The following is a 144,179-nucleotide window of genomic DNA, read 5'->3' on the forward strand; positions in this document are numbered from 1 at the left end:
GGGGCCAAAGACATAAGGGGCCCTGTTTTCACCTACAAAATAGATGGAATATTTCATTTTGATGAGCTCTTGGACTGCAAATTAGTGTTGAGCGATACCTTCCGATATTTGAAAGTATCGGTATCGGATTGGATCGGCCGATATCCAAAAGATATCGGATATCGCCGATACCGATACCCGATACCAATACAAGTCAATGGGACACAAATATCGGAAGTGATCCTGGATGGTTCCCAGGGTCTGAAGGAGAGGAAACTCTCCTTCAGGCCCTGAGATCCATATTCATGGAAAAAATAAAGAATAAAAATAAAAAATATTGATATACTCACCCTCGGACGAGCCCTGGCTGTCACCGCTGCAAGCGTCTGCCTCCATTCCTAAGAATGCAGAGAGTGAAGGACCTTCGATGACGTCGCGATCACATGAGCGTTCAAGTGACCAATCACAAGACCGCGACGTCATCGCAGGTCCTACACTCACTGCATTCTTAGGAACGGAGGCAGACGCTTGCACCGGTGAGAGCCAGGGGCCGTCGGTGGGTGAGTATATCCATATTTTTTATTTTTATTCTTTATTTTTTACATGAATATGGATCCCGATCCCGATTCCCGATATCGCAAAAATATCGGAACTCGGTATCGGAATTCCGATATAGCGAATATCGGCCGATACCCGATATTTGCAGTATCGGAATGCTCAACACTACTGCCAATGGCCCATTTACTTTTGTTTTATAGGGGCCTCTTCTGTCCATGTCTGACACTGGACTAAATCATAGTAATTTGAATTGAAATATGAAGCTACAATAAAATTCAAATGTTCTACAAGTAAAACATATCTTTATCTTTGCAGGTGCTGTGCTCTCCTCTTAACTGTGAACTAGACTTTCAATATTCTGCTACAGAAAATACTTACAAGTTGCAATAATTTGCTGAATCCATTAATCTTTTGGGGAAAAGAACAGCAAACATATAATGCACTGTGAATACGCCACCGATAATGAAGTCTCCATCCTGGAACAAGTCTGTATTAAACAAAGGCTGTTTTCTCTCTATAAAACACTGAGGTCCTAATCTGAATTTTTGACATTGTGTCAGCAATGAGGCTGTGAAAATTATTGCTGTTCTAACAAGAAACAATTTTCCAGGCATGGCTAACGAGAGATATGAATTTTCCTCTTGGATTCATTGGAAGATCCTCAGATAATGATAGAGCACAGATCTGAATATCAGCCTTGGTTAGTAGTCTGCGATATGAAGTCAGCTAGCTTATATAGTCTAGTCTGTGATTGTTCAACTGTGTGGACATCAGACTTAGATATGTTAAGTATAGTTTCTTTATATTTATAATGAAATGAATAAAGCAGAGTTTGTAAATAGTAAAGGATATCGGTGTCAGGATTTCATCATTCACTGTTGCTTAGGGATGCTATGAGTGACAGCACAGGTGCCCCAAAGGACCTAGAGTGTGCTGGACTGTCAGTTATGTGAGTGACAACCAAATCATCCAATCTGATGCTGGGGCATCCTGCGCTGTCAACATTTTGTTTGGCAGTCCTGCTGCTCAGGACTATGGGCATTCCTCTAGGTACCTCCCATTCTTGATTATTTGCTAGCTATGAGCAGACCATTGTTTGCTGTAGCTTTGTTCTGTGTCTGATTCCCTCATCTTGTTGCTGAACTCTGGATTTGTCTTGACTAGGGTTGAGCAAAACGGATCAGACAAATTGAAAAATCGCCGACTTTCGGCAAAGTCGGGTTTCATGAAACCCGACCTGATCCTAGTGTGGGATCGGCCATGAGGTTGGCGATCTTCTCGCCAAAGTCGCGTTTCGTATGATGCTTTCAGCGCCATTTTTTAGCCAATGAAGGTGGACGCAGAGTGTGGGCAGCGTGATGACATAGGTTTCGGTCCCCACCATCTTAGAGAAGGGCATGGCAGTGATTGGCTGGCTGTCTGCAGCATCACAGGGGCTATATAGGGGCGTTCCTGCCGACCGCCATCTTACTTCTGCCGATCTGAGCATAGGGAGACGTTGCTGCAGCTTCATCCGAAGAAAGGATATAGTTAGGGAGGGAAGATTAACCCCCAAACTGCTTGTGCTGTAGCGATTTCCACTGTCCAACACCACCTTTTCTTTGCAGGGACAGTGGAGGCTATATTTTTGTGCATCAGCTCTGTAGCTTATTAGGCTGCCTTATAAGGCTCCCTGATAGCTGCATTGCTGTTGGCACGCTGCTGTGCAAAACAACTGCTTTTTTAAAAGCAAAAATCCTGTTGTTCCTTTCTGCACAGTTATCTTGTGTATTTGTCCACACTTTTGTGTGCAGCATTCCTTTTTATTGCTGCCATACTTGTCCTGAGATCATTGTAGGGAGATTGAAATTGTACTACAGTCCCTGTATTTTTTTACATTGTGTTGTTTTACACACTGGGCATGAGTTTTGGTTCAGTATCCAAAAAAAAAGTGAGATTCAAATTCTCACAAAGTGGATAAACTTCTGTCCTGTTAGTTTGTCATATATCAGCCAGCCACTTTCTGCCACTTACACTGTGCTGTTTTATACACTGGGCCTGAGTTTTGGTTCAGTCTCCCCCCCCCAAAAAAACGAGATTCTAATTCTCACAAAGTGGATAAAAGTCTGTCCTGTTAGTTTGTTGTATATCAGCCAGCCACTTACATTGTGTTGTTTTATACACTGGGCCTGAGTTTTGGTTCAGTCTCCCCCCCAAAAAAACCGAGATTCTAATTCTCACAAAGTGGATAAAAGTCTGTCCTGTTAGTTTGTTGTATATCAGCCAGCCACTTACATTGTGTTGTTTTATACACTGGGTGTCATGTCGGACGCTGTTCAGACCAGGTTGTCTGACAGACAGCGGTAATTCCGCTTTTGACCACTATTTGCTCATTGGCATCTGCTAGATTTTATCTAGCTGTTCCGGGGTTAATTTACCTAATCCTCGGATTGGAAGCTGGGCCATTCCCATTGCCTTGAAATAGTTCTCCTGATCATTAGGCATCGCCGATTATAGCTTCTGTCTTGTGCATTGTTATCTCGGTCTGGAGTGGAGAGCTGGTTGTTGGAGATTTGTTGCTGGTGGTGTATTTTCCTCTGTCTTATTTACTCCTTCCTATATTTGTATTTATTTTGCCCTGCACATTTATAGTGTATTTCTGAGTGACTGTGGCGTGGTGTATATTTTCCTTTATCCTTGTCTGTGCTAACTGTGGGTATAGGAATATTACCTCTTCACTGGGTGGAGGGCGGAGGTATCAGCCTAGGGCTGAGCTCAGGAGACAGGGTGAGGTTCGAGGCCTGGACATGCACACCATCAGTGTAAACTCCAGGTAGAGGGTCAGTCAGGATTTCCCTAGTCTGAGGGAAACTGCAGGGGCCCGGGATATTAGCTCTCGCTCACCTAGTCTCCCCGTGACATTGGGCCTGAGTTTTGGTTCAGTCTCCCCCCAAAAAAAAGTGAGATTCAAATTCTCACAAAGTTGATATAATTCTGTCCTGTTAGTTTGTCGTATATCAGCCTGCCACTTACATTGTGTTGTTTTATACACTGGGCCTGAGTTTTGGTTCAGTCTCCCCCCAAAGAAAGTGAGATTCAAATTCTCACAAAGTGGATATAATTCTATCCTGTTAGTTTGTTGTATTTCAGCCAGCCACTTACTGTTAGGGCTAGTGGAATGCACCGAGTAAAAATAAATGTTTTATTGAAACAGATGCGTTTGCAGCCCAAGGTCCACCGTGCAGGAGAACCTGCTGCTAGGAAACGGCGGCACAATATGGCGGTATGAACCAGCTCTGTTAGCTTCGAAGAGCAGCCAAGAAAGCAAAGCTCTGTGTCCTGTTAACTTTCACAATGGCACAGGCAAACTACCCAAATTAGAGCAGTCAGTGGTCATGCATGCATACAAAACTCCTCGCCGGAGGTGCCAGCATTCTAGGGACTTATTTCAGCTGGGTCCCTGAATACATTCAAACACAATCTCCTCACCAGAGGTGCCAGCATTCTAGGGGCTTATTTCAGCCAGATCCCTGAATACATTCAAACACATGACCACACTGGCGCAAAGCACATAACTTGAAAAGACACTAGCGCATGGCAGTGCTGCCATGCGAGCCTTAAATAGATGCAGCACGTACAGGACCTTCCTAGAAGGACCAATGAGAGGCTGCTACAGAGCCTGCGCACCTACAGGACCTTCCTAGAAGGACCAATAGAATTGACAGCAGTATCTGAACATGTGACCCTCGATCTCCACTGAAAGATCTTACTCTGGGCATGCTCAGAATGAGGAAAGCAGGACTTAGTCCCAGCAGCGTCTGCTTGCCGCTGCCCAACACTGGCCTCAATGGCAGAAGCAGGAAATGCAGCAGCAACTCTTTGCACAGAGTCAGCATGAGTGAGACGCTGGGACCAACATTTCCGCTGAGCAGGCTCCACTGCGGCAGGAGAAGAATGGGAGACCGCAGCGGAGATGGCCCGAGATTCCTCCTGTGCAGAGGAGGGAACTCGACCCCTAACACTTACATTGTGTTGTTTTTTACACTGGGCCTGAGTTTTGGTTCAGTCTCCCCCCAAAAAAAGTGAGATTCAAATTCTCACAAAGTGGATATACTTCTGTCCTGTTAGTTTGTCGTATATCAGCCAGCCACTTTCTGCCACTTACATTGTGTTGTTTTATACACTGGACCTGAGTTTTGGTTCAGTCTCCCCCTAAAAAAAGTGAAATTCAAATTCTCACAAAGTGGATAAGCTTCTGTCCTGTTAGTTTGTCGTATATCAGCCAGCCACTTACATTTTGTTGTTTTATACACTGGGTCTGAGTTTTGGTTCAGTCTCCCCCCCAAAAAAGTGAGATTCAAATTCTCACAAAGTGGATATAATTCTGTCCTGTTAGTTTGTCGTATATCAGCCAGCCACTTTCTGCTACTTACATTTTGTTGTTTTATGCACAGGGCCTGAGTTTTGGTTCAGACTCCCAAAAAAAGGGAGAATTAAATTCTCAACAAGTTAATATACACCTTCTACCTTGTTTTACAGTACCATATAACGGTTGTTATTTTGGTTAGATTTTCCAAAAAATGAGCAAGTCTGGTGGAAGAGCCCGTGGGCGGTCATTGCCAGCTGGTACTGATGGTGGTGGTGCTGGTGGTGGTACTGCTGGTGGTAGTGGGAAAAGTACAATAGCACCTAAGGCTGGAAGTGTTGAGCCAGCATCATCGTCTGGCTACACAAGGCCTCGAAGGCTCCCTTATCTGAGAGTAGGAAAACAGCTTTTAAAGCCGGAGCAGCAGGAAAAAGTTTTGGCTTTCCTTGCTGACTCAGCCTCTAGCTCTTTCGCCTCCTCTTCAGAAAGTTCCAAATATAAAAGCAGCGAGTCGTCAGTGGATGCTCCCAGTCAGGAACAAGTCACTTCCTTGTGTCCATCACCCAAACCAAAAATGAAGGATGTGTCAGGCGACACTACAGGTTACTCCATGGAGCTCTTTACACATACCATGCCTGGGTTAGAAAGGGAAATTGTTAACTGCCCATTACAAGATGAATCGGACATGGAGTGCACAGATGCACAGCCACAGCTAGATTATTATGCTGTTCCACTGACTCGGATCACTACATTGCCCTCGCAGTGTACTGAGCCAGAATCTGACCCTGATGAGACTATGGTGCCCCGTCCCGAACGCTATAGCACCTTACACGGTGACACAGAGGAAGGTGCACATGACATTGAAGAGGAGGTAACAGATGACCCAGTTGTTGACCCAACTTGGCAGCCATTGGGGGAAGAGGGTGCCGCTGCCAGTAGCTCAGAAGCCAAGGAGGATGATCCGCATCACAACAGCTGTCATCTGGCAAAAACTTTCAGGCCAAAAACGTTTGTCAAAAACAAAAACAGTTTTAGGACAGCATGGCCATCCGATGAAAGTAGCACAGTGTGCAATGCCTGAAAAGGTATTCCATAGTAGGAAGAGTGTAGTGTGGCAATTTTTTAACCAAGATCCGAATGATCAGTGCACAGTTATCTGTAAGAAATGCTCAAATACCTTTAGCAGAGGGAAGAATCTTCAAAATTTAAATACAACGTGCATGCTTAGACATTTAACCAGCATGCACTTGCAAGCCTGGACTAACTACCAAACGTCCCGTACCATTGGTGCACCTGCTCAGAATGAAGGTAGTCAGCAACGCTACATTGCTTCCCTCACTGTAAACCCACCGGTTAGGACACCGCCAGCAGCAAATGTGGAGGTATCGTCGCAAGGCCAAAGCAGTCAGGGAATCACAAGGTTATTGGTAGGAAACACTGTATGTAGGCCAACATCAAGAATACCATCACCAACCCTCTCTCAATCCGCCATGTCCACCACCACCACCACCGCTAGTACCACTATATGCAGCAGTACAGCTCTCCCTACAAGAGACTCTCGTTAGGAAAAGAAAGTACTCATACTCTCATCCGCGTACACAGGGTTTGAACACCCACATTGCTATACTAATCTCATTAGAGATGATGCCCTACCGGTTGGTTGAAAGCGAAGCTTTCAAAGACCTGATGGCTTACGCAGTACCACGCTATGACATACCCAGTCGACACTTCTTTGTGAGAAAAGCCATCCCAGCCCTCCACCAGCATGTCAAAGACCGCATTGTCCATGCACTGAGGCAATCAGTCAGTGGAAAGGTGCACCTCACAACAGATGCATGGACCAGTAGGCATGGCCAGGGATGTTACGTGTCCATCACGGCACACTGGGTTAATGTGGTGGATGCAGGGTCCACAGGGAACAAACATAGTGGGACAGTTCTGCCTAGCCCACGGTCTAGGAAACAGTTGGCTGTAGGCGTTCGCCACCACTCCTCCTCCTCCTCCAGAAGCGAAAGCTCGTCCACAGAGAGCAGTCACCCGACCACTCCATCCACAGCTGCCAGTGTTGCACACGAGGTGTCCCATTATCAAACAGCTAGTGGTAAGCGTCAGCAGGCTGTGTTACAAATGAAGTGTTTGGGCGACAACAGACACACCGCGGAAGTACTGGCTGAGTACTTGCAGCAACAAACTCAGTCATGGCTGGGCAGTGTACATCTTGAGGCAGGCAAGGTAGTCAGTGATAACGGAAGGAATTTTATGGCTGCCATAGCCCTTTCAGAACTGAAACACATACCTTGCCTGGCTCACACCTTGAACCTCGTGGTGCAGTGCTTCCTGAAAAATTATCCAGGGTTACCAGCCCTGCTCCTGAAGGTGCAAAGACTTTGCTCGCACATCCGCCAGTCACCCATACTCTCCAGCCGTATGCTGAACCATCAGCGATCGCTGAATCTTCCCCAGCACTGCCTAATAATCGACGTTGCAACAAGGTGGAACTCCACACTGCACATGGTTCAGAGGCTAACAGAGGCATGCTGTAATTAATTTGTGGGAGGATACACATACACGGGCAGGCAGTTGGATGGCAGACATGGAGTTGTCTGGTGTGCAGTGGTCGAAGTTACAAGACTTCTGTCAAGTACTTCAGTGTTTTGAGGAATGCACATGGCTGGTAGGTACACACGACACAATCATAAGCATGAGCATCCCACTAATGCGTCTGCTGATGCAAAGTTTGACGCACATTAAGGAGCAAGCATCTGCATCAGAGGAGGAGGGAAGCCTTGATGACAGTCAGCCATTGTCTGCTCAGGTAACTCTCCTGGACGAGGTGGCGGATGGAGAGGAGGAAGAGGAGGATGATGGGGATGAATATTCATGGCAGGACGATGCTTCTCAGGGGGCAATAAAAACTAGTGGCGTTGCAAGGTCAGGTACAGGTTTTTTGTGGAACACAAGTAATGTTGATTTGCAAGAAAGTGCTCCTCAACCCAGCACAAACAGTGAATTGACACCTGGAACATTGGCCCACATGGCTGGGTATGCCTTGCGTATCCTAAAAAGGGACACCCGCATTATCAAAATGATGACCGATGACGATTACTGGTTGGCCTGCCTCCTGGATCCATGATATAAAGGAAAATTACAAAATATCATGCCACATGAGAACCTTGAGCAAATATTGGCTACCAAACAAGCAACTCTTGTAGACCGTTTGGTTCAGGCATTCCCAGCACACAGCGGCGGTGATGGTTCTCACATGAGCCGTAGGAGGCAACATGGCAGAGGTGTTAGAGGTGCCCAAATCCGAAGTGGCATTGGACAGAGGGGTTTTATGACCATGTTGTGGAGTGATTTCGCAATGACCACTGACATGACAGGTACTGCTGCATCGATTCAAATTGACAGGAGACAGCATTTGCCCAGTATAGTTACGAACTACTTTTCCTCCCTTATCGATGTTCTCCCTCACAGGTCATTCCCCTTTGTTTACTGGGCATCTAAAATAGACACCTGACCTGAATTGGCAGAATATGCATTACAGGAGCTCGCTTGCCCTGCTGCTAGTGTGCTATCAAAAAGAGTCTTCAGTGCTGCTGATTCAATACTGACCGAACAAAGGACACGTCTGGCTGCCAAAAATGTTGATGATCTAACCTTCATTAAAATGAACCAATCATGGATTTCAAATTATTTTGCCCCACCTTCCCCTGCTGACACGTAGCTTGCCTGAAAAATGTCTTGCTTTTGGCCTCCTCTTACTGACTTCTCCAATTCCTCCATTTGCAGCTGCTGAATGTCCACCATAGGCCATTTTTATACCTCCCTAAATGGGCTGATTCCCCCCACAAGGCCATGGTCACCACCTGGCACAAGCACCCGTGCGAGTGCCATTTGCCTGGACAGGTGGGTGGGCCCACTCTTGGGCGACGGCACTGGCACAGGGTCCCTCATAGTACAATGAAGTGTCTCTGATGGTGGTGGTGCACAACCAATGTCAGACACACCGTCGTAATATGAGTGGCCCTGTGCCAGTACTGCCACCCATGAGAGAGTGTTCCCCCCAGCTCGAACAGTGCTCTACCACTTGCAATACTTACCTCTCCCTGCTCCACCACTGTGTAGTCTGTGCTGTTAAATCCTTCAATGGCACTGCCAATACAAATTTGTTGAAATGATAGATGATGGTTTAAATATTCAGGGGCCCTGGCCTCCATTTAGACCAGTCAATACTTTGCGCCTACTACCACTGTCTGCTACTCAGCAGAGGAGCCCACCCCTGTACCTAGCTATGCCACCTGTTTATTTATGAACAATTTTTTGGCAGACAGTTAGCCCACTTCATTATTTGGGCCTACTAACTGTGTCTGCCACTCATTACAGTTGTCCTCCACTGAACAAAGCAATGCCGCCTGTTCAGTCCTGTTACCAATTTTGAACTGCATTTAGCCTACTTTATTATTTGGGCCTACTAACTGTGTCTGCCACACATTACAGTTGTCCTCCACTGAACAAAGCAATGCCGCCTGTTTAGTCCTGTTAACAGTTTTGAACTGCATTTAGCCTACTTTATTATTTGGGCCTACTAAAAGTGTCTGCCACTCATTACAGTTGTCCTCCACTGAACAAAGCCATGCCGCCTATTTAGTCCTGTTACCAATTTTGAACTGCATTTAGGCTACTTTATTATTTGGGCCTACTAACTGTGTCTGCCACTCATTACAGTTGTCCTGCACTGAACAAAGCAATACCGCCTGTTTAGTCCTGTTACCAATTTTGAACTGCATTTAGCCTACTTTATTATTTGGGCCTACTAACTGTCTGCTACTCATTACAGTTGTCCTCCACTGAACAAAGCAATGCTGCCTGTTTAGTCCTTTTACCACATTTGAACTGCATTTAGCCCACTTTATTATTTGGGCCTATATCTGTGTTTCCTCCTCATCCTGCCCATTGCCCAGCCACTGCTACATGAATCTGCTGGTACATTGACCCAGACCACTACATTCCCCTTGCACTCTACACAGCCAGAATCTGACCCTGCTGAAAGTCAGGTTCCCCTTCACGCATACTATACCACCTTACACGGGGACAAAGAGAAGGTGCAGATGAAAGTGCAGGTTCCTTCATCAGGTGGGGGGCATACTCGTTGGCGATGTCACTGGCACAGGGCCCCTCATAGTATGCAAAAGTGTCTCTGCCAGTGGGAGGCGCCACCCACCGTCAAACACACCGCTGTAGTATGAGGGGCCCTGTGCCAGTGCCAATGCCAACGAGTGGGCCCCCCTGCTTGCTCAGGATCACAGACATATTCCGCGTTTCCTGGGCCCACGAAAATCTTGAGCCAGCCCTACCCCCCCACAACTTTAGCCAAATGACCCCCAGTTTTCAATGCCTAACTATTATTATAAAGTAAATTAAGATTGACAAGCTTTAGTAATAAGAATTGATGTTTTTGGCATTAAAATGGGCACTGGTGTTTTCCTGTCCTCCACTCACTGCCGACTTTGATTCCCTATTGACTTGCATTGGGTTTCGTGTTTCAGTTGGCCCCTGACTTTTTGCAATATTCGGCCGATTTCACTCGACCCGACTTTTGACAAAGTCGGGTTTCGCGAAACCCGACTCGATCCGAAAAAAGTAGAAGTCGCTCAACTCTAGTCTTGACTATTCTTGTGCATTATTCCTTTTGCTCTTGACGCTGTCTGACCTCAGGTATCTGACCCCGGACTTGGCCTATGACTATCTGTTTGTCTTATTCCCTTATTTTCACATACCCTTCAGGCAATGGACAGCGGACTGTTACTTGACAACGCCTTTGTATTGCCCCTCTGTACTATGAGCTCCCAGGATCCACAACATCTGCTAGACGTATCTTTGTGGGCACCGGTTTGGAGATCCCCCCTTGAAAATGTAACTTCAACTCTCTATTGGCCACTGGATAAGAAAGTCAAGTCTGATGCATTTACCAATTTCCTTTCTCCCACTGACCCAGAAGAGGAGCGCCATCTTGATTTCGAGCTTATAAAGTTGGTATCTAATCGCTCCTGGCAGAAGGATGCTTTGCAACTTAAGCATCCTTGTACCCTGACCGCTACAGTCTGCCCCGTGGATGTCTTTGGGAAAAGAGGAATCTGACCATGAAAAAGATGAGAGAGAAAAACTTTTTTTTAGTAAATTGGAGAGAAAATGGCCACAAAGAAAAATTGAGGAAATCCAAGTGCAATAATCTTGCCTCTCTTCCACTGCAGAAGTTCCTTGCAGGCTTGAAGAATAGGGGTGTAAGCTATGAATGTAGTGTAATACCAGCATCCTTGCATGCCTCCTCCTTTCCTCAGCAGTGATGCTGACATGCTCAACATCCTGGCTGCTCTCCTGTTGCATGCATCCATCAGAGCTCTCTGGTCCCTGTGCATGAATGCTCTGGGCAACATGCCTAGTGTGCTAGTGCAACTCATGTTTTCTTTCTCTCTTTAACTCAAGGGGGACCAGCATGTATCAAATTATGTTCTTTCAGGATCTTAAGACTAAAGATGATTGAACTTGTTCAGAAAACATTCACCAATCTCAAATTTGGTATGAAAGTAGCACATTTGGATTTGTGTTTGCTTTCACAAGCATTTTTACGCAAAGTCGGCAAAATTCAGTCACAGTTCTGTAAATCATCACATTTTCCCAAGAGATAAGTGAGCTTTTCAAAGTTCGACCTGTTCAGATTAGGCAAATGGACCATTGTTCACCGAACAGTTTGCCGGACGGTTTGTTGTACGTACCGGAACTTCATTGAATTCAAGGTAAGGCAAAATCAAACGCATAGACAACACCTTGAGGCGGAGCAAAAAGCTGCACAAAAAGCTCAAATTAAGGGCAAACACCATTAAATGCGGCAGCAATTGAAACACAGTAGAAATTTTACAATGGTGCAACAGTCAGGCATGAGTCAAGCATGAGACAGGGTTGGTGGTTTAGAGAGTGGTGTAAGCTTTCTTAGCTGGGAGACCTGATACCTCATGCAACACCTTCATTTGTTTTTTATTTGTATTCCAGCCACATTCAGATGACACAAACTTCAGTTTCATACACACTATTGGTAGAAAAATGTAAGTAAAGTAACACAGGCTATTGACTGATCAATTGACCCACAGTAGAACCTTTTATAATGGCACAGAAGCAGTCAGCCATGACTTGTGCATGAGGTATCAGGGTCTGACCGAACATTTGCAGCTTGGAATTGAAGTTTTAATGCAGGCCTGGTGGCAAAGGGATTTGTGTAAGCCTTCTTAGCTAGGAGACCTGATACTTCATGCAACACCTCCAATTTTTTTTTATTCCATCCACACTCAGATGTCACAAACATCGGTTTCGTACAGTAATATTGGTGTAAAAATGTAAGGAAAGTATTGCAGGTTGTTCACTGATCAGTTGACCCACAGTAGAATATTTTATAATAGCACAGAAGCAGTCAGCCATGTGCCATACATGAGGTATCAGGGTCTGGCCCAGCATTTACAGCTTGGAATTTAAGTTTTAATGTGGACCTAGTGGTTAAGGGAGTAGTGTAAGTCTTCTTTAATGGGAGACCTGATGCCTCATGCAACACCTTTAAATTTTATTTTATTCCTGACACTCAGATGGCACAAACAACAGTTTCATACAGTACTATTGATAGAAAAATGTAAGCAAAATAACACAGGTTGTTAACTGATCAATTGACCCTCAGTAGGACCTTTTTTTAATGGCACAGAAGCAGTCAACCATGGCCCATGCATGTGGAATCAGGGTCTATCCCAGCATTTACAGCTTTGTTACAAATGCTTATTTCATATATTTATTTATCCAAGACTCTTTACCAAATGCGATACTCTAAAGAAAATGTCATGATATTTCTCATAAAAAATTGTAGTGGTTTAATGGAGTGTCCACCAAAAAGCATAATTGCAGCAAAACATAAAATAGGTGAAATAGTTACAAAGAGATTGTCCATTTGTCCTTATCAAAGTTTGTTCCCCATCTTCTCTGAGATTCTGAATGGTAAATGGCGTCTGTGTCTATAGAAGCCATCAAGAAGCACATGGCTAACTGACATACCAGCTGTCCATCTCATCTGAAGTCTGTTTGCCATGTGTGTCCGCAGAGAGTGAAGAATAACCCCCCAAGTGACAGTCCCTCGATCCTATGAGTCGTGGATATATATACGTCCCATAGAGCACGTGTTCTCTCTATATGGTGTTAACTTTCACTCTGAGCTAAATATACAGGAATAGCACATGTAATGTTAACCAAAACTTCTACGAGGCTCAGTACAAAATTGAGTGTAATAATGAGTCAGTAATCAAGAATTAATATTTAACATGCTTGGAATTGAAGCTTTAATGAGGACCTGGTGGTTAAAGGGAGGCCAGCTGTCTTGGGATCATACTTGATTCTGAGCTTTCATTCACCCCCAAATTAGATCACTGGCTCGCTCTTGTCATCTACACCTCAAAAACATTTCTAGAATTTCACCTTTTCTTACTTTCGACTCTGCAAAAACTTTTACTGTAGCTCTTATTCATTCTCTTATGGGCTATTGTAACTCTCTACTAATTGGTTCCATTTTACTAAATTCTCCTCTCCAATCTGTCTTGAATGCTGAAGCCAGGATCGTATTCCTCACCAACCATTACACCGATGCCTCTACCCTCTGCCAGTCGTTGCACTGGTTACCCATCAACTCCAAACTTTAAAATAAACTCATCACTCTCACCCACAAAGTGCTCCAAAGTTCAGCACCATCCTACATCTACTCCCTTGTCTCAGCCAACCACCCTTCCCATGCCCTCCAATCAGCTAATGACCTAAGATTAGCATACTCAATGATCCAAGTCTCTCACTCCCGTCTCCAAGACTTATAACATGCTGCACCAATTCTTTGGACTGCACTAGCCAGGACAATTTGATTAATAGCCAATTTGAATGCCACTAACCCATGCTAACTAGCAGATTTAGCGCACAGAGTGTGCAGCGTCACACTGGCGAATGCCACTAACAGATGTTATCTATCGTGTACTGTGCCACTATTAGGCGCTCTCCCTTGCTCCAAACACCCACACTCATTCACAGCATGAGGCTAGGGGATAATTAGGAGTTGGCATCAGAGACATGCATGCTGCGCACATACTCTCACTTGTTCTAGCGTAATTTTGATAACCAGCAGAGGGAAAGCCTATGGATGGGGGCTGATGTTAATAACCTTGGAAAGAGGACAAAATCTCAAAGGGTTTTTAGGCTATTAATAACACTATTCACAGCTATTTGCTTAATGTCTAATGGTTAGTTTACGGGAACCCCAGAAATAAAATGACATTGGTCACCCTTTAAATTCTAACCAGCGAAGGCTAAACAGACAGCTGTTGTCTGATATTAATAGCCTGGGAAGGAGCCAGGGAGCTGCTCCAGAAATGGTGCATCAAAAACAATGGTCATATGCAACATGTGCCATGCCAAGAAGAGCAAGGGCCTGACCACTAAGAGCCCAACCACCACCAACATGATCAATGCACATGTCATTTAAGCGACCTTAGCTCTAAATGGTCCAAGGCCATTAATTACAGCTCATAGCTGTTTGCTTAGCCTTTACCGGACATTACTTACTTAGAACATTATTAATCTGTTTGTGCTTTTGATTTATATCATTATTTCTTATATAATGTTTCCAAATTTTATAGTTTTTTGTTATCTTTATTCAGAAATAACTTATAAAGGGCTGAGTGTGGTTGAAATATTGGAAATAATTTTTCTGTTGCCTTCATTTGGGTCTTATTAATAACTTTACTGCTTAATCCTCAAAGTTGAGTGCCAAAGCATTTTCTCCATTGTAATGTAACACTGAGCAGTGTGTTAAAGTCTTTGGAGGACTAATTGAATCTACAAAAAAAATGTTTTTTTTAAGTTGTATGTATCACCACTCTGCTCACATTTGTTTTTTTCTGTTTGGAGGTGCTGGTTAGTTTTTCTTTTTTATGTATCACTGTGGCATCAAAATTAGAATGAGGTTCTTGTGTAAGTAAGTGCAATGCTTCCATTACAATATAATAAACAAGGGACAGTGTAGGTCTATTAAGCTTTCAAGAGTATTGGAGCATAAAGATTGAGGTCACAGAGGGTTCCCCCATGACCCACCAATGCTGGAGCTGTATTCACCTAAGTGTGTCCTCAGATGCACAACCACCTGAATTATATTGTGGGGCAGACTCTCCCGATTCATTATGAGATGCAATGGCCACACATGAAGCCGGATAATCTGGGACCGACAGCTGTTGTACGCATGCTCTTTGCAGGTTGTGCAAGGCATCATTGTATGCACCACCCCTGTGCTGGCTATTGAACAGGAAGTGAACTCTGCTTGATATCTGAGCAAGGACAAATAAGATTATTATTTTTTTAAATGTGTTAGAGAACATCAACACATCAACACATCAACATCAACACAGCGCAGGCGCCGGGAACGCTAATGAAGGAAGAGAGGTGGCACCCGATGCACAGAGGCCCTGAGTGACGGCTGTGGTGCGCCTGTGTTAGGGGAGAAAGACCTGCCCCCCTGGCGATTTCAAGGTATGAGGGGGCACATTATAAAATCGATTATTGCAGCGTTGGCAGGGACCAGAACTAAAAGAGCTACCTTGTCAGAATGCAGCATTAGTGCTGCACAAGGTGGCTCTTTTAGTTACAAACACCTGGGGGGTGACAGGTTCCCTTTAAGTTATTGTGCTAAAATATGCACTTAGCTGTCTCCTTGGACTTAACTGCAATCCTCTCTTCACTCAGAACGCCTCTCTCGGAGTGTTTTCAACTTATAGTACAATAACCAAATAGGTTGTAGGATCAGGAATAGTGTTGAGCATTCCGATACTGCAAATATCTGGTATCGGCCGATATTTGCTGTATCGGAATTCCAATACCGAGTTCCGATATTTTTGCGATATCGGAAATCGGAATCGGAAGTGTGCGGTGCGTATGGTTCCCAGGGTCTGGAGGAGAGGAGACATCGAAGGTCCTTCACTCCCTGCATTCTTAGGAACGGAGGCAGACGCTTGGACCGGTGAGAGCCGGGGCCGTCGGAGGGGTGAGTATATCAATATTTTTTATTTTTATTCTTTATTTTATACATGAATATGCATCCCAGGGCCTGAAGGAGAGTTTCCTCTCCTTCAGACCCTGGGAACCATTCCGATATTTTGTGTCCCATTGATATGCATTGGTATCGGGTATCGGTATCGGCGATATCCGATATTTTTTGGATATCGGCCGATCCAATCCAATACCGATACCTTTGCATATCGGAAGGTATCGCACAACACTAATCAAGAAATAAAAATGATAAGCAATTTTTTCCATTGTTTTTTAAATTTTTCTCTCTTAATCAAAAACTTGAATCCCACACAGAAGAACACAAAGACTAGACCCCAAACGTAAACTCTCCAGAATTATTATAGACTTATTCACACATCAGTTTTTTTCAGTCTATGGAGCGGATCACGTCAGGGATTTTTTTTGTGGACCGAGCAGTCTGCCAAAAATCATAGAGACCTCCTTAATATTGAAGCCTATAACGACTCTAAATTTATCCTCCAAAGTAGGAAACGGCACTCATTGACTAATAAACCAAACTGTGTTCATTTGGAAGAGGATCCACATGGAATCTCGTCTCTTTTATCCCTCATTTAGATCTACTTATTAGATCTCTCCCTTTCATTATCTGAACACCTGATGATAAAATCCTTTGAAAAAAAAACTATATAAACTGTCATCGGATAGTATGCTTGTTTATCCTTTGGAACAAATACCCATTACTATTTTTCAAAAAATTTTGCCCAATCTTCCAATCAATAAATTGATAAAGCTAGGGATTAAAAACTGCTCCTTCCTTCTTCTAGAAGAAATAGGAGCCTCAATTATTGATTTTCAAGCACTAACAATATTTTACGGTCTTCCGGATGATAAACTACTTATTATAGTCGACAGCAGGAAATACTGTACATCATAAATAAATTAACCCTTCCTTTGTCCCTTCCTAGAGCCATCAATACACAACAAGATCACATATCATCTGATATCATTTGGAACATTGAAAATATTTATACGTTCTTTAATTTGGAATTAGAATTTAAAAAAAATCTAATCCTGTTATAAAGTGGGAATTGGATTTAACTAATGAGTTCTCATCTTTTAATTGGCAAAAAAGCAATAAGTAATACATATAAATACATATTTGGTCAGTACATATAAATTCAATAACGCCAATATCCATGAGAATTAGAATGTTTTCTAATATTTAATATGTCTTCCACGTCCCCTTTGTGTAAAAATCTCTTCAATAAAAATTACTTTAACAAAGAAAATAGTAGAGACATGTCCAAGATTGATCCCAGTGTAATATCCAACTCTATCAAGAATCTCTCTGGGTAAGGCCACGTTAGCATGCTCGGTATTTGGTCAGTATTTTAGATCAGTACTGTAAAACAAAAAAAGGAGTGGAACGATCAGAGGAAAAGTACAATAGAAAGACATCTCCACATATCCACTTACCATCCTCTCCTGGTTTTGGCTCACAAATACTGATGCGATACTGTTTTAGGAAACTCACCAAATACTAGAAGTATGAATGAGGCCTAAGTGAAAAAATTAGTTCTTCGATACCATCCTTGTGTTGTCCATTCTTTTCTGACTGACAGAGGAAGGTGGAGAAATTATTTTTTCTTATCAGTAGTAATGAGCAGGCCCTTGAAAGTTTGGGTTTTGGTACCCTACCTGAACTTTTGACCAAAGTTTGGTTCGGGCACCAGAACTTGACTAAAATTTAATCCTGAACCCGAACGCCATTGAAAACAGCGAGGACCCAAACTTTGGAGTTGGAAAATATTCTGTCTCTCTCCTACCAGACCGGAACTCTGAACATTAAACACACTATCCGGAGAAGTCCGTGTTTGTATTTTATCGCAGGACACTAAGTATACAGTACGAACTTCTAAGTTTTACGTTTAGGTTCTCTCATCTTTACTCACTAGTGAAATGGAATGATGAAACGCTGATGACACTGATGATGGTCTGATGAAACTCAGATAACTCGGTATGTTTCTCTTGAATATCATAAAAACTGTTGTCTGATTGAGGTCTTCTTGGGGTAAACTATGAAGTTCCCCCTTGAAATTAATTGCAGTTCTCATTCCACACACTGAGGATAACAGTATATGATGCTTGCATGTGTGCCGCTAACTGGGCTATCTGGTGGAATGACATCTACCTTTACCTCTTGTCTGTCACCTCCACTTACTGGGTGCTGGGCAGAGGCCTCCTACATTTTTGCATTTCCTACCTTTCACTACCCTTATTTTAATATATGTTTGATAGAAGTAATCAGAACACCCACATGCATTGATGTATCCAGGAATTATATTTTCCATAGAGCTCTTAATTTCTAAACATTCAGTTACCTTGTGCTAATTTAAGGGCCATAAATGATGACAAGTTGTCTGCTCAGACACACATTATACATGAGGCCATTCAATAGAAATAAAAGGACATATGCCTATGCGCAATAATGTCAAGTGTTAGGCTGGGTGCACACATTGCATTTTTCCCTTGTTTTGCCACACAAATTTGTCACAAAACCTGGAAGGAATCTTGATGCCAACAAAGTAAATGAGAATCCTGAAGTTTCCGGCACATGTTGCTTATTTATGAGTTGCCGTTTTGGCTTTAAATCTACGGCATGTCAATTCTTTCAGTATTTTTGCAGTATTTTGTAACACAATTGACTTCAATTAAGTCAGTTAAAAATGCTATAAAAATAATTGTGGATTTGCTGTGTTTTGGTAGCGTTTTTTGCATGCGTTTTTAGACGGCAAAGATAGATCATAGATATAAAAAGATAGACAGACATATACAGTCACTTGCAAAATATTCACCCCCTTGGCGTCTTTCTTGTTTTGCTACCCCACAGCCTGGAATTTCACTGGTTTTTTTTAAGCTTTACATTAGTTCATGTAAAGAAGATGCCTACAACTGTGAACATTTGGTATTCTTTTTATTGTGAAGCAAACAACAAATAGGACAAAATAGCTGAAAACTTCAGTGTGCATAACTATTCATCCCCTCAGAAGTCTGTAGACCCTTCAATTGTGGCAATTACAGCTGCCAGTCCTTGTGCGTTTGGATAAGTGTCTAGGAGCTTTCCATATCTTGCAAATGGGATTTTTGCCCATTCCTCAAATTAAAATTGCTCCAGCTCCTTCACGTTAGATGGTTTCCTCTGGTGAACAGTAATCTTCAAGTTTCACCACAGATTTTCCATTGTATTATGGTCTGGGCTTTGTCTAGGCCACTTCAAAACACTTGAATGTTGCTTTAGAAGGTGAACCTCCATCCCAGTCTCAAACCACTGACAGACTAAAACAGGTTTTGCTAAAACTCATCCCTTTGTTTTGCACTAGCCAAATTTTCCTCAACTTGGACCATTCTCCCTGTACCTGCTGCCGAAAAACATACCCACAGCATGATGCTGCCATTGTCATGTTTCACTGTGAGGATGGTGTTTTCGGGGTGATGAGGTGGGTTGGTTTAGTGACAGATATGATGTTTACCTTGGTGGCAAAAACGTTACATTACATTTACATTTGAGGAATCTCCCACATGTCTTTTGGCAAACACATAGTGAGACTTACAATCTCTGTGTGTATGCAAAAGCTTTTTTCTGCCCACTTTTCTATAAAGGCCTCCTCTATGGAGTATACGGCTTTTTGTAGTTGCATGGACAGCTACTCCAGTCTCTGATTGGGAACACTGCAGCTCCTCCTCTGATTAATGCCCTCCTTGGCTGAGAGACTTGGTAGGCTCTCTCTCTTGTCAGGGGTGTTATGGTACCATATTCTTTCCATTTGATAATGGATTTGATGGTGGTCCGACGGATTTTTTTTTAACCCAACCCTGACTTGTACTTTTCAATAACTTTGTCTATGACATGTTTGGAGTTCTCTTTGGTCTTCATGATATTCTTTGGAGATCGCCTTGGTCTTCATGATGTTGTTTGGTTAGTGGAGCCTCTTGTTATTGGTGTTGCAGCCTCTATGGCTTTTCTGAAAACGTAAAGTATATATACTGACAGACATGTGACACTTAGATTGCGCACATGGGATGTCGTGTCACTAAACATATTATTTATGAAGGTAATTGTTTGCACCAGAAATGTTTAGGGGCTTCATCATCAATATACATATGCACATACCAATTGTTTATTATTTGATCCCATGAATTTTATTTATTCCTATATTTTTATCACTTCATTAACTTAGATTATTTAGTGCATAACATAAAAATTGGATTACAAAATATTTAAACAAAGGTTGTAAATAATGAAACAAAATAGGTAAAAAGCCTAGGGAGGTGAATACTTTCACAAGCCACTGCATATCTATTATCTATCTCTATAGCATTCATTGCTGTCCAAAAACGATGGACAAAAGCAAGTGATAAACATATGCAAAATCGCATCTCAAATGCATAAAAAATGCTTTGTTTTTCATGCCAAGAGATGCAGAAATTTCCGCATCCAAATACTCAAAGTCTTCACATACCCTTGGTGTTTGCTTTTATTCGACTGGATAAATTGCACTTTGAGTTTAACTCTGGTCTCACCAGTATGATGTAACATTTAGGGAAGAATATGCAGCCTAAAATTCCAACACTTGAAGATATCACAGCAAATATTTCTACAAGAACAGTGTTTTTCCCAGTAACACTCATGTAGGATGGGATGAAAGCCACCCAAACACTGCAGACCACCAGCATGCTGAATGTGATGTTCTTAGCTTCATTAAAACTATCAGGTAAATTTCTGGCCAAGAAAGCAACAATGAAACTGATGGCAGCAAGTAGTCCCATATAACTCAGAAGCATGGAAAAGGCCACCATTGACCCCTCATTACACTGAAATATGATCTTGTCCTGATATAAGTGAGTGTTCATCTCTGGGAATGGAGGAGAAGTAGATAACCAAATGATGCTGAGTAACACTTGGATAAATGAGCAGAAGAAGACCACACAGTTTGTAATCCTCACACCAATCAACCTTCTCCAGGAACTTCCAGGTTTGCTTGCTTTGAAGGCCGTGTAGACCATGATGGTTTTAGCCAGAAGAGAAGAAATGGCTACAGAGAAGATGATCCCAAATGAAGTCTGACGAAGCATACAGGTGACATGTGTAGGACGATCCAGGAACAAAAATACACAGAGGAAACTCAACATGATGGAAACCAGGAGAATGAAACTCATGGTTTTATTATTTGCTTGAACAACTGGAGTGTCTTGAAAAAGAATAAATATTCCCAAAATTACAGATGTTTTAAGAAAACATAAGACAGAAATTACAGAAATTACGAGAACGGCAGGGTCATTTTCGTAGGACAAAAATTCAATAGGTTTCGGTACACATTGATTGAAGTCATTTGGCCACTGATCTTCTGGGCATTTGTGGCAAGATGCTCTGTCTAAAAAAAGAAGAAAGAAAACACTAAACCTTAAGCCGTATAGATTTTATTATTTGAATGCTTCAGTATGATATTATTTTTTATTTTTTTTACTTTGAGCATATCACAATTGTTTGAAAAATATTATTAATGTAATTCTGCATTATTTAGTAAGAATTTTGTTTTATTCACTTAGCCGTATTCGAAAAAAGCAGTGATGCCAAAATGAGAGAATAGTCCAGGTATTTATGACACCATTTTGAAAACTATTCATCCCACAGAATTTTGTATATTAGCATGATCAGCTTTTGCATCCAGAGGTTTTTATGCAAGACATAGTAGAAATCGGAAACGAATAAACACGTTTAATTTTCTTTTACACCTTCATCTTTTTGAGCATATATCTTTTAGGCACATATCAATGGAATGGAAAAATACACCTCAAGATTGATTGGTCAATATCTCTGGAGCTCAGAAACACATCAAATAGAGAAATCTGACTATTACATGCATGGCAGGGCCTAAAAGTAAAGAATCAACCTAAGGCTTTCAGAGTCTAGATTCTACATGACCGTCTGAGCAACCCCTTATGATGTTTGAAGGCACTCTTCAGCTATCAGAATGAGCTAGAAGAGTATAACCCATATATAAAACGTAACTTTTACTATCATCATTAAAATTGGACAAAACAATAAAACACAAAGGTGCTCACGACGATAACAGTGCAGATAAAAAACTGGTTGAGTCTCACCAATTGCAGACTGGGGGTACCCACGTAGATGAATGAGGGTCCCAGGGAGGGTCCAGCAAAGATAGAGCAATATGTGAGGGGGTGGGGACCGATTTCCTACTCCCCTGTCGTGCCCCAGCAATAACTCCTGTCCTTACAAGGACAGGCCCAGATGAGCCCTACACTGGACACCCCCCACCAGATGTATTATGACAAACGCCTCCCAATGCGTTTCTTCTCCGATCACGGAGATTCATCAGGGGAGTTCCAGAAGTCCATGAGCTAGATTTTGCTCAAATACACAACGTTGAGGATATAAGCCGTGGCTGTATATCCTCTGGTAATAAGGAAGTTTCTGTGTGGCAGTGTTTTCCCTAAGAGTTGTGCAACAGTTTGGTGGCTCCAAGCTGCAGCTGTATAGCTATCAGAATGACAAACTCCCAGTAGTGACCCCATACTATAATGCTTAGAGTGCAGTCAGACGATTGTAGAACATTGATGACAATTGCATCACAGTGCATGGACTGGCCGGCAGCTCTCCTGACCCGAGCATCAGAGGTGCAAGGAAATACACAAAGCTGTCATACTCATGTCAGGAGAACTGACTTCCTGTCCAAGCTTTCTGATGCAGTTGTCATCTGTATTATATGGCCATCTGACTGCACCCTAAAAATATTATCTAGGGGCATGATGAAGTTTTAAATCCCATAATTTTTATGTAGGATTTAGTGTAAACCTTGGAATAAAAAACTACTGTACGTTTTCAATTTTTTTAAATAAATTCATTGTTTAGAATACATGTCTTTGAAACACCAAGCAATATTATAGAGAAGTTATTGTTATTATTGTTATTATTATTATGTTTTATTATTTTTTTTGCATAGCATCATTAATTCCATGGTGCTGTACATGAGAAGGGGTTACATACAAATTACAGAAATCACTTACAGTAAACAAAATAACAATCACAGGCTGATACAGAGGGGAGAGAACCCTGCCCTTGCAGGCATACATTCTACAGGATGGTGGGGAAGGAGACAGTACGTTGGAGTGTTGCAGCAGGTCTGGTGTTAGGGAGGCGGTAGCTCCGGTAGTGGTGAGGAGGCAGTGGGATCTGTGCAGGCTGTAAGCTTTCCTGAAGAGGTGAGTTTTCAGGTTCCGTGTGAAGGAGCCAAATGTGATTGATAGTCAAACATGTTGGGGCAAAGAATTCCAGAGGATGGGGGATATTCGAGAGAAATCTTGGAGGCAGTTGGGTAAGGAGCGAATAATTGTGGAGGAGAGAAGAAGGTCTTGGGCGGACCGGGGATTACATGAGGGAAGATATCAGTAGATTATTTCAGAGATATATGGAGAAGACAGGTTATGGATGGCTTTGTAGGTATTAGTAGTTTGAATTGGATACACCGAGGGAACGGGAGCCAGTGAAGAGATTTGCAAAGGAGAGAAGTGGAGGAGTAGCAAGGAGAGAAATGAATTAGTTGGGCAGCAGAATTAAGCATGGACTGGAGAGGTACAAGGGTGTTAGCAGGGAGTCCACAGAAAAAGGATGTTGCAGTAGTCAAGGCGAGAGATGATGAGGGCATGAAAAAGCATCTTAGTAGATTTAAGGATGAGGAAGGGATGGATTCTAGAGATATTTTTGAGCTGGAGGTGACAGGAGATGTAAAGAGCTTGGATGTGCGGTTTGAAGGACAGGGCAGAGTCAAGGGTTACTCCGAGGCAGTGGACTTCCGGTACGGGGGGAAAGCATGATGTTGTTAATTGTGATAGATAGATCAGGTCAGGAAGATGTGTGAGATGGGGGAAAGATGATTAGTTCCAATTTGTCCACATTGAGTGTGAGGAAGCAAGAGGAGAAGAAGGAGGATATCGCTGATAGACACTCTGGGATTTTGGACAGCAGGGAGGTGACGTCTGGGCCAGAGAGGTAGATCTGAGTGTCATCAGCATAAAGGTGGTACTGGAATCCATGGGAATTTATGAGTTGTCCCAGGCCAAATGTATAGATTGAGAAGAGTAAGGGTCCTAGAACAGATCCTTTGGGGAGTCCAACAGAGAGAGGATGAGATGAGGAGGTAGTGTGGGAGACGCTGAATGTGCAGTTGGAAAGGTAGGAGGAGATCCAGGATAAGTTGAGGTCTTTGATGCCAAAGGAGAAGAGGATCTGTAGTCAGAGGCAGTGGTCAACTATGTAAAAAGCAGAAGACAGGTCTAGGAAGAGGAGTACAGAGTATTGTCCGTTAGCTTTAGCTGTAAGTAGGTCATTAGTAATTTTGGTCAGTGCATTCTCAGTGGAGTGATGGGGTCGGAAACCAGCTTGCAGATTGTCACAGAGCAAGTTAGTGGAGAGGTGGGAGGAAAGTTCAGCATGGACTTGCTGCTCCAGGAGTTTGGAAGCGAATGGGAGCAGCTATATTGGGCAATAGCTGCACATAGCAGTTGGGTTGAGGGTTGGGTTTTTAAGGATAGTGGCATGTTTGAAAGCAGAAGGGAAGGTACCAGAAGTTAGTGACAGGTTGGAGAGGTGGGTTAGGGATGGGATAAGAGTGGTGGTGAGGTTGGGGAGGAGGTGAGATGGGATGGGGTTGAGCGCACAGGTGGTGAGGTGCGATTTGGAGATTAGACAATTAAGCTCCTTTTCAGTAATGTGGATAGGGAGGTTATGGGGTTTGGGCATTGGTCTGGTATACAAAAAGGTTGTGGTGGTTGAATAATGAAGACTTGCCTTGCTTGTTCGATCTTATTTTTAAAGTGTGTGGCAAAGTCCTCAGCAGAATGAGGGAGTTTGGAGGGGGCAGTGGTGGGCTTGGGAAGTAGGTTTGTTTAGCAGAGTTGAGGGCAGATTTGAAAGCGAGTGTTGACTGTTTGAATGCAGTGAAGTTGTCTTGCGAATTTGCTTTCTTCCAATGCCGCTCTGCAAACCTGGGCACTTGCCGGAGCTTTTTAGTGGTGTTATTGTGCCATGCTTGTCTGTTGATACATCGCACTCTGCCATGAACGAGAGGGGTGACCGATTCAACAGCTGATGCAAGAGTGGCATTGTAGAAAGCAGTGGTCCTGTCTGTGTCGTGGAGTGAGGATATGGATGCCATATCCTCTGAATGTTTATCTGATTTTTTTTATCTTGGGTTCAGAAATGCTACCAATGTTGTCTAAATTTCCTGCTGGGATGTATAGTAGGATTTAAATATGAAGGAGCATCCAAATGCTTTCACAGCCCAAATTAATCATGAATGGTATAGCAACCTTAATTTTTGATTAAATAGGCTCCAAACCATCATAACCACAAGAAGTGACCCAATTGTAAACATATCTTTTAAATAATTTATTTAGACATATTGTCATTTATTTAACCTTACAGTTTTTCATGCAGTAATAAATGGAAATCATGAATGAAAAAAATAATTTTCATTTGTTTTCACAATTGTGTCCTTTAGAGGAATTATTACATTACAATCAAAGATAGATTACAATCAAAGAATAGCATTTTAACATTTGTTGGGTAATTTACCTCAAATTCAGAAATGTCCTCAAATTGGCTCAAATATACTGCCAGTGTGTATACAGTGTCTTGCCAAAGTATTTGGCCCCCTTGAACTTTTCAACCTTTTCCCATATATCATGCTTCAAACATAAAGATACCAAACGTAAATTTGTGGTGAAGAATCAACAACAAGTGGAACACAATTGTGAAGTTGAATGAAATTTATTGCTAGTGTTGAGCATTCCGATACCGCAAGTATCGGGTATCGGCCGATACTTGCTCTATCGGAATTCCGATACCGAGTTCAGATATTTTTGTGATATCGGAAATCGGAATCGGAAGTTCACAGTGTATGGTTCCCAGGGTCTGGAGGAGAGGAGACTCTCCTTCAGGCCCTGGGATCCATATTCATGTAAAAAATAAAGAATTAAAATAAAAAATATGGATATACTCACCCTCTGACGCGCCCTGGTAGTAACCGGCAGCCTCCGTTCCTAACAATGAGAAGTTTAGGACCTGTGATGATGTCGCGGCTTGTGATTGGTCGCGTGAGCGCTCACATGAGCGGCACGCGACCAATCACAAGCAGCGACATCATCGAAGGTCCTAAACTCCTCATTCTTAGGAACGGAGGCTGCCGGTTAACAGCGGTAAGGTCCAGGGGCCGCCAGACGGTGAGTATATCCATATTTATTATTTTAATTCTTTATTTTTTACATTAATATGGATCCCAGGGCCTGAAGGAGAGTTTCCTCTCCTTCAGACCCTGGGAACCATCCAGGATACCTTCCGATACTTGAGTCCCATTGACTTGTATTGGTATCGGGTATCAGTATCGGCGATATCCAATATTTTTCGGGTATCGGCTGATATTATCCGATACCGATACTTTCAAGTATCGGAAGGTATCGCTCAACACTATTTATTGCTTATTTTACATTTTTGTGGAAATTCAAAAATTGAAAAGTGGGACGTGCAATATTGTTTGGCCCCTTTAACTTAATACTTTGCTGCTCCACATTTTGCTGCGATTACAGCTGCAAGTCACTTGGGGTATGTCTCTATCAGTTTTGTACATCGAGAGACTGAAATTCTTGCCCATTCTTCCTTGGCAAACAGCCCGAGCTCAGTGAGGTTTGATGGAAATAGTTTGTGAACAGCAATTTTGAGCTATTTCCACAGATTCTTGATTGGATTTAGGTTTGGACTTTGACTTGGCCATTCTAACACCTGGATACATTTATTTGTGAACCATTCCATTGTAGATTTTGCTTCATGTTTGGGATCATTGTCTTGTTGGAAGACATATCTCCATCCCAGTCTCAGGTCTTTTGCAGACTCTAACAGGTTTTCTTCAAGAATGGTCCTGTATTTGGCTCCATCCATCTTCCCATCAATTTTAACCATCTTCCCTGTCCCTGCTGAAAAAAAGCAGGCCCAAACCATGATGCTCCCACCACCATGTTTGACAGTGGGGATGGTGTGTTCAGGGTGATGAGCTGTGTTGCCTTTACGCCAAACATATCGTTTGGCATTGTTGCCAAAAATTTTGATTTTGGATTCATCTGACCAGAGCACCTTCTTCCACATGTTTGCTGTGTCTCCTACGTGGCTTGTTGCAAACTTTAAACAACACTTTTTATGGATATCTTTGAGAAATGACTAGTGTTGAGCATTCCGATACCGCAAGTATTGGGTATCGGACGATATTTGCGGTATCGGAATTCCGATACCGAGATCCGATACTTTTGTGATATCGGGAATCGGTATCGGGATCAATATTAATGTGTAAAATAAAGAATAAAAAAAAAATATTGATATACTCACCTCTCCGACACAGCCTGGACCTTACCGATGTAACCGGCAGCTTCCGTTCCTAAGAATAAGCGCTTGAAAGACCTTAGGTGACGTCGCGGCCTGTGATTGGTCGCATGAGTGGTCACGTGACCGCCACACGACCAATCACAAGCCGCAACGTCATCTAAGGTCTTTCAAGCGCTTGAAAGACCTTAGATGACGTCGCGGCTTGTGATTGGTCGCGTGGCGGTCACGTGACCACTCACGCGACCAATCACAGGCCGCGACGTCATCTAAGGTCTTTCAAGCGCTCATTCTTAGGAACGGAAGCTGCCGGTTAAATTGGTAAGGTCCAGGCTGCGTCGGAGAGGTGAGTATATCAATATTTTTTATTTTTATTCTTTATTTTACACATTAATATGGATTCCAGGGCCTGAAGGAGAGTTTCCTCTCCTTCAGACCCTGGGAACCATACAGGATACCTTCCGATACTTGGTGTCCCATTGACTTGTATTGGTATCGGCTATCGGTATCGGCGATATCCGATACTTTTCGGGTATTAGCCGATACTATCCGATACCGATACTTTCAAGTATCGGACGGTATCGCTCAACACTAGAAATGACTTTCTTCTTGCCATTTTTCCATAAAGGCCAGATTTGTGCAGTGTATGACTGATTGTTGTCCTATGGACAGACTGTCCCACCTCAGTTGTAGATCTCTGCAGTTCATCCAGAGTGATAATGAGCCTCTTGGCTGCACCTCTGATCAGTCTTCTCCTTGTTTGAGAAGACAGTTTAGAGGGACGGCCAGGTCTTGGTAGATTTGCAGTGTTGTGATACTCCTTCCATTTCAATATGATCTCTTGCACAGTGCTCCTTGGGATGTTTAAAGTTTTGGAAATCATTTTGTATCCAAATCCAGCTTTAAACTTCTCCACAATAGTATCATGGACCTGCCTGTTGTGTTCCTTGGTCTTCATGATGCTCTGTGTGCTTCAAACAGAACTCTGAGACTATCACAGAGCAGGTGCTTTTATGCGGAGACTTGATTACACACAGGTGGATTATATTTATCATCATTAGGCATTTAGGACAACATTGGATCATTCAGAGATCCACAATGAACTTCTGGAGTGAGTTTGCTGCACTAAAAGTAAAGGGGCCGAATAATATTGCACGCCCCACTTTTCAGTTTTTGAATTTCCACAAAAATTTAATTAAACCAATAAATTTCATTCAACTTCACAATTGTGTTCCACTTGTTGTTGATTCTTCACCAAAATTTTACATTTGGTATCTTTATGTTTGAAGCATGATATGTGGGAAAAGGTTGAAAAGTTCAAGGGGACCTGAATAATTTTGCAAGACATTGTAGCAGGGTCTGGGAGTGCATGAGTTTTTTTATTTTGTACTTTCATCTCATTTCACCAGAGTACCTTCTTCCACATGCCATGTAGGGAATACAGTTAGCATGTTGGAGAACATTCTCTTGTCGAGATTATAGCAAATTTGAACTTTTGGAGTTAAATTCAAAACACTTTGTGTGGCAGAAAATTAACACTGCACATCACCTTGAAAACACCATCCTCAACGTCACATATAGTGGTGGCATTATCATGCTGTGGTGAGGCTTTTCTTCACCAGGGACAGGGTAGGTGGTCAGAGTTGATGAGAAAATAGATGGAGCTAAATACAGGGCAAGTGAGGCATAGAAAACCTGTTAGAGGCTACAAAATATTTTAGACTGGGTCATAGGGTCACCTTCTGGCAGGACAAAGACCTTTTGATATACTGACAGAGCTACAATAGCTTAGATGACAGAATAACAAATCTGCAGGTCATCAGGCATCTAGGAAATAGTGACCACAATATCGTTCAGTTTCACTTGTCTTTCACTAGGGGGACTTGTCAGGGAGTAGCAAAAACACTGAACTTTAAGAAGGCAAAGTTTGACCAGCTTAGAGATGCCTTTAATCGGGTTGACTGGAACAATGTCCTCAGAACAAAGAATACAGATAATAAATGGGAAATGTTTGAGAACAACCTAAATAGGCACTGAAAGTGGTTATACCTTGTGGGAACAAAAGGACAAGAAATATGAAAAACCTAATGTGGCTAAACAAAGAAGTAAGAAGGGCAATTAATAGTGATGAGCAAGAACACACGTTTCTCGGGTTTTCCTGAGTATGCTCAGGTGTCCTCTGAGTATTTTGGCGTGCTCGGAGATTTAGTTTTTGTCGACACAGCTGCATGATTTGTGGCTGCTGGACAGCCTGAATACATATGGGGGTTGCCTGTTTTTTAGGGAATCCTCACATGTATTCAGGCTGTCTTGCAGCCACAAGTCATGCAGCTGCGTCGACACAAACTAAATGTCCAAGCTGCCAAAATACTGAGAAGACACCCGAGCATACTAGGGAAAACCCGAGCAATGAGAACACTTGCTTATCATTAGCAATTAACAGTAAAAAGAAAGCATTTAAACTACTAAAGCAGGACCGCACGTTAAAGCTCTAAAAAACTATAGGGAGAAAAATACTTTATCTAGAAAAACTAATTAAAGCTGAAAAAAAGGAAACAGAGAAGCACATTGCTACGGAGAGTAAAACTAATCCCAAACTGTTCTTCAACTTTATCAAAAGCAAAGGAACATAAGAGAAAGTGTAGAACCTTTAAAATATTGTGAGGAAAGAATGGTTGTAGATGACGAGGAAATAGATAATATATTAAACACATTCTTCTCCACGGTATTCAGGGTGGAAAATGAAATCCTAGGTGAAATGCCGAGAGACAAAGAAAGCCCTATATTAAAGGTCACCAATCTAACCCAAGAAGAATTGCGATACCGGCTAAATAAGATTAAAATAGATAAATCTGCGGGTCTGGATGGCATACACCCACGAGTACTAAGAGAACTAAGTAATGTAATAAACAAACCATTATTTCTTATATTTAGGGACTCTATAGTGACAAGGTCTGTTCCACAGGACTAGCGCATAGCAAATGTGGTGCCAATATTCAAACAGATTAACTGTTTAACTCCATATCAGCATGGGTTTATGAGAAATCGCTCCTGTCAAACCAATCTAATCAGTTTTTATGAAGAGGTAAGCTATAGGCTGGACCACGGTGAGTCATTGGACGTGGTATATCTCGATTTTTCCAAAGCGTTTGATACCGTGCCGCGCAAGAGGTTGGTGCACAAAATGAGAATGCTTGGTCTGGGGGAAAATGTGTGTAAATGGGTAAGTAACTGGCTTAGTGATAGAAAGCAGAGGGTGGTTATAAATGGTAGATTCTCTAACTGGGTCGCTGTGACCAGTGGGGTACCGCAGGGGTCTGTGTTGGGACCTACTCTCTACAACATATTTATTAACAATCTGGTATAAGGTTTACAGTAAAATATTGATATTTGCAGATGATACAAAACTATGTAAAGCAGCCAATACAAAAGAAGATAGTATTCTGCTACATATGAATCTGAATAAGTTGTAAACTTACGCCGAAAGGTGGAAGATGCCAATTAACAATGATAAATGTAAGGTTATACACCTGGAAGAAGGAATCTATATCACCATTACACACTGAATGGGAAACCACTGGGTAAATCTGACATGGAGAAGGACTTGTGGAACAGAGCTAATGATAAACTTACCTGGAGCAGCCAGTGCCAGGCAGCAGCTGCCAAGGCAAACAGGATCAAGGGGTGCATTAAAAGAGGTCTGGATACACATGATGAGAGCATTATACTGCCTCTGTACAAATCCCTAGTTAGACCGCACATGGAGTACTGTGTACAGTTTTGGGCACCGGTGCTCAAGAAGGATATAATGGAACTAGAGTGAGTACAAAGGAGGGCATCAAAATTAATAAATGGGATGGAGGAACTACAATACCCAGAGAGATTAGCAAAATTAGGATTATTTACTCTAGAAAAAAAGATGACTGAGGGGCGATCTAATAACCATGTATAAGTATTAGTATAAGGGGACAATACAAATATCTCGCTGAGGATCTGTTTATACCAAGGAAGGTGACAGGCACAAGGGGGCATTCTTTGCCTCTGGAGGAGAGAAGGTTTTTCCACCAACATAGAAGAGGATTCTTTACTATTAGGGCAGTGAGAATCCGGAATTCCTTGTCTGAGGAGGTGGTGATGGCGAAGTCAGTCGAGGGGTTCAAGAGAGGCCTGGATGTCTTCCTGGAGCAGAACAATATTGTATCTTACAGTTATTAGGTTCATTAGTAGGATCTAGATCTGGGGATTTATTCTGACAGAATGTAGGCTAAACTGGATGGACACATGTCTTTTTTTGGCCTTGCTAAATATGTTACTATGTTACTATGTTACTATAAAGGATACTGATGTGTGTGAATGGCCCAGTCACCATCCAGACCCAAATGCCAGTGATAATCTGTGGGCAAAAATTTCAACCTCTAGATATGCAAAGCAGGTAAAGATTGACCCAAAAGACTTGCATCAGTAATTAAACTGAAAGGTGGCTCAACAAATGTACATTACAAATTCAGATTTACATTTTAAAAATATTTAGAAAACCATTTATAATTTCCCTTAGACTTACATTTTTGCTAGTTAGTGTTCAAATATCATATAAAATCCCTATAAATAAATTTAACTTTGTGGGTGAAATGTGAAAAAATATGGAAAAGTTCACAGGGTATGAATACTTTTTAATGCAGTGTATATATTTTTTAACATTCTTTCCTAAGCTACTTTTAATGCTCTTTTTTACATTTGGAGGACAATAAGGTGAACCACTGTGCATATGGAGTACTGAAGGGGTTAATTAGGGCTAAAAGGGCACTGAAGAAGAAGGCTCCATGGAAGATCAAAGAGCCCCAGTGCATGAGTACTGCAGTACTTTGCTTTGCCCTAAGCAGGGCAGAGAAGTAGCCTGTGCAGGAGCGCAATGCCGAGGAGACTGAGTGGATGACACAAGGATGCTTCATTCACAAGATACAGGATGGAGGACGGTGATATTAAGGAGATGGGAGGAGCGGAACAAAGAGTTATAGATACCCCTCGGCACAGACCACCCCACACGTGAGTATAATAAAAGTTATTGTTCTTCTCTTGCAGGTCGGGTTAGGGGATTATATCCAGCATTGTAGAATGCTGTATATCAGGCCTGAAAGGTGGTGGCCATATCTCATATTCACCACACTTGGTGATAGGTTCCCAAGTTGGAGATGAATTGATCTCTAAAAGGCTTAAAGTTAAAGATGACACATTTCCTTTGCATTTCAGGCATACCACAATGGGCTTATGATCATCTTCTTGCATTTGTAGCTCTTATGAACACAAATTCTGGCCTCCTGGAGAACCATTAAAGGAGAAACACATTGAGGTAGAGACCTAGAAGCAATGTTTATCTATAAGCATCACAATGAGCGGTTTCCACTTTATACTATGTGATGGCCTGGTTTGACTAACTCCCCTAAGTAGATACTATGTGATTGTCTAGTTTAGGTTCTCCGAGTATCAATTGTCTAACCAGGGACATACCGGGAAAGTGAGGTAGAGATGTTGTAGAGTGGGGGCGCCAAAACCTCGACAAGTAGGATGCCATCCTCTGCTGCCAAATTGGACAAGTACAGTGTATATTTCAAGGCTGCATAGGCCACCTGTGGTGTGACTTGGGATCTTATACCGCTCCACAACCTAACTGGGTACACTTGTAAGTCTTAGCTTTGAGATTAGGTGATTTTTAAATATTCTAAATCATGCAAAAAGAGGAGTCCTACTTATCATACTAGGTTTTGGTTTATTGGATTTATAGACTATTATGGTCTGAATGTCTCAGACCTTTGTGTATTTGTCTCATCTCTCAGACTTCTGTGTGTCTTTGTTTCATTTTGCACAAGGGTTTATTTTCTAGATTTGCATTTAAACAAATATCTCAATAAATATGAATTTGAAAGGGTTTTATGTACGTATTTGATATATCCTAAGCGTATATCTATGATATTGCCCCTTTTCCTGTTTGATAGTGTCACTTTGCACCTATTTTGGATTTTCATAATGTTTTCCTGGCTGTATTCATTTTCATCCCAGTCTAATAGATTGGTTTTGGCTTAGGAAACAGGTTCTGGCTGAATGTGCGCATTTTTAAATATTTTGCTTGTTTTGTCTAGATTTATCTTTTTGCTTAATAATAAATATTCATATAGTTACAATTTTGTAAATACAATCAATCACAATGTTGCATCAATTACATTTATTCAATTTATGTTAAGATTTTTTACCTGTTTCATTGAATATTTCTCCCTCTGAGCATTTCGTACATAAAAAGCAGCATTTATGTAGTCCTGGCTTTAGAATCCTTTTGAAACTCGGAGGGCACTGTTCAGAACATGTAGACACGGGAACCTATCAGCAGAAACCAGAGAAAGGAGATGTGACAGTAAAATCATCATTAACAATGAACATACTAGTGATTTAAAATCTTTGTACAAAATGATGAATATTTAATTTTGATTAGGTGATATTCATCATATACGGTATATACAGTGGGGCAAAAAAGTATTTAGTCAGTCAGCAATAGTGCAAGTTCCACCACTTAAAAAGATGAGAGGCGTCTGTAATTTACATCATAGGTAGACCTCAACTATGGGAGACAAACTGAGAAAAAAAAATCCAGAAAATCACATTGTCTGTTTTTTTATCATTTTATTTGCATATTATGGTGGAAAATAAGTATTTGGTCAGAAACAAAATGTCATCTCAATACTTTGTAATATATCCTTTGTTGGCAATGACAGAGGTCAAACGTTTTCTGTAAGTCTTCACAAGGTTGCCACACACTGTTGGTGGTATGTTGGCCCATTCCTCCATGCAGATCTCCTCTAGAGCAGTGATGTTTTTGGCTTTTCGCTTGGCAACACGGACTTTCAACTCCCTCCAAAGGTTTTCTATAGGGTTGAGATCTGGAGACTGGCTAGGCCACTCCAGGACCTTGAAATGCTTCTTACGAAGCCACTCCTTCGTTGCCCTGGCGGTGTGCTTTGGATCATTGTCATGTTGAAAGACCCAGCCACGTTTCATCTTCAATGCCCTTGCTGATGGAAGGAGGTTTGCACTCAAAATCTCACGATACATGGCCCCATTCATTCTTTCATGTACCCGGATCAGTCGTCCTGGCCCCTTTGCAGAGAAACAGCCCCAAAGCATGATGTTTCCACCACCATGCTTTACAGTAGGTATGGTGTTTGATGGATGCAACTCAGTATTCTTTTTCCTCCAAACACGACAAGTTGTGTTTCTACCAAACAGTTCCAGTTTGGTTTCATCAGACCATAGGACATTCTCCCAAAACTCCTCTGGATCATCCAAATGCTCTCTAGCAAACTTCAGACGGGCCCGGACATGTACTGGCTTAAGCAGTGGGACACGTCTGGCACTGCAGGATCTGAGTCCATGGTGGCGTAGTGTGTTACTTATGGTAGGCCTTGTTACATTGGTCCCAGCTCTCTGCAGTTCATTCACTAGGTCCCCCCGCGTGGTTCTGGGATTTTTGCTCACCGTTCTTGTGATCATTCTGACCCCACGGGGTGGGATTTTGCGTGGAGCCCCAGATCGAGGGAGATTATCAGTGGTCTTGAATGTCTTCCATTATCTAATTATTGCTCCCACTGTTGATTTCTTCACTCCAAGCTGGTTGGCTATTGCAGATTCAGTCTTCCCAGCCTGGTGCAGGGCTACAATTTTGTTTCTGGTGTCCTTTGACAGCTCTTTGGTCTTCACCATAGTGGAGTTTGGAGTCAGACTGTTTGAGGGTGTGCACAGGTGTCTTTTTATACTGATAACAAGTTTAAACAGGCGCCATTACTACAGGTAATGAGGGGAGGAAAGAGGAGACTCTTAAAGAAGAAGTTACAGGTCTGTGAGAGCCAGAAATCTTGATTGTTTGTTTCTGACCAAATACTTATTTTCCACCATAATATGCAAATGAAATGTTAAAAAAACAGACAATGTGATTTTCTGGATTTTTTTTTCTCAGTTTGTCTCCCATAGTTGAGGTCTACCTATGATGTAAATTACAGACGCCTCTCATCTTTTTAAGTGGTGGAACTTGCACTATTGCTGACTGACTAAATACTTTTTTGCCCCACTGTATATATATATATATATATATATATATATATATATATATATATGTTTGCATTCTTTTTTAGTTAGTTTTTAAGGAAGCACTCCTATTAAAATTGTTATCCTCCTAATATATTGCAGTCATCATACTATATATTATTGTTTATGTACAATTTCTAATTTTGCCTTTCTACACAGCTATTTCTTCAGTTTTCAATGAAGTCTATAGCAACCCATGTTTAAAAACTGATTAGGGGAGGATGGAGCAGCTGGGTCAGGAGTTGAACAAGGCAATGACTCAGGCAGGGAAAAAGAAACTTCCTGTATCTACAAGTTGCAGAGAAAGAAGAATTAGCTGAGTAGAAAGGCAAAGTGAGCAATTGCAATAAAACAGTGCTTTATAATATGATGATTTCAATATATTAAGATAAAAAATTTGAAGTAAGTGCTTCTTTAAGTGTTTAAAAAATGTAAACAACTCATAGCAAAGATCAAACTACAATACTGATGATAGAGTAAATGTATAGCTAAACTATTAAAAAATTAATCATTCAAAACATATACTTGGTGTGTTTTTCCTATTCATAAAAATAAAGTTACAGTGAGGAAAAAAGTATTTAGTCAGCCACCAATTGTGCAAGTTCTCCCACTTAAAAAGATGAGAGAGGCGTGTAATTGACATCATAGGTAGACCACAACTATGAGAGTCACAATGAGAAAATAAATCCAGAAAATCACTTTGTTTGATATTGCAAGATTTATTTTGCAAATTATGGTTCACCTCAATATTTTGTTATATATCCTTTGTTGGCAATGACAGCGATCAAACGTTTTCTGTGAGTCTTCACAAGGTTGGCACAAACTGTTAGTGGTATGTTGGCCCATTCCTCCATGCAGATCTGCTCTAGAGCAGTAATGTTTTGGGCCTGTCACTGAACAACACGGACTTTCAACTCCTTCAAAGGTTTTCTATGGAGTTGAGATCTGAAGGCTGGCTAGGCCACTCCAGGACCTTCATAAGCTTCTTATGAAGCCACTCCTTTGTTGCCCTGGCAGTGTGCTTGGGATCATTATCAAGCATTTCACCTTCAATACCCTTGCTGATGGAAGGAGGTTTGCACTCAAAATCTCACAATATATGGCCCCATTCATTCTTTCATGTACACAAATCTATTGTCCTGGTCTCTTTGCAAAGAAACAGCCCCAAAGCATGATGTTACCACCTCCATACTTACATACTCCACATACTCCACACATGATGAGTTTTGTCTCTACCAAACAGTTCTAATTTGGTTTCATCAGAACATATGACATTCTTCCAATACTCTTCTAGATAATCCAAATGCTCTCTAGCAAACTTCAGACATGCCGGACATGTACTGGCTTAAGCAGGGGGACATGTCAAGCACTGCAGGATCTGAGTCCCTGGCGGCGTAGTGTGTTACTGATGGTAACCTTCGTTACAGTGGTCCAAGCTCTATGCAGGTCATTCTCTAGGTCCCCCTTGTGGTTCTGGGATTTTTGCGCACCGTTCTTGTGATCATTTTGTCCCCACAGGGTGAGAGCTCGCATGGAGCCCCAGATCGAAGGAGATTATCAGTGGTCTAGTATCTGTTACATTTTCTTATTATTGCTGCCACAGATAATTTTATCACTCCAAGCTGCTTGCCTATTTGTTAGGAGTCAAGTTCCCGCTGCTGCACAGGAGGAATCTCAAACCATGTCCGCTGCGGTCTCCCATTTTTCTCCAGCCGCAGTGGAACCTGCTCAGCGGAGACGTTGGTCCCAGCGTCTGGCTCAAGCTGATACTGTGTGGTTGGTTACTGCTGCCTTTCCAGGCTCTGCCTATGTAGCCAGTACTGATCAGCAGCGAGCAGGCATTTCTAGGACTAAGCCCTGCTTTTCCCATACTGAGCATGCCCACTGGAAGACCTCCCATTGGAGGTTGGAGGTCACACGCTCAGGTCCTGTAGCAGCTTCTATTGGACCACTAGGAAGGTCCTTGAGTGCTACAGCTATAAAAGGTTCACATGGCCGCATGGCCATGCGCTAGTATAAACCTATTATCACGTGTGTGTGGATGTGTGCTTGTTCTGGTGATTGCTCCTTAATCCTTCCCATTCCTTGTGTTGTTGAATGTTCTTGAATAGGGTTGAGCGAAACGGGTCGTCCATTTTCAGAAGTCGCCGACTTTTGGCAAAGTCGGGTTTCATGAAACCCGACCCGACCCCTGTGTGGGGTCGGCCATGAGGTCGGCGATCTTCTGAATCTGGTATCGGAATTCCGATACCGAGTTCCGATATGTTTGCGATATCGGAAATCGGTATCGGAATCCATATTTAAGTGTAAAATAAAGAACCAAAATAAAAAATATTGATATACTCACCCTCGGACGCGCCCTGGTACTAACTGGCAGCCTTCCTTCCTAAGAATGAGCGCGTGAAGGGCCTTAGATGACGTCACGGCTTGTGATTGGTCGCGTGAGTGGTCACATGGGCGGCCGCGACCAATCACAAGCCGTGACGTCATCTAAGGCCCTTCACGCGCTCATTCTTAGGAAGGAAGGCTGCCGGAAAGAAGCTGAGGGTGAGTATATTCCTATTAGGTATATACTCACCCTCGGACGCGCCCTGCTTCTTTCCGGCAGCCTTCCTTCTTAAGAATGAGCGCGTGAAGGGCCTTAGATGACGTCACGGCTTGTGATTGGTCGCGGCCGCCCATGTGACCGCTCATGCGACCAATCACAAGCTGTGACGTTATCTAAGGCCCTTCACGCGCTCATTCTTAAGAAGGAAGGCTGCCAGAAAGAAGCAGGGCGCGTCCGAGGGTGAGTATATACCTAATAGGAATATACTCACCCTCGGCATCTTTCCAGCAGCCTTCCTTCCTAAGAATGAGCGCGTGAAGGGCCTTAGATGACGTCACGGCTTGTGATTGGTCGCGTGAGCGGTCACATGGGCAGCTGCGACCAATCACAAGCCGTGACGTCATCTAAGGCCCTTTACGCGCTCATTCTTAAGAAGGAAGGCTGCCAGTTAGTACCAGGGCGCGTCCGAGGGTGAGTATATCAATATTTTTTATTTTGAATCTTTATTTTACACTTAAATATGGATCCCAGGGCCTGAAGGAGAGTTTCCTCTCCTTCAGACCCTGGGAACCATAGTATCCCATTGCACTGCATTGTTTCGGCCGACCCCGACCCCGACTTTTTTAAAGGATAGGCCGATTTCACTCGACCCGACTTTTGAGAAAGTCGGCTTTCGTGAAACCCGACCCGATCCTATAAAAATAAAAGTCGCTCAACCCTATTCTTGAATGTTGGAGTTAACTAGTGCCAGAAAATGCTATCCTACACCAGGGCACGATCGGTACTGCATCAAACTAGGGGTTACTGAGGAGCATGCGGGTCGGAAAATATATACATGTAAGTGATATGCCAGATAAGTTTAAGTGACCAGCAATGTTTGCGTTTTGCTATTGTAGGTAGAGTTATGCTACAGCACTTTACCTTAAATGCACTGGACACTTTGTAGTATAAGGTGCTGCTTGAGACTGTTAACGCTGCCATTAGTAATAATGATATGATATGACATTTACTTAGATGCAATGGATACCTTTTTTTAGCCTGGGTATGCTGCTGATGAGCAGTTCAGAGAAACGCTTGTATGCATTATAAACAAGAACTGTGCAAAAAAATTTTTTTTTTTCTAATCGGCTGATTAAATATAATATGACAAATTATTTGAATTGCACTAGGCACTTTATTTTTTCTATGATAGGTAGAGTTATGCTATAACACTTCATCCTTTATGCACCAGACACTTTGTTTAGTGTGATGTACTGTTTGGGATAGTTAATGCTTTCTTAGCTCTGTTATACTGCTTATGAGCAGCTTATAGAAACACTTGCGTGCAATATATTATGAACTGTGCTAATATTATTTTTTTCTAATCGGCTGATTAAATATAGAGGATAATTCATCTTGAACTGCACGAAGCACTTTTTTGGATATAGCTGGTGCGTTCTTTTCACGGCGTATATCACTCAGAAATATATTGCTACTTTATCTTGCCCCGCGTGTTAATCAGTTTTGTATGTAGATCCTTGTCTTGTGTTTTTATCAGTTGTTAATAAAGTATATTTGATTTTATAAATTGCCTATGCCTCTTTTTCACCTATGATTTGTATGGTGGTTGTTAGTTATTATCAAACTAGCAGTGTCTGCCTGCACGTCACTCTGTGCTGTAATCTTTACTTATCCTGACAACTGGTCAGTGTGGTGGGAACTCCCGCTTGATCTCTGCATCTGACTCGGGACATCCTCAGGCGCTGGCTTAAAAGCCACCGAGGGTCAGAGTGGGATCAATCACCAGCTTAGTGGGGATGAGTCCCAGGGATCCCACTAGCGTTTGTCTGCTGCATCCTGTGTTCACTAATAGGGCACATTGTTTCATTTGTGTCACTGCGACTCTGTGAAGCAACAGAGTTCACTTTAGTTCTTACTGGGTGTCTGAACCTGAGTTTACTCCAGTGTAGTACCGCCATATAGTGCCGCCATTACTTAGCAGCAGGTTCCATCTCTGCACGGTGGACCCCGGGCTGCAAATGCACCATTACCATTTTTAAACTATTTGGTGCGTTCCGCCAGCCGTAACACTATTGCAGATTCAGTCTTCCCATCCTGGTGCAGGGCTACAAGTTTCTTTGTGGTGTTCTTCAACAGCTCTTTGGTCTTCACCATAGAGGAGTTTGGAGAGTGACTGTTTGAGGTTGTGGACAGGTGTCTTTTATAATGATAAAAAGTTCAAACAGGAGCCATTACTACAAGTAACGAGTGGAGGACAGAAAAAACAAGTTACAGGTCTGTGAGAGCCAGAGATCTTGCATGTTTAAAGGTGACAAAATGCTTATTTTCCACCATAATTTGCAAAATAAATCTTGCCAAATCAAACAAGGTGATTTTCTGGATGTGTTTTCTCATTTTGACTCTCATAGTTGTGGTCTACCTATGATGTCAATTACAAGTCTCTCTCTTCTTTTTAAGAGGGAGAATATGCACAATTGGTGGCTGACTAAAAACTTTTTTTCCCCACTGTTTATGTTACACATAAAAATAATGCCTTTCTGAACACAATAATAGAAAGGCAATACTTAAATAACGTAAATATGCCAATGCACTTATACAGAGGAATGTAAAAGTTTGGGCACCCTTGGTCAAAATTACTGTTATTATGAACAGTTAAGCAAGTTGAATATTAAATGGTCTTTAAAATGCATAAAGTTAAAGATTACACATTTCCTTTGTATTTTATGCAAATAAAATATATATTCAAGTCTTACATTTTAAAAATTACATTAAAAAATAGGTTTATGCAAAATTTTGGACACACTACATGGTTAGAGTCTGGTAGCACCCTCTTTTTTTAAAGTATGGCAGCTTGCAAATGATTTTTGTAGCCAGCGAAAAGTCTTTCAATCCTTGTTTGAAGGATTTTCACCCAATCTTCCTCTGAAAATCCTTTCAGTTCTGTGAGATTCCGGGGTTGTCTTCCATCCTCAGCTATTTTGAGATCTAGCCACAGATTGTCAATGATGTTCTGATCAAGGGTCTGTGAGGGGCATTGTAAAACTTTCAGCTTGCACCTTTTGAGATCGTCTATTGTGGATTTTGACATACTGTATGTTTAGGATCATTATACATTTGTAGAAGACATCCTCTTTTCCACTTCAGCCTTTTTTTACAGATACTTTTAATTTTGCTTCATAAACTTGTTGAAATTTAATTGAATCCATTCTTCCCTCTACCTGTGAAATGTTCCCCACTTCATTGGCTGAAACGCAATCCCAAAGCATGATTGATCCACTCCATGCTTAATGGTTGCCAAGATGTTTTTCATGAAATTTTGAGCCCTTTTTTCTCTACACATACATATGATTATTGTTGCTAAAAAGTCCTATTTTAACTTCATAGATCCACAGGACTTGTTTCCAAAATGCATCAGGCTTATTTAGATGTTCTTTTGCATATTTCAGATGTTGAATATTAGCGTTAAGATGAAGGAGAGGTTTTCTTCTGATGACTCTTCTATGAAGGCCATATTTTTGCATGTGTCTCTGAACAATGTACCTGCGCTCCAGAGTCTGCGATATCTTTTGGAAGGTCACTCGCAATCAAGCAGGAGTTCTGATTTGCCTTTCAGTAGGGTGTTTGATATATTATGTTTATACATTTGCCCTTATCTTTTGTTCCAGTGCTGTATATTATCAGTGTATGTATAATTGTCTACATATGATGGTACTGCTACACGATTTAGTGTATTACCATTCCTATACAGGTGCGAGGGTGAGTGCACCTCTGCCCCTTGCCCCTGAGAGATGGTCCTGGTCACAGTATCCTGTATCAGAGGCTGTCTTCTGTCCCTGCATCCAGGAAGAAGGGTCTGCACAAAGATCCTGCCCCTCGGAGATCCGGCCTGTCTCCAACACCACCATGTCCCTGGGCACCCCCCATTTTCACTCTAAGGCGGAGGGCCCATTTCCCACTCCAGGGCAGGCTGCCTGGATAGAGGAAGTCATCAAATGAATGAAGAAAAGGGAGAAGGAGGTGTGGGCTGAGATGCGTCAACCTGCAGGGGGGCGCTCTGACTAGTTGATGTACCCTCGACCGTCTTGAGTACACTGATGTTGATCGGGGTATGGTTTCATTAGGGAAGATGGGACAGTCAACAAGATTTATGTGAAGGAGACATCAGTTAAATTCAGTAAACTCCTACAGGAAGGATAATTTGTATCATTCTTTAAGGACAACTGACCCCGGGGCTATTATGCGTTAGTGATCACTCTCTACAGTGAAGATCACCTGGGACTCTTTCAGTGGCCTGGAGTGGGCTCAGCAGACACCTGACACGGGCTACTGCCAGTCCCAATTCAGAGGTTTTTTCATTGTGGCAGCCCACAACTTCTGCTTCTGCAGGGTCGTCCTTGGCCTGAAATAAGCCATAGGATCCAGCCACTCTTGCAGCGGCACGAGATACATGCCGTTGCTCTGCCAGAACTTTGCTTTAAAAAAAGAAAGTTGTGTATGCTGCAACTTGACATAATAGAAAAATGGAACTGTTCAGCATTCCTGCTGGCAATGGAGCCCTGGAGCACCATAAGGGATGGCTGTAGTACGGCTGGAACTCCTAAGTGAATGATCACTGTTTGTTTGTTTTTTTGTTGCTCCCGTTGCGTCCTTTCTGCTGGAAAGCAGAAACATTCTTCCCTAACTATGACTTTGTAATGTTTCCGGACGGAGAAAAAAAAATGTCTGATCTCAACAAACTGGACCATGTTATCCACAAGGGAAGGGGGAGTTCATCCCCAAGGACTACAGACCCCATGCATGGGTCATGCTGTATATATCTATGCTAACTCACTGAATGGGATTGCATATGGTGGACTTCACCTGGATGACTGTGAACAAGGTATTATGTTCTTACAAAACAGACTAAGCTGCACGATTTTGTGAGGACTTGCCTCTCGATGAGTTGCTCTTATTAACATTAGGACTACCTTGTGTTGCCTCCCTGCATGGAGCATAAGTTGTAAAAATAATGGTTTACATGGTACTTTTTCAGGGATGACTAAATTAAAGGGAAAGGGAATGTAGGGGGTATGATATATTGCGTTTATACCTTTGCCTTTCTCTTTCGTTCTGGTGCTGTATATTATCAATGCATGTATATTTGTTTACATATGATGGTACTGGTACAAGATTTAGTGTATTACCACTCCTATACAATGGTACTGCTACACCATTATATGTATTACAGTATGCTAAATGTATATATGTGTAATGTTATACTGTTGTATTGCTGCTATGTATAGTGTATATGGTAAGTACAGTTATTGGGTTGGCCACTAGATGGGGCATTATAGTGTACAGAGCTTTCAACTAGTGAGTAGTGTAGGAAATGATTAACATAGGAGGGACTGCTGTGTAGTAAGCTAGGGACATTTCCCTTAGAGAGTCAGAAGGGCCTGGGCACCCAAATAGTCCACATGGGCTCTAGACCCAGGACACCACAGCAGTCACTCAATGTTTAAGAAGAAGAAAATATTTATAGCCATTCGGAGTCTAGGACAGAAGTATGGTGTCAAGTAGCAGGATTGCAGCAGTTCATAGCTGGAGGAAGGAAGTGGTCCATAATGGTACAGGGCGCAGATTGTTCAGCATGTGATAGATTATGGCATGGGTCAATGCTCTCAAAACCAGGGCGAAACAGACTAGAGAATCCCCAGGCAAAGTGAGTATGAACAGGGAAAACACTGCGATACCACCTAAGTTTTTATTACCCCTTAATGTACTGCATGACGTGGAACTGAGTGCAGGGAAGGAGCAGAACGAAAACTGCATGGGACTTGCTGTTGACAAGAATGTTCTGCCAGGTTGTTCAAGTAAAGTTACACATGTTGCATTTGAGCCAGACTGTGTCTCAATTCTTGTGAAGCCAGTTGCAGAAAGGCCTCAGCACCACAGCAGTATCCCTGATGGGGCAGCAGGAGAAGACACAGGTATGCTGGTCAAAGAATGCTGTTTTCATGTGAGAGGAGGCCAGGGCAAAGACACACCGGAGTGTTTGGCCATGACTATGGCCCTGCCACTCCCTTACATCTCTAACAATCCTACAAGCAGCTCTCACAGAAATTTGTCTTTGGTTTCCAGACCCTATCTTGACTTTCACTATTCCTTTTAATTGCCATTTCTTAATTACATTTTGACCTGAGGAAAGTGTAACTATCTTTTCATAGCTTTCTCCTGCTTTGTGCGCCTCTATCATTTTCATTTTCAGAGTGCTAAACAGCTGTTTAGTAGAACCCATGGCTGCTGGTTTTTTTAGGAGAAATTTGCATCACTTGGCATTTCCTGACAATGATAGTGAACAAGCCATATTCCTAATAGACTAAATAAGGTCTGAAACATTGGTCAACATTATCCAAGCACACAAATCACCAAGGATTGCCAAACATTTGCATTGGACCATTTCCCTTTTTGTAATTTTGTAAATAAAAAATAAAGACTTTTTTGGTCTAAATTACAAAGGAAATGTTTTATCTTTAATTTTAGCCCTTTAAGAGATCATTTTGTCTTTAAGTTGCTTAACTGTATAACAACAATTCCAGTTTACATGCCACTGTATTTACCAATGTACATATTACACATATAGTACTTGTAGACAGCTGATATCTGTTATCCAGGCAGCTTGAAGCCTTTACTCAGTGTTTCATCCAATCACATTAGTGAAGGAGAGCTATCGTTTTAGAAAGAGATAAGAGCAGTAAGGAGAAAACAGAACTGAAAAGTTCCTAAATGTTGTCAATTTCTGACAGTGGCATTTAACAAGGGCACGGAGGAAGCGCATCACAAGACCCACCCATAGGTGACCCTATCACATGATCACGGGGTGCTGATGGGTTGTAATGACAGCCAGGGTTTTTACATGGTAAATCTACTATGAACATCGTCACATGGTGAGTGTTCATAGCACATCAGGATTTTTGCTATACTTAGCAGTTCTGAAGCCCACATATCCCTTAAGGAACTATTGAAGCCTGCAAAAAGTTAAAGAGTTTTTTTTTTTTTTTTTAAGTTAAATTTTCCCCCCTTTTGTCCCATTCAAAATAAAACAATGAATAAATAAATAAATAATACACATATTTGGTTTTGCTGCATTTAGAAATTTTTGATCTAAAAAAAATATAAGCTAAATTATTTTGATTGGCAAACGGTGTAACAAGAAAAATATCTAATTACTTTTTTTTTGGCAGCCTTAACATTGCAATAAAACACAGGTGACCAAAACATTTTATCTACCCCAAAAGTATACCAATGTAACTTCAGCTAAAAGCGCAAAAGATTCCCCAAAAATGTCCTAAAAATGAAGATGCTACGGGTCTCAGAAACTGGCAATATTTTTTTCTTACTAATTTTGGATTTTCCTTCACCACTAAAATGAAAAAAGAACTCAAACATTTTGGGTATCTAGGTACATGTTCTGACCAAGGGAATCATATTGGTAGGTCAGTTTTAACATTTATTGACCATGGTTAGCAAAAAAAACCAAACAATTGTAGAATTGCACTTTTTTTTGCAATTTCACAGTGCTTCACATTTTTTCCTGTTTTCCAGTACACTATGTGGTTGACTAAAGCCCTCATATGGCGATATTGACAAAAAATAAAAAGTTATGGCTTTAGGGAGATGGGGTGCAAAAAACGAAAGCGCAAAAAGGAAAATCCCAAGGTGGTGAAGGGGTTAAAAAACAAAGCAAACAGGACTTATTACTTAGAAATATAACAAGGAAAAAATTACATCTGAATTTTTCCAAAGTATTTTATGACTATTCAAGGTCAGCTGCTTTCCTTCATGAAGTGATGCATTGAATTGTCCAACACCAGTAAAGGCTATTATTCCGCTGGTGAGATATGCCACATTAAAGATGTGATAGATTGAACACATTTCTCCTTTCTCATTAAAATTAACATCTTCTCCAAATGGATCGGTAAATTGTAGTCTTCTAAGATACTAGGAGAATGAACAACATGGTAATTTACTAATGTTAGATAAAAAAGGTTAAAGCGCAATAGTGTCTTATCAAAGTGGTAATGAGAAAACAAAAGGGTAGGTGCGCTCAACCTATAGGTTTGTGATAAACAAGACCTAGAATTGCTTTAATTAAGTCTGCTGCAGATTTTAAAGGAAATATATAAAATTGTGCCAAGGGAGATCGAAGTATTCTGCGCTGCTGATTGATTGACAAGTCACAATGAGATCAATAAATTCTAGTTTATTGGCATTGCATTTCAGAGAACCACTGGTGACTGAACTGCTGCGAGTGCAGCCTCAGTGACTGGCTTTGACGTCATCAATGTTACCTACGGTCACTGAGGCTCCGTTCCGAGCAGCGCTGAACTGCTGTGACCTCAGTGACATCCCCAGTGTTATCTATCATGTTGGCACTGTCCATGTTGAAAACTGTTTTTCCCCCAGACATGGATTACGACGTCGGGCAGAATGACGGAGAGGTGAGGGATATTGTTGTTTTTTATTTAATTTTATTACAGGAGAACGAGGGCTTTGGTGTATCGGCGTTTGGTGAGTATAACTGTGCTTGTTATTTTTAAATGAAAAAAGGAAATCTGTGATTTGTTTTAGTTCTAATAAAGGATGTTATTCTGGCTCTGTCTTTATTTATGATACAACTGTAGGCTTAGTAATGGATAGGTGTCTTACAGAAGCCTCTCCATTACTAAGCCATGGGATTGATGTCACCGGACAATACTCTTTATTTAGAGTACAGGAGCAACAGATGAATACTCCCATCCACTGCTCCTGCTCTCACTTTCATTAGTGGCAGCAGGTGTCCCATCAGCTGACACCAGTGACCAGAGGTAAACTTTACACCTCCGATCACAGCTCAGCACTCACGTGTCGGAATTGCTGCTCTCTGACCGGTGGGGAAGATTTTACCGCCGATGAGAAGCCGTGATTGCCGCGCTGTCATGCACATGACAGAGTGACAAACACTTGGCGTTCAGGCAGCTGAATCCGATCAGTAACACAGACTTTCTGGTGAAGTCCATGTTCGGTGTCTGTTTCCGAAGAGTAGGTGTTCGGTACAGACTTTGAACTTTACCGTTCGCATTCACCCATCTCTAGAATTGTGCTAAAAGCCTCTGCAATGGTTTTGTACCATTTTTTAAGCTTTTGTGTATACCCTACACCCATCCACCTGTAGGAATATAGTGCTTAAATCCACTTTGTGTACTCTGCACCCTGACATGTGGGAATACTGTCCCTTAAACCGCTGTGTGTACTCTGCACCCCTCGCCTGTGGGAGAACCATTCCTTTAAGCTGCTGTATGTTTTCTAGCAGTCTGAGAAATAAATAATTGGCATCAGATGTCTCATTGCCATTAGTAGGCCAAAGAAACAAATATTCAGAACCATTTTGTGTTTCTAGTAGTATTGCAAATATATAACTGGCATTAGCCATCTTGTTGACATTTCTAGGTCTATTTAACCCCTTCACCCCAAGGGTGGTTTGCACGTTAATGACCGGGCCAATTTTTACAATTCTGACCACTGTCCCTTTATGAGGCTATAACTCTGGAACGCTTTGACGGATCTTGGCGATTCTGACACTGTTTTCTCGTGACATATTGTACTTCATGTTAGTGGTAAAATTTATTTGATATAACTTGCGTTTATTTGTGAAAAAAATGGAAATTTGGCGAAAATTTTGAAAATTTTGCAATTTTCCAACTTTGAATTTTTATGCCCTTAAATCACAGACATATGTCACGCAAAATACTTAATAAGTAACATTTCCCACATGTCTACTTTACATCAGTACAATTTTGGAACCAAATTTTTTTTTGTGACGGAGTTATAAGGGTTAAAAGTTGACCAGCAATTTCTCATTTTTACAACACCATTTTTTTTAGGGACCACATCTCATTTGAAGTCATTTTGAGGGGTCTATATGATAGAAAATACTCAAGTGTGACACCATTCTAAAAACTGCACCCCTCAAGGTGCTCAAAACCACATTCAAGAAGTTTATTAACCCTTCAGGTGTTTCACAGGAATTTTTGGAATGTTTAAATAAAAATGAACATTTAACTTTTTTTCACACAAAATTTATTTCAGCTCCAATTTGTTTTATTTTACCAAGGGTAACAGGAGAAAATGGACCCCCAAAGTTGTTGTACAATTTGTCCTGAGTACGCTGATACCCCATATGTGGGGGTAAACCACTGTTTGGGCGTATGGCAGAGCTCGGAAGGAAAGGAGCGCCATTTGACTTTTCAATGCAAAATTGACTGGAATTGAGATGGGACGCCATGTTGCGTTTGGAGAGCCCCTGATGTGCCTAAACACTGAAACCCCCTACAAGTGACACCATTTTGGAAAGTAGACCCCCTAAGGAACTTATCTTGATGTGTGGTGAGCACTTTGACCCACCAAGTGCTTCACAGAAGTTTATAATGCAGAGCCGTAAAAATAAAAAATCATATTTTTTCACAAAAATGATCTTTTCGCCCCCAATTTTTTATTTTCCCAAGGGTAAGAGAAGAAATTGGACCACAAAAAATGTTGTGCAATTTGTCCTGAGTACGCTGATACCCCATATGTGGGTGTAAACCATTGTTTGGGCGCATGGCAGAGCTTGGAAGGGAAGGAGCGCCATTTGACTTTTCAATGCAAAATTGACTGGAATTGAGATGGGACGCCATGTTGCGTTTGGAGAGCCCCTGATGTGCCTAAACATTGAAACTCCCTACAAGTGACACCATTTTGGAAAGTAGACCCCCTAAGGAACTTATCTAGATGTGTGGTGAGCACTTTGACCCACCAAGTGCTTCACAGAAGTTTATAATGCAGAGCCGTAAAAATAAAAAATCATATTTTTTCACAAAAATGATCTTTTTGCCCCCAATTTTTTATTTTCCCAAGGGTAAGAGAAGAAATTGGACCTCAAAAAATGTTGTGCAATTTGTCCTGAGTACGATGATACCCCATATGTGGGTGTAAACCATTGTTTGGGCGCATGGCAGAGCTTGGAAGGGAAGGAGCGCCATTTGACTTTTCAATGCAAAATTGACTGGAATTGAGATGGGACGCCATGTTGCGTTTGGAGAGCCCCTGATGTGCCTAAACATTGAAACTCCCTACAAGTGACACCATTTTGGAAAGTAGACCCCCTAAGGAACTTATCTAGATGTGTTTTGAGAGCTTTGAACCCCCAAGTGTTTCACTACAGATTATAACGCAGAGCCGTGAAAATAATTTTTATTTTTTTTCTCAAAAATGATTTTTTTAGCACCCAGCTTTGTATTTTTACAAGGGTAACAGAATAAATTGGACCCCAAAATTTGTTTTCCAATTTGTCCTGAGTACGCTGATACCCCATATGTGGGGGGGAACCACTGTTTGGGTGCATGACAGAGCTTGGAAGGGAAGGAGCGCCATTTGGAATGCAGCCTTAAATGGATTGGTCTGCAGGCATCACGTTGCATTTGCAGAGCCCCTGATGTACCCAAACAGTACAAACCCCCCACAAGTGACCCCATATTGGAAACTAGACCTCCCAAGGAACTTATCTAGATGTGTTGTGAGAACTTTGAACCCCCAAGTGTTTCACTACAGTTTATAACGCAGAGCCGTGAAAATAAAACATCTTTTTTTTCCCACAAAAATGATTTTTAGCCCCCCAAATTTTTATTTTCCTAAGGATAACAAGAGAACTTGGACCCCAGAAGTTGTTGTTCAATTTTTCCCGAGTACGCTGATAACACATATGTTGGGGTAAACCCCTTTTTGGGCGCACGGGAGAGCTCGGAAGGGAAGGAGCACTGTTTTACTTTTTCAATGCAGAATTGGCTGGAATTGAGATTGGACGCCATGTCGCGCTTGGAGAGCCCCTGATGTGCCTGGACAGTGGAAACTCCCCAATTCTACCTGAAACCCTAACCCAAACACACCCCTAACCCTAATCCCAACGGTAACCCTAACCACACCCCTAGCCCTGACACACCCATAATTCTAATCCCAACCCTAATCCAAACGTAAATGTAATCCAAACCCTAACCCTAACTTTAGCCCCAAACCCTAACTTTAGCCCCAACCCTAACTTTACCTCCAACCCTAGCCCTAACCCTAACCCTAACCCTACCCCTAACCCTAACCCTAAACGTGACTGAAATACGTGGCACTGAAATACGTGGCACTGAAATACGTGGCACTGAAATACGTGGCACTGAAATACGTGATACGTGGCACTTAAATACGTGGCACTGAAACACGTGGCACTGAAATACGTGATACGTGGCACTGAAATACGTGGCACTGAAATACGTGGCACTGAAATACGTGGCACTTAAATACGTGGCACTTAAATACGTGGCACTGAAATATGTGATACGTGGCACTTAAATACATGGCACTGAAATACGTGGCACTGAAATACGTGGCACTGAAATACGTGGCACTTAAATACGTGGCACTTAAATACGTGGCACTGAAATATGTGATACGTGGCACTTAAATACATGGCACTGAAATACGTGGCACTGAAATACGTGGCACTGAAATACGTGGCACTTAAATATGTGGCACTTAAATACGTGGCACTGAAATATGTGATACGTGGCACTTAAATACGTGGCACTGAAACACGTGGCACTGAAATACGTGATACGTGGCACTGAAATACGTGGCACTGAAATACGTGGCACTGAAATACGTGGCACTGAAATACGTGGCACTGAAATACGTGGTACTAAAATATGTGGCACTGAAATACGTGATACGTGGCACTGAAATACGTGATACGTGGCACTGAAATACGTGGCACTGAAACACGTGGCACTGAAATACGTGATACGTGGCACTGAAATACATGGCACTGAAATACGTGGCACTGAAATACGTGGCACTGAAATACGTGGCACTGAAATACGTGGCACTGAAATACGTGATACGTGGCACTTAAATACGTGGCACTGAAACACGTGGCACTGAAATACGTGATACGTGGCACTGAAATACGTGGCACTGAAATACGTGGCACTGAAATACGTGGCACTGAAATACGTGGCACTTAAATACGTGGCACTTAAATACGTGGCACTGAAATATGTGATACGTGGCACTGAAATACGTGGCACTGAAATATGTGGCACTTAAATACGTGGCACTGAAATATGTGATACGTGGCACTTAAATACGTGGCACTGAAACACGTGGCACTGAAATACGTGATACGTGGCACTGAAATACGTGGCACTGAAATACGTGGCACTGAAATACGTGGCACTGAAATACGTGGCACTGAAATACGTGGTACTAAAATATGTGGCACTGAAATACGTGATACGTGGCACTGAAATACGTGATACGTGGCACTGAAATACGTGGCACTGAAACACGTGGCACTGAAATACGTGATACGTGGCACTGAAATACATGGCACTGAAATACGTGGCACTGAAATACGTGGCACTGAAATACGTGGCACTTAAATACGTGGCACTTAAATACGTGGCACTGAAATATGTGATACGTGGCACTTAAATACGTGGCACTGAAATACGTGGCACTGAAATACGTGGCACTGAAATACGTGGCACTGAAATACGTGGCACTGAAATACGTGGCACTGAAATATGTGATACGTGGCACTTAAATACGTGGCACTGAAACACGTGGCACTGAAATACGTGATACGTGGCACTGAAATACGTGGCACTGAAATACGTGGCACTGAAATACGTGGCACTGAAATACGTGGCACTGAAATACGTGGTACTAAAATATGTGGCACTGAAATACGTGATACGTGGCACTGAAATACGTGATACGTGGCACTGAAATACGTGGCACTGAAACACGTGGCACTGAAATACGTGATACGTGGCACTGAAATACATGGCACTGAAATACGTGGCACTGAAATACGTGGCACTGAAATACGTGGCACTGAAATACGTGGCACTGAAATACGTGGCACTGAAATACGTGGCACTATGACTGTCAGAAAATGTTCATTAAACGGTTAGGGGTGAGGTTAGGGGTAGAGTTAGGGTTAGGGTTTGGATCCCTTTATCACCTTGATGGTGGTGGGTGGCTTTTCAGTGTGTTTTCTGGTTTTTTTCAATAAAAATGCATGCGTTTTTAACGCAAACAAACGCATGTGCTTAAAAACGCAAGAAAATACTGCAGGTTGTATTTCTGAAAATGAAAGCATGCAGAAAAAAACCGCATGCGTTTGAAAACGCGACCAAACGCGTACAAAAAAACCGCATGCGTTTTCAATGTTAAATATAGGGAAAAAACGCATGCGTTTTTTTGTGCAAAAAACGCTGCAGACAAAAACGCAAGTGTGAAACCAGCGACGCTTTTTATAGCAAAAAAGTTTTTGCGTCTCCACATTTTGAGACCTATAATTTTTCCACATTTTGCTCCACAGAGTCATGTGAGGTCTTGTCTTTTGCGGGACGAGTTGACGTTTTTATTGGTAACATTTTCGGACATGTGACCGTTTTTGATCGCTTTTTATTCTGATTTTTGTGCGGCAGAATGACCAAAAACCTGCTATTCATGAATTTCTTTTGGGAGAGGCGTTTATACCGTTCCGCGTTTGGTAAAATTGATAAAGCAGTTTTATTCGTCGGGTCAGTACGATTACAGCGATATCTCATTTATATCATTTTTTTATGTTTTGGCGCTTTTATACGATAAAAACTAAAATATAGAAAAAATAATTATTTTGGTATCGCTTTATTCTCAGGACTATAACTTTTTTATTTTTTTGCTGATGATGCTATATGGCGGCTTGTTTTTTGCGGGACAAGATGACGTTTTCGGCGGTACCATGGATATTTATATCAGTCTTTTTGATCGCGTGTTATTCCACTTTTTGTTCGGCGGTATGGTAATAAAGCGTTGTTTTTTGCCTCGTTTTTTTTTTTTTCTTACGGTGTTTACTGAAGGGGTTAACTAGTGGGGCAGTTTTATAGGTTGGGTCGTTACGGACGCGACGATACTAAATATGTGTACTTTTATTGTTTTTTTTTTTTTATTTAGATAAAGAAATGTATTTATGGGAATAATATATATATTTTTTTTATTATTTATTTAGGAATTTTTTTTATTTTTTTTTTACACATGTGGAAAAAATTTTTTTTTACTTTTTTACTTTGTCCCGGGGGGGACATCACAGATCATTGATCTGGCAGTGTGCACAGCACTCTGCCAGATCGACGATCTGCTGTGCAGAGCTGCAGGCTTACCATGTGTCTGCTCTGAGCAGACACTCGGTAAGCCACCTCCTTCCCTGCAGGACCCGGATGCCGCGGCCATCTTGGATCCGGGACCTGCAGGCAGGGAGGGAGGTAAGACCCTCGCAGCAACGCGATCACATCGCGTTGCTCCGGGGGTCTCAGGGAAGCCCGCAGGGAGCCCCCTCCCTGCGCGATGCTTCCCTATACCGCCGGTACACTGCGATCACGTTTGATCGCGGTGTGCCGGGGGTTAATGTGCCGGGGGCGGTCCGTGACCGCTCCTGGCACATAGTGCCGGATGTCAGCTGCGATATGCAGCTGACACCCGGCCGCGATCGGCCGCGCTCCCCCCGTGAGCGCGGCCGATCGCGTATGACGTACTATCCCGTTGGTGGTCATACGGGCCCACCCCACCTCGACGGGATAGTACGTCTGATGTCAGGAAGGGGTTAATAATCTTTCAGGACTGGTGTAGGTGTTTTAGTAGTCTGGGAAAGAAATAATTGGCATCAACAATTTAGCTGCCATTTCTAGGCCAAATAAATAATTTTTCATAACCACATTGTGTTTCCTAGTAGTTTAGCAAATAAATATATTGCATGAGCCATCTCACTAAAATTTGTAGCCCAAATAAATTATTTTTCTGAGCCAGTGTTTGTATTCTAGTAGTCTGGGAAAAATATAATTGTCATCAACCATCTCATTGCCATTCGTAGGACAGATAATAATGCTTTTTCAAGACCGCTGTGTGTTTTCTATTAGTGTTGCAAATAAATAACTGGCATCAGACATCTCATTGCCATTTATAGGCTGAAGAAATGCATTTTCTGGACTGCTGTGTGCTGTTTAGTAGTCTGGGAAAAAAATTATTGTCATTAGCCGTCTCGGTACCATAAATAGGCCAAAGAAATCATTTTTCATGACCGCTTTGCATCTTCTAGTAGTGGTGCAAATAAACAACTGGCATCAGCCCAGCCATCTTGTTGCCATCTCCAGGACAAATAAATAATGTTTTCAAATGCAGTATTTTTCCTAGTTGTTTGGCAAATATATAAATCTCAGCGGCAGCCATCTCTTTTCCATTTGTAGGCCAAACAAATAACTTTACTGTATGGCTGTGTCTATATGAGAAATATATTAAAAATGATTGTACTTTTCAGACGTTTTTTGTGAGTAGTGTATGTATAAAATTGTGGTATTCTGCAGATTTTTTGCGAGTAGTGTGTGTAAAACATTATTTTACCCTGCAGCGTTTTCTGTGAGTAGTGTGTGTAAAAAATAATTAAACTCAGCAGAGTTTTTTTGTGAGTAGTGTGTCTAAAAAAAAATGTACTCTACTACTGTATCTGTATGAGTTGTAGCTGTGCCTAAATAATTAACTGTGCCTTTAAGCCTCTACAACTCTGCCTCTGGGACTACTGTATCAAAAACATTATGGGAATATTGTGTCAAAAAGCATCTGTGTGTACTGTGCCAAAAAGCCTCTGAGAGTACTGTGCCAAAAAACCTCTTGGAGTACTGTGTCAAAAAGCATCTGGAAGTATTGTGCCAAAAAGCCTTTGTTTGTACTGAGCCAAAAAACTTATGTGTGTAATATTCCAAATCTGCCTTACAAAATAATTATACCTGGCCACTGTGTTTGTACGAGTTGTGATCCTAAAAAATATTTAAACTCTGCACCCATGTCTGTGGGAGTACTGTGTGTAAGAACAGATTTTTCAACTCTGCAACCGAGTCTATGAGAATACTGAGCCAGAACAAAACTGTGTGTCCACTCTGCACGTGTCTCTGTGGGAGTACTCTAAAACAAGCCCCCATTGGGATACCCTGCTAAATAGTCTCTGTGGGTACACTCTACAATACAGCCAAATATATATCTATTTATTTTTTATTTGGGTAAGCCCTAGGGATGTGCGAATGTGCTCGGCGATACTCAACAATTCAAAACAATTCAAGTATGTGGGTACTCAGATATACTCATTACTCTGTGAACGTTGGAAGGTGCTCGGTGTAAAACTCGAATCCCTGCCCTGCATGTTTGATGCCTGTTACACCACCAATATGCATGCATTGATTGCCTGTACATTACAGTAATGCTGTAGCCTTCTTGGCTGTGGCATCATTATGATTGGCTAGCCATGTGACATCATCAAGGGTTATAACAGAACAGGATCCACCTGGCTAAGCACACTGACACCATTTCACAGCTCTGTGACAGTTCAAATTGGAGGTAGAGAGTGCTTGTCCAGGTCTGTGAGCGCCCAGTATAACAAATCAGAGTCCTGCAGTGTTTATTCTGGTGCTGAAGCTGAATCATCATACTAATAGCCTTTGAATGGCTAATCATTTCCATTGCTGTTTGTATCACATACATATGCATTCAGGCATTTAAAAAAAATTGTTATGTAAATTTTTTTACCCATACAGTATTTTGTTGGCTGGGGTACATTTTTGAGATATATAACACTCTAAAAAAGCATGAAAGCATTTGGATTGGTCTAATTTATCACCTATACAATATTCCATTGTCTGGGGTAAATTAATATGATATATATTGCTCCAAAAATGCATAGAAAAATATTGCTGGGTTAAATTTCTCAGTCATACAGTATTCTGTGGTCTGGGGTATATTTTTGTAACGTATAACTTTCCAAAAAACGTGTTTACAAATTTAGTTGGGTTCAATTTCTCACTTATACATTATTCTGTTGTATGGGGTTCATTTTTATTATATATAACACTCAAGAAAAGTGTAAACATTTTTGCTGCATTACCTTTCTCAGGCATACAGTATTACATGGTGTGGGGTACATTTATGTGATAGCTAACACTACAAAAAAATGTTCAACATTTTTTCTGGCTTTGATTACATTACTCACCCATAACATTTTGTGTGTTGTGGGGTACATTTCTATGATATCTAATAAATCTAAAAACACTTCAAAAAAATCTTTTAAAAATTTTGTAGGGTTTAATTTCTCACACATACAGTATTTTTCTGCTTATGGCATATTTTTGTGATATACAGCACCCAAAAAAACATAAATTAATGCTGCTAGGTTAAATTTCTCACCCATACACTATTCAGTGGTCTGGGGATTTGGTCACCAAATATGAATTTGCCATATTCTTGCCATATTACTACCCTATTTGTGCTGATACAATACATCTAAGATTCTCTTACCCAATTAATCCATTTCTCCCCTCAGTACACCTCCGCCTATCAACCTTACACATCTTTTCATTGGCTCCCAATTTTGGATACAATTTAAAATACAATCACTGACCCACAAGGCTATCCATAATCTGTCTCCTCCATTTGCAAGCTTATTTACCAATATCATTACACACAGTCTTTAGTCCGCATAAGACCTCCTTCTCTCCTCCCCCGTTCCTCACTCAATCACCATCAAGTCTTCTCCTGAGCAACCCCTATCCTCGAATTTCATGCTCCAACCAGTACAATTGTGTATGCATTTTATAACTCAAAAAAGGTTCAGTACAGTCCTAGTTGATCTCAGAGTGTTATACCCATATTTTCTAGGCAATTAGAGTCAAAGCACTTTTAAGAATCACGGTGGATTTAATCACCAACATTTTTTATGAAAAATGTGGAAAAGCTGGCGAATTTGAATTTCAAAAGACCTCACAGCTCACAGTGCATGTCAGACCAAATAAGAATCTTGATGTCAAAGGAACTGGCCAAGGAGCTCAGAGACAGAATTGTGGCAAGACGCAGATCTGGCCAATGTTACAACAGAATTTCTGCATTACTCAAGGTTCCTAAGAGCACAGTGGCCTCCATAATCCTTAAATAGAAGAAGCTTGGGACAAACAGAAGTCTTCCTAGACCTGGCCGCCCAGCCAAACTGAGCAATCGTGGGTGAAGTGCCTTGGTGAGTGAGGTAAAGAGGAACCACAAGATCACTGTGGCTGAGCACCAGAGATGCAGTAGGGAAATGGGAGGAAGTTCGACAAAGTCACTGCAGCCTTCCACTAGACAGGCCTTTATGGCAGTGTGGCCAGACAGAAGCCTCTTCTCAGTGCAAGACATATGAAAGCCCACACAGAGTTTGCTAAAAAATACATGAAGGATTCCCAGACTCTGAGAAATAAGATTCTCTTGTCTGATGAGATGAAGATAGACATTTTTGGTGATAATTCTAAGCTGTATGTGTGGAGAAAACCAGGCACTGCTCATCACCTGCCCAATACAATCCCAAAAGTGAAACATGGTGTTGGCAGCATCATGCTATGGGGGTGTTTTTCAGCTGCAGGAACAGGATGAGCGGATGTCATTGAAAGAGACATGAATGCGGCCAAGTACAGCAATATCCTGGATGAAAACCTCTTCCATAGTGCTTTGGACCTCAGACTTGGCCGAAGGTTCACCTTCCTACAAGACAATGACCCTAAGCACACAGCTAAAATAACAAAGGAGTGGCTTCAGAACAAATCTGTGACCATTCTTAACTGGCCCAGTCAGAGCCCTGACCTAAACCAATTGAGCATCTCTGGAGAGACCTAAAAATGGCTGTCCACCAACATTCACCATCCAACCTGACGGAACTGGAGAGGATCTGCATGGAAGAATGGCAGAAGATATCCAAATCCAGGTGTGAAAAACTTGTTGCACCATTCCCAAGAAGACTCATTGCTGTACAAGTGCAAAAGGGTGCATCTATTCAATACTGAGCAATGGGTCTGAATACTTATGACCATGTAATATTTTAGTTTTTCTTTTTTACTAAATTTGTAAAAATTACAACATTTCTGTTTTTTTCAGTCACAATGGAGTGCAGAGTGTACATTAATAAGAAAACATGACCTTTTTTGAATTTTCCAAACGGCCGCAATGAAAGTGAAAAATGTAAAAGGGTATGAATATTTTTGGTACCCACTGTATATATATATATATATATATATATATATACATATATATATTTATATATATACACTGTATAATACTCGTAAACTCAAAAGAATAAAGGGAACACTTAAACGACAGAATATAACTCCAGATAAATCAAAGTTCTGTGAAATCAAACTGTCCACTTAGGAAGCAACACTGATTGACAATCAATTTCACATGCTGTTGTGCAAATGGAATATACAACAGATGGAAATTATTGGCAATTAGGGTTGAGCGAAACGGGTCGATCATTTTCAAAAGTCGCCGACTTTTGGCTAAGTCGGCGTCTCATGAAACCCGATCCGACCCCTGTGCTTGTCGGCCATGCGGTACGCGACTTTCGCGCCAAAGTCGCGTTTCAATGACGCGAAAAGCGCCATTTCTCAGCCAATGAAGGTGAACGCAGAGTGTGGGCAGTGTGATGACATAGATCCTGGTCCCCACCATCTTAGAGAAGGGCATTGCAGTGATTGGCTTGCTGTCTGCGGCGTCACAGGGGCTATAAAGGGGCGTTCCCGCCGACCGCCATCTTACTGCTGCTGATCTGAGCTTAGGGAGAGGTTGCTGCCGCTTCGTCAGAAGCAGGGAGAGCGTTAGGCAGGGTCCACTAACCACCAAACCGCTTGTGCTGCAGCGATTTCCACTGTCCAACACCACCTTCGGTGTGCAGGGACTGTGGAAGCTATTTTTTTTTTTTTTCCCCTCAGCGCTGTAGCTCATTGGGCTGCCCTAGAAGGCTCCGTGATAGCTGTATTGCTGTGTGTACGCCACTGTGGAAACCAACTGCTTTTTTCAAAGCACATATCCTCTTGTTCCTTTCTGCACAGCTATCTTTTTTGTTTGTCCACACTTTTTATTTAATTTGTGCATCAGTCCACTCCTATTGCTGCCTGCCATACCTGGCTTAGATTACTGCAGGGAGATAGTAATTGTAGGACAGTCCCTGTTTTTTTTTTTTTTTTTTGTGGGAGATTAAGATTGGCATTTCTGCTACAGTGCCATCCCTGTGTGTGCCATCTCTCACTGAGTGGGCCATAGAAAGCCTATTTATTTTTTCCGTGATTTGTGTTCTAAATTCTACCTCAACACAAAAACACTACATCAATCAGTGGGAGAAAAATATTGGCCTCAGTCAGGGCTTGTGTGCCACTGATGTGTGTGCTATCTCTCATTCAGTGGGCTATAGAAAGCCTATTTTTTTTTTTTTTTTTTTAATATTATTTGGTTTCTAAAGTCTCCCTGAAAAAAAAAAAATACCTAAAAAAACAGTGGGAGAGTAATATTGCCCTTTCAGCTTGTGTGCCAGTCTTGACTCCTGGGTGTGCCACCTCTCTCTCTCATTCAGTGGGCCATAGAAAGGCTATTTTTTTTTTTTTTTTAATATTATTTGGTTTCTAAAGTCTCCCTGAAAAAAAAAAAAAAAACATAAAAAAACAGTGGGAGAGTAATATTGCCCTTTCAGCTTGTGTGCCAGTCTTGACTCCTGGGTGTGCCACCTCTCTCCCTCTCATTCAGTGGGCCATAGAAAGCCTATTTTTTTTTTTTTAAATATTATTGGGTTTCTAAAGTCTCCCTTAAAAAACAAAAAATACATAAAAAAACAGTGGGAGAGTAATATTGCCCTTTCAGCTTGTGTGCCAGGCTTGACTCCTGGGTGTGCCACCTCTCTCCCTCTCATTCAGTGGGCCATAGAAAGCCTATTTATTTTTTTTTTTAAATATTATTGGGTTTCTAAAGTCTCCCTTAAAAAACAAAAAATACATAAAAAAACAGTGGGAGAGTAATATTGCCCTTTCAGCTTGTGTGCCAGTCTTGACTCCTGGGTGTGCCACCTCTCTCTCATTCAGTGGGCCATAGAAAGCATTTTTTTTTTTCCTTGATTTGTGTTCTAAAATCTACCTCAACACAAAAACACTACATCAATCAGTGGGAGAAAAATATTGGCCTCAGTCAGGGCTTGTGTGCCACTGCTGTGTGTGCTATCTCTCATTCAGTGGGCTATAGAAAGCCTATTTATTTATTTATTTTTTTTCTTATTATTTGGTTTCTAAAGTCTCCCTGAAAAAAAAAAAAAAAACATAAAAAAACAGTGGGAGAGTAATATTGCCCTTTCAGCTTGTGTGCCAGTCTTGACTCCTGGGTGTGCCACCTCTCTCCCTCTCATTCAGTGGGCCATAGAAAGCCTATTTATTTTTTTTTTTAAATATTATTGGGTTTCTAAAGTCTCCCTTAAAAAACAAAAAATACATAAAAAAACAGTGGGAGAGTAATATTGCCCTTTCAGCTTGTGTGCCAGTCTTGACTCCTGGGTGTGCCACCTCTCTCTCTCATTCAGTGGGCCATAGAAAGGCTATTTTTTTTTGGTTTTTTTAATATTGTTTGGTTTCTAAAGTCTCCCTGAAAAAAAACAAAAAACATAAAAAAACAGTGGGAGAGTAATATTGCCCTTTCAGCTTGTGTGCCAGTCTTGACTCCTGGGTGTGCCACCTCTCTCTCTCATTCAGTGGGCCATAGAAAGGCTATTTTTTTTTTTGTTTTTTTTAATATTATTTGGTTTCTAAAGTCTCCCTGAAAAAAAAAAAACAAACATAAAAAAACAGTGGGAGAGTAATATTGCCCTTTCAGCTTGTGTGCCAGTCTTGACTCCTGGGTGTGCCACCTCTCTCCCTTTCATTCAGTGGGCCATAGAAAGCCTATTTATTTATTTTTTTAAATATTATTGGGTTTCTAAAGTCTCCCTTAAAAAACAAAAAATACATAAAAAAACAGTGGGAGAGTAATATTGCCCTTTCAGCTTGTGTGCCAGTCTTGACTCCTGGGTGTGCCACCTCTCTCTCTCATTCAGTGGGCCATAGAAAGGCTATTTTTTTTTTTTGGTTTTTTTAATATTATTTGGTTTCTAAAGTCTCCCTGAAATAAAAAAAAAACTTAAAAAAACAGTGGGAGAGTAATATTGCCCTTTCAGCTTGTGCGCCAGTCTTGACTCCTGGGTGTGCCACCTCTTTCTCTCTAATTGTGGGCCATAGAAAGCCTTTTTTTTTTTTTTTTTAAATATTATTGGGTTTCTAAAGTCTCCCTTAAAAAACAAAAAATACATAAAAAAACAGTGGGAGAGTAATATTGCCCTTTCAGCTTGTGTGCCAGTCTTGACTCCTGGGTGTGCCACCTCTCTCTCTCATTCAGTGGGCCATAGAAAGGCTATTTTTTTTTTGGTTTTTTTAATATTATTTGGTTTCTAAAGTCTCCCTGAAAAAAAAAAAAATACATAAAAAAACAGTGGGAGAGTAATATTGCCCTTTCAGCTTGTGTGCCAGTCTTGACTCCTGGGTGTGCCACCTCTCTCTCTCATTCAGTGGGCCATAGAAAGGCTATTTTTTTTTTGTTTTTTTTAATATTATTTGGTTTCTAAAGTCTCCCTGAAAAAAAAAAAAACAAACATAAAAAAACAGTGGGAGAGTAATATTGCCCTTTCAGCTTGTGTGCCAGTCTTGACTCCTGGGTGTGCCACCTCTCTCCCTTTCATTCAGTGGGCCATAGAAAGCCTATTTATTTATTTTTTTAAATATTATTGGGTTTCTAAAGTCTCCCTTAAAAAACAAAAAATACATAAAAAAACAGTGGGAGAGTAATATTGCCCTTTCAGCTTGTGTGCCAGTCTTGACTCCTGGGTGTGCCACCTCTCTCTCTCATTCAGTGGGCCATAGAAAGGCTATTTTTTTTTTTGGTTTTTTTAATATTATTTGGTTTCTAAAGTCTCCCTGAAATAAAAAAAAAACTTAAAAAAACAGTGGGAGAGTAATATTGCCCTTTCAGCTTGTGCGCCAGTCTTGACTCCTGGGTGTGCCACCTCTCTCTCTCTAATTGTGGGCCATAGAAAGCCTTTTTTTTTTTTTTTTAAATATTATTGGGTTTCTAAAGTCTCCCTTAAAAAACAAAAAATACATAAAAAAACAGTGGGAGAGTAATATTGCCCTTTCAGCTTGTGTGCCAGTCTTGACTCCTGGGTGTGCCACCTCTCTCCCTTTCATTCAGTGGGCCATAGAAAGCCTATTTATTTATTTTTTTAAATATTATTGGGTTTCTAAAGTCTCCCTTAAAAAACAAAAAATACATAAAAAAAACAGTGGGAGAGTAATATTGCCCTTTCAGCTTGTGTGCCAGTCTTGACTCCTGGGTGTGCCACCTCTCTCTCTCATTCAGTGGGCCATAGAAAGGCTATTTTTTTTTTTGGTTTTTTTAATATTATTTGGTTTCTAAAGTCTCCCTGAAATAAAAAAAAAACTTAAAAAAACAGTGGGAGAGTAATATTGCCCTTTCAGCTTGTGCGCCAGTCTTGACTCCTGGGTGTGCCACCTCTCTCTCTCTAATTGTGGGCCATAGAAAGCCTTTTTTTTTTTTTTTTTTAAATATTATTCGGTTTCTAAAGTCTCCCTTAAAAAACAAAAAATACATAAAAAAACAGTGGGAGAGTAATATTGCCCTTTCAGCTTGTGTGCCAGTCTTGACTCCTGGGTGTGCCACCTCTCTCCCTTTCATTCAGTGGGCCATAGAAAGCCTATTTATTTTTTTTTTTAAATATTATTGGGTTTCTAAAGTCTCCCTTAAAAAACAAAAAATACATAAAAAAACAGTGGGAGAGTAATATTGCCCTTTCAGCTTGTGTGCCAGTCTTGACTCCTGGGTGTGCCACCTCTCTCTCTCATTCAGTGGGCCATAGAAAGGCTATTTTTTTTTTGGTTTTTTTAATATTATTTGGTTTCTAAAGTCTCCCTGAAAAAAAAAAAAAAAACATACAAAAAACAGTGGGAGAGTAATATTGCCCTTTCAGCTTGTGTGCCAGTCTTGACTCCTGGGTGTGCCACCTCTCTCCCTTTCATTCAGTGGGCCATAGAAAGCCTATTTATTTTTTTTTTTAAATATTATTGGGTTTCTAAAGTCTCCCTTAAAAAACAAAAAATACATAAAAAAACAGTGGGAGAGTAATATTGCCCTTTCAGCTTGTGTGCCAGTCTTGACTCCTGGGTGTGCCACCTCTCTCTCTCATTCAGTGGGCCATAGAAAGGCTATTTTTTTTTTTGGTTTTTTTAATATTATTTGGTTTCTAAAGTCTCCCTGAAATAAAAAAAAAACTTAAAAAAACAGTGGGAGAGTAATATTGCCCTTTCAGCTTGTGTGCCAGTCTTGACTCCTGGGTGTGCCACCTCTCTCTCTCTAATTGTGGGCCATAGAAAGCTTTTTTTTTTTTTTTTTTAATATTATTGGGTTTCTAAAGTCTCCCTTAAAAAACAAAAAATACATAAAAAAACAGTGGGAGAGTAATATTGCCCTTTCAGCTTGTGTGCCAGTCTTGACTCCTGGGTGTGCCACCTCTCTCCCTTTCATTCAGTGGGCCATAGAAAGCCTATTTATTTTTTTTTTTAAATATTATTGGGTTTCTAAAGTCTCCCTTAAAAAACAAAAAATACATAAAAAAACAGTGGGAGAGTAATATTGCCCTTTCAGCTTGTGTGCCAGTCTTGACTCCTGGGTGTGCCACCTCTCTCTCATTCAGTGGGCCATAGAAAGCATTTTTTTTTTTCCTTGATTTGTGTTCTAAAATCTACCTCAACACAAAAACACTACATCAATCAGTGGGAGAAAAATATTGGCCTCAGTCAGGGCTTGTGTGCCACTGCTGTGTGTGCTATCTCTCATTCAGTGGGCTATAGAAAGCCTATTTATTTATTTTTTTTCTTATTATTTGGTTTCTAAAGTCTCCCTGAAAAAAAAAAAAAAAACATAAAAAAACAGTGGGAGAGTAATATTGCCCTTTCTGCTTGTGTGCCAGTCTTGACTCCTGGGTGTGCCACCTCTCTCCCTCTCATTCAGTGGGCCATAGAAAGCCTATTTATTTTTTTTTTAAAATATTATTGGGTTTCTAAAGTCTCCCTTAAAAAACAAAAAATACATAAAAAAACAGTGGGAGAGTAATATTGCCCTTTCAGCTTGTGTGCCAGTCTTGACTCCTGGGTGTGCCACCTCTCTCTCTCATTCAGTGGGCCATAGAAAGGCTATTTTTTTTTGGTTTTTTTAATATTATTTGGTTTCTAAAGTCTCCCTGAAAAAAAACAAAAAACATAAAAAAACAGTGGGAGAGTAATATTGCCCTTTCAGCTTGTGTGCCAGTCTTGACTCCTGGGTGTGCCACCTCTCTCTCTCATTCAGTGGGCCATAGAAAGGCTATTTTTTTTTTTGTTTTTTTTAATATTATTTGGTTTCTAAAGTCTCCCTGAAAAAAAAAAAACAAACATAAAAAAACAGTGGGAGAGTAATATTGCCCTTTCAGCTTGTGTGCCAGTCTTGACTCCTGGGTGTGCCACCTCTCTCCCTTTCATTCAGTGGGCCATAGAAAGCCTATTTATTTATTTTTTTAAATATTATTGGGTTTCTAAAGTCTCCCTTAAAAAACAAAAAATACATAAAAAAACAGTGGGAGAGTAATATTGCCCTTTCAGCTTGTGTGCCAGTCTTGACTCCTGGGTGTGCCACCTCTCTCTCTCATTCAGTGGGCCATAGAAAGGCTATTTTTTTTTTTGGTTTTTTTAATATTATTTGGTTTCTAAAGTCTCCCTGAAATAAAAAAAAAACTTAAAAAAACAGTGGGAGAGTAATATTGCCCTTTCAGCTTGTGCGCCAGTCTTGACTCCTGGGTGTGCCACCTCTTTCTCTCTAATTGTGGGCCATAGAAAGCCTTTTTTTTTTTTTTTTTTAAATATTATTGGGTTTCTAAAGTCTCCCTTAAAAAACAAAAAATACATAAAAAAACAGTGGGAGAGTAATATTGCCCTTTCAGCTTGTGTGCCAGTCTTGACTCCTGGGTGTGCCACCTCTCTCTCTCATTCAGTGGGCCATAGAAAGGCTATTTTTTTTTTGGTTTTTTTAATATTATTTGGTTTCTAAAGTCTCCCTGAAAAAAAAAAAAAATACATAAAAAAACAGTGGGAGAGTAATATTGCCCTTTCAGCTTGTGTGCCAGTCTTGACTCCTGGGTGTGCCACCTCTCTCTCTCATTCAGTGGGCCATAGAAAGGCTATTTTTTTTTTTGTTTTTTTTAATATTATTTGGTTTCTAAAGTCTCCCTGAAAAAAAAAAAAACAAACATAAAAAAACAGTGGGAGAGTAATATTGCCCTTTCAGCTTGTGTGCCAGTCTTGACTCCTGGGTGTGCCACCTCTCTCCCTTTCATTCAGTGGGCCATAGAAAGCCTATTTATTTATTTTTTTAAATATTATTGGGTTTCTAAAGTCTCCCTTAAAAAACAAAAAATACATAAAAAAACAGTGGGAGAGTAATATTGCCCTTTCAGCTTGTGTGCCAGTCTTGACTCCTGGGTGTGCCACCTCTCTCTCTCATTCAGTGGGCCATAGAAAGGCTATTTTTTTTTTTGGTTTTTTTAATATTATTTGGTTTCTAAAGTCTCCCTGAAATAAAAAAAAAACTTAAAAAAACAGTGGGAGAGTAATATTGCCCTTTCAGCTTGTGCGCCAGTCTTGACTCCTGGGTGTGCCACCTCTCTCTCTCTAATTGTGGGCCATAGAAAGCCTTTTTTTTTTTTTTTTTTAAATATTATTGGGTTTCTAAAGTCTCCCTTAAAAAACAAAAAATACATAAAAAAACAGTGGGAGAGTAATATTGCCCTTTCAGCTTGTGTGCCAGTCTTGACTCCTGGGTGTGCCACCTCTCTCCCTTTCATTCAGTGGGCCATAGAAAGCCTATTTATTTTTTTTTTTAAATATTATTGGGTTTCTAAAGTCTCCCTTAAAAAACAAAAAATACATAAAAAAACAGTGGGAGAGTAATATTGCCCTTTCAGCTTGTGTGCCAGTCTTGACTCCTGGGTGTGCCACCTCTCTCCCTTTCATTCAGTGGGCCATAGAAAGCCTATTTATTTTTTTTTTTAAATATTATTGGGTTTCTAAAGTCTCCCTTAAAAAACAAAAAATACATAAAAAAACAGTGGGAGAGTAATATTGCCCTTTCAGCTTGTGTGCCAGTCTTGACTCCTGGGTGTGCCACCTCTCTCTCATTCAGTGGGCCATAGAAAGCATTTTTTTTTTTTCCTTGATTTGTGTTCTAAAATCTACCTCAACACAAAAACACTACATCAATCAGTGGGAGAAAAATATTGGCCTCAGTCAGGGCTTGTGTGCCACTGCTGTGTGTGCTATCTCTCATTCAGTGGGCTATAGAAAGCCTATTTATTTATTTATTTTTTTTCTTATTATTTGGTTTCTAAAGTCTCCCTGAAAAAAAAAAAAAAAACATAAAAAAACAGTGGGAGAGTAATATTGCCCTTTCAGCTTGTGTGCCAGTCTTGACTCCTGGGTGTGCCACCTCTCTCCCTCTCATTCAGTGGGCCATAGAAAGCCTATTTATTTTTTTTTTTTTAAATATTATTGGGTTTCTAAAGTCTCCCTTAAAAAACAAAAAATACATAAAAAAACAGTGGGAGAGTAATATTGCCCTTTCAGCTTGTGTGCCAGTCTTGACTCCTGGGTGTGCCACCTCTCTCTCTCATTCAGTGGGCCATAGAAAGGCTATTTTTTTTTTGGTTTTTTTAATATTATTTGGTTTCTAAAGTCTCCCTGAAAAAAAACAAAAAACATAAAAAAACAGTGGGAGAGTAATATTGCCCTTTCAGCTTGTGTGCCAGTCTTGACTCCTGGGTGTGCCACCTCTCTCTCTCATTCAGTGGGCCATAGAAAGGCTATTTTTTTTTTTGTTTTTTTTAATATTATTTGGTTTCTAAAGTCTCCCTGAAAAAAAAAAAACAAACATAAAAAAACAGTGGGAGAGTAATATTGCCCTTTCAGCTTGTGTGCCAGTCTTGACTCCTGGGTGTGCCACCTCTCTCCCTTTCATTCAGTGGGCCATAGAAAGCCTATTTATTTATTTTTTTAAATATTATTGGGTTTCTAAAGTCTCCCTTAAAAAACAAAAAATACATAAAAAAACAGTGGGAGAGTAATATTGCCCTTTCAGCTTGTGTGCCAGTCTTGACTCCTGGGTGTGCCACCTCTCTCTCTCATTCAGTGGGCCATAGAAAGGCTATTTTTTTTTTTTGTTTTTTTAATATTATTTGGTTTCTAAAGTCTCCCTGAAATAAAAAAAAAACTTAAAAAAACAGTGGGAGAGTAATATTGCCCTTTCAGCTTGTGCGCCAGTCTTGACTCCTGGGTGTGCCACCTCTTTCTCTCTAATTGTGGGCCATAGAAAGCCTTTTTTTTTTTTTTTTTAAATATTATTGGGTTTCTAAAGTCTCCCTTAAAAAACAAAAAATACATAAAAAAACAGTGGGAGAGTAATATTGCCCTTTCAGCTTGTGTGCCAGTCTTGACTCCTGGGTGTGCCACCTCTCTCTCTCATTCAGTGGGCCATAGAAAGGCTATTTTTTTTTTGGTTTTTTTAATATTATTTGGTTTCTAAAGTCTCCCTGAAAAAAAAAAAAAAACATAAAAAAACAGTGGGAGAGTAATATTGCCCTTTCAGCTTGTGTGCCAGTCTTGACTCCTGGGTGTGCCACCTCTCTCTCTCATTCAGTGGGCCATAGAAAGGCTATTTTTTTTTTTGTTTTTTTTAATATTATTTGGTTTCTAAAGTCTCCCTGAAAAAAAAAAAACAAACATAAAAAAACAGTGGGAGAGTAATATTGCCCTTTCAGCTTGTGTGCCAGTCTTGACTCCTGGGTGTGCCACCTCTCTCCCTTTCATTCAGTGGGCCATAGAAAGCCTATTTATTTTTTTTTTTAAATATTATTGGGTTTCTAAAGTCTCCCTTAAAAAACAAAAAATACATAAAAAAACAGTGGGAGAGTAATATTGCCCTTTCAGCTTGTGTGCCAGTCTTGACTCCTGGGTGTGCCACCTCTCTCTCTCATTCAGTGGGCCATAGAAAGGCTTTTTTTTTTTTTGGTTTTTTTAATATTATTTGGTTTCTAAAGTCTCCCTGAAATAAAAAAAAAACTTAAAAAAACAGTGGGAGAGTAATATTGCCCTTTCAGCTTGTGCGCCAGTCTTGACTCCTGGGTGTGCCACCTCTCTCTCTCTAATTGTGGGCCATAGAAAGCCTTTTTTTTTTTTTTTTTTAAATATTATTGGGTTTCTAAAGTCTCCCTTAAAAAACAAAAAATACATAAAAAAACAGTGGGAGAGTAATATTGCCCTTTCAGCTTGTGTGCCAGTCTTGACTCCTGGGTGTGCCACCTCTCTCCCTTTCATTCAGTGGGCCATAGAAAGCCTATTTATTTATTTTTTAAAATATTATTGGGTTTCTAAAGTCTCCCTTAAAAAACAAAAAATACATAAAAAAACAGTGGGAGAGTAATATTGCCCTTTCAGCTTGTGTGCCAGTCTTGACTCCTGGGTGTGCCACCTCTCTCTCTCATTCAGTGGGCCATAGAAAGGCTATTTTTTTTTTGGTTTTTTTAATATTATTTGGTTTCTAAAGTCTCCCTGAAATAAAAAAAAAACTTAAAAAAACAGTGGGAGAGTAATATTGCCCTTTCAGCTTGTGCGCCAGTCTTGACTCCTGGGTGTGCCACCTCTCTCTCTCTAATTGTGGGCCATAGAAAGCCTTTTTTTTTTTTTTTTTAAATATTATTGGGTTTCTAAAGTCTCCCTTAAAAAACAAAAAATACATAAAAAAACAGTGGGAGAGTAATATTGCCCTTTCAGCTTGTGTGCCAGTCTTGACTCCTGGGTGTGCCACCTCTCTCCCTTTCATTCAGTGGGCCATAGAAAGCCTATTTATTTATTTTTTTAAATATTATTGGGTTTCTAAAGTCTCCCTTAAAAAACAAAAAATACATAAAAAAACAGTGGGAGAGTAATATTGCCCTTTCAGCTTGTGTGCCAGTCTTGACTCCTGGGTGTGCCACCTCTCTCCCTTTCATTCAGTGGGCCATAGAAAGGCTATTTTTTTTTTGGTTTTTTTAATATTATTTGGTTTCTAAAGTCTCCCTGAAAAAAAAAAAAAAAACATACAAAAAACAGTGGGAGAGTAATATTGCCCTTTCAGCTTGTGTGCCAGTCTTGACTCCTGGGTGTGCCACCTCTCTCCCTTTCATTCAGTGGGCCATAGAAAGCCTATTTATTTTTTTTTTAAATATTATTGGGTTTCTAAAGTCTCCCTTAAAAAACAAAAAATACATAAAAAAACAGTGGGAGAGTAATATTGCCCTTTCAGCTTGTGTGCCAGTCTTGACTCCTGGGTGTGCCACCTCTCTCTCTCATTCAGTGGGCCATAGAAAGGCTATTTTTTTTTTTTGTTTTTTTTAATATTATTTGGTTTCTAAAGTCTCCCTGAAATAAAAAAAAAACTTAAAAAAACAGTGGGAGAGTAATATTGCCCTTTCAGCTTGTGCGCCAGTCTTGACTCCTGGGTGTGCCACCTCTCTCTCTCTAATTGTGGGCCATAGAAAGCCTTTTTTTTTTTTTTTTTTAATATTATTTGGTTTCTAAAGTCTCCCTGAGAAAAAATAAAAAATAAATTAGGTGGGAGATTAATATTGACATTAGTGCTTGAGTGACAGTCCTGCGTGTGTGTCATCTCTGTGATTTTGTGCCACAGAAAACAGAGTGTGTAACATTGTGCCTGATTTTCCTTGTGGTCTCACCAACCTGTTAAGGGATATTGAAATCATACTGAAGTTATAGCTCACCGTGTAAGTTGTTTGACAGCAACAAATAAAGTTACTTTGGTTAAGATTTTAAAACAATGAGGAAGTCTGGTGCAAGAGGTCGTCGTGGGCGTTCATTGTCAGCTGGTAATGATGGTAGTGGTAGTGGAGCATCAGGTGGTCGTGGGGATAAAAATATTCCACCTAAGTCTGGAGCTGTGGAGCCAGTTTCGTCGTCAGGCTACACAAGGCCTCGAACGCTCTCTTTTCTGGGAGTAGGAAAACCGCTTTTAAAGGCGGAGCAGCAACAGCAAGTTTTGGCTTACATTGCAGACTCAGCCTCTAGCTCTTTTGCCTCCTCTTCCGAAACTGGTAAATGTAAAAGCAGCGCGTCGCTTGTGGATGTTCACGGTCAGGGACAAGTCGCTTCCTTGTCCTCCTCAGCAAAAACTACAACAAGAGAGAAGGATGCAGCAGGCGACACAACGGGTCACTCCATGGAGCTCTTTACACATACCGTCCCTGGCTTAGAAAGTGAAACATTTAACAGGCCATGCCCATTACAAGTATATTCTGACATGGAGTGCACTGATGCACAGCCACAGCCAGAGTACTATGCTGCTCCTTTGACTCAGACCACCACATTGCCCTCTCAGGGTACAGATCCACAATCAGACCCTGATGAGACTATGTTGCCCCGCCACGAACGCTATACCACCGACCGACACAGTGACACAGACGAAGTTGCACACGAGCTCGAAGAGGAGGTAATAGATGACCCAGTTATTGACCCCGATTGGCAGCCATTGGGGGAACAGGGTGCAGGCGGCAGTAGTTCAGAAGCGGAGGTGGAGGAGGGGCCGCAGCAGGCATCAACATCGCAACAGGTTCCATCTGCCGGGCCCGTATCTGGCCCAAAACGCGTGTCAAAGCCAAAACCTGTTGGAGCACAGCGTTGCCATCCGGTTAAAGCTCAGTCTGCAATCCCTGAAAAGGGATCCGAGTCTAGGAAGAGTGCAGTCTGGCATTTTTTTAAACAACATCCAACTGATCAGCGCAAAGTCATCTGTCAAAAATGTTCAACTAGCTTAAGCAGAGGTCAGAATCTGAAAAGTCTAAATACTAGTTGCATGCATAGACACTTAACCACCATGCATTTTCAAGCCTGGACTAACTACCAAACGTCCCTCAAGGTTGTAGCACCCTCGGCCAATGAAGCTAGTCAGCAACGCAACATCCCTTCCGTCACTGTAAGGCCACCATTTTCCGCACCACCGGCAGTATCTGTGCAGGTTTCTTTGCCAGCCAAAAGCAGTCAGGGTCAGGGAATCACCAGTTTTGTAGGAGGAAATATTGCATCTAGGGCACCGGCGGAAACAATACCGTCTCCAACCGTCTCTCAGTCTGCCATGTACACCGGCACACCCGAAAGTTCCACGATCTCCAGCTCTCCAGTCCAGCTCACCCTACATGAGACTCTGGTTAGAAAAAGGAAGTACTTATCCTCGCATCCGCGTACACAGTGTTTTAACGCCCACATAGCTAGACTAATCTCGTTAGAGATGATGCCCTACCGGTTAGTTGAAAGCGAAGCTTTCAAAGCCCTGATGGAGTACGCTGAACCACGATACGAGCTACCCAGTCGACACTTTTTTTCCAGAAAAGCCATCCCAGCCCTGCACCAGCATGTTAAACAGCGCATTGTCCATGCACTCAGGCAATCTGTGAGTACAAAGGTGCACCTGACTACAGATGCATGGACCAGTAGGCATGGCCAGGGACGTTATGTGTCCATCACGGCACACTGGGTGAATGTGGTGGATGCAGGGTCCACAGGCGACATCAATTTAGGGACAGTTGTGCCTAGCCCACGGTCTAGGAAACAGTTGGCTGTAGGCGTTCGCACCCCCTCCTCCTCCTCCTCCTCGTCCTCCTGCAGAAGCTACAGCTCTTCCACAGAACGCAGTCTGCCAACCACTCCATCGGCAGATGACACTGTTGCACACCAGTTGTCCCATTATGGGCCAGCTACTGCCAAGCGTCAGCAGGCTGTATTGGCTATGAAGTGCTTGGGCGACAACAGACACACCGCGGAAGTTCTGTCCGAGTTCTTGCAACAAGAAACGCAGTCGTGGCTGGGCACAGTAGATCTTGAGGCAGGCAAGGTAGTGAGTGATAACGGAAGGAATTTCATGGCTGCCATCTCCCTTTCCCAACTGAAACACATTCCTTGCCTGGCTCACACCTTAAACCTGGTGGTGCAGTGCTTATTGAAAACTTATCCTGGGTTCTCCGACCTGCTCCTCAAAGTGCGTGCACTTTGCTCACATATCCGACGTTCGCCTGTACACGCCAGCCGTATGCAGACCTATCAGCGGTCTTTGAACCTTCCCCAGCATCGCCTAATCATAGACGTTGCAACAAGGTGGAACTCAACACTGCACATGCTTCAGAGACTGTGCGAACAGAGGCGTGCTGTTATTTATTTGTGGGAGGATACACGGGCAGGCAGTAGGATGGCAGACATGGAGTTGTCAGGTGTGCAGTGGTCTAAGATACAAGACATGTGTCAAGTCCTTCAGTGTTTTGAGGAATGCACACGGCTGGTTAGTGCAGACAACGCCGTAATAAGCATGAGCATCCCCCTAATGCGTCTGCTGATGCAAAGTTTGACGCACATAAAGGAGCAGGCGTCTGCACCAGAGGAAGAGGAAAGCCTTGATGACAGTCAGCCATTGTCTGGTCAGGGCAGTGTACAGGACGAGGTAGCGGGCGAAGAGGAGGTGGAGGACGAGGAGGATGATGGGGATGAGTATATTTTTAATGCCGAACCTTTCCCGGGGGCACAGGAAATTGGTTGCGTGTCACGGCCGGGTTCTGTTTTTTTGAGGGACACAAGTGACGTAGATTTGCCTGCAACTGCCCCTCAACCAATCACAACCGGAGATTTGACAACTGGAACTTTGGCCCACATGGCGGATTATGCCTTACGTATCCTAAAAAGGGACACACGCATTACGAAAATGATGAACGATGACGATTACTGGTTGGCCTGCCTCCTTGATCCACGCTATAAAGGCAAATTGCAAAATATTATGCCACATGAGAACTTGGAACTAATATTAGCAACCAAACAATCAACTCTTGTTGACCGTTTGCTTCAGGCATTCCCAGCACACAGCGCACGTGATCGTTCTCACACGAGCTCCAGGGGGCAGCAGACTAGGAGTGTTAGGGGTGCACACATCAGAAGTGGCGTTGGACAGAGGGGTTTTCTGACCAGGTTGTGGAGTGATTTTGCTATGACCGCAGACAGGACAGGTACTGCTGCATCAATTGAAAGTGACAGGAGACAACATTTGTCCAGTATGGTTACTAACTATTTTTCATCCCTTATCGATGTTCTCCCTCAACCGTCATTCCCATTTGATTACTGGGCCTCCAAATTAGACACCTGGCCAGAATTGGCAGAATATGCATTGCAGGAGCTTGCTTGCCCGGCAGCAAGTGTCCTATCAGAAAGAGTATTCAGTGCTGCAGGTTCAATATTAACCGAAAAAAGGACTCGTCTGGCTACCCAAAATGTTGACGATCTAACATTCATTAAAATGAACCACAACTGGATTTCGAAATCTTTTGCCCCACCTTGCCCGGCCGACACCTAGCTTTCCTATGAAAAGCACTTGCCTGTGAATTACTTTTCTAATGTCTAATTTGCTGCAGCTGATTGTACAGCATACGACATGTTTACACCTCCCTAAATGGCAAAACTCCCCACACGGGGCCGTGGTATCGCGACTTGGCGCAAGCACCCGTGAGACTGCTGTTTGTCTGAAGAGGTGGGTGTGCTCGCTTTTGGTTGACGGCATTGCTACTGGGTCCCTCATAGTACAATGTAGTGTCTCTGGCGGTGGTGGTGCGCACCCAACGTCAGACACACCGTTGTAACATGAGGGGCCCTGGGGCGGTCCCGCCGGCCTCAAGAGAGTTCCCCCCTACCCCAGCTCAAAATGTGCTCTACCACGTGCAAAATTATGTCGCACAGCTCCACCAATCTTTAGTCTATTCGCTGACATCATTCAATGTCTGGCACTGACAATACAAATTTGTAGACATCTATGATGCAACTTAAAGTAGTCTGTGTCTGTGTCCTATATTGGCACCATTAAATAGTTACTGCCAAATTACTATGTCAGAAACTCAGTAGATGAGCCCACCCCTGTACCTAAGTATGCCACCTTTTTTTTTGTTTTGGTTGTTTTGCGAGACATTAACATCTATTTATATTTTGGGAGTACTGGGACAGACACTCCTTGCACTACTCCTCCACTCACCACCAAGCTGCCTGTGTATCCATGTAACCGCTGTAAAGCTGCCATGAGCCTATTGTTTGTTATTTTAGGCCTTTGATAGCCTGTCTGCGGTCCCTACTTTAAATACTCCTCCACTCACCACCAAGCTGCCTGTGTATCCATGTAACCGCTGTAAAGCTGCCATGAGCCTATTGTTTGTTATTTTAGGCCTTTGATAGCCTGTCTGCGGTCCCTACTTTAAATACTCCTCCACTCACCACCAAGCTGCCTGCCCGTGTATCCATGTAACCGCTGTAAAACTGCCATGAGCCTATTGTTTGTTATTTTAGGCCTTTGATAGCCTGTCTGCGGTCCCTACTTTAAATACTCCTCCACTGACCACCAAGCTGCCTGCCCGTGTATCCATGTAACCGCTGTAAAACTGCCATGAGCCTATTGTTTGTTATTTTAGGCCTTTGATAGCCTGTCTGCGGTCCCTACTTTAAATACTCCTCCACTGACCACCAAGCTGCCTGCCCGTGTATCCATGTAACCGCTGTAAAACTGCCATGAGCCTATTGTTTGTTATTTTAGGCCTTTGATAGCCTGTCTGCGGTCCCTACTTTAAATACTCCTCCACTGACCACCAAGCTGCCTGCCCGTGTATCCATGTAACCGCTGTAAAACTGCCATAAGCCTATTGTTTGTTATTTTAGGCCTTTGATAGCCTGTCTGCGGTCCCTACTTTAAATACTCCTCCACTCATCACCAGCTGCCTGCCCGTGTATCCATGTAACCGCTGTAAAACTGCCATGAGCCTATTGTTTGTTATTTTAGGCCTTTGATAGCCTGTCTGTGGTCCCTACTTTAAATACTCCTCCACTCACCACCAAGCTACCTGTGTATCCATGTAACCGCTGTAAAACTGCCATGAGCCTATTGTTTGTTATTTTAGGCCTTTGATAGCCTGTCTGCGGTCCCTACTTTAAATACTCCTCCACTGACCACCAAGCTGCCTGCCCGTGTATCCATGTAACCGCTGTAAAACTGCCATGAGCCTATTGTTTGTTATTTTAGGCCTTTGATAGCCTGTCTGCGGTCCCTACTTTAAATACTCCTCCACTCACCACCAAGCTGCCTGCCCGTGTATCCATGTAACCGCTGTAAAACTGCCATGAGCCTATTGTTTGTTATTTTAGGCCTTTGATAGCCTGTCTGCGGTCCCTACTTTAAATACTCCTCCACTCACCACCAAGCTGCCTGCCCGTGTATCCATGTAACCGCTGTAAAACTGCCATGAGCCTATTGTTTGTTATTTTAGGCCTTTGATAGCCTGTCTGCGGTCCCTACTTTAAATACTCCTCCACTGACCACCAAGCTGCCTGCCCGTGTATCCATGTAACCGCTGTAAAACTGCCATGAGCCTATTGTTTGTTATTTTAGGCCTTTGATAGCCTGTCTGCAGTCCCTACTTTAAATACTCCTCCACTCATCACCAGCTGCCTGCCCGTGTATCCATGTAACCGCTGTAAAACTGCCATAAGCCTATTGTTTGTTATTTTAGGCCTTTGAAGCCTGTCTGCGGTCCCTCCTTCCACTAGGCCTCCACTGACCAGACCACTGCTGCCCGTGTACCCCTGGAACCAATAATAAAGTGCCTACCGCCAGCCCATTTTTTTATGTTAGGCCTTTGAAGCCTGTCTGCGGTCCCTCCTTCCACTAGTCCTCCACTGACCAGACCACTGCTGCCCGTGTACCCCTGGAACCAATTATAAAGTGCCTACAGCCAGCCCATTTTTTTATGTTAGGCCTTTGAAGCCTGTCTGCGGTCCCTCCTTCCACTAGTCCTCCACTGACCAGACCACTGCTGCCCGTGTACCCCTGGAACCAATTATAAAGTGCCTACAGCCAGCCCGTTTTTTTATGTTAGGCCTTTGAAGCCTGTCTGCGGTCCCTCCTTCCACTAGTCCTCCACTGACCAGACCACTGCTGCCCGTGTACCCCTGGAACCAATTATAAAGTGCCTACAGCCAGCCCATTTTTTTATGTTAGGCCTTTGAAGCCTGTCTGCGGTCCCTCCTTCCACTAGTCCTCCACTGACCAGACCACTGCTGCCCGTGTACCCCTGGAACCAATTATAAAGTGCCTACAGCCAGCCCGTTTTTTTATGTTAGGCCTTTGAAGCCTGTCTGCGGTCCCTCCTTCCACTAGTCCTCCACTGACCAGACCACTGCTGCCCGTGTACCCCTGGAACCAATTATAAAGTGCCTACAGCCAGCCCGTTTTTTTATGTTAGGCCTTTGAAGCCTGTCTGCGGTCCCTCCTTCCACTAGTCCTCCACTGGCCAGACCACTGCTGCCCGTGTACCCCTGGAACCAATTATAAAGTGCCTACAGCCAGCCCATTTTCTTATTTTAGGCCTTTGATAGCCTGTCTGCGGTCCCTACTTTAAATACTCCTCCACTCATCACCAGCTGCCTGCCCGTGTATCCATGTAACCGCTGTAAAACTGCCATAAGCCTATTGTTTGTTATTTTAGGCCTTTGATAGCCTGTCTGCGGTCCCTACTTTAAATACTCCTCCACTCATCACCAGCTGCCTGCCCGTGTATCCATGTAACCGCTGTAAAACTGCCATGAGCCTATTGTTTGTTATCTTAGGCCTTTGATAGCCTGTCTGCGGTCCCTACTTTAAATACTCCTCCACTGACCACCAAGCTGCCTGCCCGTGTATCCATGTAACCGCTGTAAAACTGCCATGAGCCTATTGTTTGTTATTTTAGGCCTTTGATAGCCTGTCTGCGGTCCCTACTTTAAATACTCCTCCACTCACCACCAAGCTGCCTGCCCGTGTATCCATGTAACCGCTGTAAAACTGCCATGAGCCTATTGTTTGTTATTTTAGGCCTTTGAAGCCTGTCTGCGGTCCCTACTTTAAATACTCCTCCACTGACCACCAAGCTGCCTGCCCGTGTATCCATGTAACCGCTGTAAAACTGCCATGAGCCTATTGTTTGTTATGTTAGGCCTTTGATAGCCTGTCTGCGGCCCCTACTTGCAATACTCCTCCACTGACCACAATGCTGCCTGGAGTGCCTGCCTGTGTATCCATGTAACCGATGTAAAACTGCCATGACTGCCTACTGTTTGTTATTTTAGGCCTTTGATAGCCTGTCTGCGGCCCCTACTTGCAATACTCCTCCACTGACCACAATGCTGCCTGGAGTGCCTGCCTGTGTATCCATGTAACCGATGTAAAACTGCCATGACTGCCTACTGTTTGTTATTTTAGGCCTTTGATAGCCTGTCTGCAGCCCCTACTTGCAATACTCCTCCACTGACCACACCAATGCTGCCCGTGTACCCCTGGAACCTATTTAAAAGTTCATAGAGCCTAGTTATATATTTTATTTACTATTAATAAGGCCATGATGGACTACGCTGTACCACGCTACAAGCTAACCAGTCGACACTTCTTTTGCGAGAAAAGCCATCCCAACCCTCCACCAGCATGTAGAAGACCGCATTGTCCATGCACTCTGGCAATCTGTGAGTACAAAGGTGCACCTGACAACAGACGCATGGACCTGTAGGCAAGGCCACGGAAGATTACGTGTCCATTACGGCACAATGGGTTGATGTGGTGGATGCATGGTCCACAGGGGACAGCCTACTAAGTCTGTCTGCAGTCCCTAATTCAAATTGTCCTCCACTGTCAAAATCGGAGCTTCCACCTTCTGGCTTTCGGCCTATAGTATCAGAAATTAAACTGCATTTGGCCTTCAACTTTGGTTAGGGCCTACTAACGGCTTCTGCCCCTCCCTGGTGTTGCCCTCAACTAAATAAAGCTGAGCTTCAACCTTCTGCTCCAAATTACCATTTTAAAAAATGCAATAGGCTTTTCCGGCCTACTAAAGGTGTCTGTCTGTGTGCCCCTGCCTGGTGTTGTCCTCAACTAAATAAAGCTGAGCTTCAAACTTCTGCTCCAAATTACCATTTTAAAAAATGCAATAGGCTTTTCCGGCCTACTAAAGGTGTATGTCTGTGTGCCCCTGCCTGGTGTTGCCCTCAACTAAATAAAGCTGAGCTTCAACCTTCTGCTCCAAATTACCATTTTAAAAAATGCAATAGGCTTTTCCGGCCTACTAAAGGTGTCTGTCTGTGTGCCCCTGCCTGGTGTTGTCCTCAACTAAATAAAGCTGAGCTTCAACCTTCCGGCTCTCATTAAGTGGTTTAAAAAAAAAAAAAATGGTGGTTAGGGCCTACTAACGGCTTCTGCCCCTGCCTGGTGTTGCCCTCAACTAAATAAAGCTGAGCTTCAACCTTCTGCTCCAAATTACCATTTTAAAAAATGCAATAGGCTTTTCCGGCCTACTAAAGGTGTCTGTCTGTGTGCCCCTGCCTGGTGTTGTCCTCAACTAAATAAAGCTGAGCTTCAAACTTCTGCTCCAAATTACCATTTTAAAAAATGCAATAGGCTTTTCCGGCCTACTAAAGGTGTCTGTCTGTGTGCCCCTGCCTGGTGTTGCCCTCAACTAAATAAAGCTGAGCTTCAACCTTCTGCTCCAAATTACCATTTTAAAAAATGCAATAGGCTTTTCCGGCCTACTAAAGGTGTCTGTCTGTGTGCCCCTGCCTGGTGTTGCCCTCAACTAAATAAAGCTGAGCTTCAACCTTCTGCTCCAAATTACCATTTTAAAAAATGCAATAGGCTTTTCCGGCCTACTAAAGGTGTCTGTCTGTGTGCCCCTGCCTGGTGTTGTCCTCAACTAAATAAAGCTGAGCTTCAACCTTCCGGCTCTCATTAAGTGGTTTTAAAAAAAAAAAATGGTGGTTAGGGCCTACTAACGGCTTCTGCCCCTGCCTGGTGTTGCCCTCAACTAAATAAAGCTGAGCTTCAACCTTCTGCTCCAAATTACCATTTTAAAAAATGCAATAGGCTTTTCCGGCCTACTAAAGGTGTCTGTCTGTGTGCCCCTGCCTGGTGTTGTCCTCAACTAAATAAAGCTGAGCTTCAACCTTCCGGCTCTCATTAAGTGGTTTTAAAAAAAAAAAATGGTGGTTAGGGCCTACTAACGGCTTCTGCCCCTGCCTGGTGTTGCCCTCAACTAAATAAAGCTGAGCTTCAACCTTCTGCTCCAAATTACCATTTTAAAAAATGCAATAGGCTTTTCCGGCCTACTAAAGGTGTCTGTCTGTGTGCCCCTGCCTGGTGTTGTCCTCAACTAAATAAAGCTGAGCTTCAACCTTCCGGCTCTCATTAAGTGGTTTTAAAAAAAAAAAATGGTGGTTAGGGCCTACTAACGGCTTCTGCCCCTGCCTGGTGTTGCCCTCAACTAAATAAAGCTGAGCTTCAACCTTCTGCTCCAAATTACCATTTTAAAAAATGCAATAGGCTTTTCCGGCCTACTAAAGGTGTCTGTCTGTGTGCCCCTGCCTGGTGTTGCCCTCAACTAAATAAAGCTGAGCTTCAACCTTCTGCTCCAAATTACCATTTTAAAAAATGCAATAGGCTTTTCCGGCCTACTAAAGGTGTCTGTCTGTGTGCCCCTGCCTGGTGTTGCCCTCAACTAAATAAAGCTGAGCTTCAACCTTCTGCTCCAAATTACCATTTTAAAAAATGCAATAGGCTTTTCCGGCCTACTAAAGGTGTCTGTCTGTGTGCCCCTGCCTGGTGTTGTCCTCAACTAAATAAAGCTGAGCTTCAACCTTCCGGCTCTCATTAAGTGGTTTTAAAAAAAAAAAATGGTGGTTAGGGCCTACTAACGGCTTCTGCCCCTGCCTGGTGTTGCCCTCAACTAAATAAAGCTGAGCTTCAACCTTCTGCTCCAAATTACCATTTTAAAAAATGCAATAGGCTTTTCCGGCCTACTAAAGGTGTCTGTCTGTGTGCCCCTGCCTGGTGTTGTCCTCAACTAAATAAAGCTGAGCTTCAACCTTCCGGCTCTCATTAAGTGGTTTTAAAAAAAAAAAATGGTGGTTAGGGCCTACTAACGGCTTCTGCCCCTGCCTGGTGTTGCCCTCAACTAAATAAAGCTGAGCTTCAACCTTCTGCTCCAAATTACCATTTTAAAAAATGCAATAGGCTTTTCCGGCCTACTAAAGGTGTCTGTCTGTGTGCCCCTGCCTGGTGTTGTCCTCAACTAAATAAAGCTGAGCTTCAAACTTCTGCTCCAAATTACCATTTTAAAAAATGCAATAGGCTTTTCCGGCCTACTAAAGGTGTCTGTCTGTGTGCCCCTGCCTGGTGTTGCCCTCAACTAAATAAAGCTGAGCTTCAACCTTCTGCTCCAAATTACCATTTTAAAAAATGCAATAGGCTTTTCCGGCCTACTAAAGGTGTCTGTCTGTGTGCCCCTGCCTGGTGTTGTCCTCAACTAAATAAAGCTGAGCTTCAACCTTCTGCTCCAAATTACCATTTTAAAAAATGCAATAGGCTTTTCCGGCCTACTAAAGGTGTCTGTCTGTGTGCCCCTGCCTGGTGTTGTCCTCAACTAAATAAAGCTGAGCTTCAACCTTCTGCTCCAAATTACCATTTTAAAAAATGCAATAGGCTTTTCCGGCCTACTAAAGGTGTCTGTCTGTGTGCCCCTGCCTGGTGTTGTCCTCAACTAAATAAAGCTGAGCTTCAACCTTCTGCTCCAAATTACCATTTTAAAAAATGCAATAGGCTTTTCCGGCCTACTAAAGGTGTCTGTCTGTGTGCCCCTGCCTGGTGTTGTCCTCAACTAAATAAAGCTGAGCTTCAACCTTCTGCTCCAAATTACCATTTTAAAAAATGCAATAGGCTTTTCCGGCCTACTAAAGGTGTCTGTCTGTGTGCCCCTGCCTGGTGTTGTCCTCAACTAAATAAAGCTGAGCTTCAACCTTCCGGCTCTCATTAAGTGGTTTTAAAAAAAAAAAATGGTGGTTAGGGCCTACTAACGGCTTCTGCCCCTGCCTGGTGTTGCCCTCAACTAAATAAAGCTGAGCTTCAACCTTCTGCTCCAAATTACCATTTTAAAAAATGCAATAGGCTTTTCCGGCCTACTAAAGGTGTCTGTCTGTGTGCCCCTGCCTGGTGTTGTCCTCAACTAAATAAAGCTGAGCTTCAACCTTCTGCTCCAAATTACCATTTTAAAAAATGCAATAGGCTTTTCCGGCCTACTAAAGGTGTCTGTCTGTGTGCCCCTGCCTGGTGTTGTCCTCAACTAAATAAAGCTGAGCTTCAACCTTCCGGCTCTCATTAAGTGGTTTTAAAAAAAAAAATGGTGGTTAGGGCCTACTAACGGCTTCTGCCCCTCCCTGGTGTTGCCCTCAACTAAATAAAGCTGAGCTTCAACCTTCTGCTCCAAATTACCATTTTAAAAAATGCAATAGGCTTTTCCGGCCTACTAAAGGTGTCTGTCTGTGTGCCCCTGCCTGGTGTTGTCCTCAACTAAATAAAGCTGAGCTTCAACCTTCCGGCTCTCATTAAGTGGTTTTAAAAAAAAAAAATGGTGGTTAGGGCCTACTAACGGCTTCTGCCCCTGCCTGGTGTTGCCCTCAACTAAATAAAGCTGAGCTTCAACCTTCTGCTCCAAATTACCATTTTAAAAAATGCAATAGGCTTTTCCGGCCTACTAAAGGTGTCTGTCTGTGTGCCCCTGCCTGGTGTTGTCCTCAACTAAATAAAGCTGAGCTTCAACCTTCCGGCTCTCATTAAGTGGTTTAAAAAAAAAAAAATGGTGGTTAGGGCCTACTAACGGCTTCTGCCCCTCCCTGGTGTTGCCCTCAACTAAATAAAGCTGAGCTTCAACCTTCTGCTCCAAATTACCATTTTAAAAAATGCAATAGGCTTTTCCGGCCTACTAAAGGTGTCTGCCCCTCCCTGGTGTTGTCCTCAACTGAACAAAGCTGAGCTTCCACATTCTGGCTTTCGCCCTATACTATCAGATATTAAACTGCATTTGGCCTACTAGTGTGGTTAGGCCCTTGAAACAGTGTCTGCTGCTCTTGGGTTTGCTACTCCACTGAACAAAGCAATGCCGCCTGTTTAGTCCTGTTACCAATTTTGAACTGCATGTAGCCTACTTTATTCTTTGGCCCTATATCTGTTTCCTCCTCATCCTGCCCATTGCCCAGCCACTGCTAAATGAGTCTGCTGGTACATTGACCTAGACCACTACATTCCCCTTGTACTCTACACAGCCAGAATCTGACCCTGCTGAAAGTAAGGTTCCCCTTCCCGCATGTTATACCACCTTACACAGGGACAAAGAGGAAGGTGCAGATGAAAGTGCAGGTTCCTTCATCAGGTGGGGGGGCATACTCGTTGGCGACGTCACTGGCACAGGGCCCCTCAGAGTACGCAAAAGTGTCGCTGCTGGTGGGAGGCGCCCCCGCCATGCAAACACACCGCCGTACTTTGAGGGGCCCTGTGCCAGTGGCAATGCGAACGAGTGGGCCCCCCCCTGCTTGCTCAGGATCACAGCACTTGCAACGTTTAAATACTTACCTTTCCCTGCAACACCGCCGTGACGTAGTCCGCATTTCCTGGGCCCACGAAAAACTTGAGCCAGCCCTACTCCCCCCACAACTTTCCCCCAATTCCCTATGCCCAACTATTATTATACAGTTAATTAAGATTGGCAAGCTTCAGAAACAAGAATGGATGTTTTTGGCATTAAAATGGGCACTGTAGGTGTTTTCCTGGCCTCCACTCACTGCCGACTATGCTTCCCCATTGACTTGCATTGGGTTTCGTGTTTCGGTCGATCCCCGACTTTTAGCGATAATCGGCCGACTGCACTCGACTCGACTCTGGACAAAATCGGGTTTCCCAAAACCCTACTCGATCTTAAAAAAATGAAAGTCGCTCAACCCTATTGGCAATAATCAACAAAGGAGTGGTTCTGCAGGTGGAGACCACAGACCACATCTCAGTACCAATGCTTTCTGGCTGATGTTTTGCTCACTTTTGAATGTTGGTTATGATTTCACACTCGTGGTAGCATGAGACAGACTCTACAACCCACACAAGTGGCTCAGGTAGTGCAGCTCATACAGGATGGCACATCAATGCAAACTGTGGCAAAAAGGTTTGCGGTGTCTGTCAGCGTAGTGTCCAGAGGATGGATGCGCTATGAGGAGACAGACCAGTACACCAGGAGACGTGGAAGGGGCCAAAGGAGAGCAACAACCCAACAGCAGGATCGCTACCTCCACCTTTGTGCAAGGAGGAACAGGAGGAGCACTGTCAGAGCTCTGAAAAATGGCATCCAGCAGGCCACAAATGTGCATGTGTCTGCACAAACGGTTAGAAACCGGTTAAAAACCGGTTAGAAACCGACTCCATGGGGACGGTCTGAGTGCCCGACGTCCACAGATGGGGGTGGTGCTCATAGCCTAGCACCGTGCCACAGAACTTCAGGATTGGCAAATTCGCCTCTGGCACCCTGTGCTGTTCACAGATGAAAGCACGTTCACACTGAGCATATGTGACAGATGTGACAGAGTCTGGAGACGCAGTGGAGACCTATCTGCTGCCTGCAACATCCTTCAGCATGACCGGTTTAGCAGTGGGTCAGTAATGGTGTGGGGTGGCATTTCTTTGGAGGGCCGCACAGCCCACAGCTCTCCATGTGCTCACCAGAGGGAGCCTGACTGCCATTAGGTACCAAGATGAGATGCTCAGATCCCTTGTGAGACCATATGCTGGTGCAGTTGGCCCTGGGTTCCTCCTAATACAGGACAATGCCAGACTTCATGTGGCTGGAGTGTGTCAGCAGTTCGTGCAAGATGGCATTGAAGCTGTGGACTGGCCCACCCATTCTCCAGACCTGAATCCGATTGAACACATCTGGGACATCATGTGCATTAGATTAATCAATTAATTAAGTCAGAAGAGTTTTTCAGATGCATCTCAAATTGATCTGACTCTTACTATTAGGCCTGGTTAAGGCTACTTTCACACTTGCGTCATGTGACGCACGTCGCAATGCGTCGTTTTGGAGAAAAAAACGCATCCTGCAAAGTTGCCCGCAGGATGCGTTTTTTTCTCCATAGACTTCCATTAGCGACTCATTGCGACACGTTGCATCTGTCGCGCGATGGATGCGTCGTGTTGCATCAGACCGTCGGCACAAAAAAGTTCCATGTATCGTTTTTTGTGCATCGCGTCCGCCCTTTTTGACCGCGCATGCGCGGCCGAAACTCCGCCCCCTCCTCCCCGGACTGCATTGTAAAACTGCATCCGCTGCCCACGTCTTGCTGTAAATTTCACAGGTTGCGTCGGTATGTCGGTCCGACGCATTGCGACGGGCCCGTACCGACGCAAGTGTGAAAGTAGCCTAACACGTTCAGTATTTGGTCAGTAGTTTAGATCAGTATTTGTAAGCCAAAATCAGTAGAGGAAAAATCAAAAGAAAGCATAATAAAAACAATTTTTCACCCACTACTGATTTTGGCTTACAAATACTAATGTAAAATACTGACCAAATACTGAACATGTGTATGGGGAATTAGATGATTAAACATTCGATTGACTCGAAATGTATCAGAAAAACTCTTTTGTACCTTCTTTATGTTAATGGTTTACATTAAATATTATTTGATTTTAAGGCATCGTTTTCTAGACTTTAAATTATCATTGTACTTTGTCAAATACACCTGGAACCTCAACAACTGGGTCCATGCCGTGCCACGTATCACTTGCAGGATTTATCAACACATACACATCAAGCAGAGGTGAGCTGTATCTAACAATACTGATCATCTGTACTAATTAACTAATTACTTGGTAGTACAAATCAAAAACCCTTGTAATGTTAAGTGATTAAAGATAATTGTGAATGTCAATCATTTTTTAATATAACAGGGGTGATAATTATTTTAATTATTGTAGGGTCTAAGGGGTAACGTTTCTCCTTATGGAGAGTGACATACCAGCTGGCTTGTCAAGGTAAGGAGGCTTATTCGCCGTGCAATGCTCCTCTGGGAATTTAAATATGCAAATTGCCTCTGCTGAAAAAAAGAGGACTTAATAGGTGGCGTTATAGAGTTAAGTCCTCTTTTTTTCAGCAGAGGCAATTTGCATATTTAATTATTGTGTCATAAATGTAAAGCATTTAGATGAGAATTGCTTCCATTGTAATTTCATTCTTCATTCTTATGTTATACTTAATCATATGCATTTTACATGTCATATCTTACCTTTTGCAGCAGTCTCTGATTTTCTTGATACTTTATATTTTTTGCTATCTGTGATTGCATCTCATGTAGAGCATGTGCCATGGTGTAGACAGATTTATACACAAGATAAGTGACCCTAAATCTGTCAGTATCATATATATTCTTCCCAAGTTCACCTAACATAATGGTTCTGTTGCATTCGTGAAAAGGTAAATGAATAAGATATTTTCTCATTTGGCCAGAAGTGAAACATTGAAAAGCAAATGCAATGATAGTCTCCAATATTATGTCATCTGGACGATTTCTTGGGCTAATTTCTTGTAGGAATTTTTTCAAACCTGGCATCTTTTTAACAGGTGGAGAAAATACCAGACTTCCATGAAATGGTGACCTTACATTTGTAGATGGTATGAAGTGAGCAATCCAACCTGCTGGTACAATGAAGGTCTTCTCACGGGCTTTGAGTTCCTCCTCAATAAAGAATACAATGAAGCCAGAAAATGTTCCACAAATGACTATGACTTGTGAAGTTGATTTGTTAATAGTCTTTATTTTTTTATAATGATCTACAAGTACTTCTATGTCATCATATATCTTAATAATATACTCAACACAAATTTCATAATTGGCAGCCTTTGTCTTTAATTCCTGGCTCTGCTTCTCTCCGAAATCATCATCAGATGTAATAACACCGATCCACGTCCAGTTATAATGTCTGAGTAATTGTATAATGGCCAGACACTGGGTTGAGTAATTGGGAAGTGCTTGGAAAAACGATGGAAAGAGGTTTGAATTGCTCAGAATAGGATCCATTGTACCATAACTGATCTGAATAATACAGTCACAACATAGGAACATAATTATTATTACTACACACAACATATTCTTCTCCATAGCATATTCAATACAGTTCTACACAGCTTGGACTGGGCCCACCAGAAAAAATCATTCTTGGGGCCCACTATGTAGCTACATAGAAATAAATACAAGACCACCATTTGTGTGGTAAAGCACGCTAATATCAGGGTATAATATAAGGTAGTTCACATCTTAATTATGTAGCAGGGGTTGGGGTAGCCCCCTCATAGAATATAATGTAGCCCCCTCATAGAATATAATGTAGCCTCCCTCATAGAATATAATGTAACTGTAAGATGTCGATTTTCCACCGCTGCACAGGGAAAATCTCAAACCATCTCCTCTTTGGTCTCGCATTCTTCCCCAGCTGCAGAGGAGCCTGCTCAGCAGAGACGTTAGTCCCAGCATCTTGCTCAAGCTGATTCTGAGCGCTTGGTTACTGCTGCCATCCAAGGTCCAGCTATTGTAACCAGCATTATTCAGCAGCGAGCAGTCCTGCTTTTTGTCTACTGAGCATGCCCATGGGACGGCCTCGCATTGGAGGTCGGAGGTCACATGCCCCGGTCCTCATACGGCTCCGATTGGACCACTGGCAAGGTCCCGGAAGGCTGCAACTATAAAAGGTTCACATGGCCGCTCGGGCATGGGTTAGTATAAACTGAAATTGTGCGTTGTTGTGTGTGGTCGGGTGTTTGAAGCTGACTAGCACCTGTTAGTGCCATCTAGCATGAGGCATGATCCTACAGCGTCAATTTACCAGCGGTCACCAGTACGGTGCCGTGCGCATCTAGTGCGCTTTCCTGTCTTTAGTTAGGGTGGTTAGTGGCGTCCGCATCTGCGACACTGCACGTACACAGTGCACTAAATCTATTATTGTTTAGTTTATTCTGGCACCGCAGGTGCGGCGCCGAGTGCTAGTGGGTCTAGAGGGACTCTAACCCCATGTCCTTGGGGCTGAGTTCTGTGACCGAACACTAGCATTCATTCAGCGGCACTGCAGTCCTGTGATGCAACAGAGTCCATCTCCTTGCATACTGGATGACATTAACCCATGTGTGTTCTCTTTGTACTGCCATATTCTGTCCGCCATTACTGAGCAGCAAGTAATATCTCTTCATAATGGACTCCGGGCTGCGAATGCACCTTATATCTTCCTTTATATTATTTGGTGCATTTCGCCAGCCCTAACATTATACTAGCGCCAAGGTCTGGCTTGTAATGGCAGATGAGCAGCTACTGCAGCGGTACATCCAGCAGCTGGAGGGCAGTTTGGCAGCTCTCGAGCACACTACCTCAGCTGTGGATGTTACCTCAGAAGCTGTTCAGGCTGCTAGCGTGGCAGCAGCCAGTCTGTCCGCTGCCACCCCTATTCCGACCTTATCCCGCCTCCCGCTGCCTGATAAATTCTCTGGCGATAACAAGTCCTGTAGGGGATTCGTGATCCAGTGTGCAATAGACCTTGAGCTCCTGGCTGCATATTTTTCTACAGAGCGGACCTCGTGTCATTCATGATATGGCACTCCAACTGCTAGCACTGACACAGGGCTCGTCCATGGTCAGCCATTTTGCCGTCCACTTCCGGCCTTTAGCATCTGAGCTGGAGTGGCTGGATAAAGTCCTCATCCCTGTATTTTGGAGAGGGCTGGCTGACCATGTGAAGGACGCTTTGGCCACTAGGGAGATTCCCACCACACTGGAGGAGCTAATAGCGGTGTTATGATAGGGCTAGCGGAACGCAGCTAATGAAAGTATATATTTATTAGGATAGATGCGTTCGCAGCCTGGGGTCCACCGTGCAGGAGAACCTGCTGCTAGTAAATAGCGGAACTGATGGCAGTGTTAGCTAACTCTGTTACTTCACAGAGCAGCCGTGAACACAAAGCGCTGCGCCCTGTTAGACTCCACAGAGGCACAGGTTAACTGTGTAAACTAGAGCAGTCAGTGGTCTTGGACGCACAAGAAACTCCTCGCCGGTGGTGCCAGCATTCTAGGGGCTTATTTCGGCCAGGTCCCTGAACACACAAGCAAACAAACTCCTCACCGGAGGTGCCAGCATTCTAGGGGCTTATTTCAGCCGGGTCCCTGAACACACACATACAAGACCACACTGGCGCAAGTACATAAATGAAGCAATACTAGCACATGGCCGTGCGGCCATGCAAGCCTTATAAAGCTGCAGCAAGTAAAAGACCTTCCCAGAAGGACCAATGAGAGGCTGCCATACCTGAGCATGTGACCCAAAATCTCCACTGAGAGATCTTGCCCTGGGCATGCTCAGTGTGTGCCAAGCAGGACTTAGTCCTAGCACCTACAGGACCTTCCTGAAAGGACCAATGGACTTAGCTGCAGTATCTGACCATGTGACCCTCGATCTCCACTGAGAGATCTTACTCAGGGCATGCTCAGAACGAGAAGAGCAGGACTTAGTCCCAGAAGCGTCTGCTCGCCGCTGCCCAGCACTGACATCAATGGCAGAAGCAGGAAAAGTGTTATGATCCTAGTGGCAAGGATCGCAAGTTTGACTAGCTAAGTAACTAAACCGACGACCAGCTCTGGGGAAGTGGTATCTGGATTGACCGCAACCTGATCCTATCCGCAAACAACTATAGGCAGCCGTGGAACGTTACCTGAAAATCCTAGACGTCTCTTCACGGCCTGAGAAACTACCTATTCCTAGAGGGAAAGAAAAGTCCTTACTTGCCTCAGAGAAATGACCCCAAAGATATAGAAAAGCCCCCCACAAATATTGACAGTGAGTTAAGGGGAAAGCACAAACGCAGAGATGAAATAGATTTAGCAAATGAGGCCCGCTAACACTAGATAGCAGAAAATAGGAAGGGAGCTGTGCGGTCAATAGAAAACCCTAAGCAAAATATCCACGCAGAAATTGCTCGAGCCCCCGCACCAACTAACGGTGCGGGGGAAGCAACTCCGTACCCCAGAGCTTACCAGCAGCAAGAACTCACATATTAGCAAGCTGGACTAAACTCATCATACACTGAAATCATATTGCAGACTGATGAGCAAAAAATAATCAAACAGAAACTTAGCTTCTCCAGAAGAGACTGAAAACGAAGATAATCAGGGGAGATCAGAATAGCACTGAATACATCGACAGCCGGCAACAAGTGGAGGTGAAGCAGAGCTAAATAGGAAACTCCCTAGTGCATAACGAGGCAGCTGATTCAGCCACAGATCCGCAGGATAACCAACAAAGCCACCAGGGGGAGCCCAAAAACAAAACTCACACAATACCACCTGTGTCCACAAGAGGGAGCCCGAAAACAGAGTTCACAACAGTACCCCCCCCTTGAGGAGGGGTCACCGAACCCTCATCAAAAACCCCCAGGGCGATCAGGGTGAGCCACATGGAAGGCACGAACCAAATCAGCCGCATGAACATCAGAGGCGACAACCCAGGAATTATCCTCCTGACCATAGCCCTTCCACTTAACCAAATACTGAAGCCTCCGTCTAGAAATACGAGAATCCAAGATCTTCTCCACCACGTATTCCAATTCTCCCTCAACCAGCACAGGGGCAGGAGGCTCAACCGAAGGAACCACAGGCACCACATACCTCCGCAACAACGACCGATGGAACACATTATGAAAAGCAAACGATGCTGGGAGGTCCAAACGAAATGACACAGGGATAGTGACTTCCAAAATCTTATAAGGACCGATAAACCGAGGCTTGAACTTGGGAGAGGAGACCTTCATAGGAACAAAGCGAGAAGACAACCACACCAAGTCCCCAACGCGAAGTCGGGGACCCACACAGCGACGGCGGTTGGCAAAGCGCTGAGCTTTCTCTTGTGACAGCTTCAAATTGTCCATCACATGATCCCAAATCTGATGCAACCTATCCACCACAAGATCCACCCCAGGACAGTCAGAAGGCTCCACCTGACCCGAGGAAAAACGAGGATGAAACCCCGAATTACAAAAAAAAGGCGAAACCAAAGTAGCAGAACTAGCCCGATTATTAAGGGCAAATTCGGCCAATGGCAAAAAAGCCACCCAGTCATCCTGATCAGCAGAAACAAAACATCTTAAATAGGTTTCCAAGGTCTGATTAGTTCGCTCGGTCTGGCCATTCGTCTGAGGATGGAAGGCCGACGAAAAAGACAAATCAATGCCCAACTTAGCACAAAAGGTCCGCCAAAATCTAGACACAAACTGGGATCCTCTGTCGGGAACAATATTCTCAGGGATCCCGTGCAAACGAACCACATTTTGAAAAAACAGCGGAACCAACTCAGAGGAGGAAGGCAACTTAGGCAAGGGCACCAAATGGACCATCTTAGAAAAACGATCACACACCACCCAGATGACAGACATTCTCTGAGAAACAGGGAGATCTGAAATAAAATCCATGGAAATGTGCATCCAAGGCCTCTTCGGGACAGGCAAAGGTAACAGCAAACCACTGGCACGAGAACAGCAAGGCTTAGCCCGTGCACAAATTCCACAAGACTGCACAAAGGAACACACATCCCGCGACAAGGAAGGCCACCAAAAGGACCTGGCCACCAAATCTCTGGTACCAAATATTCCAGGATGGCCTGCCAACACCGAAGAATGAACCTCGGAAATAACTCTATTGGTCCATCTATCTGGGACAAACAGTCTCTCCGGTGGACAACGGTCAGGTCTATCCGCCTGAAACTCCTGCAGCACTCATCGCAAATCTGGGGAGATGGCAGACAAAATCACCCCTTCTCTGAGGATACCAGCTGGCTCAGAATCTCCAGGAGAGTCAGGCACAAAACTCCTAGAAAGAGCATCAGCCTTCACATTCTTCAAACCAGGCAGGTACGAGACCACGAAATCAAAACGAGAGAAAAACAATGACCAACGAGCCTGTCTAGGATTCAGCCGCTTGGCCGACTCGAGATAAATCAGATTTTTGTGATCAGTCAAGACCACCACATGATGCTTAGCTCCCTCGAGCCAATGTCGCCACTCCTCAAATGCCCACTTCATAGCCAACAACTCCCGGTTACCGACATCATAATTCCGCTCGGCAGGCGAAAACTTTCTTGAAAAATAAGCACATGGCTTCATCACAGAGCCATCAGAGCTTCTCTGCAACAAAACAGCCCCCGCTCCAATCTCAGAAGCATCAACCTCGACCTGGAAAGGAAGAGAGACATCTGGCTGACATAAGACCGGAGCCGAGGAAAACCGGCGCTTCAGCTCCCGAAAGGCCTCCACAGGAGACCATTTAGTAACATCAGAACCCTTCTTGGTCAAATCCGTCAAAGCCTTAACAACACCAGAAAAATTAGCGATGAAGCGACGGTAAAAATGAGCAAAACCCAAGAACTTCTGAAGACTCTTAACAGATGTAGGCTGAGTCCAGTCATGAATAGCCTGAACCTTGACTGGGTCCATCTCAATAGTAGAAGGGGAAAAAATGAAACCCAAAAAAGAAACCTTCTGGACTCCAAAAAGACATTTTGAGCCCTTCACAAATAAAGCATTGGCACGCAGGACCTGAAACACCATCCTGACCTGCTTTACATGGGACTCCCAATCATCAGAAAAAAACAGAATATCATCCAGATACACAATCATAAATTTATCCATATACTCGCGGAAGATGTCGTGCATGAAGGACTGAAAGACAGAAGGAGCGTTAGAAAGTCCAAAAGGCATCACCAAGTACTCGAAATGGCCTTCGGGCATATTAAATGCAGTTTTCCATTCATCACCCTGCTTAATCCGCACAAGGTTATACGCACCACGAAGATCTATCTTGGTGAACCAACTAGACCCCCTAATGCGAGCAAACAGATCAGATAACAATGGCAAAGGATACTGAAATTTGACCGTGATTTTATTTAGAAGGCGATAATCAATACAAGGTCTCAAGGAACCATCCTTCTTAGCCACAAAAAAGAATCCCGCACCCAGAGGAGAGGAGGAGGGGCGAATAAGTCCTTTCTCCAAAGACTCCTTTATATAACTCCGCATAGCAGCATGCTCCGGCGCTGACAAATTGAAAAGTCGTCCCTTAGGAAACTTACTACCAGGAATCAAATTTATAGCACAATCACAATCCCTATGAGGAGGTAGAGAACTGAGTTTGGGCTCATCAAATACATCCTGGTAGTCCGACAAAAACGCAGGGACTTCAGAAGGAGTGGATGAAGCAATTGACACCACAGGAGCGTCACCATGAATTCCCTGGCAACCCCAACTTGACACAGACATTGCTTTCCAATCCAGGACTGGATTATGAGTCTGCAACCATGGCAGACCCAACACGACAACATCATGCAAATTATGCAGAACAAGAAAGCGAATCACCTCCTGATGAACAGGAGTCATGCACATGGTCACTTGCGTCCAGTACTGAGGTTTATTCATAGCCAATGGTGTAGCATCAATACCTCTTAGTGGAATAGGGAATTTTAAAGGCTCCAAAACAAAACCACAGCGCCGGGCAAATGACAAATCCATCAGGCTCAGGGCAGCACCTGAATCTTCAAAAGCCATAACCAGGTAAGATGACAGGGAACAAATCAGGGTAACAGACAAAATGAACTTAGGCTGTAAAGTACCGATGGTGACAGATTTATCAATCTTTTTTGTGCGCTTAGAGCATGCTGAGATAACATGAGCTGAGTCACCACAATAAAAGCACAACCCATTTTGCCGTCTATAATTTTGCCTTTCACTTCTGGTCAGAATTCTATCACATTCCATAGACTCAGGTGTCTGTTCAGAAGACACCGCCAAATGGTGCGCAGGTTTGCGCTCCCGCAAACGCCGATCAATCTGAATGGCCAGAGTCATTGACTCATTCAGACCTGCAGGCGTAGGGAACCCCACCATGACATTCTTAATGGCTTCAGAAAGACCCTTTCTGAAATTTGCAGCCAGGGCACACTCATTCCATTGAGTAAGCACCGACCATTTCCGAAATTTCTGGCAATACACCTCTGCTTCATCTTGCCCCTGAGAGAGGGCCAACAAAGCTTTTTCAGCCTGGTTCTCAAGATTAGGTTCCTCATAGAGCAATCCAAGGGCCAGAAAAAATGCATCCACACTGAGCAATGCAGGATCCCCTGGCGCCAATGCGAAGGCCCAATCTTGAGGGTCGCCGCGCAAGAAAGAAATAATAATCTTAACTTGTTGAACGGAATCACCAGAGGAACGAGGTTTCAAAGAAAGAAACAATTTACAATTGTTCTTAAAATTCAGGAACCTAGATCTATCTCCAGAAAACAACTCCGGAATAGGTATTCTAGGCTCTGACATAGGACTGTGAACAACAAAATCCTGAATACTTTGTACCCTTGCAGCAAGATGATCTACACTGGAGGCCAAACTCTGGATATCCATGTCAGCAGCTGAACTCAGAGCCACACCAAGATTAAGAGGAGGAAAGAAGCTAGACACACAGCAGCAAAAAAAAAAAAAAAGAAATCCTCAAAGCTTCTTTTCTCCTGCTTCTACCATGCAATTAACACTTTATGGGCCGGCTGTACTGTTATGAACCTAGTGGCAAGAATCGCAAGTTTGACTAGCTAAGTAACTAAACCGACGACCAGCTCTGGGGAAGTGGTATCTGGATTGACCGCAACCTGATCCTATCCGCAAACAACTATAGGCAGCCGTGGAACGTTACCTGAAAATCCTAGACGTCTCTTCACGGCCTGAGAAACTACCTATTCCTAGAGGGAAAGAAAAGTCCTTACTTGCCTCAGAGAAATGACCCCAAAGATATAGAAAAGCCCCCCACAAATATTAACGGTGAGTTAAGGGGAAAGCACAAACGCAGAGATGAAATAGATTTAGCAAATGAGGCCCGCTAACACTAGATAGCATAAAATAGGAAGGGAGCTGTGCGGTCAATAGAAAACCCTAAGCAAAATATCCACGCAGAGATTGCTCGAGCCCCCGCACCAACTAACGGTGTGGGGGAAGCAACTCCGTACCCCAGGGCTTACCAGCAGCAAGAACTCACATATTAGCAAGCTGGACTAAACTCATCATACACTGAAATCATATTGCAGACTGATGAGCAAAAAATAATCAAACAGAAACTTAGCTTCTCCAAAATCGACCTTCGTTTAATTAGCAAAGGTCAGAGCAAGCCCAGTGTCGGCTGAGGTTTTAGCTGGCACCTAACTTTGCCAAGCCTCTGGAATCTCCGATCCAGGCATCCTAGCCTCAGGAGGCCATGGATCTAAGTCTCAGCCCATTTGTACATCCATGGTCTGCCATGTCTGTCCACAGTCGGAACATTTTGTCTCCAGATATTCTAAGCGGTCGGGAAATCGTCAGCGTCTAGTGGTTGTTGGATGAGGTACACTAGACATGGTGACATTTTCCTCCAAATTGTCCTTCAAGGGGAAAATTACCATAGGCCCATCTACTCACACGGTTGAGCTTTGCGTGGATTCTGGGGCGGAGGGCAACTTCATGTCTTCTGCCTTCAATCAATGACACGCAATACCCCTGGTGATGCTCGCCAAACCAGTGACCGTACGAGTGATAAATGAGTCAACACTGCCCTCACAGATTACCCACCAAACCATCCCATTTACTCTTTCCATGTCTCCTTCCCATCAGGAGATTATCTCCCTGTTATTCATTCCCAAGGGAATTGATGAGGTTCTGTTAGTGATACCGTGGCTATGTTACCACTCCCCTCATATTGAGTGGTCCTCAGGGAGAATTCTGGGATGGAGTGAGTATTGTGAGTGTAGATGTCTGAGGGAGTGCATTCAGGTTGATACTACAGAGGTACCCATAGATGTTTCCTCTCTCCCCAAGCACTATTGGCTCTATGCGGACATGTTATCCAAGAAGGCAGCAATGACCCTTTCGCCTCACCGCTCCTATGACTGTCCTATTGACCTCTTGCCTGGAGCTGAGCTTCCCTGGGGTAGAGTCTATCCACTATCTCTCCCGGAGATGGAGGCAATGACTCAGTACATTCAGGAGAATCTGGCCAGAGGATTCATTAGGAAGATGGTGTCACTCGCGGTTGCTGGGCTCTTCTTCGTGCAGTAGAAGAACGGAGAACGACATCCATGCATGGATTACAGGGGGTCTTAACGCCATAACCGTAAACAAGTACCCTCTGCCCCTGATATATAAGCTCTTTGATAGGTTGCAGGGAGCGAGGGTTTTACTAATCTTGATCTGCGGGGCGCTTACAACCTGATTCACATCCGTGAGGGGACGAATGGAAGAAGGCATTTAACACCAGGGATTGGCACTATGAATACCTGGTGATACCTTTCAGACTCTTTAATGCCCCTGCCGTTTTCCAAGACTTTGTGAACATTATCTTCCTGGATATCCTCACCACCTTGGTTGTAGTCTATCTGGATGATATTCTCATCTACTCTCCAGATATAGACTCCCACTGGAGAGATGTTTGCTAAGTCTTCGACCTCCTATGGGTAAGCTTCCTCTATGCCAAGTTGCAGAACTGTGTGTTTGAGCAGGAGTCCTTGCCTTTCCTTGGCTATATCATCTCTGACCATGGATTGACCATGGATCCTGCCAAGCTACAGGATGTGATGGACTGGCAGGAACCCCATTCTCTCAAAGTGGTGAAGCACTTTATAGGGTTCAATAACTATTATCGCCAGTTCATTCCCCACCTCTCAACTTTGGTAGCTCTCCTGGTTGCCCTCACCAAGAAGGGAGCTAATACCAAATTGTGGTCGGAGGAGGTCTCCAAGGCCTTCCTCTCTATCAAGTCAAACTTTGCTAGTGCTCCCATTTTACATTTCCCCATTGTTGATAAACCATTTATTATGGAGGTGGATCCCTCTTCTGTCGATGCTGGAGCAGTCCTCTTTCAGAAGGATGCTCAAGGTCGGAAGCATCCTTGCTTCTTCTGCTCCAAGACCTTCACACCGGCGGAGAGGAATTATTCCATCGGGGACAGGGAATTGCTAGCCATGTAGTTGGCCTTTTCAGAGTGGAGGCACCTCCTGGAGGGGGCTCATTTTCCCTTCCAAGTTTACACTGACCACAAGAATTTGGTGTACTTACAAATTGCCCAGTGACTAAATTCTCACCAGGCTAGATTGTCCCTATTCTTCTCCCAGTTACATTTCACCCTCCATTTTATCTCCAGGGAGCAGAACATTCGTGCCAATGCTCTCTCCCTCTCCGTTGTGTCATCTGAGGAGGAGGAGGAGCCTCGGTTAATTGTCCCTTCAGAGAGCCAGAGAACTGTAGCCCCGGTTTTGCTAGAGTCTGTGCCTCCGGGCAACACTTTTGTGCCACCTAATTTGTGACAGGAGGTTCTCTCCTGGGCTCCCTTGTCCAGGGTGGGTAGATATTTTGGAACCAAGAGGACATCTGAGCTCCTGGCGAAGACGTTTTGGTGGCCACATATGGCCCATGACGTCGGTGACTACATTCGGGCATGTGTCTCCTGTGCCAAAAATAGGTCACCTCAGCAATGGCCTGCTGGGCTACTCTACCCTCTGCTGGTGGCAGACAGGCCCTGGGAAATGGTTGGGATGGACTTTGTGGTGGGCTCACCTAAGTCTCGTACCAGCTCCGCTATCTAGGTAGTCACTGACCTTTTTTACTAAAATTGTGCCTCTTCCACAGATACCTTCTGCGATTTTTCTCCGACACGGTATGCGTGGCAAAATTATCAGTGACCGGGGTCCCCAGTTCGCGTCTCAGTTCTGGAGAGAGCTTTGTCATCTACTCTGCATTGAGCTGAATCTCTCTTCAGCTTACTATCCCAAGACAAACGAGTTGGTAGAGAGGGCCAACCAGACCCTGGTCACATATCTGCAACATTTTGTGTCGGCAATGCAGGATGACTCGACATCCTTGCTACTGTAGGTGGAGTTCTGAACAATGCCGTAGCCGACTCCACAGGGCAGACCCCATTCCTCCTTAACTATGGCCAGCATCCATGTGTCCCTGTGCCCATGCCCATGTCATCCAGCTACTCCAGGGTGGCAGACTGTGTGGTGGAGGCACATGATATTTGGGACCGCACACAGGATACCATCTGGGCTCCAAGAGAGAATGAGGGTCTCTGGCGATGCACACCGGCACCCCTCTCTGACTTTTGCTCCTAGAGACTTACTGTGCCTCTCCGCCCGTAACATCAGGCTGTGAGTTGAGTCCACTAAGTTTGCACCTCACTACATAGGTCCCTTCAAGTTCCTGGAACAGGTCAACCCTGTGGTCTATCGTCTGCCCCTTCCTCCATGCCTAGGTTTCACCTTTCATGTGTCCCTCCTAAAACCCATTCACATGTCCTGGTTTTCCGAGTCATCTGCCAGGACATCGGGCTTGTCCACGGACGATTATGAGATGAACGCCATTGTTGGGTGCAAGGTGTACGCAGCAGAAAATACTATCTGGTGGACTGGAAGGGTCATGGCCAAGAGGACAGGACCTGGGAACCTACTGAGCACATTCGGGCTCCTCAGCTCATTGCAGCCTTTCAGCATAGCGAGGCACAAGGAGGGGGACCTAGGAGGGGGCTAATGTTAGGTGTCGAGTTACCACCGCTGCACAGGGGGAATCTTGAACCATGTCCTCTGTGGTTTCCCATTGTTACCCAACTGCAGAGGAGCCTGCTCAGCAGAGACATCGGTCCCAGCGTCTTGCTCAAGCTAATTCAATTGTTACCAGCATTAGTCAGCAGCAAGCATACACTCCTGGGACTGAGTCCTGCTTTTTGTCTACTGAGCATGCCCATGGGACGACCACTCATTGGAGGTCGAGGTCACAAACCCAGGTGCTCAAGCGGCTCCGATTGGACCATTGGCAAGGTCCCTGTAGGCTGCAACTATAAAAGGTTCGCATGGTGCTCGGCCATGAGCTAGTATAAACTGAAATTGTGTGTGTGTGTTTGTGTCTATATTATCTGGTGAAAGCTCCTGATTAACCCATTCCCTAGCGTTGTTGTGTGCGGTCGGCTTTTTGGAGCAGACTAGCATCAGTTAGTGCCATCCAGCACGAGGCACGATCCTACAGTGTCAATTTTCCAGCATTCGCCAGTGCGGCGCCATGAGCATCTAGTGGCATTCCTGTCCCTAGTTAGGGCGGTTAGTGGCGTTCGCCAGTGCGACACTGCACACATTCAGTGCGCTAAACCTATTATTGTTTAGTTTACCCTGGCACCACAGTTGCGGCACCGAGAGCTAGTGGGTCTAGAAGGACTCTAAACTTGTGTCCTTGGGGTAGGGTTCTGTAACTGCGCACGCGCAGTATGCTTTGCCCAACTGCAAGCAAAGCCAAAAAGCATTAGTGCGCATGTGCCGGCGCACTATTTCCCAGAAGTATCTCGCTGTGTTCCAGGACATAGTGCGCCGGCGCATGCGCACTAATGCTTTTTGGCTTTGCCCGCAGTTGGGCAAAGCATACTGCGCGTGCGCAAGGCAAGATTGCCTTGCGCAGGCGTGTACTTCGGAGGACACAGCATGAACATCAATCAAATATTGCGGCCAGCATGCAGCCAGCGGGTAAGGAAAGGGTGAATCAAACACCCGAAAACCCCGCCCATATGACCGCAAACCTGTGTTACGGTTAGCGGAACGCACCGAATAAATAGAGATGTTTTTATTGATATTGGTGCGTTCGCAGCCCGGGGTCCACCGTGCAGGAGTACCTGCTGCTAGCAACGGCGGCACGATATGGCGGTATGGACTAACTCAGTTACTTCACCGAGTAGTCGTGAAAGAAAAGCACTGTGCCCTGTTAGGCTTCACAGAGGCACAGGCTAACTGCCCACACAGAGAGCAGTCAGTGGTCATGCATGCACACAAAACTCCTTGCCGGAGGTGCCAGCATTCTAGGGGCTTATTTCAGCCGGGTCCCTGAACACGTTCAAACACAAACTCCTCGCCGGAGGTTCCAGCATTCTAGGGGCTTATTTCAGCCGGGTCCCTGGACACATACTCTCGTGACCACACTGGCGCAAAGCATTTAACAAAGAACAATACTAGCGCATGGCCGTGTGGCCATGCAAACCTTAAATAGCTGCAGCATGTACAGGACCATCCTAGAAGGACCAATGAGAAGCTACACCAGAGCGTGAGCACCTACAGGACCTTCCTGAAGGAGCCAATGACCTTAGCTGCAGTATCAGATCATGTGACCCTTGATCTCCACTGAGAGATCCTACTCTGGGCATGCTCAGAACGAGCAAAGCAGGACTTAGACCCAGAAGCGTCTGCTTGCCACTGCCCAGCACCGACTTCAATGGCAGAAGCAGGAAAGGCAGCAGTAACTCTTAGCACAGAGTCAGACTGAGCGAGACGCTGGGACCGACGTCTCCGCTGAGCAGGCTCCACTGCGGCAGGAGAAGAATGGGAGACCGCAGCGGAGATGGACCGAGATTCCCCCTGTGCAGAGGAGGGAACTCGACCCCTAACAACCTGTCCTGCCAAATTCAGGTGACAGGTTCCCTTTAAAAAAAGATTTGAAGAGACTGGAGATGTGTTTGACAAGCCCAGGTCTGGCAGACCCCACAAGACAACTGCTCAGGAGGAACATTTGTTGGTTAGAAAATCCAAAGCAAGCCCCTCTTCCACTGGAGCACAGCTCCAACAGGCCTGGTCATCTCAAGTGCCTGTTTCAACTAGAACAGTTTGTAGGATTCTGTATCGGAATGGCCTCCATGGTCGAATCAGTGCCCAAAAGTCAGCACTAAACAAAAGGCAAATAAAAAAACGTGTGGCATTTGCAAAGTCCCACAGCCTGCTAAACAGATGGATGCTGGAAAAGTGGCAGAAGGTGGATTTCTCTGAAGAATCTTCAGTAAAATTACACCACAGCCACCGCAAATACTGCAGGAGACCTACTGGAGCTCGTATGGATCCAAAATACACTCAGAAAACAGTTAAATTTGGTGGTGGAAAGATCATGGTCTGGGGTTACATTCAGTATGTGGGTGTGCAAAACATTTGCAAGGTGGAAGGCAATATCAATAGCCTAAAATATCAAGAAGTATTAGCTACCTCTTATATTCCAAATCATAAAAGGGGTCAAATTCTGCAGCAGGATGGTGCTCCATCTCATACATCATCTCTACAACAAAGTTCCTCCAGGCAAAAAAGATCAAGGTGCTCAAGGACTGGCCAGCCCAGTCACTAGACATGAACATCACTGAGCATGTTTGGGGTAGGATGAAAGAGGAAGCTTGGAACACAAAACTAAAGAATCTAGATGAACTCTGAGAGGCATGTAAGACTGCATTCTTTGCTGATGACTTCATTAATAAATTGTATGAATCATTGTTGAGCCGCATGGATGCAGTCCTTCAAGCTCATGGAAGTCACACAAAATATTAAATATGACTCTAAAAGCACCACAACTTCATTCACCAATGTTATACAACATATATTTGTATTTAAAGTTAATTATTTGTTTGAATATCACATTACTTTCTGTGGGTGACCAAACTTTTGTCTTGCCAAAATCTGACCATTCTGTGTCCATTAGCTGATCAATATTTCTGCATTGATGCCAATTTATTTTCTTAACCTAAACCACATTTTGGAGGGTTTCAGCTTTCAAAAGAATAATTTATACAACCAATGGATAACGTTAACGTCAGGTTATAAGCTTTTATTTACAAAACATGGATAAGTGACATAACTTCTGTCAGGGAGTGTCCGGTAGCCCCTTCATGGGGCACAAAGCTGCCCCATCATATAGTATGTTGTAGCCCCCCAGAATATAATGTAGTCCCCTGAGAGGATAATGCAGTCCCCCCACAGAATATAATGTAGCCCCTCATAAAGTATAATGCAACCCCCCTCATAGGGTATAATGCAGCCCCTCTCCACCTCCATCATTGTTCTCCCCCTCCACCTCCATCATTGCTTTCTCCCCCGCCACCCCTATCATTGCCCTTTTCACCACCTCCATCATTGCCTTCTCCCCCAAAACCCCCATCATTGCCCATTCCACCACCACTTCCATCATTGTCCTTTACATCACAACCATCATTGCTTTCTCCCCCACAACCCCCATCATTGCCCATTTCAACACCTCCATCATTGCCTCCCCCACCACCATCATTGTGCTTTCCACCACAACCATCATTGCCTTCTTCCCCACCACCCCATCATTGCCCATTTCACCACCTCCATCATTGCCTCCTTCCCCATCACCACCATCGTCCCTTCCCCACCACCCCATCATTACTAATCTCCAAAAACACACATCTCCAATACACACATACACACACAGCACCCTTCTCTCTCACTCACACACACAAAGCACCACACCACATACACACACACCACCGCACCACTCTCTCACACTCACACACCAAGCACCACAAGCACCACATACACACGTACACACACGCACACACATGCAGACAGATACACAGCACCACTCACCTTGCACAGCACATCCCAGCAGCCTCTTCCTCACTGGAAGCATTCTGTCTGAAACAGCTGTGTGCTGAATGATGACATCATCCAGCTGCACTGTCTCAGATAGAAAGTGTCAGGCAGGAAGCAGGATGCCGGGATCTGTGTGTGTGTGTGTATGTGGTGCGGTGCTTTGTGTGTGAGAGTGAGAGAGTGGTGCAGTGGTGGTCGGGCTTTACTTGCAGGCAGTGTTAGCTGCAGCCTGCGGCTAACACTGCCTGCTATTAAAGTGAAATGGTGTTCACTCCTCTCCACACCCATGGGGGCATAGAGAAACGTGAATATTAATTTCTCTTTAGCAGCGGTGACAGGCATGGCTTCCTGTCACCCGCTGCTGCTCCACTGGCACAGGGCGGGCCCCCTTGACTCAGGGGACCAATAGCCACTGGCTCTGTGCCCCTAGAGCAGTGAAGGCCTTAGGCAGCTGCTGGCCAGTAAGCGAGCAGGTGACAGTGCCCGTGCCCACCAGAGAATCCTCCGGTTCTACGTTGGGCCAGTACAACTCTGGTTGTATAGATGGTGAACAAAGCTGAGGTTGAGCATGCACAGCTCCAATCCATTCAAGAAGGGGCTCTGCACAACATGGATTCCAGAATCCAAATATTGAGAGGTTCCTGACATTCAGACCACCAGCAATCATTAAAAAGTTATTCTTATTTTCATAAATGAATATCTTTGGCTAATACTTGCAAGAACCAGATTAATTCTTAAGACATTTTTCAGTTGTTCTTCAGATATTAACACATTTATTTATTTTTGTTTGCAGCTTGGGTCCTAGGAGATCGACCACCACTACTTTCTAGCTTGTAAGCATTGAAGTGTATGCAGGATTAGAATGTAACAATGTGCTTCAGTGATCCTGGACAGCTTCAAACAGTGATTACAAGCTCAGAAGAAAAAAACCTGAAAAGACTGAGCTTGTTCCTCTGTCCTGCAGAGGCCATTGATCTCCAAGGCAGCAAGCTGTAAACACAAGAAAAGTATCAATATCTCAAGAAATGTAGAATATATTAATAAGCAGCTCTAAATTTCAAACTTGCTTTATTTATAAGCACTAGCAATTTATGGAGATGGAAATAACATTTCAAAGAAAAATCTGTCAGTTCCTTTAGTCCCCCTTCATATCCCTCCCCACACAAACATACACATACATCCACCAATATATGTGTAAGCAATAAGAATATTTGTAATTCTGTTGCTTTATTTTTTATTGTCTCCTTAAGGTACAAGCTTCTACTGACCTTAAAGGGAATCTTTCACTGTGTTTTTTCTACCAATCTGAGAGCAGCATGATGTTGGGGCAGAGTGCCTGTACTGGCATGGCTGGGATTGGCCAGTATGCAGGCAGGATCATGAGTTCCACTGCCATTCCTCTCTAAATTATGTAGAGATTGGACGCAGGTAGAGTGAGGGACAGATTCAGATTTCGCACTCCGCAAAAATACCACTGAGTTAACTCTGCAACCCATATATGTAGGAGTACTGTGCCAAAAGCTGCTGTGTGTACTCTGCAACTAATATCAAAGGGAGTACTTTGCCTTCAAGCCACTGTGCATACTCTGGACTTCCCTCCTGGTGAGTTGGGTGACTTTAAGCCACTGCTTACACTGCACCCCCAACTGTGGGAGTACTGTGTCTTAAAGATTCTGTGTGTGCTCTACACCCCTAGCTGTGGGAGTACTGTGCCTTTTAGCCACTGTTGTACTCTGCACCCCCGCCTGTGGGAGTAGTGTTTGTACCCCCCACCTGTGGTAGTATCCTGCCTTCAAGCAGCTGTGTCTTTTCTATTAGTCTGGAAAATTAGTAATTGGCATCAGCTGTCTCGTTGCCTTTTGTGGGCCAAATAAATTAGTTTTCTGGACCGCTGTGTATTTTCTAGTACTGTTACCAATAAATAATTAGCTTTCATTGTCTCACTGCCATTTGTAGGCCAAATAAATCATTTTTCTGGACCTGAGTGTTTTTTCTAGTTGTTTGTGAAATAAACAATTGGAATCAGTGATCTTGATTGCATCTGTAGGCCAAATATACAATTTTTCTGGACTGTCTTTCTAGTACAGTTGTTAACAAATAATTGGCATTAGTCATCTCTTTGTCATTTGTAGGGCAAATAAATAAATTTTCAGGACTGGTGTTTGTTTTCTAGTAGTCTGGAAAATAAAAAAATGGAATTAGCCATCTCATTGCCATTAGTAAGCAAAATAACTATTTTTTTCTGGACCTCTGTGTGTTTTGTAGTACTTCTGCAAATAAATCTACTTTTCTGCCATCTCTTTATGAGTAGTATGCAAAAAACTCTTTAAAAATTGAGAAGAGCATCAAATAGGGGACATGAATGTGGCTGTGGTGATGCTGGTGTAGCTGCTAATGGTGCTGTTGCTGCTGCAGGGAGAGGACAATCTTTTTCTGTACCTTCTACTTGCCCAAATACAACACCTTCCTCTGGAATACAAAAGTAACAGGACATTTTGCGTTCTTTCAGAGGCCACAATAAGTGGAAAAGATGTTAGACTGAGAGTGGCTAAAGTTCCTTCACATTATCTTCTACACAGTCCAATTCAGAAAGCGCACAGTTACCATCTAAGTCATTTGGGTTCCACCTCAACCTATTGCTATTGAGCCAAGAGGTCTGAGCCCCAAGTCATGCAGCAGTCTCTTTTGCTGTTAGATAACTCCACAAACTGGGGTTCCAAGGCCCATCCACCTGGCCCTGCCCGAGAAGTGGAAGAGGCTGTGTGCACTGATGCCCCAAAACTTCTGAGGTTGGAGGATGAGTATGTGGGAGGCTAGTGCACATGGACAGTGGACCACCACATCACATGACAGATGATGACAAAATCAGTTGCCAACTGCAACATCTTTCTGCAGTGTGCATAACAGCAAGGAGGGAAAAATTGAGTAGTCAAAGATAATGTGAGGGATGATGAAGTCCTAGACCACATGTGGAGTGGAAGCCATACTAGTGATGTGCGCAGTTTGGAGGAAGAAGAGGTGGCCATGCTGCCCCAGGAGCACAGCAAAAGAGGGACCAGGGTGCAAAAGTCCATTGGGTAAACCCTAGCCAGTACATCAAATGCTACTGCCCACCACACCGCTGAAATCAGCACATCAAAGATATCTCCTAATAGCTCCTTAGCATGACATTTCTTCAGGGAGTTTTCTGCTAACAAGCAACAGGTAGTCTGCACACTGTGCCATCAGGCCGTGAAGCAAGGCATAAATGTTCTCAACCTGAGCACCATCTGTATGATGAGCAATCTGAATTCCAAGCACGAGGTGCAGTGGAGTACACACATGAAAAAGCATTTCAAATTTGAGCCTTCTTCTGCTCCCTCTGCTGTTGCCATCTCGGACAATTCCATACGTTCAAGATCAAGAGGGCTACCTGCCTCCCCTCAAAGTGAGGATGTAACAGTATCACCACCACCACCATTGTAGCCAAGCATCTCCACACTGTCCTATGGAAGTGTTCAGCTTCAAATCCACCAAACCCTCTAGAAAAATAGGATGTAACCCTCAAAGCAACACACTAGCCATGATTCTGAATGACAGCATTACCAAACTATTGGCTTTTGAAATGTGCTACTCTGGCTGGTGGAGATGGATAGTTTACAAAAAAACTATGTCGGTGGCTGTCCCGCAGTACAGTACATTCTTCCTAGTCTCCAATTCTTTTACAAGCTTGCCATCCCTGCCATGCTCCCACATGTCGCGAACAAAATAAAGTGTACACTGTGCAAGAAACTCAGAGGCAAGGTCCACATAACCACAGATATGTGGACCAGTAAGCACGGCCAGAATCGCTGGAGATTTATCTGTCCAGGTTGCCTCCTCCTACTCCGCTTGCTCTACCACCTCTTTAACCAATCACAGGAAGACTTGTACCACCAACTTCAGCATAGCCAGGGGGAAATGACAGCAGGCTGTTCTGAAACTTCTCTGTTTGAGGGACAAATCCCGTCATCACACAGGAGATGTGGACTGGGATCAAACAGCAGACATATGAGTGATTGTTGCAGATGAACCTCAAGCTAGTCCTAGTGGTGTGCAATAACGAGAGAAATCTGACAGCAGCACTGGGCCTAGCTGGTTTGACACACATCCCTTGCCTGGCACATGTGCTGAACTTGGTGATGCAGAGTATTTGGATAAACTACCTATACATGTTGGAGCTGTTGGCAGTGTGAGCAGCACTGTGGAAGTGTGGGCAGTTTGTATGCACTTTCAGTGTTCTCACTCTGCTGCTGTTTTCCTGTCTAAGCTGTAGCATCACTTCTGCCTTCCTGCTCACCAGCTGATATGCAATGTACCATTAAGGTGGAATTTCACCTGACATATACTTGAGAGACTTTTTGAGCCGCAGGCAATAGTGGATTTTCAGCTAGGGATGAGCAAAAATGCCCAGTGATACTCAGAGATTACTTGAGTAGCTGGGTGCTCGTATGTGCTCATCACTGGGCAAGCATTAGCCTGTGTTTGAGTTTCAAACTTGATTCCCCTTCCTGCATGCTTGTCACTGGTTATCCAGCCAGTAAGCTGATGGGGATTGCCTCCTAGTCACTGTAATGTTGCAGCCATCTTAGTAGTGGCTTTTCTGTGATTAGCTGGCCATATTACATCATTGGGGGTTATAAAAGGACATGTGTGCCCACATTCTGCACACTGATGCCATTGCACAGCTCAGGCACAGTTCGTATTGAGAGCAGAGAGTGCTTGTCCAGGGCTATGTGTGCACAGTTGAATGAAACATAGTCGCCTAGCATTGATACTAGTGCTAAGTATGAACCATCATATTAACAGACCTTGTAAGGGCTAAATCTGTACTTTGGTGATTTTCTATCAGACATATTCTGCATTTAACCTAGGGTGGGACATTTACAGGAGGAGAGAGAATGGCATAATACAGTATCTAGCCAGGGCTTAGGGTTTTTCAGCCCGTTGCTAAATATTTATCTGCTGCACTTGGCCACATTATTTCTGGAGAGATGAAAAAATTGATTATTTGGTCATCTTTAGAGTATTATGCTCTTTGTAGTACATTTCTGTGGAATATGACACTCCAAAAAAGCATTGAAAAAATGTCCCTGGATGTAATTACTCATCCACACAGTATTACGAACTTTGTGGTACATTTGGTATACAACACTTCAAAAGAGCATTGAAAAATGTGTCTTGTATAAATTACTCATCCATAGCGTATTACGTGCTTCATGGTACATTTTGATGGCATATAACACTCCAAAAAAGCATAAAAAAAAATAAAAAAAGTTTCTGGATGTAATTATTCATCCACACAGAATTAGTTGCTCTGTGTTACAGTTCGCTTATGTATATGTAAAGATTATAAGGGATAACTCAGGAGACTCTTGCATGGAACAAGACAACTACAGGACACAGTTTTATAAGTGGTAAAGTCTATATTATCACACAATGATTCAAACAGGTGCAGAGAGAAACAACACTTGGTGCAAATAATAAACGCAGCTTAACAGTCTATAGGAAACTTCAGAGGAAAATGCAATCACGCAGAAAGTCTATGAAGCACAATTATTCTTGAGGATACTTGACACGAATAAGTCCTTGGTAGTGCAAAGCACAGATAGATATGCTTATAAGGCAGTTCAAATAATATCTTAGCACAACCAGGAAAGCCTGGGTAAAAGTCTCAGGTTTAAGCAGAGCAGCAACAGCTTACATGTCCAGCAAATGCAGAAGGAAACAAACACAAGCAGCCAGATTGAGGATTACTGGAAACCAATGTATGCAGCAAAAACTCAGAGCTGAGTAGCAGGATCTCCACACAGGTTCACAGGTGCAGGTGCAGGGAGTTGTCAGGAGCTGGATGCAGGGCAGAATACTCTAGCACACACTAAAGGCTGGGGTGGAGTTATATAGCAGGAATACACAGTGCACATGAGACCAAAGATGCCATCTTGGAAAAGGGCAGTAATGCACAAAAGGTAATCAAAATGTTCAGAGTCCTGACATTACTCCCTCCTTAGAAGCGGCCTAAGGACGATCCTGGACCTGGTTTCTCAGGGAAACTTTGAAGAAAATGAGAGATCTTCTGTTGGGCATTGATGTTTTCCACAGGTTCCCAAGAGTCTTCCTCAGGGGGATATCCCTGCCATCTTATAAGATATTGGAGCTGATTCCTGCGAATCCTGGAATCGATAATTTCCTCCACCACAAATTGTTCTTGCCCATCAATCACCACAGGCTGCGGAGGTGGCACAACACATCCCTGGAAGGTATTAGGAGATATAGGCTTTAGTAAAGATACATGAAAAACTGGGTGTACCTTCATAGTCCTAGGCAGCTTCAGACGGCAGGCCACAGAGCGCACAATACCATTGATCTTGAAAGGGCCAATGAATTTCTGTCCAAGTTTTTGTGAAGGAATGTTTAACTTCAGATTCTTAGTTGATAACCACACAGAATCTCCTACCTTGAACATAGAATCTCCTACCTTGAACATGGGTGCAGGTTTACGGAATCTATCAGCCGATCTCTCATAACATTCTTGAGCCGTGGTCAGGGATTCCTTCAGAACCTCCAGATTTTGCCTCATCTCAGTCGGCCTTTCCTCAAATGCTGGAACTGGAGAATTAATCGGAGACCTAGGTAAGATACATGGATGATAACCCAGATTGGCAAACAAAGGAGTGAACTTAGTGGAGGCGCTCTGAGAATTGTTGTATGAAAATTAGGCTAAAGGCAGTAATTCCAACCAATCGTCTTGGAAATGGCTAACATAGCATATTAGATATTGTTCCAACGTCTGATTGGTACGCTCAATCTGACCATTTGTCTGGGAATGGTAAGCAGAAGAGAGGCAGACATTAATATTGAGTGCAGAGCAAAACCCCTTCCAGAATCTTGAAGTGAACTGTACGCCACGGTCAGAGATGATCTCATCCGGGATCCCATGCAGCCGGAAGACATTCTGAATAACCAAGTTCACTGTATCCTTAGCTGAGGGGAGGCCGGTGCTTGGAACAAAATGAGTGGCTTTAGTCAGGCGATAAACTACTTCTATGATCGTATTCATGCCCCCCAATGTAGGCAGCTCCACAATAAAGTCCATTGATATAGACCCCCAAGGTCGGGACGGAACAGGTAATGGTTGCAGAAGACCCGTAGGTGCCACACGAGGAGTCTTGTAACGAGCACATGCCTCGCAAGAGAGAACATAGTCCTTAGTATCCTTCAGGCAAGTTGGCCACCAGAAAAATCGGCTTAGGAACTCTTGTGTCTTCTGTACCCCCCTGTGACCAGCCAACTTGGAGTCATGTACCAACTTGAGGATCTGCAGACAGGTGACCTCAGGGACGTAGATACGTCGATCTCTGAACCACATGCCACCCTTAAAACCTTCCTCTAGTGTTAGGGTCGTGACCGACCCGTTTTAGGTTTTAAGTGCATACAAATTCTACATACATTTGTTTATTGCATCAAGACTTTTTGACTTTTCCAGGAACTTATTTTTAAACAAAATACAATAAATAAAACTATTTTACTAAATTGTAAAATGCTCTTATTAAAATTATAACATTTGTGTTGTTGGAGTCAATTTCGACCCAGGTCTAATATAAGAGTAAAAAACAATAATAAGTCCCAAAACTGAACTCATAAACACAATATAAACCAACAGCCCACAGCCAGCTCTACCTCCAACAACTTGAGTTAGGGACATGTCCAGGCATGTATGGCCAAATCAGCTTAGAGTTGGTACTTTGCAGAGTATACATCTCCAGTTTACACATGCAACAATGAGGAGAAGATTTGATGTAAGCCAAATTCTGGATTATATCTTAGATGATAATGAATCATACGACACACAGCAGCAAACTGATACAGATGAACAGGTTTCTGAGGAGGAAGATAATGTGGAGCATCAACCGGAAGACACAGACAGTTCTGATCAGTCTGATGAGGAGGTCACTGGTGCTGAAGCTGCTCCCACTGAAAGATTCAAATCCAAAAGTGGCAAGATCAGTTGGAGCTCAGTACCTCCAGATGTACATGGCAGGGCAGATGCTGCAAATGTCATAAAAAATGACCACTGGGATCACAAGGTTTGCTGTGACAAGAGTAAGTGATATCAAGACATGTTTTGATCTGTTTATGCCATTGTCAATAGCGTTGAGCGATACCGTCCGATACTTGAAAGTATCGGTATCGGAAAGTATCGGCCGATACCGGCAAAGTATCGTATCTAATCCGATACCGATACCCGATACCAATAGAAGTCAATGGGACTCAAGTATCGGACGGTATCCCTGATGGTTCCCAGGGTCTGAAGGGGAGGAAACTCTCCTTCAGGCCCTGGGATCCATATTAATGTGTAAAATAAAGAATTAAAATAAAAAATATTGCTATACTCACCTCTCCGACGCAGCCTGGACCTCACCGAGGGAACCGGCAGTGTTCTTTGCTTAAAATGCGCGCGTTTACTTCCTTCCGTGACGTCACGGCTTGTGATTGGTCGCGTGCCGCCCATGTGGCCGCGACGCGACCAATCACAGCAAGCCGTGACGTAATTTTCAGGTCCTGAATGCCTAATTCTAGGCATTCAGGATTTTAAAATTACGTTCCGGCTTGTGATTGGTCGCATCGCGGTCACATGGGCAACGCGACCAATCACAAGCCGTGACGTCACGGGAGGCAGGAAACGCGCGCATTTTAAAATTACGTCACGGCTTGTGATTGGTTGCGTGCCGCCCATGTGACCGCGACGCGACCAATCACAGCAAGCCGTGACGTAATTTCAGGTCCTGTATGCCTAATTCTGCATTCAGGACCTGAAATTACGTCACGGCTTGCTGTGATTGGTCGCGTCGCGGTCACATGGGCGGCACGCAACCAATCACAAGCCGTGACATAATTTTAAAATGCGCGCGTTTCCTGCCTCCTGTGACGTCACGGATTGTGATTGGTCGCGTCGCCCATGTGACCGCGACGCGACCAATCACAAGCCGGAACGTAATTTTAAAATCCTGAATGCCTAGAATTAGGCATTCAGGACCTGAAAATTACGTCACGGCTTGCTGTGATTGGTCGCGTCGCGGCCACATGGGCGGCACGCGACCAATTACAAGCCGTGACGTCACGGAAGGAAGTAAACGCGTGCATTTTAAGCAAAGAACGCTGCCGGTTCCCTCGGTGAGGTCCAGGCTGCGTCGGAGAGGTGAGTATAGCAATATTTTTTATTTTAATTCTTTATTTTACACATTAATGTTGTTTAGATACCGATACCCGATACCACAAAAGTATCGGATCTCGGTATCGGAATTCCGATACCCGCAAGTATCGGCCGATACCCGATACTTGCGGTATCGAAATGCTCAACACTAATTGTCAATAAAAAAAAGTCATTATTGCTATGACAAACCTTGAAGGAAAAAAGTCCACGGCAACATGTGGAATGACCTTCATGATGATGTCCTGGATGCCTACATTGGTGTTCTTCTCCTTGCTGGAGTGTACAAATCCTGCAATGAGGCCACTGATAGTCTCTGGGACGCATCAACAGGCAGGAATATTTTCCGGGCAACAATGTCACTTCAAAAGTTTAAAATGATATCAAGAGTCCTCAAATTTGACAACAGAGACACCAGAACAAAATCTGACAAACTTGCTCCCATCAGGGATGTTCGGGAGAAATGGGTGCAGCTCCTTCCACTGATGTTCAACCCAGGGCCAGAGGTGACAGTAGACGAACGTTTTCTCCCTTTCCGTGGAAAATGCCCCTTCCGGCAATACATGCCAAGTAAGCCAGGCAAATTCATCCTTTACAATGCTAGACAGACCCCTTTTAAAAATAGGTAATTGCGCATAACTGTCCCAACTGTCTACCGCTTATCTCCTGAATTCAGTAGCATACTCAACAACAGAACGTTTATCCTGGCGTAAAGACGATAAAGCAGATTCAGCAGTTACACGGCGATTAGGGTCATCAAACATTAATGCCATAGCGGCCAAAAAATAGTCCAAATTATTTAACCGCGGGTCACGAGACTCAATCATCGGATTCGCCCAGGCAAGCGCTCGTGCGGTTAGCAGCATTATTACACACAATACTTTGGATCTATCATTAGGAAAACGGTCAGCATGCACATCAAAATATAGCATATATTGATTCACAAAGCCACAAAATTTGTCGCGATCACCATTAAATCTGAATGGGGGCAACTTAGGTGGGCTAGCTGGTGGCGGTTGCACAGATGGTAAAGTCGCTTGTGCAGCCATTTGCGTGCTTATGTCCTGAAAAGCCCGTCCATACTGGGACTCTGTTCCAGCAAGTTTGTTTTCTTGGGCTGCCATGCGGGTGCTTAAGTCCTGCAAAGTTTGTCCAAACACTTGTTGATTGTGTTCAAAGCTTCCAAACTTCTTTTGCAGATCTTCCACATCTTTCTGCAGTGATCTAATTATGAAAAACACCTGCACTCATCTGCTTTCTGCAGTCATTGTTCCAGCAGTCTCCTCTTTTGAGGCTAGAGTATCCTGTAATGATTATAAGGGATAACTCAGGAGACTCTTTGAATGGAACAAGACAACTACAGGACACAGTTTTATAAGTGGTAAAGTCTATATTATCACACAGTGATTCACACAGGTGCAGAGAAAAACTCAAGTCCACAACACTTGGTGTAAATATTAAACGCAGCTTAACAGTCTATAGGAAACTTCAGAGGAAAATGCAATCACGCAGAAAGTCTATGACGCACAGTTATTCTTGAGGATACTTGACACGAATAAGTCCTTGGTAGTCCAAAACACAGATAGATATGCTTATAAGGCAGTTCAAATAATATCTTAGCACAACCAGGGAGGCCTGGGTAAAAGTCTCAGAGCAGCAACAGCTTACATGTCCAGCAAATGCAGATGGAAACAAACACAAGCAGCCAGATGGAGGATTACTGGAAACCGATGTCTGCAGCAGAAACTCAGAGCTGAGTAGCAGCATCTCCACACAGGTTCACAGGTGCAGGTGCAGGTGCAGGTGCAAAGCCAGGGAGTCCTCAGGAGCTGGATGCAAGGCAGAATACTCTAGCACACACTAAAGGCTGGGGTGGAGTTATATAGCAGGAAGACACAGTGCACATGAGACCAAAGACGACATCTTGGAAAAGGGCAGTAATGCACAAAAGGTAATCAAAATGTTCAGAGTCCTGACATTACTCCCTCCTTAGAAGCGGCCTAAGGACGATCCTGGACCTGGTTTCTCAGGGAAACTTTGAAGAAAATGAGAGATCTTCTGTTGGGCATTGATGTTTTCCACAGGTTCCCAAGAGTCTTCCTCAGGGGGATATCCCTGCCATCTTATAAGATATTGGAGCTGATTCCTGCGAATCCTGGAATCAATAATGTCCTCCACCACAAATTGTTCTTGCCCATCAATCACCACAGGCTGCGGAGGTGGCACAACACATACCTGGAAGGTATTAGGAGATATAGGCTTTAGTAAAGATACATGAAAAACTGGGTGTACCTTCATAGTCCTAGGCAGCTTCAGACGGCAGGCCACAGAGCGCACAATACCATTGATCTTGAAAGGGCCAATGAATTTCTGTCCAAGTTTTTGTGAAGGAATGTTTAACTTCAGATTCTTAGTTGATAACCACACAGAATCTCCTACCTTGAACATAGAATCTCCTACCTTGAACATGGGTGCAGGTTTACGGAATTTATCAGCCGATCTCTCATAACGCTCTTGAGCCATGGTCAGGGATTCCTTCTGAACCTCCAGATTTTGCCTCATCTCAGTCAGCCTTTCCTCAACTGCTGGAACTGGAGAATTAATCGGAGACCTAGGTAAGATACATGGATGATAACCCAGATTGGCAAACAAAGGAGTGAACTTAGTGGAGGCGCTCTGAGAATTGTTGTATGAAAATTAGGCTAACGGCAGTAATTCCATCCAATCATCTTGGAAAAGGCTAACATAGCATATTAGATATTGTTCCAACGTCTGATTGGTACGCTCCGTCTGACCATTTGTCTGGGGATGGTAAGCAGAAGAGAGACAGACATTAATATTGAGTGCAGAGCAAAACCCCTTCCAGAATCTTGAAGTGAACTGTACGCCACGGTCAGAGATGATCTCATCCGGGATCCCATGCAGCCGGAAGACATTCTGAATAACCAAGTTCACTGTATCCTTAGCTGAGGGGAGGCCGGTGCTTGGAACAAAATGAGTGGCTTTAGTCAGGCGATAAACTACTACCATGATCGTATTCATGCCGCCCAATGTAGGCAGCTCCACAATAAAGTCCATTGATATAGACCCCCAAGGTTGGGACAGAACAGGTAATGGTTGCAGTAGACCCGTAGGTGCCACACGAGGAGTCTTGTAAAGAGCACATGCCTCGCAAGAGAGAACATAGTCCTTAGTATCCTTCAGGCAAGTTGGCCACCAGAAAAATCGGCTTAGGAACTCTTGTGTCTTCTGTACCCCCCTGTGACCAGCCAACTTGGAGTCATGTACCAACTTGAGGATCTGCAGACAGGTGACCTCAGGGACGTAGATACGTCGATCTCTGAACCACATGCCACCCTTAAAACCTTCCTCTAGTGTTAGGGTCGTGACCGACCCGTTTTAGGTTTTAAATGCATACAAATTCTACATACATTTGTTTATTGCATCAAGACTTTTTGACTTTTTCAGGAACTTATTTTTAAACAAAATACAATAAATAAAACTATTTTACTAAATTGTAAAATGCTCTTATTAAAATTATAACATTTGTGTTGTTGGAGTCAATTTCGACCCAGGTCTAATATAAGAGTAAAAAACAATAATAAGTCCCAAAACTGAACTCATAAACACAATATAAACCAACAGCCCACAGCCAGCTCTACCTCCAACAACTTGAGTTAGGGACATGTCCAGGCATGTATGGCCAAATCAGCTTAGAGTTGGTACTTTGCAGAGTATACATCTCCAGTTTACACATGCAACAATGAGGAGAAGATTTGATGTAAGCCAAATTCTGGATTATATCTTAGATGATAATGAATCATATGACACACAGCAGGAAACTGATACAGATGAACAGGTTTCTGAGGAGGAAGATAATGTGGAGTATCAACCGGAAGACACAGACAGTTCTGATCAGTCTGATGAGGAGGTCACTGGTGCTGAAGCTGCTCCCGCTGAAAGATTCAAATCCAAAAGTGGCAAGATCAGTTGGAGCTCAGTACCTCCAGATGTACATGGCAGGGCAGATGCTGCAAATGTCATAAAAAATGACCACTGGGATCACAAGGTTTGCTGTGACAAGAGTAAGTGATATCAAGACATGTTTTGATCTGTTTATGCCATTGTCAATAAAAAAAAGTCATTATTGCTATGACAAACCTTGAAGGAAAAAAGTCCACGGCAACATGTGGAATCACCTTCATGATGATGTCCTGGATGCCTACATTGGTGTTCTTCTCCTTGCTGGAGTGTACAAATCCTGCAATGAGGCCACTGATAGTCTCTGGGACGCATCGACAGGCAGGAATATTTTCCAGGCAACAATGTCTCTTCAAAAGTTTAAAATGATATCAAGAGTCCTCAAATTTGACAACAGAGACACCAGAACAAAATCTGACAAACTTGCTCCCATCAGGGATGTTAGGGAGAAATGGGTGCAGCTCCTTCCACTGATGTTCAACCCAGGGCCAGAGGTGACAGTAGAAGAACGTTTTCTCCCTTTCCGTGGAAAATGCCCCTTCCGGCAATACATGCCAAGTAAGCCAGGCAAATTCATCCTTCACAATGCTAGACAGACCCCTTTTAAAAATAGGTAATTGCGCATAACTGTCCCAACTGTCTACCGCTTATCTCCTGAATTCAGTAGCATACTCAACAACAGAACGTTTATCCTGGCGTAAAGACGATAAAGCAGATTCAGCAGTTACACGGCGATTAGGGTCATCAAACATTAATGCCATAGCGGCCAAAAAATCGTCCAAATTATTTAACCGCGGGTCACGAGACTCAATCATCGGATTCGCCCAGGCAAGCGCTCGTGCGGTTAGCAGCATTATTACACACAATACTTTGGATCTATCATTAGGAAAATGGTCAGCATGCACATCAAAATATAGCATATATTGATTCACAAAGCCACAAAATTTGTCGCGATCACCATTAAATCTGAATGGGGGCAACTTAGGTGGGCTAGCTGGTGGCGGTTGCCCAGATGGTAAAGTCGCTTGTGCAGCCATTGGCGTGCTTATGTCCTGAAAAGCCCATCCATACTGGGACTCTGTGCCAGCAAGTTTGTTTTCTTGGGCTGCCATGCCGGTGCTTAAGTCCTGCAAAGTTTGTCCAAACACTTGTTGATTGTGTTCAAAGCTTCCAAACTTCTTTTGCAGACCTTCCACATCTTTCTGCAGTGATCTAATTATGAAAAACACCTGCACTAATCTGCTTTCTGCAGTCATTGTTCCAGCAGTCTCCTATTTTGAGGCTAGAGTATCCTGTAATGATTATAAGGGATAACTCAGGAGACTCTTTGAATGGAACAAGACAACTACAGGACACAGTTTTATAAGTGGTAAAGTCTATATTATCACACAGTGATTCAAACAGGTGCAGAGAAAAACTCAAGTCCACAACACTTGGTGTAAATATTAAACGCAGCTTAACAGTCTATAGGAAACTTCAGAGGAAAATGCAATCACGCAGAAAGTCTATGACGCACAGTTATTCTTGAGGATAATTGACACGAATAAGTCCTTGGTAGTCCAAAACACAGATAGATATGCTTATAAGGCAGTTCAAATAATATCTTAGCACAACCAGGGAGGCCTGGGTAAAAGTCTCAGAGCAGCAACAGCTTACATGTCCAGCAAATGCAGATGGAAACAAACACAAGCAGCCAGATGGAGGATTACTGGAAACCGATGTCTGCAGCAGAAACTCAGAGCTGAGTAGCAGGATCTCCACACAGGTTCACAGGTGCAGGTGCAGATGCAAAGCCAGGGAGTCCTCAGGAGCTGGATGCAAGGCAGAATACTCTAGCACACACTAAAGGCTGGGGTGGAGTTATATAGCAGGAAGACACAATGCACATGAGACCAAAGACGCCATCTAGGAAAAGGGCAGTAATGCACAAAAGGTAATCAAAATGTTCAGAGTCCTGACAGTATAACACTTTTAAAAAGCTTTGTAATTTTTTTCTGAAATGAATAACACATCCATAGAGTATCGTGAGCTTTATGGTACATTTTGGTTGTAAATAACACTCCAAAAACAGCATTGCAAAAAGGTATTTGGATTCAATTACTCCTGTATACAGTATTATGTGCTTTGTGAAACATTTCTGTGTTACATTACACTCCAAAAAACATTGAATTTTTTTCTCTGGATTCAGTTAGTAATACATACTGTGTAACATGATTAGTGGGCGACAAAGGTGGCAAAATCATGCAAAATACTCTAAGAAGTCACTGGAGGAATATGGAGCCAGACTAAGGTTGCACAACAGCGAGCTGGCAGGAACATGTGGTAAGCAGCTTTCCTGGGACTACCAAGGCCCAAATGCAGGCCCAACCTAGGCCACAGCCTTCATCGCTGGGGTTCTTGTGGACTGCAGATGGGAGATCCAGGATCCAGGAATTGATGAGCGGACTGCAAAGCCTAAGCTGGTAGGAAGAGACAAGGAGGCAAGCCAGGACAAGGGCTAAAGAAATACTAGCAGACCCTCTAGCCACAAGGTACTGACAGAGAGGTCGTTAAATTTGACCAGCAGTGGAGATGAAGGTCCATCAAAGAGTTTGGGATGGAACACTTGCCTTGAAGGATGCAAAATATGATAGCTAGAGTCAGGGTAATGTTCCTCAAAAATGAAGGGGAAACATCACTGCTATGTAGTGAGTGTAATCTGAGAAGGAAGAGAGCAGGATGAATCCTTCTTGAGGAATTGACTGACCTGAGAGAGGCTCTTCAAGGTGGCTCGAGACTTGACTTCTATCACCTCTGAGAAATCGGACTGCCCTTGGGTTCTCCACCTCCTATGCAGGAGCAGGAAATGGTGCAGGTGAAAAAGGGGACTGTTGCCACTTCCACATGTCGAGGGCTCCAGCAATATTTGAAACCAGGTCATTACAGACCGGCACCTGGAAATGAGGCTCCAGGTAGCAGTAGAGGAGGAAGTACCCCCAGCCTCCCAAGGAATGAGAAGAAGCAGACACTAGAGATGGGTGAATCTGAAAAGTAAAGTTTGCATACCGTACAAAACACCTAGTGTTCGAATACGGAATGGGAAAGCGGACCATTCCATGAAGTCCATGTTACTGTTCAGGTTCGGCACCCCAAACATCGGGTGTTTCCCATGCTGTCATATGCATGACAGAGTAAGAAACTCAAGCAGCTCTGATCGGAGGTAAGATTATTACTAGAGATGAGCGAAACTTTCAAGTTTCGGTTTGGATTAATTGAACGGACCATCGTTTGCCGAACCGTTCCCCGAATGGATCTATGAACGTATACAAACCACATTAGATTCAATGGGAGGCAAAACCAAATGCATAAACAACTTAAGGGGTGACAAAAAGCTTGAAGTATCCACATTCAATGATGGTTTTGGGAGCCATGTCATCTGCTGGTGTAGGTCCACTGTGTTTTATGAAGACCAAAGTCAGTGCAGCTGCCTACTAGGAAATTTTAGAGCACTTCATGATTGCCTCTGCTGACAAGCTTTCTGGAGATGGAAACATAATTCTCCAGCAGAACTTGGCACCTTTCACAATACTAAAAGTACCAATGCCTGGTGAAAAAACAATAGTATCACTGTGCTTGATTGGCCAGCAAGCTCGTCTGACCTTAACCCCATAGAGAATCTATGGGGTATTTTCAAGAGGAAGATGAGAGACACCAGACTCAACAATGCAGATGAGCTGAAGGCTGCTATCAAAGCAACCTGGGCTTCCAAAACACCTCAGTAGTGCCACAGACTGATCGTGTCCATGCCACGCCGCAATGATGCAGTGATTGATGCAAAAGAAGCCCCGACCAAGTATTGAGTGCATTTACTGAACATATATTTCAGTAGGTGAACATTTTGAATGTTAAAATCATTTTTTCAAGCTGGTGTTATAAAGTACTCTAATATACTGAGTTATGACTTTTGGGTTTTCATTGGCTTTAAGCCATAATCATCAATATTAACAGAAATAAACACTTGAAATACATCACTCTATTTGTAATGACTTTATCTAATATATGAGTTTCACTTTTTGCAATAAAGAAATGAAATAAATGAACCCCTTCACGACATGCGCCATACTATTAGTGCGCATGTCGTTTCTCCCCTTTTGATGTGGGCTCCGGCGGTGAGCCCGCATCAAAGCCAGGTCATGTCAGCTGTTTTGAAAAGCTGACATGTGCTTGCCATAGCGGCGGGTGGAATTGTGATCCATCCACCGCTAATAACTCGTTAAATGCTGCTGTCAAACTCTGAAAGCGGCATTTAACAAGCGCTTCCGTCCATTGGGCCGGAAATGCACGCATCGCTGAACCCCGTCATGTGATCGGGGGTCATCGGTACATTGGAATAACAACCACAGGTCTCCTGAAGACCTCTATGATTGTTGATGCCAGATTGCTGTGAGCGACACTCTGTGGTCGGCGCTCATAACATTGCAGTAATTCTGCTACATAGGAGCGATCTGATCATCACTCCTATGTAGCTGAGCTGATTGAGTTGTGCCAGCTTCTAGCCTCCCATGGAGGCTATTGAAGCATGGTGTTAGGGGCTGGCGGAATGCACCGAATAAATTGTGAGATGATATTTGGTGCGTTCGTAGCCCGGGGTCCACCCTGCAGGAGAGAACCTGTTGGTAAATGGCGGCACTATATGGCGGTAGAAGTGAACTCTGTTACTTCACAGAGTCACCCATTAAGAAAGCACTGTGTCCCGTTTAGCTCACAGGAGAACACAGCAACTGCCGAGTAGATAGCAGTCTGTGGTCACGCAGTCAAAGATGCACTCATACAATCTCCTCACCGGAGGAGCCAGTATTCTAGTGGCTTATTTCAGCTGGGGCCCTGCATACACACATGTATCACCACATTGGCACAAACTCTTGACATGAATTGATACTAGCGCATGGCCATGCGGTCATGTGAAGCTTTTATAGCTGCAGCAACTTCAGGACCTTCCCAGAAGGACCAATGGAAAGCTGCGACAGAACTTGAACAGGTTCAGGAACTTCCTAGAGGACCAATGGGAGTTGCTGCAGTACGTGAGCATGTGACCCTTGATCTCCAATGAGAGATCTTACCCTGGCCATGCTCAGAAGGGGCAAAGCAGGACTTAGTCCCAAAGATGTCTGCTCACCACTGACCCGTACTGGCTAGAATGGCAGAACCTGGAAAGGCAGCAGTAACCCTTTGCACAGTATCAGGCTGAGCTAGATGCTGGGACCAACGTCTGCAGTGAGCAGGCTCCACTGCGGCAGGAGAAGAATGGGAGACCGCAGCGGAGATGGCTCGAGATTCCCCCTCTGCAGAGGTGGGAACATGACCCCTAACATTACCCCCCTCCTAGGGCCCCCCTCCTTGGACCTTGCTACGCTCAAAGGCAGCAATGAGCTGTGGAGCCTGAATGTGCTCAGCAGGCTCCCAGGACCTGTCCTCAGGACCATAACCCTTCCAGTCCACCAAATAGAATTTTATGCCACGTTCCACCTTGCACCCCAAAATAGCGTTCACCTCGTAATCTTCCGTAGACAAACCCGATGTCCCGGCCAACAGATGACTCGGAAAACCGGGACATGTTTACGGGTTTAAAGAGGGACACATGAAAGGTGTCGGTGACACCCAGGCGTGGAAGGGCCAGACGGTAGACCACAGGGTTAACCTGTTCGAGGACCTTGAAGGGACCCAAGAAGCGAGGTGCAAACTTAGTGGACTCAACTCACAGCCTGATGTTACGGGCGGTGAGCCACACTTTGTCGCCAGGAGCAAAGGTCGGAGTGGGGCACCGATGTGCATCGGCGGAAGACCTTATTCTCTCCTTGGAGGCCCAGATGGCATCCTGAGTGCGGTCCCAAATTTACTGTGCCTCCACAGCCCAGTCTGCCACCCTGGAGTCGGTGGAAGACATGGGCATAGGCACAGGTACCCACGGATGCTGACCGTAATTAAGGAGGAATGGACTCTGACCAGTAGAGTTGGCTATGGCGTTGATATGCGCAAACGTCGCCCACGGTAGCAAGGATGCCCACTCATCCTGCCTGGCAGAAACAAAATGTCGCAGATATGTGACCAGAGTTTGTTTGACCTTTTCTACCAACCCATTCATCTCGGGATGATATGCTGAAGAGAGATTCAACTCAATGCTGAGTAGACGACAAAGCTCTCTCCAGAACCGAGACGCAAACTGGGAACCCCGGTTACTGACAATTTTGTCTAGCATACCGTGTAGGCGAAAGATATGCTTGACGAACAACCCTGCCAGAGCCCATGCAGAAGGTAGCCGTGGAAGAGGCACCAAGTGCACCATTTTGGAAAAATGGTCGGTGATCAGGTGCAGCTACGAGACTTGGGTAATCCCACCACAAAATCCATCCAGACCATCTCCCAGGGCCTGTCTGCCACTGGCAGGGGGTAAAGCAACCCAGCTGGCCTTTGCCGAGGAGACTTGTTCTTGGCGCAAGAGACACACGCCCGAACATAGCCTGCGATATCACGGGCCATATGCGGCCACCAGTATGTCCTCGCCAGTAGCTCAGATGTCCTTTTGGACCCAAAATGTCCACCCACCCTGGATGAATGAGCCCAAGAGAGTCTTGCCTGGGGGCACAGACTCTAGCGACACAGGAGCCACGGTTCTCAGGCTCTCAGATGGGACAATAAGCCAAGGCTCCTTCTCCTCCTCAGAAGACACTACGGAGCAAGAGAGAGCGTCAGCCCATATGTTCTTCTCCCCGAAGAGAAAATGTAGGGTGAAGTGGAACCGGGAGAAGAACATGGACCATCTGGCTTGGCGAGAGTTTAGTCGCTGGGCTGTCTGTAGATACAACAAATTTTGTGGTCAGTAAAAACTTGGAAGGGAAAGTGAGCCCCTTCCAGAAGGTGTCTCCACTCAGAGAGAGCCAACTTCATGGCTAGCAGCTCCCTGTCCCCGATGGAATAATTCCTCTCCGCTGGTGAGAAGGTCTTGGAGAAGAAGAAGCAAGGATGCTTCCGACCTTGAGCATCCTTTTGGAAGAGTACTGCTCCAGCACCAATGGATGAGGCATCCTCCTCCATTGTGAATGGTTTGGCTACATCGGGGCAATGTAAGATGGGAGCACTAGCAAAGTGTGACTTTATAGCGAGAAAAGCCTTGGAGATTTCCTCCAACCACACGGGAGCTACCAAAGTTGAGAAGTGGGGAATGAACTGGCGACAGTAATTAATGAACCCCATAAAGTACTGCACAGCTTTAAGAGAATGGGGATCTTGCCAGTCAATCACTGCCTGTAGCTTGGCAGGATCCATAGCCAATCCCTGGGCAGAGATGATATAGCCCCAGAAAGGCAAGGACTCCTGCTCAAACATACACTTCTCTAACTTGGCATAGAGGGAATTTGCCCGTAAGAGGTCGAAGACTTTGCAAACATCTCTCCGGTGGGAGTCAATATCTGGAGAATAGATGAGAATATCATCCAGATAGACTACAATCGAAGTGGTGAGCATATCCCGGAAGATATCGTTCACAAAATCTTGAAATACGGCTGGGGCATTACATAGCCCGAAGGGCATCACCAGATATTCATAGTGCCCATCCCTGGTATTAAAAGCCGTCTTCCATTCGTCCCCCTCACGGATGCGAATCAGGTTGTAAGCACCCCGCAGATCTAATTTAGTAAATACCCTTGCTCCCCATAGCCTATCAAAGAGCTCAGATATCAGGGGTAGTGGGTACTTATTCTTAACAGTGATGGCGTTAAGACCCCTGTAGTCTATGCATGGACGTAGTTCTCCACTCTTCTTCTGTACGAAGAAGAACCCAACCCCAGCAGGTGACACTGACTTCTTAGTGAATCCTCTTGCCAGATTTTCCTGGATGTACTGTGACATTGCCTCTGTCTCCGGGAGAGATAACGGATAGACTCGACCCCAGGGAGGATCAGCACTAGGCAAGAGGTCAATAGGACAGTCATAGGGGCAGTGAGGCGGAAGGGTCTCCGCAGCCTTTTTTGAGAACACGTCTGCATAGGGCCAATATAGCTTGGGATGAGAGAATAGATCTGCGGGTACCTCAGTAGCAACCTGAACGCATTCCCTCTGACATCTACCCCCACAAGATTCACCCCATCCCAGAATCCTGCCTGTGGACCACTCAATGTAAGGAGAGTGGTACTGTAGCCAAGGCATCCCTGACAGGACCTCATCAATTCCCTCAGGAATGACAAGTAGAGATATAATCTCCTGATGAGATGGGTCTGATGTGTGATCTGTGAAGGCAATGTCGACCCATTCACCACTCGTACGGTTACTGGTTGAGCAAGCATCACTTGCGGAATTGCGTGAAGTTGGGCAAAGGCAGAAGACATAACATTGCCTTCTGCCCCAGAATCCACACAGAGCCCTACCGAGTGGGAGAATGAGCCTAACCTATAGTGATTGTCCCCTTAAAGGACAATTTGGAGGCAAACGTCACCTCAACCACTGGGAACATCTGGTGGCAAGTAGGGTTGAGCGAAACGGATCGAACATTTTCAAAAGTTGCCGACTTTTGGCAAAGTCAGGTTTTGTGAAACCCGACCCGATCCCAGTGTGGGGTCGGCCACGCGGTTGGCGATCTTCACGCTAAAGTCACGTTTCGTATGACGCTTTCAGCGCCTTTTATCAGCCAATGAAGGTGGATGCAGAGTGTGGGCAGCGTGATGACATATCTCTCGGTCCCTACCATCTTAGAGAAGGGCATGGCAGTGATTGGCTTGCTCTCTGCGGCATCACAGGGGCTATAAAGGGGCATGCACGCCAACCGCCATCTTACTGCTGCCGAGCTGAGCATAGGGAGAGGTTGCTGCCGCTTCGTCAGAAGCAGGGACAGCGTTAGGCAGGGTACATTAACCCCCAAACCGCTTGTGCTGTAGCAATTTCCATTGTCCAACACCACCTTTTCTTTGCAGGGACAGTGGAGGCGAGATTTTTCTTCATTAGCTCTGTAGCTTATTGGGCTGCCCTAGAAGGCTCCCTGATAGCTGCATTGCTGTTTGTACGCCGCTGTGCAAATCAACTGCTTTTTTAAAAGCACAAATCCTGTTGCTCCTTCCTTTCTGCACAGCTATCTTGTTTGTTTGTCCACACTTTTTGTGTGCAGCAGTCCTTTTTATTGCTGCCTGCCATACTTTTCAGAGATTATTGTAGGGAGATAGTAATTGTAGTACAGTCCCTTTTATTTTTTTTTATATATCTTCCAGCCACTTTCTGCCCCTGAAACTGTGTAGTGTAAAACAGTGGGCCTGTATTTTTCTGCACTGTCCCACACCTGAAAAGGGAGATTAATATTGCCAATCAGTGCATCTGCGCCAGTCCTGTCTGTGGTATCTCTGTCACTCATTTTGTGCCACAGAAACTATACTGTAATATAGTGGGCCTGATTTATTCAGCAGTCACCCACACATAAAAAGGGAGATTTATATTCACAACAAGTTAACATACACCTTCTACCTTGTTTTTCAGTACCATATAATGGTTGTTAGTTTGGTTACATTTTCCCAAGAATGAGGAAGGCAGGTGGAAGATGTCGTGGCCGTGGGTGGTCAATTGCCATCTGGTAATGCTGATGGTGGTGGTGGTGGTGCTGGTGGAGCATCGGGTGGGAGAGGGAAAATCAAAATAGCACCTAAGTCTCGAGTTGTTGAGCCAGCGTCATTGTCCGGCTACACAAGGCTGTTGTGAATTTGCTTTTTGGCTCCCTCTAGTGGTTACTAGTGATTTGACTCTGGGTATGTCAGTCATCCCTTGTATGCTCACCTGGGCCGTTAGTTCAGGGGTGTTGCTATATAAGCTCCCTGGACCTTCAGTTCAATGCCTGGCAACGTTGTAATCAGAGCTAATCTGTTGTGCTCTTGTCTACTGATCCTGGTTCCTGCTAGATTAAGCTAAGTCTGCTTTCTTGCTTTTTGCTATTTGTTTTTGTTTGCATTTTTGTCCAGCTTGTACTTAATCTGTATCCTGTCCTTGCTGGAAGCTCTAGGGAGCTGGTGTTCTCCCCCCGGGCCGTTAGACGGTTCGGGGGTTCTTGAATTTCCAGCGTGGATGTTTGATAGGGTTTTTGTTGACCATATAAGTTATCTTACTACATTCTGCTATTAGTAAGCGGGCCTCTCTTTGCTAAACCTAGTTCATTTCTATGTTTGTCATTTCCTCTTACCTCACCGTTATTATTTGTGGGGGGCTTGTATCCTACTTTTGGGGTCCTTTCTCTGGAGGCAAGAGAGGTCTTTGTTTCCCTCTTCTAGGGGTAGTTAGTTCTCCGGCTGGCGCGAGACATCTAGCGACCAACGTAGGCATGTTCCCCGGCTACTTCTAGTGTTGGCGTTAGGAGTAGATATATGGTCAACCCAGTTACCACTGCCCTATGAGCTGGATTTTTGTACTTCGCAGACTTACCTATTTCTCTGAGACCCTCGCCATTGGGGTCATAACAGTTTGCCAGGCCAGTATTAAATGTTAAATGCATTGCAGAAGCGGGATTATAAGAAAGAAAATTCTGAGTTTTTTTTTTTTCCTTTCTCTCATTTTTTTTTTTCTTTTCCCCTTTACCTCTGAGTGGCTCAAGCTTGCTGTAGACATGAATGTCCAGACCTTGATTACAAGTGTGGACCAGCTTGCTGCTCGTGTGCAGGGCATACGAGATTATGTTACCAGAAATCCTATGTCAGAACCTAAGATACCGATTCCTGAATTGTTTTTCGGAGACCGATTTAAGTTTAGAAATTTCAGGAATAATTGTAAATTATTTTTGTCCCTGAGACCCTGTTCATCTGGAGACTCCGCTCAGCAAGTGAAAATTGTTATTTCTTTTTTACGGGGCGACCCTCAGGATTGGGCCTTCTCGCTGGCGCCAGGAGATCCGGCATTGGCGGATATTGATGCATTTTTTCTGGCGCTCGGTTTACTTTATGAGGAACCCAATCTTGAGATTCAGGCAGAAAAAGCCTTGCTGGCTATGTCTCAGGGCCAGGACGAGGCTGAAGTGTATTGCCAAAAATTTCGGAAATGGTCCGTGCTGACTCAGTGGAACGAGTGTGCACTGGCCGCAAATTTTAGAAATGGCCTTTCTGAAGCCATTAAGAATGTGATGGTGGGTTTCCCTATTCCCACAGGTCTAAATGATTCCATGGCCCTGGCTATTCAAATTAACCGGCGGTTGCGGGAGCGCAAAACCGCAAATTCACCTATGGTGCTGTCTGAACAAACACCTGATTTAATGCAATGTGATAGAATCCTGACTAGAAATGAGCGGAAAATTCATAGATGCCAGAATGGCTTGTGTTACTACTGTGGTGATTCTACACATGTTATCTCAGCATGCTCTAAACGTCTAACTAAGGTTGTTAGTCCTGTCACCGTTGGTAATTTGCAACCTAAATTTATTCTATCTGTAACTTTGATTTGTTCACTGTCATCTTATCCTGCCATGGCGTTTGTAGATTCAGGTGCTGCCCTGAGTCTTATGGATCTGTCTTTTGCCAAGCGCTGTGGTTTTGTTCTTGAGCCATTAGAAAATCCTATCCCTCTTAGGGGTATTGATGCTACGCCGTTGGCAGAAAATAAACCGCAGTTTTGGACACAGGTTACCATGTGTATGACTCCTGAACATCGGGAGGTTATACGTTTTCTTGTTTTGCATAAAATGCATGATTTGGTTGTTTTGGGGTTGCCATGGTTGCAGACCCATAATCCAGTCTTGGATTGGAAGGCCATGTCAGTGTCAAGTTGGGGATGCCGTGGAAATCATGGGGATTCCCTGCCCGTGTCTATTGCTTCTTCTACGCCTTCGGAAGTTCCGGAGTATTTGTCTGATTATCAGGATGTTTTCAGCGAGTCCAGGTCCAGTGCACTGCCTCCTCATAGGGAGTGTGACTGCGCAATAGAGTTGATTCCAGGCAGTAAGTTTCCTAAGGGAAGATTATTTAACCTGTCGGTACCTGAACATACCGCTATGCGTTCATATATTAGAGAGTCTCTGGAGAAGGGGCATATCCGTCCTTCTTCTTCCCCTCTTGGTGCGGGATTCTTTTTTGTGGCCAAAAAGGACGGATCTTTGAGGCCTTGTATTGACTATCGGCTCTTAAATAAGATCACTGTCAAATTTCAGTATCCTTTGCCGCTGTTGTCAGACTTGTTTGCCCGGATTAAAGGTGCCAAGTGGTTCACCAAGATAGATCTTCGTGGTGCGTACAACCTTGTGCGCATTAAGCAAGGAGATGAATGGAAAACCGCATTCAATACGCCCGAAGGTCATTTTGAGTACTTGGTGATGCCTTTTGGGCTCTCTAATGCGCCTTCAGTTTTTCAGTCCTTTATGCATGACATTTTCCGGAAGTATCTGGATAAATTTTTGATCGTTTATCTGGACGATATTCTGGTTTTTTCTGATGATTGGGACTCGCATGTAGAACAGGTCTGGATGGTTTTCAAGATTTTGCGTGAAAATTCTTTGTTTGTTAAAGGCTCAAAGTGTCAAACTTTGGTGTACAGAAGGTTCCCTTTTTAGGGTTCATTTTTTCCCTTTCTGCTGTGGAGATGGACCCAGTCAAGGTCCGAACTATTCATGATTGGACTCAGCCCTCGTCAGTTAAGAGTCTTCAGAAGTTCTTGGGTTTTGCTAACTTTTACCGTTGTTTTATCGCTAATTTTTCTAGCGTTGTTAAACCTTTGACGGATATGACCAAGAGAGGCTCTGATGTAGCTAACTGGGCTCCTGCTGCCGTGGAGGCTTTCCAGGAGTTGAAACGCCGGTTTACTTCGGCACCTGTTTTGTGCCAGCCTGATGTCTCACTGCCCTTTCAGGTTGAGGTGGATGCTTCGGAGATTGGGGCAGGGGCCGTTTTGTCTCAGAGAGGTCCTGGTTGCTCTACTATGAGACCTTGTGCCTTTTTCTCTAGGAAGTTTTCACCTGCAGAGCGAAATTATGATGTGGGCAATCGGGAGTTGTTGGCCATGAAGTGGGCATTTGAGGAGTGGCGTCATTGGCTCGAGGGTGCTAAGCATCGTGTGGTGGTTTTGACTGATCACAAAAATCTGATGTATCTCGAGTCTGCTAAACGCCTGAATCCTAGACAGGCCCGCTGGTCATTGTTTTTCTCCCGTTTTGACTTTGTGGTCTCGTATTTACCAGGTTCGAAGAATGTGAAGGCCGATGCTCTGTCTAGGAGCTTTGTGCCTGATGCTCCTGCAGTCGCTGAACCTGTGGGTATTCTTAGGAAGGAATTATCTTGTCAGCTATTTCTCCGGATCTGCGACGTGTGTTGCAGAGATTTCAGGCTGGTAGGCCTGACTCTTGTCCACCTGACAGATTGTTTGTGCCTGCTAGGTGGACCAGTAGAGTCATTTCCGAGGTTCATTCCTCGGTGTTGGCAGGGCACCCGGGAATTTTTGGCACCAGGGATCTGGTGGCCAGGTCCTTTTGGTGGCCGTCCTTGTCAAGGGATGTGCGGTCTTTTGTGCAGTCCTGTGGGACTTGTGCTCGAGCTAAGCCTTGCTGTTCTCGTGCCAGCGGGTTGCTCTTGCCCTTGCCTGTCCCGAAGAGACCTTGGACACACATCTCTATGGATTTCATTTCTGATCTTCCGGTGTCTCGGGGCATGTCTGTCATCTGGGTGATATGTGATCGTTTCTCCAAGATGGTCCATTTGGTTCCTTTGCCTAAGCTGCCTTCCTCTTCCGATCTGGTTCCTGTGTTCCTCCAGAACGTGGTCCGTTTACACGGCATTCCTGAGAATATTGTGTCGGACAGAGGATCCCAGTTTGTTTCCAGGTTCTGGCGATCCTTTTGTGGTAGGATGGGCATTGATTTGTCGTTTTCGTCCGCTTTTCATCCACAGACTAATGGACAAACGGAGCGAACTAATCAGACTCTGGAGGCTTATTTGAGGTGTTTTGTCTCTTCTGATCAGGATGATTGGGTGACCTTCTTGCCGTTGGCTGAATTTGCCCTTAATAATCGGGCTAGTTCCGCCACCTTGGTTTCGCCATTTTTCTGCAACTCTGGTTTCCATCCTCGTTTTTCCTCGGGACATGTGGAGCCTTCTGACTGTCCTGGGGTGGATTCTGTGGTAGATAGGTTGCAGCAGATCTGGAATCATGTGGTGGACAACTTGAAGTTGTCACAGGAGAAGGCTCAGCGTTTTGCCAACCGCCGTCGCGGTGTGGGTCCCCGACTTCGTGTTGGGGATTTGGTATGGCTGTCTTCTCGATTTGTTCCTATGAAGGTCTCCTCTCCCAAATTTAAGCCTCGCTTCATTGGTCCGTACAAGATATTGGAAATCCTTAATCCTGTGTACTTTCGCCTGGATCTTCCGGTGTCGTTTGCCATTCACAACGTATTTCATAGGTCCTTGTTGCGGCGGTACGTTGTGCCTGTGGTTCCTTCTGCTGAGCCTCCTGCTCCGGTGTTGGTTGAGGGCGAGTTGGAGTACGTGGTGGAGAAGATCTTAGATTCTCGTCTCTCCAGGCGGAGGCTTCAGTACCTGGTCAAGTGGAAGGGCTATGGTCAGGAGGATAATTCCTGGGTGGTCGCCTCTGATGTGCATGCGGCCGATTTAGTTCGGGCCTTTCACGCCGCTCATCCTGATCGCCCTGGTGGTCTTGGTGAGGGTTCGGTGACCCCTCACTAAGGGGGGGGTACTGTTGTGAATTTGCTTTTTGGCTCCCTCTAGTGGTTACTAGTGATTTGACTCTGGGTATGTCAGTCATCCCTTGTATGCTCACCTGGGCCGTTAGTTCAGGGGTGTTGCTATATAAGCTCCCTGGACCTTCAGTTCAATGCCTGGCAACGTTGTAATCAGAGCTAATCTGTTGTGCTCTTGTCTACTGATCCTGGTTCCTGCTAGATTAAGCTAAGTCTGCTTTCTTGCTTTTTGCTATTTGTTTTTGTTTGCATTTTTGTCCAGCTTGTACTTAATCTGTATCCTGTCCTTGCTGGAAGCTCTAGGGAGCTGGTGTTCTCCCCCCGGGCCGTTAGATGGTTCGGGGGTTCTTGAATTTCCAGCGTGGATGTTTGATAGGGTTTTTGTTGACCATATAAGTTATCTTACTACATTCTGCTATTAGTAAGCGGGCCTCTCTTTGCTAAACCTAGTTCATTTCTATGTTTGTCATTTCCTCTTACCTCACCGTTATTATTTGTGGGGGGCTTGTATCCTACTTTTGGGGTCCTTTCTCTGGAGGCAAGAGAGGTCTTTGTTTCCCTCTTCTAGGGGTAGTTAGTTCTCCGGCTGGCGCGAGACATCTAGCGACCAACGTAGGCATGTTCCCCGGCTACTTCTAGTGTTGGCGTTAGGAGTAGATATATGGTCAACCCAGTTACCACTGCCCTATGAGCTGGATTTTTGTACTTCGCAGACTTACCTATTTCTCTGAGACCCTCGCCATTGGGGTCATAACACAAGGCCTCAAATGCTACCTTTTCTGGGATTAGGAAAACCGCTGTTAAAGCCGGAGCAGCAGGAAAAAGTTTTGGCTTTCCTTGCTGACTCTGCCTCTAGCTCTTTTGTCTCCTCTTCGGATAGTTCAACATTGAAAAGCAGCCAGTCGTCGGTGGATGCTTCCGGTCAGGAACAAGTTGATTCCTTGTGTCCTTCCCCCAAAACAACAGTGAAGGATGCGTCAGGCGACACAACAGTTTACTCCATGGAGCTCTTTACACATACTGTGCCTGGGTTAGAAAGGGAAATAGTTAACAGCCCACTGGAAGATGATTCGGACATGGAGTGCACTGATGCACAGCCACAGCTAGATTGTCATGCTGTTCCATCGACTCACATAACTACATTGCCCTCGCAGTGTACTGAGCCAGAAACTGATCCTGATGAGACGATGGTGCCCATTTCCGAAAGTTATAGCACCTTACACGGTGACACAGAGATACATGAGATTGAAGAGGAGGTGATAGATGACCCAGTTGTTGACCCAGATTGGCAGCCATTGGGGGAAGAGGGTACCGCTGGCAGTAGCTCAGAAGCAGAGGAGGAGGATCGGCAGAAGCCATCTACATCACATTTGCATTCATCTGGCCAAAAAAGTTTGGCAAAACCAAAACCATTTTTCGGACAGCGTGGCCATCCGGTTAAAGTAGCACAGTGTGCAATGCCTGGAAAGGTATTCAATAGTAGGAAGAGTGCAGTCTGGCAATTTTTTAACCAAGATCCAAATGATCAGTGCAAAGTGATCTGTAAGAAATGCTCAAAGACATTTAGCAGAGGTCAAAATGTCAAAAGTTTAAATACAACTTGCATGCATCGACATTTAACCACCATGCACTTGCAAGCCTGGACTATCTACCAAACGTCCCGTAACGTTGTTGCACCCGCTCACAATGAAGCTAGTAAGCAACAACAGCAGCAAATGTGGAGGTGTCGTTGCTAGGGCAAAGCAGTCAGGGAATCACAAGTTTATTGGTAGGAAACACAGCATGTAAGCCTACATCGAGAATACCATCACCAACCCTCTCTCAATCCGCCATGTCCACCACCAGCACCACCGCAAGTCCCACCATATGCACCTCGCTAGTCCAGCTCACCCTCCAAGAGACTCTCATTAGGAAAAGAAAGTACTCACCCTCTCATCCGCGTAACCAGGGTTTGAACGCCCACATTGCTAGACTTATATCGTTAGATGTGATGCCCTACCGCTTAGTTGAAAGCGAAGCTTTCAAAGCCTTAATGGCCTACGCAGTAACACGCTATGAGCTACCCAGTCAAAACTTATTTTCGAGAAAAGCCATCCCAGCCCTCCACCAGCATGTCAAAGACCGCATTCTCCATGCACTGAGGCAATCAGTCAGTAAAAGGTGCACCTCACAACTGATGCATGGACCAGTAGGCATGGTCAGGGATGTTACATGTCCATCATGGCACACTGGGTTAATGTGGTGGATGCAGGGTCCACAGGGGACAGCCACAGTGGGACAGTTCTGCCTAGCCCACGGTCTAGGAAACAGTTGGCTGTAGGCGTTTGCCACCTCTCCTCCTCCTCCTCCTCTTCCAGCCGAAGCGAAAGCTCATGCACAGAGCGCAGTCGCACGGTCACTTCATCCGCAGCTGCCAGTGTTGCACACAAGGTGTCCCATTATGGAACAGCTAGTGGTAAGCGTCAGCAGGCTGTGTTGGAAATGAAGTGCTTGGGTGACAACAGACACACCGCGGAAGTTCTGGCCGAGTTCTTGCAGCAAGAAACTCAGTCATGGCTGGGCAGTGTAAATCTTGAGGCAGGCAAGGTAGTCAGTGATAACGGGAGGAATTTTATGGCTGCCATAGCTGTTGTGAATTCCGTTCTCGGGCTCCCTCCTGTGGTCATGAATGGTACTTTGGTGAGTTCGGTCCTTGGACACCCTCTGGTGGCTTTGAGTGGAACTGCTGATCTTTGAGGTTGGCTTTCTCAGCTGCCCTCGCTTATTGCTTCTGCTGGCTTCCCTATTTAACTCTGCCCAGGTCGTTAGTTCATGCCAGCTGTCAATGTCTCAGTACTGGTTCAGATCTCTCTTGGATTTCTCAGATGACCTGTCTACTCCAGCAGAAGCTAAGTCCCTGCTAGTTCATTTGTTGTTCATTGGTTTTTTGAATATATTTCTCAGTACATGCTATGTTTCTAGTCCAGCTTGTTATTGTGATATTTCCTTGCTAGCTGGAAGCTCTGGGGGTGCAGAGTTGCACCTCCACACCGTGAGTCGGTGTGGAGGTCTTTTTGCACACTCTGCGTGGATTTTGTAGTTTTTAATACTGACCGCACAGTTCCCTTTCCTATCCTCTGTCTATCTAGAGAAGATTCGGCCTCCTTTGCTAAAATCTGTTTCATTCCTCTGTTTGTCACTTCCCTCTTAACTCACAGTCAATATTTGTGGGGGGCTACCTTTCCTTTGGGGAATTTCTCTGAGGCAAGGTAGGCTTCTATTTCTATCTTTAGGGGTAGTTAGCTCTTAGGCTGTGAAGAGGCGTCTAGGGAGAGTTAGGCACGCTCCACTGCTATTTCTAGTGTGTGTGATAGGATTAGGGATTGCGGTCAGTAGAGTTACCACCTCCTCAGAGCTTGTCCCAGGTTTTCCGTTTTAACCATCAGGTCATTCCGGGTGCTCCTAACCACCAGGTCCATAACACATAGCCCTTTCAGAACTAAAACACATACCTTGCCTAGCTCACACTTTGAACCCGGTGGTGCAGAGCTTCCTGAAAAGTTGTCCGGGGTTACCAGCCCTGCTCCTCAAGGTGCGACGACTTTGCTCTCACAACCGCCGTTCGCCCGTACACTCCAGCCGTATGCAGAACCATCAGCGATCATTGAAGCTTCCCCAGCACCGCCTAATAATCGACTTTGCAACAAGGTGGAACTCTACACTGCACATGCTTCAGAGGCTGTGAGAACAGAGGCGTGCTGTCATGTATTTGTGGGAGGATACACATACATGGGCAGGCAGTTGGATGGCAGACATGGAGTTGTCTGCTGTGCAGTGGACGAAGCTCCAAGACCTCTGTCAAGTCCTTCAGTGTTTTGAGGAATGCACATGGCTGGTCAGTGCGGACGACGCCATCATAAGCATGAGCATTCCACTAATGCGTCTGCTGATGCAAAGTTTGACGCACATCAAGGAGCAGGCATCTGCAGCCGAGGAGGAGGGAAGCCTTGATGACAGTCAGCTATTGTGCGCTCAGGGAAGTCTTGGGGACGAGGTTGCGGACGAAGAGGAGGAGGAGGAGGAAGATGGGGATGATTATTTATTGGAGGAGGAAGCATCTCAGGGGGGAATAGAAAGTGTTGGTGGTGCAAGGTCAGGTACAGGTTTTTTGCGGGAGACAAGTAATGTGGGTTTGCCAGAAAGTGCTCCTCAACCCAGCACAAGCATTGATTTGACACCTGGAACATTGGCCCACATGGCTGATTATGCCTTGCGTATACTAAAAAGGGACCCCCGCATTATCAAAATGATGACCAATGACGATTACTGGTTGGCCTGCCTCCTGGATCCACACTATAAAGGGAAATTGCAAAATATCATGCCACATGAGAACCTTGAGCAAATATTGGCTACCAAACAAGCAACTCTTGTAGACCGTTTGGTTCAGGCATTCCCAGCACACAGCGGCAGTGATGGTTCTCACACGAGCTGCAGGGGGCAACATGCAAAAGGTGTTAGAGGGGCACAAATCAGAAGTGGCGGTGGACAGAGGAGTTTTATGACCAGGTTGATGATGAGTGATTTCGCAATGACCGCAGACACGACAGGTACTGCAGCATCGATTCAAAGTGACAATAGACAACATTTGTCCAGTATGGTTACTAACTATTTTTCCTCCCTTATCGATGTTCTCCCTCACACGTCATTCCCCTTTGATTACTGGGCATCTAAAATAGACACCTGGCCAGAATTGGCAGAATATGCATTACAGGAGCTCACTTGCCCAGCTGCTAGTGTGCTATCAGAAAGAGTATTCAGTGCTGCTGGTTCAATACTGACCAAAAAAAGGACTTGTCTGGCTACTCAAAATGTTGATGATCTAACCTTCATTAAAATGAACCAATCATGGATTTCTAATTATTTTGCCCCACCTTTCCCTGCTGACTCCTAGCTTTCCTGTAAAAAGGTCTTGCTTTTCGACTCGTCTTACTGACTGCTCCAATTTCTCCATTTGCAGCTGCTGTATGTCCACCAAAGGCCTTTTTTTACACCTCCCTAAATGGGCTGACTCCCCCCCCCCCGGGGCCGTGGTCACCACTTGGCCAAGCACCCGTGCGAATGCCGTTTGGCTAAACAGGTGGGTGTGCCCACTTTTGGGTGACGGGACTGGCACAGGGTCCCTCATAGTACAATGAAGTGTCTGGCGGTGGTGGTGCACACCCAACGTCAGACACACCGTCATAACGTGAGGGGCCCTGGGCCAGTACCGCCGCCCATGAGAGAGTGTTCCCCCCAGCTCAAACAGTGCTCTACCACTTGCAAAATTACCTCTCACTGCTCCACCACTGTTTAGTCTGTGCTGTTAAATCCTTCAATGGCACTGCCAATACCAATTTGTTGACATGATTGTTGATAGTAAAAAATATTCAGGGGCCCTGCCCTACATTTACACCAGTTCATACTTTGCGCCAACTACCACTGTCTGCAAGTCAGCAGATGAGCCCAACCCTGTACCTAGGTATGCCACCTGTTTATTTGTGAATTTTTTTTTTTTGCCAGACATTAACCTCACTTTATTATTTTGGCCTACTAACTGTGTCAGACACTCCTTACAGTTGTCCTCCACTGAACAAAGCTATGCCACCTGCGTACTCCTGTAACCTATTTTTAACTGCATTTTGCCTATTACTTTTTTGGCCCTACTAACTGTGTCTGCCCCTCGGTGCAATCTCCTCCGCTGACCACACCAATGCTGCCTGTGTACCCCTGTAACCTATTTAAACCTGCATAGAGCCTAATGTTTTTTATTTTAGGCCTAGTAAGTCTGTCTGCAGTCCATCCTTGCAATCGTCCTCCGCTGACCACACCAATGCTGCCTGTGTACCCCTGTAACCTATTTAAACCTTCATAGAGCCTACTTTTTTATTTTAGGCCTAGTAAGTATGTCTGCGGTCCCTCCTTGCAATCGTCCTTCGCTGACCACACCAATGTGGCCTGTGTAACCCTGTAACCTATTTAAACCTACATAGAGCCTACTTTTTTATTTTAGGCCTAGTAAGTCTGTCTGCGGTCCCTCCTTGCAATCGTCCTCCGCTGACCACACCAATGCTGCCTGTGTAACCCTGTAACCTATTTAAACCTGCAGAGAGCCTACTTTTTTATTTTAGGCCTAGTAAGTCTATCTGCGGTCCCTCCTTGCAATCGTCCTCCGCTGACCACACCAATGCTGCCTGTGTAACCCTGTAACCTCTGTAAACCTTCATAGAGCCTACTTTTTTATTTTAAGCCTAGTAAGTCTGCGCCACTCCTTCCAATTGTCCTCCGCCGACCCCACCAATGCTGCCTGTGTATGCCTGTAACCTTTTTTAAACTGCATTGAGCCAACTTTTTTGTTTAAGGCCTACTACCTGTGTCCGTCTGCACCACTCAATACAGCTGTCCTCCTCTGAAAAAAGCTGAGCTTCAATTATCAGGTTTTCAGCCTATAGGAATTTGAAAACTGCATTGGGCCTACTAGTTTGGTTGGGGCCGACTAACGGTGTCTGCTGCTCCTTGGTGTTCTTCTGTTTTTTTTTCCTGAGCTTCAATCTTCAGGCTTTCGGCCTATATTTGAAATATGAAACTGCATTTTGGATACTAGCTGGGTTGGGCCTACTAACGATGTCTGCCGCTCCCTAGTGTTGTCCTCCACTGAACAAAGCTGAGCTTCAATCTTCAGGCTCTCATTAAGTAGTTGTTAATATAACACTGCAGTTGGCCTACTAGTTTAGTTGGGGCCTACTAATGGTGTCTGTTGCTCCACGGTGTTCTCCAGGTTTACTTGCCTGAGCTTCAATCTTCAGGCTCTCATTAAGTTGTTGTAAATATAACACAGCATTAGGCTTACTAGTTGGGTTGGGGCCTACTAACGGTGTCTGCTGCTCCAAGGTGTTCTCCAGGTTTACTTGCCTGAGCTTCAATCTTCAGGCTCTCATTAAGTAGTTGTTAATATAGCACTGCAGTTGGCCTACTAGTTTGGTTGGGGCCTACTAACGGTGTCTGTCACTCCAAGATGTTCTCCAGGTTTACTTGCCTAAGCTTCAATCTTCAGGCTCTCATTAAGTAGTTGTTTATATAACACTGCAGTTGGCCTACTAGTTTGTTGGGGCCTAATAACGGTGTCTGTCGCTCCAAGGTGTTCTCCAGGTTTACTTGCCTGAGCTTCAATCTTCAGGCTCTCATTAAGTTGTTGTAAATATAACACGGCATTAGGCATACTAGTTGGGTTGGAGCCTTCTAATGGTGCCTGCCGCTCCAAGGTGTTCTCCAGCTTTACTTGCCTGAGCTTCAATCTTCAGGCTCTCATTAAGTTGTTGTAAATATAACACGGCATTAGGCCTACTATTTGGGTTGGGGCCTACTAACAGTGTCTGCCGCTCCAAGGTGTTCTCCAGGTTTACTTGCTTGAGCTTCAATCTTCAGGCTCTCATTTAGTAGTTTTTAATATAACACTGCAGTTGGCCTACTAGTTTGGTTGGGCCCTACTAACGGTGTCTGACGGTCCTTGGAGTTCTCCTCCACTGATCAAAGCTGAGCTTCAATTTTCAGGCTTTAGGCCTGTATAACATATTAAACTGCATTTGGTCTACTAGTTAGGTTGTGCCCTACTAACGGTGTATGCCGCTCCTTGGTGTTCTCCTCCACTGATCAAAGCTGAGCTTCAATCATCAGGCTCTCATTAAGTTGTTGTAAATATAACACGGCATTAGGCATACTAGTTGGGTTGGGGCCTACTAATGGTGTCTGCCGCTCCAAGGTGTTCTCCAGGTTTACTTGCCTGAGCTTCAATCTTCAGGCTCTCATTAAGTTGTTGTAAATATAACACGGCATTAGGCCTACTAGTTGGGTTGGGGCCTACTAACGGTGTCTGTCGCTCCAAGGTGTTCTCCAGGTTTACTTGCATGAGCTTCAATCTTCAGGCTCTCATTAAGTTGTTGTAAATATAAGACGGCATAGGCCTATAATTTGGGTTGGGGCCTACTAACGGTGTCTGCCGCTCCAAGGTGTTCTCCAGGTTTACTTGCCTGAGCTTCAATCTTCTGGCTCTCATTAAGTAGTTGTTAATATAACACTGCAGTTGGCCTACTAGTTTGTTTGGGGTCTACTAACGGTGTCTGTCTCTCCATGGTGCTCTCCAGGTTTACTTGCCTGAGCTTCAATCTTCAGGCTTTCGGCCTATATTTGAAATATGAAACTGCATTTGGTATACTAGTTGGGTTGGGCCTACTAACGGTGTCTGCCGCTCCCTGGTCTTGTCCTCCACTGAACAAAGCTGTGCTTCAATCTTCAGACTCTCATTAAGTAGTTGTTAATGTAACACTGCATTTGGCCTACTAGTTTGGTTGGGGCCTACTAACGGTGTGTGTCACTCCAAGGTGTTCTCCAGGTTACATAGTTACATAGTTATTGAGGTTGAAGGAAGACTTTAAGTCCATCTAGTTCAACCCATAGCCTAACCTAACATGCCCTAACATGTTGATCCAGAGGAAGGCAAAAAAAACCCATGTGGCAAAGAGTAACTCCACCATGGGGAAAAAAATTCCTTCCCGACTCCACATACGGCAATCAGACTAGTTCCCTGGATCAACGCCTTATCAAGGAATCTAGTGTATATACCCTGTAATATTATACTTTTCCAGAAAGGTATCCAGTCCCCTCTTAAATTTAATTAATGAATCACTCATTACAACATCATACGGCAGAGAGTTCCATAGTCTCACTGCTCTTACAGTAAAGAATCCGCGTCTGTTATTATGCTTAAACCTTTTTTCCTCCAGACGTAGAGGATGCCCCCTTGTCCCTGTCTCAGGTCTATGATTAAAAAGATCATCAGAAAGGTCTTTGTACTGTCCCCTCATATATTTATACATTAAAATAAGATCACCCCTTAGTCTTCGTTTTTCCAAACTAAATAGCCCCAAGTGTAATAACCTATCTTGGTATTGCAGACCCCCAAGTCCTCTAATAACCTTGGTCGCTCTTCTCTGCACCCGCTCTAGTTCAGCTATGTCTTTCTTATACACCGGAGACCAGAACTGTGCACAGTATTCTAAGTGTGGTCGAACTAGTGACTTGTATAGAGGTAAAATTATGTTCTCCTCATGAGCATCAATGCCTCTTTTAATACATCCCATTATTTTATTTGCCTTTGTAGCAGCTGCCTGACACTGGCCACTGAATATGAGTCTGTCATCCACCCATACACCCAGGTCTTTTTCATTGATGGTTTTGCCCAGAGTTTTAGAATTAAGCACATAGTTATACATCTTATTACTTCTACCCAAGTGCATGACCTTACATTTATCCCCATTAAAGCTCATTTGCCATTTATCAGCCCAAGCTTCTAGTTTACATAAATCATCCTGTAATATAAAATTGTCCTCCCCTGTATTGATTACCCTACAGAGTTTAGTGTCATCTGCAAATATTGAAATTCTACTCTGAATGCCCCCTACAAGGTCATTAATAAATATGTTAAAAAGAAGAGGGCCCAATACTGACCCCTGTGGTACCCCACTGCTAACCGCGACCCAGTCCGAGTGTGCTCCATTAATAACCACCCTTTGTTTCCTATCCCTGAGCCAGCTCTCAACCCACTTACACATATTTTCCCCTATCCCCATTACTCTCATTTTATGTATCAACCTTTTGTGTGGCACCGTATCAAAAGCTTTGGAAAAGTCCATATACACTACGTCCACTGGGTTCCCTTGGTCCAGTCCGGAACTTACCTCTTCATAGAAGCTGATCAAATTAGTCTGACATGAGCGGTCCCTAGTAAACCCGTGCTGATACTGGGTCATGAGGTTATTCCTCTTCAGATACTCCAGTATAGCATCCCTTAGAATGCCCTCCAGGATTTTACCCACAGTAGAGGTTAAACTTACTGGCCTATAATTACCGAGTTCAGTTTTTGCCCCTTTTTTGAATATTGGCACCACATTTGCTATACGCCAGTCCTGTGGTACAGACCCTGTTATTATGGACTCTTTAAAGATTAAAAATAATGGTCTATCAATGACTGTACTTAGTTCCTGCAGTACTCGGGGGTGTATCCCATCCGGGCCCGGAGATTTGTCAATTTTAGTGATTTTTAGACGCCGCTGTACTTCCTGCTGGGTTAAGCAGGTGACATTTAATGGGGAATTTTTATCACTAGTCATATTGGCTGCCATGGGATTTTCTTTTGTAAATACTGATGAAAAAAAGTCATTTAGCAGATTGGCTTTTTCCTCATCCTCATCCACCATTTCACCCAGACTATTTTTAAGGGGGCCAACACTGTCATTTTTTAGTTTCTTACTATTTATGTAGTTAAAGAATATTTTGGGGTTATTTTTGCTCTCTCTAGCAATGAGTCTCTCTGTCTCAATCTTTGCTGCCTTGATTTGCTTTTTACAGAATTTATTTAATTTTCTGTATTTATTTAATGCCTCATCACTACCTACTTCCTTTAATTCTCTAAATGCTTTCTTTTTGTTCCTTATTGCGCCCCTAACAGCTCTATTTAGCCATATTGGTTTCCTCCTATTTCTAGTATGTTTATTCCCATACGGTATATACTGTGCACAGGTCCTATCCAGGATGCTAATAAACGTCTCCCATTTTCTTTGTGTATTTTTGTGTCTCAGGATATCGTCCCAGTTAATTGCACCAAGATCCTCTCTCATCCGTTGGAAATTTGCCCTCCTGAAGTTTAGTGTCCTTGTCACCCCCCTACTACCCATCTTATTAAAGGTTACATGAAAACTTATTATTTTATGATCACTATTCCCCAAGTGACCCCCAACCCTTATATTTGATATGCGGTCTGGCCTGTTGGTTAATATTAGATCTAGCAGTGCCCCCCTCCTTGTTGGGTCCTGAACCAGCTGTGAAAGGTAATTGTCTCTCATAGTTGTCAAAAACCGATTACCTTTACTGGAACTGCAGGTTTCTGTTCCCCAATCTATTTCAGGGTAGTTGAAGTCCCCCATAATAATGACTTCTCCTTGAGTCGCAGCTTCATCTATTTGCTTTACGAGGATATTCTCCATTGCTTCCATTATTTTTGGAGATTTATAACAAACCCCTATCAGTAATTTATTATTTTTTCCCCCTCCCCTTATCTCCACCCACAGGGACTCCACATTTTCATTAAATTCACCTATATTATCACGCAGGATGGGTTTTAAGGAAGATTTTACATATAGACACACCCCTCCCCCTCGCTTATCTGTACGGTCATTTCTGAACAGGCTGTAGCCCTGCAAGTTAACAGCCCAGTCATGGCTCTCATCCAGCCACGTCTCAGATATCCCCACCATGTCATAATTATGCTCCAACAACATTAGTTCTAATTCGTCCATTTTGTTGGCGAGGCTTCTGGCATTAGTATACATGCACTTGATGTTACTCTCTGTACCTCTATTCTTTCTTAAATTAATAACTGTTCTAACCCCACCCCCCATGCCACCGCCACCCCCAACTTCCTTATTTGTGCCCAGCTCTCTATCTGCACTATCTTCCCCTCCTATAAAATGAATACCCTCCCCCCCAATCCCTAGTTTAAACACTCCTCCAACCTTCTAACCATTTTCTCCCCCAGCACAGCTGCCCCTTCCCCATTGAGGTGCAGCCCGTCCCTAGCGTAGAGCCTGTAGCCCACTGAGAAGTCGGCCCAGTTCTGCAGGAACCCAAACCCCTCCTTCCTACACCAATTCTTGAGCCACTTATTAACCTCCCTAATCTCCCGTTGCCTCTCTGGCGTGGCACGTGGTACAGGCAGTATTTCGGAAAATACCACGTTGGAGGTCCTTGCTTTCAGCTTGCAGCCTAATTCCCTGAAATCATCTTTAAGGACCTTCCACCTACCTCTAACTTTGTCATTTGTGCCAATGTGCACCATGACTGCTGGGTCCTCACCAGCCCCTCCCAGTAATCTGTCCACCCGATCAGCGATGTGTCGGACTCGAGCGCCAGGTAGGCAGCACACCGTCCGACGATCCCTGTCTTTGTGACAGATTGCCCTATCTGTTCCCCTAATAATTGAGTCCCCCACTACCAGCACCTGTCTGGCCTGCCCTGCTCTCCTATTTCCCTCCTTACTGGAGCAGTCACTCCTCCGGCTTTCAGAGGACATGCCTGGCTGCAGCAGTGCTACCCCTGTACTGGCACCCCCCTCATCTGCCAACTTAGCAAACTTATTGGGGTGTGCCAGATCAGGACTAGCCTCCCTGGCACTCTTCCCTCTACCCCGCCTTCTATCTGTCACCCAGCTAACTGCCACACTGTCCTGCTGCTCCATCCTACCATCCCCCTCCTCATCTATCCCATTGAGCGTCTGCTCTGTGAGCAGAAGACTCCTCTCCATATTGTCTATGGATCTCAGTGTTGCCAGCTGCACATTTAGATCCAAAATCTGGGCTTCCAAATGCACAATGTGCTCACATCTCGCACAGCAGTATGCACCCTCGACCAGCTGGTCAAGGACTGCATACATGTGGCAAGGTTTACTTGCCTGAGCTTCAATCTTCAGGCTCTCATTAAGTAGTTGTTAATAGTGTTGAGCGATACTTTCCGATATCGGAAAGTATCGGTATCGGAAAGTATCGGCCGATACCGTCACAGTATCGGAATCCAATCCGATACCGATACCCGATCCCAATGCAAGTCAATGGGACTCATGTATCGGACGGTATTCCTGATGGTTCCCAGGGTCTGAAGGAGAGGAAACTCTCCTTCAGGCCCTGGGAACCATATAAATGTGTAAAAGAAAGAATTAAAATAAAAAATATCACTATACTCACCTGTCCGACGCAGCCGGGACTTCAGCGAGGGAACCGGCAGCGTTGTTTGTTTAAAATTCGCGCTATTACTTGGTTACGTGAATTCCCGGCTTGTGATTGGTCAGGTCGGCCATGTTGCCGGGACGCGGACCAATCACAGCAAGCCGTGACGAAATTACGTCACGGCTTGCTGTGATTGGTCCGCGTCCCGGCAATATGGCCGCCCTGACCAATCACAAGCCGTGACGTCACGGGAGGCTGGACACGCGCTCATTTTAAAATGGGCGCGTGTCCAGCCTCCCGTGACGTCACGGCTTGTGATTGGTTGCGCCGCGGTCAACCAATCACAAGCCGGGAGGCTGGACGCGCTCATTTTAAAATGGGCGCGTGTCCAGCCTCCCGTGACGTCACGGCTTGTGATTGGTTGCGCCGCGGTCAACCAATCACAAGCCGGGAGGCTGGACGCGCTCATTTTAAAATGGGCGCGTGTCCAGCCTCCCGTGACGTCACGGCTTGTGATTGGTCAGGGCGGCCATATTGCCGGGACGCGGACCAATCACAGCAAGCCGTGACGTAATTTCGTCACGGCTTGCTGTGATTGGTCCGCGTCCCGGCAACATGGCCGACCTGACCAATCACAAGCCGGGAATTCACGTAACCAAGTAATAGCGCGAATTTTAAACAAACAACGCTGCCGGTTCCCTCGCTGAAGTCCCGGCTGCGTCGGAGAGGTGAGGATAGCGATATTTTTTATTTTAATTCTCTCTTTTACACATTTTAACATTAATGTTGTTGCGATACCCGATATCCGATACCACAAGAGTATCGGAATCCCGGTATCGGAATTCCGATACAGCAAGAATCGGCCGATACCCGATACTTGCAGCATCGGAATGCTCAACACTAGTTGTTAATATAACACTGCAGTTGGCCTACTAGTTTGGTTGGGGCCTACTAACGGTGTGTGTCACTCCAAGGTGTTCTCCAGGTTTACTTGCCTGAGCTTCAATCTTCAGGCTCTCATTAAGTAGTTGTTAATATAACACTGCAGTTGGCCTACTAGTTTGTTGGGGACTAATAACGGTGTCTGTCGCTCCAAGGTGTTCTCCAGGTTTACTTGCCTGAGCTTCAATCTTCAGGCTCTCATTAAGTTGTTGTAAATATAACATGGCATTAGGCATACTAGTTGGGTTGGGGCCTACTAATGGTGTCTGCCGCTCCAAGGTGTTCTCCAGGTTTACTTGCCTGAGCTTCAATCTTCAGGCTCTCATTAAGTTGTTGTAAATATAACACGGCATTAGGCCTACTAGTTGGGTTGGGGCCTACTAACGGTGTCTGTCGCTCCAAGGTGTTCTCCAGGTTTACTTGCATGAGCTTCAATCTTCAGGCTCTCATTAAGTTGTTGTAAATATAACATGGCATAGGCCTATAATTTGGGTTGGGGCCTACTAACGGTGTCTGCCACTCCAAGGTGTTCTCCAGGTTTACTTGCCTGAGCTTCAATCTTCAGGCTCTCATTAAGTAGTTGTTAATATAACACTGCAGTTGGCCTACTAGTTTGTTTGGGGCCTACTAACGGTGTCTGTCTCTCCATGGTGCTCTTCAGGTTTACTTGCCTGAGCTTCAATCTTCAGGCTTTCGGCCTATATTTGAAATATGAAACTGCATTTGGTATACTAGTTGGGTTGGGCCTACTAACGGTGTCTGCCGCTCCCTGGTCTTGTCCTCCACTGAACAAAGCTGAGCTTCAATCTTCAGACTCTCATTAAGTAGTTGTTAATATAACACTGCATTTGGCCTACTAGTGTGGTTGGGGCCTACTAACGGTGTGTGTCACTCCAAGGTGTTCTCCAGGTTTACTTGCCTGAGCTTCAATCTTCAGGCTCTCATTAAGTAGTTGTTAATATAACACTGCAGTTGGCCTACT

At 43.9% G+C, this 144,179-nt stretch overlaps 1 protein-coding gene across 1 annotated transcript; it reads right to left on the reverse strand.

Annotated features, from left to right (window-relative positions):
* Positions 1 to 20,488: 20,488 nt before the first annotated feature.
* LOC143800665 (vomeronasal type-2 receptor 26-like) lies at positions 20,489 to 86,165 on the reverse strand. The gene is made up of 2 exons (XM_077281203.1): positions 85,691 to 86,165; positions 20,489 to 21,408 (listed from the first exon to the last, which is right to left on the reverse strand). The coding sequence occupies exons 1-2, from the start codon at positions 86,163 to 86,165 to the stop codon at positions 20,489 to 20,491; spliced, it is 1,395 nt and encodes a 464-aa protein (XP_077137318.1).
* Between the last annotated feature and the right edge of the window lie 58,014 nt (positions 86,166 to 144,179).

This window comes from Ranitomeya variabilis, chromosome 1 (genome assembly GCF_051348905.1).
Source record: "Ranitomeya variabilis isolate aRanVar5 chromosome 1, aRanVar5.hap1, whole genome shotgun sequence".
NCBI lineage: Eukaryota > Metazoa > Chordata > Amphibia > Anura > Dendrobatidae > Ranitomeya > Ranitomeya variabilis.

Excerpts from the sequence above, each read along its gene's own strand:
- LOC143800665 (XM_077281203.1), bottom strand. The coding sequence starts at position 86,165 with ATGGATCCTATTCTGAGCAATTCAAACCTCTTTCCATCGTTTTTCCAA. Across the intron at positions 21,409-85,690 it reads ACCTGTTAAAAAGATGCCAG|ACAGAGCATCTTGCCACAAA; the intron begins GTTTGAAAAAAT and ends TTCTTTTTTTAG.